The sequence below is a fragment of the Hakea prostrata genome, chromosome 5 (assembly GCF_041222555.1).
Source record: "Hakea prostrata isolate BN-2017 chromosome 5, UWA_Hpros_2, whole genome shotgun sequence".
In the NCBI taxonomy this organism is placed as follows: Eukaryota; Viridiplantae; Streptophyta; class Magnoliopsida; order Proteales; family Proteaceae; genus Hakea; species Hakea prostrata.
Genome location: NC_142604.1, coordinates 8,742,265 through 8,851,154, shown reverse-complemented (window position 1 = coordinate 8,851,154; position 108,890 = coordinate 8,742,265). Strand labels below are relative to the sequence as shown.

General features: G+C 35.8%; 9 protein-coding genes, 1 long non-coding RNA gene and 4 pseudogenes across 21 annotated transcripts; 9 read left to right on the top strand and 5 right to left on the bottom strand.

Annotated features, from left to right (window-relative positions):
• The first annotated feature begins 2,762 nt into the window (after nucleotides 1–2,762).
• Nucleotides 2,763–4,417, top strand: LOC149014926 (uncharacterized). The gene is made up of 2 exons (XM_089156859.1): nucleotides 2,763–3,575; nucleotides 3,683–4,417. The coding sequence occupies exons 1-2, from the start codon at nucleotides 3,086–3,088 to the stop codon at nucleotides 4,249–4,251; spliced, it is 1,059 nt and encodes a 352-aa protein (XP_089012985.1). The 5' UTR covers nucleotides 2,763–3,085; the 3' UTR covers nucleotides 4,252–4,417.
• A 6,591-nt stretch (nucleotides 4,418–11,008) lies between these two features.
• Nucleotides 11,009–12,630, top strand: LOC149014925 (uncharacterized). Of its 2 annotated transcripts, XM_089156345.1 has the most exons (3): nucleotides 11,009–11,704; nucleotides 11,843–12,451; nucleotides 12,567–12,630. In XM_089156345.1, the coding sequence occupies exons 1-2, from the start codon at nucleotides 11,215–11,217 to the stop codon at nucleotides 12,409–12,411; spliced, it is 1,059 nt and encodes a 352-aa protein (XP_089012471.1). In that variant the 5' UTR covers nucleotides 11,009–11,214; the 3' UTR covers nucleotides 12,412–12,451; nucleotides 12,567–12,630. The 2 variants fall into 2 exon arrangements, with proteins under 2 accessions (XP_089012471.1, XP_089012470.1); XM_089156344.1 differs by having other exon boundaries at nucleotides 11,010–11,704; nucleotides 11,843–12,630.
• Nucleotides 12,631–21,480: 8,850 nt separating this feature from the next.
• Nucleotides 21,481–23,028, top strand: LOC149014924 (uncharacterized). The gene is made up of 2 exons (XM_089155860.1): nucleotides 21,481–22,177; nucleotides 22,481–23,028. Exons 1-2 carry the CDS (start codon nucleotides 21,691–21,693, stop codon nucleotides 23,023–23,025), a joined length of 1,032 nt encoding a protein of 343 aa, XP_089011986.1. The 5' UTR covers nucleotides 21,481–21,690; the 3' UTR covers nucleotides 23,026–23,028.
• An 815-nt stretch (nucleotides 23,029–23,843) lies between these two features.
• Nucleotides 23,844–31,687, bottom strand: LOC149014923 (uncharacterized). Of its 8 annotated transcripts, XM_089155526.1 has the most exons (6): nucleotides 30,925–31,687; nucleotides 30,524–30,833; nucleotides 27,273–27,310; nucleotides 24,526–24,682; nucleotides 24,230–24,331; nucleotides 23,844–24,134 (listed from the first exon to the last, which is right to left on the bottom strand). In XM_089155526.1, the coding sequence occupies exons 2-6, from the start codon at nucleotides 30,648–30,650 to the stop codon at nucleotides 24,127–24,129; spliced, it is 432 nt and encodes a 143-aa protein (XP_089011652.1). In that variant the 5' UTR covers nucleotides 30,651–30,833; nucleotides 30,925–31,687; the 3' UTR covers nucleotides 23,844–24,126. The 8 variants fall into 8 exon arrangements, 1 of the variants encoding a protein (XP_089011652.1); XR_016173452.1 differs by lacking the exon at nucleotides 27,273–27,310 and having other exon boundaries at nucleotides 23,844–24,331; nucleotides 24,526–24,583; XR_016173451.1 differs by having other exon boundaries at nucleotides 23,844–24,682; nucleotides 30,773–30,833.
• Nucleotides 31,688–38,553: 6,866 nt separating this feature from the next.
• Nucleotides 38,554–43,162, top strand: LOC149014922 (putative disease resistance protein At5g66900). Its single transcript, XM_089155676.1, is given in 6 exon segments — nucleotides 38,554–39,222; nucleotides 39,537–39,949; nucleotides 40,684–41,036; nucleotides 41,638–41,840; nucleotides 41,942–42,459; nucleotides 42,461–43,162. Coding segments are annotated over 6 exon segments (2,439 nt in total). The 5' UTR covers nucleotides 38,554–38,588; the 3' UTR covers nucleotides 42,779–43,162.
• Nucleotides 43,163–43,872: 710 nt separating this feature from the next.
• LOC149014921 (putative disease resistance protein At5g47280) lies at nucleotides 43,873–48,932 on the top strand. Its single transcript, XM_089154940.1, has 5 exons — nucleotides 43,873–44,875; nucleotides 44,972–45,384; nucleotides 46,184–46,533; nucleotides 47,194–47,396; nucleotides 47,494–48,932. The coding sequence occupies exons 1-5, from the start codon at nucleotides 44,194–44,196 to the stop codon at nucleotides 48,321–48,323; spliced, it is 2,478 nt and encodes an 825-aa protein (XP_089011066.1). The 5' UTR covers nucleotides 43,873–44,193; the 3' UTR covers nucleotides 48,324–48,932.
• Nucleotides 48,450–50,868, top strand: LOC149014920 (senescence-associated carboxylesterase 101-like). The gene is made up of 3 exons (XM_089155383.1): nucleotides 48,450–48,499; nucleotides 49,335–49,687; nucleotides 50,420–50,868. The coding sequence occupies exons 1-3, from the start codon at nucleotides 48,450–48,452 to the stop codon at nucleotides 50,866–50,868; spliced, it is 852 nt and encodes a 283-aa protein (XP_089011509.1).
• Nucleotides 50,869–50,907: 39 nt separating this feature from the next.
• Nucleotides 50,908–63,322, top strand: LOC149014919 (putative disease resistance protein At5g66900; annotated as a pseudogene). Its single transcript, XR_016173425.1, has 7 exons — nucleotides 50,908–50,995; nucleotides 51,407–51,514; nucleotides 52,040–52,351; nucleotides 53,109–53,239; nucleotides 59,362–59,387; nucleotides 61,353–61,553; nucleotides 61,656–63,322. The product of XR_016173425.1 is annotated as a putative disease resistance protein At5g66900 (transcript).
• Nucleotides 63,323–64,840: 1,518 nt separating this feature from the next.
• On the bottom strand, nucleotides 64,841–65,656 carry LOC149014918 (putative disease resistance protein At5g66890; annotated as a pseudogene).
• Nucleotides 64,933–67,434, top strand: LOC149014917 (uncharacterized). Its single transcript, XR_016173356.1, has 3 exons — nucleotides 64,933–65,961; nucleotides 66,487–66,690; nucleotides 66,793–67,434. It is a non-coding gene; the product is annotated as an uncharacterized LOC149014917 (long non-coding RNA).
• A 668-nt stretch (nucleotides 67,435–68,102) lies between these two features.
• LOC149014916 (putative disease resistance protein At5g66900) lies at nucleotides 68,103–71,585 on the bottom strand (annotated as a pseudogene). The gene is made up of 6 exons (XR_016173424.1): nucleotides 71,045–71,585; nucleotides 70,817–70,906; nucleotides 70,229–70,637; nucleotides 69,743–70,074; nucleotides 69,403–69,590; nucleotides 68,103–69,292 (listed from the first exon to the last, which is right to left on the bottom strand). The product of XR_016173424.1 is annotated as a putative disease resistance protein At5g66900 (transcript).
• A 6,027-nt stretch (nucleotides 71,586–77,612) lies between these two features.
• LOC149014915 (senescence-associated carboxylesterase 101-like) lies at nucleotides 77,613–80,084 on the bottom strand. Its single transcript, XM_089157239.1, has 4 exons — nucleotides 79,847–80,084; nucleotides 79,360–79,735; nucleotides 78,732–79,277; nucleotides 77,613–78,624 (listed from the first exon to the last, which is right to left on the bottom strand). The coding sequence occupies exons 1-4, from the start codon at nucleotides 79,867–79,869 to the stop codon at nucleotides 77,851–77,853; spliced, it is 1,719 nt and encodes a 572-aa protein (XP_089013365.1). The 5' UTR covers nucleotides 79,870–80,084; the 3' UTR covers nucleotides 77,613–77,850.
• A 5,698-nt stretch (nucleotides 80,085–85,782) lies between these two features.
• On the top strand, nucleotides 85,783–88,944 carry LOC149014914 (protein EDS1-like; annotated as a pseudogene). Its single transcript, XR_016173657.1, has 3 exons — nucleotides 85,783–86,191; nucleotides 86,290–87,048; nucleotides 87,976–88,944. The product of XR_016173657.1 is annotated as a protein EDS1-like (transcript).
• A 10,984-nt stretch (nucleotides 88,945–99,928) lies between these two features.
• Nucleotides 99,929–102,440, bottom strand: LOC149014913 (protein EDS1-like). Its single transcript, XM_089157251.1, has 3 exons — nucleotides 101,872–102,440; nucleotides 101,038–101,784; nucleotides 99,929–100,938 (listed from the first exon to the last, which is right to left on the bottom strand). Exons 1-3 carry the CDS (start codon nucleotides 102,217–102,219, stop codon nucleotides 100,141–100,143), a joined length of 1,893 nt encoding a protein of 630 aa, XP_089013377.1. The 5' UTR covers nucleotides 102,220–102,440; the 3' UTR covers nucleotides 99,929–100,140.
• Nucleotides 102,441–108,890: the final 6,450 nt, after the last annotated feature.

Sequence of the window (108,890 nt, the reverse complement as noted above, 5' to 3'; positions counted from 1 at the left end):
TTAACCGATAATTGATGGAGATGGGGAAACCGAGTAGAATGTTCAAACTGAAAAGGATCGATTGATTGGTCGATATGGTTTGTAATTAAATCACAAGATCTTGTTTATTTGCTAATTCCCATCCATATCCATAGGAAGCTTTCCTTCAATTTTCCACTTGACTTGGGTGCTCCTCTCCTCATATGGTCTTGCGGAAGAGGACGAAAGATAATGACTAAGTCACACCAATTCCCATCCATATCCATAGGAAGCAATTTTCCACACCACTGGGGTGGTGGTCCTCATATAGTCTTGGGGAAGAGGACGAAACAGATGACTAAAAATATGAGAAAGTTGGAAGGCCATATTAGGGGAATTGCAGGAAAGGGAATTACAGAGGATGTGAATCCTTTTACCTTTCAATTAAAGCGTGTCGATCAAAAACCTTATATTGATTTGTGAATTCTTGGTGATCTAATTGTCTATATACATTCATAAAGAGAATTCTTAGGACTACGGTGGGACGAATTCTGGCAGGGGGAAAGCTGGCATGCAGTCTTTGATAAAGATAATAAGAAGATGAGAACCCTTTCACCTACCTAAGGACATTTGGATAATTTTACTGTTGAATAGATATTTGTGTGATTTAAATTTCAAATTTGAATGAGTTAAATAGGGGTAAGGGTATTTAGGTCATTTCACTCATCGGTTAATAAAAAATTCCTAACTTGAATAACTTGTAATTTTGAAAGTGGGTCCATATAATTTATGCCATAACAGTAGATGATTTCTAGTTTCACCCTAATAATAATTAGTGGAGTGTAAAAGACTCTTCTGAAAAATAATAAAATCCTGGAGAATATTGATCACGGTTGGAATTTATTGTATTTATAAACCCACAATTAAGGAGAGGATTTTTTTTTTTTTGGGGAAAAAGGGTATTATTTGACTTCAACAATGGCAAAACAAATATTAAACTTAGTTAAAGGCGGAAGGGTATTCTTGTCTTTTTGACATTTAAACATAACTTTCTTTTTTGAATGCCTGAATGACCAATTTTTTTTTTGAACACCCTAAAAACTCAAAGCCTCTTCTCTTTTTTTTTATTTTATTTTTTTTTTTTTAATATATTAGAGATGTGTATTACATAATTTACCATTAGACAAAATCGAACCCACTACTTCTTTACTAAGAGGTATTGGTCTTATTAACCGACAACCAATGATATTTGTTCTCTATTTTATTGGACAAAGTTCGTGCTTCCCAATCAGTATAAGTATATATATGGAATCTTGTAGAGTATTTAAAAAAAGAGAAATATATGTGCAGGTCCTCTTAGTGAAGCCTAAAATTTGGAAAAGAAAAATCAAGCCTAAAACATTGTTGTGTTTGCCTTTATACTAATGAAAGGAAAAAAAAAAAAAAAAAACAACACCACTACCCATAAGAAAAACGATCCATGAGCATTGAAGTCAAGCAGTAAACTAAATTCATAAGAAAAACGTTTCCAAATTCAAATTTCAAAAGCTTATCCTTTAGAGTGTGAATTGTTTGAAATTTCTTCTTCCCCCTGTTGAAAACTTGGAATCCTTTAACTTTCCGTCTAGCTTCTTACTCTTAATTTTCAGATTTTTCTTCCTTTTAGTTCTGGTTCTTGGTTTTCTAATTTTTCAAAAAGTATGTATTTATTTCAGTTGTATTTTTTTGACCAAATTTATTTTTTACCAGACACAGAATAATCTTTTGACAAGAATTGAAGGGACGGTGAAAAAGTTGCTTATTGTGGCTGGTCTCTCTTTGTCTTTCCCTTTTTGTGTCGGTAGTGTAGCTATCCTTGTTTGAAGAACAATTTAGTTTTCTTGATCACTCGTTTTTGCTTCGTTTAGGGTAAACAAATATCTTTTCGGTAAGGTTAGAATGCGTAGGTTGCACGGTACTGCGCATTCATTACGTGATACCCAATTCAATTTGAAACCATTTTCCCAAGTTGAATTGAAATTTATTATTTATAGTAAATTTATTGAATAGTGTATGATGCATGTTTTATTCTTTTATTTGGGGTAGCATTGGCACATGAGGATTCACATACTTCAAATTACGAATCTGTGATCATATCCTTCGAAATTGCTTCATTCATGTGTATTAACGCTCAAGTGAAATTTCGGATCGTCAGATCCAAAATTTCAACCGTCTGAAAATTGATTTCGATCTTCATTCATGATGGTACTAACTAAGGGCCTGTTTGGTTACATGAGTCTGGAGATTTCAAATATCTAGAGATTTCAAATCTATAGATTTCAAATTTATGGAGTTATAATTTATAAAATTAGATGTTTGGTTGTGGAATGAAATCTGTGGATTCATCCTAAAAAACTATTTGATCGACGTGATTTTTTTGAATTTGCAAATGTATAGCTTTTTTGAAATCTCTGGATTTCACCCCTTACCCATAAATCTACAGATTCACGTTTTTAGTGTAAAAAGGTGAATCTCTAGATTTCATGAATCTAGAAATTTTTACAACCAAACGGGTATAATTCTTAGATTCATGAATCTGAACTCATGTAACCAAACAGGCCCTAAAGCAATGTCACATATCCAAAATCTGACTGTGGGCCAACCGGTTTGTCATCGGACCAAGGCTGGTTCCTGAGATTCAAAGAAAGTGAGTGTGAACTACCTCAGAGGACGGAAATTAAGTTACCTTCAATGATTAAGTTAGAATCTGACAAACATAAATCCTTGTAAAGGGAGAAATAAATGTTCCAAGAAGACAAAGAAAAGAATACTTTTTAGGTAGTTGCAGAAGAATAAATGACCGGAGTTCTTATCAAGATTCCACTTACTTTGATTTGTAAGTGTGGAAATGTATACCCAGTAGTTCATACCTTTGGGCTGACCAAGATACTTAGTAGTCCTTTAATTTGATCTTTGTTCGGGGTAACCATGAAGCGTCTCTCTCTCTCTCTCTCGTCTCTCACACACTGTTGCTCAGACCTGCAACAGGTCTTTTATAAATTGCACCTTAATTTGCTGCTATCATCTCTCTTAGTCTCGCTGATCAGACAAAGCTAGCAGAACTGGTGCTATTCAAAATTCACACAGAATGGTGATCACCGAGACTATTACCCTACCAACGGTAATTACTTTAGCTCAAGAGTTGATAGCTCTGATTGTTGATGTGAAGGGTCGCACCGTTGCTTTCAAGGACGGCCTTGAATCGCTCAAAGTTACTGTTACGTTAATGGAACCTCTGTTTAAAGGAAGGGTCGAAACATCATGTTCGAATCAGAAGGTGCTCAAGGAAATAATGAAGAAATTGAACGAAGCAAAAGTTCTCGTGGAAAAATGCGACAAACTTCCTTCTCGATCCCTAATCCGGAAGTGCCATTACTCCCGTAAAATTTCCAATTTGGATGCTCTTCTTTTTCGTCTCTGTCAGCAGGTGTTGATGGCCGAAAACTCCTGCGCAATTAAGCTGATTCTGAATAATCTGGAAGAACTGATCAAGACTTTAGCTGCAACGCTTGCACTTACTCCCGAGAAACTTAACAAGTTGTTGACGTTAGCTGCTACGCTTCAGGGAGACAAACAAGGTAAGACGCCAAAACCAAAATAGTCGTTTCTTCTAATTTCCCTTGATCATATCTCAAGCAAATTCTATCGAAGGATCTGATCTGGCTGTTGATTTTCTCTTTTACAGGTTCCGAGTTGCATTCGGCTAGTGCACCTGCTTGGCCTCGGCCACCAAATGGTTTTTTAAAATACAATGTTAATGGAGTTTGTCATGGAAACCCAGCAGCTGCTGGTATTGGGGGAGTGTGTCATGATGCCAATGGAGCTTTGATAAATTGTTTTCATAATGGTCTTTGGAATTCAAACGCTTTGGAGGCTGCAGTTCTTGCTATCAAAGAAGGTCTTTTAGTTGCAGCATCTCGTCGTCATCTCCAAATATATATTGAAAGTTATTGTGAGATGATAATCACCATTTTGACTCAATTTGCTGCTTCAAGCCCAGGTGGGCTATCTTCTTCTATCGTCTTGGGGTGTCCAACTGAGATATCTTATATCATCAAAGAGATTATAAATTTGCAGGAACGTTTTAAAGAGATAAAATTCTGCCAAACTTTACAGGAGGCAAATTATGTCGCAGCCTCTCTATCTTCGACTGCTGCGATTCATCCGAGGCCTGAATTTTGGGATTACCAGCCTCCTTATTCTATAGCTTCGACTTTGTATTCTGATGCATATGGGGTTTACCGTCTCATTTAGCGAAAAATCAAATGTTGGACGTAGCCTCATGTTGAGGTGAACCAAGATAAATCCGTGTCTCCTTCTTCGTTTTATATTCAATTGTGATGATTAATCTCTTTGATCCTCAAATTTTGGTTGTGCTTGTGTTGTATTTCCTCTTTGCAGATGGCTAGTTGTTATTTTATTGTGTAAAAAAAAAAAAAAAAAAAAAATCAAATAACAGTTGTTGTTCAATTTTATGTGTTTAGAAATATTCATTTAATCCTTTGGTGAAGATTCAAAATTGTGCAATTTGTATAAGAATTTTTGGTGAAGTCAATGATAAGAAAACACGGAAAGAATAGAATAGAAGAAATTTAGGAATTTATTATATTCAGATCCTAATTGGGTTCTAATTCTAACCTTTGGATAATTAACTGCATTTTGTCAGAATCCTAGATAAGAATTACAGAGAATTGTAGGGGGTAAGAATTGTAGAGGATTTGAACCCCAAGATGCGATGGCATTCAAAAGCTTAGATTGTCCCCAACTCGGTGTAGATCAAGTAAAATTTTCCAACTCCATTACAGAATTACCCCTGAATATGCTTCAAATATTGCTGTAACATACATGCGACCATCTTGTAGGAAAAAAAATGTATCACAAACTTAGTTTATGAAATCCACATTAGCAATAATAGTCTAAAGATTGACCTTTCAATATCTAGGAACAAGAAAACTAAGAAAATATAAGACACTAAACATGCACTAATTCATCTTCCATGCACCATAACCAATAGTTTTATGATTTAAAACTAGAAAATATATGAGAAACACTTTTAATGCATTAACCATCAATCTAGATCAATGAGAACAATTTTGAAAGGCTGGATCATGAAGGACCAATCTCCAGCAGGATCTTCTTAATTAAAGTTTTTAATGTTGGTTTGGTGTTCAAAGCTGACAAAAATTGTTGAACCTGTACGTAGCAGATATTTCTTAATTGGTTGCAGAACTTGTACCAAATCAAACATGAAATCAATTGTAATACAATGATGAAAATAGAAAATAGAGGTGCAGGATGGGAATGGATTAAGTAACCCAGTCTCTCCCAAGTCTCTCACCCTATTTTGGTTTCTCATCAGTGGCATCTCACCACATTCTCTCACAGAGCAAAGCACAAAAATATGCTTATTTTCTTCAGCCACAGTACACAGAATACTCAAAAACAAACTCAGACACTAACAAAGAAAGGCCTAATGCAACCCTTCACTGACTAGGAAAGTGAAATAAGAAAGAAAACACCTTCAAGATAGAACTCTAACTGTGCTAATCAGGTAGATCCAATTTTCGTATTTGCTAACCAACTTTAGGCTGATTAAATTGACCAAATTACAAAATAATTAAACACAAAAGAATTAAACATCTAGTTCATACATAAACCATTTCAAGGCTTATTTCATGTACAACAGCCCTCTTAAGTAAATTTTCTGAATCGAAAAAGAAAATAAAAGAAAGTTCCCTAGGTCCAGATAAAATGATAAAAACACCAAAGTTGGTATCAATGCAAAGACCTATATATAATAGATGGATCACAGGAGGTTCAACTCTCCACTGAGACGTGAGGTTCTCAAACCATTCCACTAATCACCACACTCCCTTTCCCTGACCACCACCCCCCCCACCTGCCCTTTTTTTCCTTGCCAGAATTTACCCACCAGAAATCACTTCCAGTTAGCCAAAGATAAACGGGTAATTAATGGAGATGGGAGACCCAGTAGAATGTTCAAAGTGAAAGGATCGATTGATTGGTCGATATGGTTTTGTAATTAAATCATTCCCATCCATATCCATAGGAAGCTTTCCTGCAATTGTCCACGAATATAGTCTTGCAGAAGAGGACGAAAGAGATAAAGTTGGAAGGGAAGGGAAGGGAGAGAATGAGATTTCAATTTTACCTTTCAACTAAAGCGTGTCCATGAAAAACTCTCTTCTAGGCAATTTAGCCTTGATGGAGACTTTTTATAACGTAACTGAGCCTATTCTTCATTTCCATATGCTGAAACAAGACAGGTGTGAGTTTAAAATCCTTTCTCGTTCAGGGTATAATTTTCAGGGTTTTGAGTTAGTTCATCGACTCAGATTCTATTAATTTAAAACCTTGTTATGATTTGTGAATCCTTGGTGATCTAATCGTCTATATAAATTCTTAAAGAGAATTCTTGAGGTGTGGTGGTTTTCGCCTAAAGATGAGAAGAAGATGGGTGAACGGATTCCCTTCACCTACCTAAGGGTATTTGAGTAATTTTATTGTTGAAAAGATATTTAGGTAATTTTAAATGGATTAAATAGGGGTAAGGATATTTAGGTCATTTTATTCTTTGCTTAATAAAAAATCTTTACTGTGGAATGTGGATAACTAGTAATTTTAAAAGTAGGTCCCATATAATTTATACCATAATAGTAGGTAGACATTAGTTTCACTCTAATAATAATTGATAACGTGTAAAAAACTCTTCTAAAAAATAACAAAATCCGGGAGTTTCCTTGTTAAATATATACACACAATCAAGGAGAGGAAATTATTTGATTTATTTATTTATTTTTATAAAACGGGTATTATTTGACTTCAATGATGGCAAACACACATAATAATTTTAATAAAACACGGAAGGATATTCTTATTTTTTTTGACATCATAACATAACTTCCTATTTTGAAATCTAAAGAATTTTTTTTTGATATCATCATAAACCCATATCTACATAAAGGAGTCTAGAAGAACAATGCCTTGACTATATCTCGAAAAATATCCATATCCAATGAATCTAGAGTCTTCTTTATTATTATTATTATTTTTTGCCCAACTAGAGTCTTCTTTTTTAAGAACAATCCAATTTTGCTTCATTTAGTTTCTTTCACAAAAATTGCGTAGGTTGCACGGTACTAGTCAAGTCTGGTACCAAACAATGTATTGTGATAACGTGGTACCCAAGCAAAGTCCTTCTTTTTATGTAAATGAATGTCTCTCTGGTAAAGTTAGAATGCGTAAGTTGCACGGTACTGCACATTTATCACCTAGTACCCAAACAAAGCCCTTTTCTTTGGGTATTATAAATTATAAGGTTGTTTCACAAATTGAAGAAATGGTTTCAAATGGAATCGAAATTTATTGAATGGTATATATATATATATATATATATATATATATATATATGATGATGCTTGCATGTTTTATTCATGAGGATTCATATACTCCAGAATTACCAATCTGCGTTCATATCCTTCAGAATTACCAATCTGTGTCGGCCACGAAGTTAGCTTCTTGAGAAATGACATTCCTATATATACCCTCCATGATAAGGATATCATCCATTATGATAAGAAATTAATATTGTGTCATCCATGATGTCTGGTCCATTTGCTAGAGGACTTAAATGGATCGATGTGGTTCCTTATGTATGGCTTCTGTTTAAATTAATAATTAATAACATTGGAAGCGTGATAATAGTTAATATCAGGGAGGAAATGATGAGCATAACACCCTCAAGTAAAATTAAAAAAGAAAATGAAATTTTAGTATACTTTGCCACTATGAGCTAGGAAATTAGATTTCCATGCATGGCTACTCTCTCTCTTTCCTCGTTTTTGTTCAATTTGGCCATTGTCATTCAGATTATGTCCCTTAATCAACCAAGATCATTGTCCCAAAGCTACCAACCATTGATAAAACTGGTAAATATGAGTGTAAGATTTTCAAATTTGTTGCTGATCTTGATAGTTTCTGTCTGCAAGAGATGACGGTCGAAAGCTGCTTGGGCAATTCACGATTTTTGTGGTCCAGTACTCACTTTGGTTATAGGAATTTATATCAGACTGATCAATTTCATTAATGTCAGTTGATATGATATGAACACATGGTCACAAGGTATTGATCAACATAAATATTGTAAATATAATCTCAAAAGGGTTGATTTAATTAGTAAATTTTTTGTAGTTTATAGTATGAAATCAAGAGTTTGAATCTCTTTGAGACTAGAGATGAATTCCATAGGTGGTTTATAGTATAAAAAACTCACACCTAAGATTTATGCTGATTTTTTTTTTAAAAGAATACTTTTTATTTTGGGTACATAAACAGGTCAAAAAAAAAAAAAAAAAAAAAAAAAAAAATAAAAAAGAAAGAAAAGAAAAAGACAGAAAAAAAAAAAAGACCGAAAAAAAAATTAGCTAGCTTAAAAATCAATACTAAGAATCTCCGTCAATTCCAGAGGAAGTTCCTAAATGAAATACCATAAATTTCCTGGATCCATAAAAAACTAGACAACCAAATAGACATTGAAAGATGCTTTATATTGTAACTCTTCCAACTCTCCTATAAAATTATTAAATAATTAAATATAATAAAACATTATATAAATTAAATAAAAAAGGAAATTCAATAAAACCAGTCAAGTCTCTCAAATAAAAATCATTAGCGAGTGATCGTGCTTATCTAGAAATGTTAAGACCTAAAAGGTCATAGGCCTTTTGAAGAATTCATCTTTTTAAGTTACTGAAAACGTTAAACGTTCCTTGATCAGAGTGGACCTAGGTTATGAAAGCAGTCAACTCATGACCTCATTTTTTTATTAAAAGAAATGAAAAAATGAAGGCCAAAATCTCAGAAGTCAGAACCCTAATGTTTAAAGAGATAGTGCTACCAAGCTCACTTCCAAGTGGTTTGGTAAACCTCATGTCCCAAGCTCACTCTCAAGTGGTCTGGTAAACCTCATGTCTCAAGTTCGAATCTCCTTTGTTCCTCTGTTTCTTGCATTGGACAGTTGTGTGCTCTTTGGCTTGGGCATAAGTGCTACCGGCTTCGTGGAACTGTACTAGGCCTCCGGTGGGGCTCCGCTGACGGGGCCAATGCTTGCGCTGGTAGTGCACAGGGCTAATGCTTGCATAGGTCGCACTCGATAAAAAGTCCGAACATTGCGTAGCGGGGGCGCTAGGTCGCCGCTACTGCATCCCTTCTTTTCTTTACCAAAAAAAAAAAAAATAATAATAATTTTTATTTTTTTAGAATAGATAGTTTTTTAGAATAAGGTGTGGGGCTATTGCATGTATTGATATGCCAAAGGAAGTGCAAATCCATAACTTCAAAGGTATTGGTTATTACTGACAAAACCCTTTAATGGTTTGGCAAATCATATATTACCAACTCAATTACTCATTTGGGATTTTTTTTCTTTTGCGAATAAATATCATCTAGGCTAGTTTTCACATAGTTTGACTGTAGCTTGTATTAAATATAAGGTAAGACCTCGCCTTTCGTGTCAAACGGGACCGCTAGGAGGCTTTGTTTTTTCTTGGTAGAAAGCTACGTGCACGACTGATGTGCAGGCATTGACCTTGACTGCTAAACTGATAGAGTCAATTAAGCTTGGAACATCATCAGTCTTCCATCTCCAACTCAATTTCCAAGTAATCTCTTCAATTGATGATCAGCATATCATAACATCACGGATTTTTATTTGCGGCAGCAGCAGAGCTGGCTGCTGCCGACGGCCGTGATCTTGCCACCTCAACAAAGTATAATCGTGTGGTTAAGATTCTATTGATAAGAATTAAGTTGTACATATTGATTTTCAATTTTACATTTTAAAGGGTTTAATTTTATTAATTTACAGCTCAAGTCCTTCATTTTCCCGATGCAAAAAACCCTCTCTCATCACCATGGCTGTGCTTTCTTGTTCTTCTTCTTCGGAGATGATGATAGGCTTGTGATGAGGAGATCATGGGCTGCAAATAGAAGGGGTGAGGTGGAGAGCGTAGAAGTAGAGGTGAAGAAGGGTTAAGGGAAAGAGAGCATAAAGCGCCCAAGATCGTAGCTTTGTGAAGGAGCGAGATTGATCTTTGAGTGAGTTTAGTGAACCCAGTCTCCTCTTCTGTTGTCGCTGCTACCTTCTTTGATGCAAGAATCTCTTCTTCTTCTTCTTCTTCCTGGGTGGGAGAGAGACGGAGCTGGAGAGAAATCTAGAAACCTTGAAATGAAAGGGCGGGGACAGGGTAGCTCTGGTCGTTTTGAGAAATGAAAAAACCTAATTCCTCGGGGTTGGGTAAGGAACGAGCGTGTATGAGACGTGATGATGGTTGTCTGTACAAGTGGAGAGGACAACAGAACAAACTGTGAGAGGTGGTTGTGATGGAAAATGAGTGATGGAGAATTTTTGGCGATGAGGCGTCGGGTGGTGGAGGTGATGATTTGAACTGGTTGTACTACCATAGGCTGCTGGAATTTGTGTTCTTATGATGTTGCGTTGTTCTTCATCATCGTCTTTCTCTCTTTCGTTTTCTGAAATCTGTAACGGAAAAAAGAAAAGCATAAGAAACGGTGGAAACGCCGGTAAAGAATGTATATAAAATCAGAAATATGTATCTTGATAACGACTGTATACTTACAGGAGAACAAAGAGGAGAGTGAGGAAGAGCTGGAGGAGGCAAATACGAAGCTTTTAAAGGAAAAGATGAAGAAGAAGAAGAAAGCACAGCCATGGCGATGAGAGAGGGTTTTTTGCAGCATCGGGTGAATGAGGGACTTGAGTTGTAAATTAATAAAATTTAACCCTTTAAAATGTAAAATTAAAAATCGATATTTACAACTTAATCCTCATCATTAGATCTCAACCACACGATTATACTTTGATGAGGTGACAAGATCACGACCTGCTGCCGTATCCCTAGCTCCCAAGGGATAACTACGTGTGCTTTCTTTTTCTCTCTTTATGTTGCTGTACCTGTTGACGCGTTTCTGTTCCTCTTTTTAATTCTGCTGAGATCTGTCTCCTTTTTTATTCTGCTCTAATCTCTCTCTCTCTCTCTCTCTCTCTCTCTCTCTCAGTGTTGCTCAGACCCGCAATAGGTCTTTTGGAAATTGCACCTTAATTTGCTGCTATCATCTCTCTTAGTCTCGCTGATCAGACCAAGCTAGCAGAACTGGTGCTATTCGAATTCACACAGAATGGTGATCACCGTGACTATTACCCTATCAACGGTAATTACTATAGCTCAAGAGTTGATAACTCTGATTGTTGATGTGAAGGGTCGCATCGTTGCTTTCGAGGACGACCTTGAATCGCTCAAAGCTACTGTTACGTTAATGGAACCTCTGTTTAAAGGAAGGGACGAAACATCATGTTCGAATCAGAAGGTGCTCGGGGAAATAATGAAGAAATTGAACGAAGCAAAAATTATCGTGGAAAAATGCTACAAACTTCCTTCTGGATCCGTATTCCGGAAGCGCCGTTACTCCCGTAAAATTTCCAATTTGGATGCTCTTCTTTTTCGTCTCTGTCAGCAGGTATTAACGGCCGAAAACTACTGCGCAATCAAGCTGATTCTGGATAATCTGAAAGAACTGAACAAGACTTTAGCTGCAACGCTTGCACTTACTCCCGAGAAACTTGACAAGTTGTTGACGTTAGCTGCTACGCTTCAGGGAGACAAACAAGGTAAGACGCCGAAACCAAAAAAGTTGTTTCTTTTAATTTCAATTCCCTTGATCATATCTCAAGCAAATTCTGTCCAAGGATCTGATCTGCTGTTGATTTTCTTTTCTTTTTTTTTTTTTTTTTCTTTCTCTTTTACAGGTTCCGAGTCGCATTCGGCTAGTGCACCTGCTTGGACTCGGCCACCAAATGGTTTTTTAAAATACAATGTTAATGGAGTTAGTCATGGAAACCCAGCAGCTGCTGGTATTGGGGGAGTGTGTCGTGATGCCAATGGAACTTTTATAAATTGTTTCCATGAGGGTCTTGGGAATTTAACCGCTTTGGAGGCTGAAGCTTTTGCTATCAGAAAAGGTCTTTTAGTTGCAGCATCTCGTGGTCATCTCCACATATATATTGAAAGTTCTTGTGAGATGATTATAAACATTTTGACTCAATCTGGTGCTTCAAGCCCTGGTGGGCAATCTTCTTCTATCAGCTTGGAGTGTCCAACTGAGATATCTTTTATCATCACAGATATTATATATTTGAAGGAACGTTTTAAAGAGATATTCTTCTGCCACACTTTAAAGGAGGGAAATTATGTCGCAGCCTCTCTATCTTCGACTGCTGCGATTCATCAGATGCCTGGATTTTGGGATTACAAGCCTCCTGATTCTATAGCTTCGACTTTGTATTCTGATGGATATGGGGTTCACTGTTTCAGTTAGTGAAAAACCTAATGTTGGACGTATGTAGTCTCATATTGAGGTGAACCAAGATAAATCCATGTCTCCTTCTTCTTTGTTTTATGTTCAATTGTGTATGATTAATCCCTCTGGTCCTAACATTTTGGTTGTGCTTGTGTTGTATTTCCTGTTTGCAGATGGCTTTATGTTGTTGTTATCTTATTGTGTAAAAAAATAAAAATAATAACAGTTGTTGTTTAATTTTATGTGTTTGGCTATATTCATTTAATCCCGTTGGTGAAGATTCAAAATTGTGCAATTTGTATAAGATTTTTGTTGAAGTCAATAATAAGAAAACACGGAAAAAATAGAATAGGAGAAATTTAGGGATTTGGGAATTTATTAGATTCAGATTCTAATTGAGTTCTAATTCTAACCCTTGGATAATTAATCTGTTACGTGTCACAATCCTAGATAACAATTACATGGAATTGTAGGAGGTGAGAATTGTAGAGGATTTGAACACGAAATGCAATGGCATTCAAAAGCTTAGATTGCCCCCAACTTGGCGTAGATCAAGTAATATTTTCCAACTCCATTACAGAATTACCCCTGAATATGCTTCAGATATTGCTGTAACATATATGCGACCATCTTGTAGGAAAAAAAATGTATCACAAACTTAGTGTATGAAATCCACATTAGCAATAATAGTCTAAAGATTGACCTTTCAATATCTAGGAAACATGAAAACTAGGAAAATATAAGACACTAAACATGCACTAATTCATCTTCCATGCACCATAACCAATAGTTTTATGATTTAAACCTAGAAAATATATGAGAAACCTTTTAATGCATTAACATCCACAATCTAGATCAATGAGAACAATTTGAAAGGCTGGATCATGAAGGACCAATCTCCAGCAGGATCTTCTTAATCAAAGTTTTTAATGTTGGTTTGGTGTTCAAAGCTGACAAAAATTGTTGAACCTGTACGTAGCAGATATTTCTTAATTGGTTGCAGAACTTGTACCAGATGAAACATGAAATCAATTGTAATACAATGATGAAAATAGAAAATAGAGGTGCAGGATGGGAATGGATTAAGTAACCCAGTCTTTCTCCCAAGTCTCTCACCATATTTTGGTTTCTCATCAGTGGCATCTCACCATATTTTGGTTTCTCATCAGTGGCATCTCACCACATTCTCTCACAGAGCAAAGCGCAAAAATATGCTTATTTTCTTCAGCCACAGTACACAGAATACTCAAAAACAAACTCAGACACTAAAAATGAAAGGCCTAATGCAACCCTTCACTGACTAGATAATTTAAATTGACTAGGAAAGTGAAATAATAAAGAAAACACAGTCAAGATAGAACTCCAACTATGCTAATCAGGTAGATCCAATTTTTGTATTTGCTAACCAACTTTAGGCTGATTAAATTTACCAAATTACAAAATAAACACAAAAGAATTAAACATCATTTTTATTTTTTGGTAAGAAATTTCTATTAACCGAAAGAAAAAACAACCCGCGAAACAGCCTAGGCAACTGGAGAGCATAACTCCTGAAGCCAAGGAACGGAAATAGCCAAACCGTCGTACACGGGATCGACAGGGCCCTCCTTGCAAGAGCATCCGCAACTGCGTTTATCACTCTTGGAACAAAACAAAATGAGTACGAGAGGAAAGATGAGCATAACTCCCTAATATCCTCCACCAGAGGAGCTAAGAATAGGGGAGGGGAGCTGGAAGCACTATTTATGTATTGGACCAGTATTTTACAATCTGATTCTACGAGAAGATGATTACAATTTTCTGAAAGTGCAAATATCAATCCAGCTCTCATGGCGATAGCTTCTCCTTCCAACACTGAGTTGCATAGTACCGGTTCAGAGACTACCTGTAAAATTTCTCCTATATGATTTCGCAGAACATAGCCGACACCACCTTTGTCACAAAGAATTAATCATCTAGTTCATACATAAACCATTTCAAGGCTTATTTCATGTTCAACAGCCCTCTAAGTGAATTGTCTGAATCGAAAAAGAAAAGAAAAAAAAAAAAGTTCCCTAGGTCCAGATAAAATGATAAAAACACCAAAGTTGTGGAATCCCTTGACGGATAAAAAAAATTCTATTAATAAGAAAACCATAGGCAATAAAAAATAAAAAATAAAAAATAAAAATAAAAATTCAAAACACCTCCACTGCAAAACTTCAATGAAACAGTCATAGCTTTCCATGCTGGTATCAATGCAAAGACCTATAATAGATGGATCACAGGAGGTTCTCAGACCATTCCACTAATCCTCAATTGACAATATAAGAGGTTATTTATTGGACAAAGTTTGTGCTTCCCAATCATTTGTATTATATACAAGTGGAATCTTGTAGAGTATTCAAAATGAGTTTGATGGAGATGGGAGACCCAGTAGAATGTTCAAAGTGAAAGGATCGATTGATTGGTTGATATGGTTTTGTTATTATTCCCATCCATATCCATAGGAAGCTTTCCTGCAATTGTCCACGAATATAGTCTTGCGGAAGAGGACGAAAGAGATAAAGTTGGAAGGGAAGGGAGAGAATGAGATTTCAATTTTACCTTTCAATTAAAGCGTGTCGATGAAAAACTCTCTTCTGGGCAATTTAGCCTCAAAATACTGCAAACATTTGATGGAGACTTTTTATAACGCAACTGAGCCTATTCTTCATTTCCAAATGCTGAAACAAGACAGGTGTGAGTTTAATTCAGGGTATAATTAATTTTCAGGGTTTTGACTTAGTTCATCGACTCAGATTCTATTAAAATTTAAAACCTTGTTATGATTTGTGAATCCTTGGTGATATATAAATTCTTAAAGAGAATTCTTGAGGTGTGGTGGTTTTCGCCTAAAGATGAGAAGAAGATAGGTGAAGGGATTCCCTTCACCTACCTAAGGGTATTTGAGTAATTTAAATTTCAAATTTTGAATGGGTTATATAAGGGTAAGGGTATTTAGGTTATTTTATTCTTCGCGGTTGATAACTTTTGTAGGTCTCATATAATTTATACCATAATAGTAGCTAGGTAGACATTAGTTTCACTCTAATAATAATTGATGGCCTGTAAAAAATTCTTTTGAAAAATAACAAAATCCTGGAGCATATTGATCATGGCTGGAGTTTCGTTGTATTTATATACCCACAATCAAAGAGAGGAAATTATTTCAGTTTTGGGGTCTCTGTGCTTTTTAAATATAAAGTGGGGTAGGTATTAGTGTTTTAAGACCTCCATTTTGGGGTGCCATTGCAATTTGCTCTTCTTTTTTTTTTTTTTTTTTATTTTTTTTATTTTTATAAAAGGGGTATTATTCGACTTCAATGATGGCAAACACACATAATAATTTTAATAAAACACGATATTCTTATTTTTTTTGACATCAAAACATAACTTCCTATTTTGAAATCCAAACAATTTTTTTTTTTGATACCATCATAAACCCATATCCACATAAAGGAGTCTAGAAGAACAATGCCTTGACTATATCTCCAAAAATATCCATATCCAGTGAATCTAGAGTCTTATTTATTATTATTATTATTATTATTATTATTATTATTATTATTATTATTATTATTATTATTTTTGTCCAACTAGAGTCTTCTTTTTGAAGAACAATGCAATTTTGCTTCATTTAGTTTCTTTAACAAAAAAATGCATAGGTTGCATGGTACCAGTCAAGTTTGGTACCAAGCAATGTACTGTTCTTTTATCACGTGGTACGTACCCAAGCAAAGTCCTTCTTTTTATGTAAACGAATGTCTTTCTGGTAAAGTTAGAATGCGTAAGTTGCACGGTACTGCACATTTATCACCTGGTACCCAAGCAAAGCCCTTCTTTTTTGGGTATTATAAATTATAAGCTTGTTTCACAAATTGGAGAAATGGTTTCGAATGGAATCGAAATTTATTGAATGGTACATATATATGATGCATGCATGTTTTATTCATGAGGATTCATATACTCCAGAATTACCAATCTGTGTCGGCCACGAAGTTAGCTTCTTGAGAAATGACGTTCCTATATATATATATACCCTCCATGATAAGGATATCATCCATTATGATAAGAAATTAATATTGTGTCATCCATGATGTCTAGTCCATTTACTAGAGGACTTAAATGGATCGATGTGGTTCCTTATGTATGGCTTCTGTTTAAATTAATAATTAATAACATTGGAAGCGTGATAATAGTTAATATCAGAGAGGAAATGATGATCGAGCATAACACCCTCGAGTAAAATTAAAAAAGAAAATGAAATTTTAGTATACTTTGCCACTATGAGCTAGGAAATTAGATTTCCATGCATGGCTACTCTCTCTCTTTCCTCGTTTTTGTTCAATTTGGCCATTGTCATTCAGATTATGTCCCTTAATCAACCAAGATCATTGTCCCAAAGCTACCAACCATTGATAAAACTAGTAAAGATGAGTGTAAGATTTCCAAATTTGTTGCTGATCTTGATAGTTTCTGTCTGCAAAAGATAACAGTCGATAGCTGCTTGGCCAATTCATGATTTTTGTGGTCCACTCACTTTGGTTATAGGAATCTATATCAGACTGATCAATTTCATTAATGTCAGTTGATATGATATGAACACAGGGTAATTAGGTATTGATCAACATAAATATTGTAAATATAATCTCAAAAGGGTTGATTTAATTAGTAACAAAATTTGTAATTTATAGTATAAAATCAAGAGTTTGAATCTCTTTGAGACTAGAGATGAATTCCATAAGTGGTTTATACTATAAAAAACTCACACCTAAAATTTATGCTGATTTTTTTTAAAAAAAAGGATGCTTTTTTCTTTTTGTACATAAATGGGTCAAAAGACCAAAAAAAAAGAAACGAAAGAAAAAAGAAGAAGATTAGCTAGCTTAAAAATCAACACGGAGAATCTCCGTCAATTTTGGAGGAGGTTCCTGAATGAAAGACCATAAATTTCAAACTCAGACAACCAAATAGACATTGAAAAGATGCTTTATATATATTGTAACTCTTCCAACTCTCCTAAAAAATTATTAAATAATTAAATATAATAAAACATTATATAAATTAAATAAAAAATGAAATTCAATAAGACCAGACCAGTCAATATTCAGTCCCTGAAATAAAAATCATTAGCGAGTGATCGTGATTCGTGCTTATCTAGAAAGAAATGTTAAGACCTAAAAGGTCATAGGCCTTTTGAAGAATTCACATTTTTAACTTACTGAAAACGTTAAACGTCCCCTGAGAGTGGACCTTAGGTTATGAAAGCTTTTATAGATCAGTTTCTTTTATAGACAAAATTACCTTGGATATATGTATATATGTTCTTTAAAGCATACAAGAGAAGCTGATGGAGGATATAATTCAGGAATCAGGAGATATGCATTAGCACGGATCTTTCTCATAATTAGGCAACATAGAAAAGCTGTGGATCTTATGCTCTGGAGTTACCCATGAAATGGACAATGAAGTCTAATTGATCGAAATGCATGCCTGAACCCTAGAAATTAGAAAGCAAAAGAAAATAGAAACGATGCAACCTTTTCTTCGTTCATTCCTTCCCATCGTTAATGGAGAAGAGAATGTGATCCGCCAAGCTTCCGGCTTACACTAGAAACACTGACTTTCAAGGTATCTCTGTTTATGAACTTCTTTGATAGCAAGGCTTCAGCCATGAGAGCTGATCGACCATGCAAATTTCGACTCCTAAAAGCTTTAACTTGTAAGGAATATTCATCGACACTCCCACATCTGATTTTCTGGAGTTGCATTCATCTCTTACCTTATTCGTCTGGGTGAAACATGATTATTAAACATCAAATCGATAAATTGCCTCAGTTGCAGACCCTATTCTTCAACAAAGATCAAGAACCGATCGAGCAATTAAGTTTGTTCCAGAGAACTCCGAACGATGATTACTTTTCTTCTTTGAATAGTAAACTCAAGAGGTTATTTATTGGACAAAGTTCGTGCTTCCCAATCATCATGAGCATGTACGTCGAATCTCGTAGAGTGGTTTTAAAAAGGAGAAATTTATGTTAATCCTTACGTTGCTAGGAAACCTTATGTTAATCCTTTCGCTCATTTCATTTTCCTTCTTTTCCTTACATATTTCTAGGACTAGAATAAATCTTATCCGTTAATGACTTTCCAAAACCACATTTTCACCTTGGATTAAATCTTAACTAAAAACGACTTACGTGTAAATAGAAAAACTTTTCAACCCATTCACTCAGTGAATGTTTCAAACTCGGATTTTGCTTGGCGTAGGTACTGCTCCAAGCAGCAAATTTTTAAATAGAGTTTTAATTTTTTTAATGGTTCATTGTGAACCGTGCGAACTGAACCGAGTTTATTCTCACTTAAAATTTGTTTTCTTGTATAAGGTAAAATCTACGACCATGATTTAATCAAAGACCCAACTTTTCATCTTGACCCAAACACTTATTTACATGTCAAGGGTCCCACACCCTTGTCCATTGTGTGAGTGGAGATAAAGTTGTTAGAGCAGTTTCAAACCTCATGATACAGAAGAATAATTAAGTTTTAAATTGCTTTTCTCAAAATCACATTTTCATACCTTATTTAAACTTAAATAATTTAATTTTAAATTGCTTTTCCACCAAGTATTTATCTCCTGAGGGAAAAGTTCTTCCACACTCGCCAGTGAATCGAGAGTCTTCTTCCATGAGAGTTATATCGGTTGATGAAGACTTTGATCAATCCATATGGGTGGAGGATTCAGATTCGTCCATGCATGTATGTCAACATCACTACCCATAAAGAAAAACACAAGAAAAAAACGAACCATGAGCATTGAAGTTAAGCGCTAAACTAAATTCATGAGAAAAACGTTTCCAAATTCAAATTCCAAAAGCAGCGCGCGAGCGGGATTTCAAAATCGAGATCAAATTATGATTTCAAATCATGGAGTCATAATTTATAAAATTGTGTTTGGTGGGAAGAATCGAATTCATCCTAAAAACTATTGATGCGGTTTTGGATGGCGATTTGATCTCTTTCCCCCCCTCTCAATTCTGTTTGGTTGTCGATCATGAATCTGGTTTTCCGGTAAATTCGATCATGAAAAACGTTTCCAAATTCAAATTCCAAAAGCCTAAATGAATTCTTTGGAGAAATGGTTTCAAATGGAATTGAAATTTATTATTTATAGTAAATTTATTGAATGGTGTATGATGCATGTTTTATTTTTTTTATTTGGGGTAGCACTCACATGAGGATTCACATACTCCAAAGTTATCAATTTACGGTCATATCTTTCGAAATTGCTTCAGTCATGCACATTAATGGTCAAATGAAATTTAGGTTGAGATTTTGATCCGACAGACCGAAATGTATTGCATGATGGTCTTGGTGTCCTACACATTAACTGAAACAAGGTCTTATACCCTTTTCATCACCCCCAAAGAAAAGAAAAATCCTTTCACAGTTTGGATTTGGTTAAGATTGGGACACTTGACCATTCAATATCCAATGTTAATCACCTTTGCATGAATATCCTATAATTTCTTTTATTTCTCTCTCTCTCTCTCTCTCTGGACATAGATTCTCTATATAAATCTTTCACCTACTATATTGGTAATGTTCATTTACTTTCTTCAAGCTCTTGACAACTCGGCTTAGAGCTCTCTTTACACATCAATGTTGGGGCAGTTTCAATTTTTACTGGACTTGCTCATTAGTGCAAGCTTCTTATTAGGTAGAAGACGTGGAAGAAGAAGACGTAGCTAATTAAGATGTAGAATCGTGTGTTAGGTTGATACCATATTAAAACACAACCTCAATAGAAAAAATGGTTGAATAATGTCATATGAGAGACCTCAAATATATAGGCAGTATACATCCCGTGCTGTTAGGTGACTAGGAACAATAAAAAAAAGATATAAAACATGGATATATAATACATGAAAATGTTTGTATAAAAATACTATGTATAGAAATGATTTAATAGAGAAACCAATCAAGCCAAATTAAGATATTGTGAAATGGAAGGATGATCTGGTATGGAAAGAATTCTAATGGAAGGAAGGATGAATGGAAATAATTCAAATGAAATGAGGAAATAATATGAAAGAATTCAAATGAGATAAGCAAATAATATGGGAAGAATTCAAATTAGAGACAACTAGGGAAAGGAGGAAAAATTTTCTTATCATGCCTAATGCTTCTTGATCACTGAGATTGTTCCATTTTCACTGCTCTACTTGTGTGAACGGGTTTTGATTTTATAAGGTTGGCTCGTAATTCATTTTAGAATCACATTTACTGCTCTACTTCTGTCAACAGGTTTTGATTTTACCCATTACATTGATTCTGGATCATTTTAGAGTCACATTTAGATGCAACAAGAAGAATATATATTTTTTCTTCTATTTTTGAAAATGAAAAAGGATAGGGAATTTCTAAAAGAAGCTTGAGGACTTAATTAAATGGATGTGGTTCCTTATTACTGCATAAATTATGTATGGCTTCTGTTTAAATTAATAATTAATAACATTCGAAGCGTGTTAATAAGAAAGAGGAAATGATGACCACAACAGACCATTCAACGGACGCGGCAGGAGAGAAATTTCCAGTTGGGTCGAAAGCTTGCTCCAATCCTCTCTTGAAAGCTCTTTTAACCGAGGCCCCGTCAAGAATGAAATTGCTTAATGCTGGTTTCCTGGAAATTTCATTTGCCATGAAATTGCTTAATGCTGGTTTCCTGGAAATTTCATTTGCCATGAGGTTTCAGAGGTGGTGTGACCAGTTCTGAAATCTTATACAATTTTTGGAGATTGAAATAGTGGAATTTTCTTGTGTGTTGTTTGTATTTCTCTTTCAATCTTACTGGTTTGTATTGTCAAGATCCTTGGTTTGTTTTGTTCTTTTAGGTGATTTAGATGAATTACCTGAATCCTTGGATTGGGTTTCGTCTTCTACACAAGTTAATGTCAACCCACTTGATAAACATCCACACCCTCCCTATCACATCACAGATGCATTGATATTTTATCGGAAATCAGTCTATTGACAACCACAACCAATTTCGATGGACTTGGCCGGAGTTATTTCTAGCTGGATCGAGATCCTTCTCATTAGAAGTCTTTTTAACTTGCCCGTCAAGAACGAAATTGCGTGAGGCTGTTTCTTGGAAACTTCTTCTTATCTATAATCCCAGCCTAGCTCTCTCTTATGAGTCTTTAAAGTCTGCTAGTGCAGTGGTATTTTCTTCTACTGCAGACTCACTACAGTGCTATTCTGAAGTCATACAGAATGATCAGCTTTACTGTCCTGCCCGTGCTGTTTACTGTTCTTCAACAGGTGATGGAGCTGGTATGTACGGTGAAGAATCGTAAAAAAGCTTTCAAGCATGACCTTGAGCAGCTGCAACTTACTCTGGTGTCGATGGATCATCTGTTTAAAGAAGGCGGTACATGGTGTTCGAATCAGAGGGTTCTCAAGGAAATAGAAAAGAAATTAGAGGAGGCAAAAGTTCTTGTGAAAAAGTGCGAAAAAATTCCGTCTGGATGCGCCGTCGGGAAGTGCTGTTACTCCCGTAAGATTTCCAAGTTGGATGCTGACCTTGTTCGTCTCTGCCTGCAAGAGCTAATAGTCGAAAACCACTTGGCCAATACGCGAATTTTGAAGAACCTGGAACAACTTAGAGTGAGCGTGCAGCAATCATCGATTGTTGCACAAACTCCCGAGCATCTTGAGAAGGTTTCCACTTTTGCTGCGGCGCTTCAGAGAGCCAAACAAGGTAAGACGCAAATACCAAAAACTTCTTCTCCCTTCTTAATTTCTTCTGCTAGTATGCATGTGTTTGAGAAAAAGCCCTAGTTTTTGTTTGTTTGTTTTTTTTTTCAACAAAAGAAGAAACCTAGTTGCACAAAGAGAGGAGGAGAGGTGGCAACTAGGGTTTTGATTTTGTCAGAAATACGGAATGCTTTTTAAAAAAAAAAAGAAAATAAAAAGTTCGTTTCGTTTATTTTTTTCCCCTTCCTCCTTTCTCCCTCGAAAATTTCTTAAGAGCTGCCATAGATTTTCTGTTTCTCTTTTGCAGGTTCTGAGTCGCATACGATTAGGGATCTTACAAGTGTACCTGTTTTGGAGGCCTGGACTCCACCACCAAGCGATTTTCTAAAGTACAATGTTAATGGAGTTGGTCATGGAATGCCAACACCTGCTGGTATTGGGGGAGTGTGTCGTGATGCCAATGGAGTTTTTATAAATTGTTTTCATAGGGATGTTGGGTATTCAAATGCTTTGAAGGCTGAAGCTCTTGCTATCAAAGAAGGTCTTTTAGTTGCAGCAGATCGTGAGCATCTCCGAATATATATTGAAAGTTCTTGTGAGATGATTATCGACATTTTGACTCAATTTGGTGCTTCAAACCCTACTGGGTCATCTTCTTCTATCAGCTTAGACTGTCCAACTGAGATATCTTTGATCATCAACGAGATTCTAGATTTTCAGGACCATTTTGAAAAGGTATTCTTCTGCCACACTTCAAAGGAGGGAAATTATGTTGCCGCCTCGCTATCTTCGACTGCTGCGATTCATCCGAGCCCTAAATTTTTGAATTTCCAGCGTCCTGATTATATATAGCTTCGACTTTGTATTCTGATGGATGTGGGGTTTTTAATCTCTGCTTGGTTTAATAATTGGGGAGTTGTGCTTCAGTGCTGCCGCCAACATTATGGATCATTTTTGGTGGGCGAGATTCACGTTTTAGGAGTGTTCCTACCTGTCTAGGTTTATACTGTATGCCTTTCTTTTGGTTGTCTGGTTTTGTATTTCTGCTTTGCAGCAGGTGCCATGAGCACCCTAGTTGAGTCTTTATAGTGTTTTGAGCTTGTGTCCTTACAAAACTTTGAAATAATTAGACACCTCCTGGTGCCATGCACAGTGGTGTTGTCATCTTTTCTTTTAATAAAGTAAATTTAAAAAAAAAAAAAAAAATGAAATGAGACAGTTGTTGTCTTATTTTGTGTGCTTATTCATGTAGTCTCTTCGTTAAAGATTCAAATTTGGCAACATAGTAAAAGGGTTTTGTCAGAATCAATGATAAGAAATTATGGGAAAAACAAAATAGAAGAAACACAAACACAACAATGTGATGTGCTAAGTCCATGGATGAAGAAGACAGACTTAATTTCAACTTGTATGAAGAAATTTACACAAATGTCAAGTATACTTGTCTTATACATAGTGACGAAAGGAGAGCTAATAATTAGGGTTTCTGTAGTGGCTGTTTATGGAAAACCACCACGAATTATGAAGTTTTGTTTTGTTTTTTTGAATCCAATATATTGTATTTTTTATTCCTAGAATACATAGATACTAAAATTTCAAGAGACTAGAATCTTGAGAAGAATAAAATTTAAGAAAAATAAATACAAAATATCTATTAATCAAGTCTACTTGTATAAAAAATATAAAAAATAGGCAAAAACTACAAAGTTATTGTACTCTAGTTGATATTACATTGTTAATCTAAACCCCAATCACATACACATAGACAGACAAAAAATTAATTATAATATATCTATGAAGTCTTGAGAGTTCAACCTTGGCATTAACCAAAACCTGGAGAAGATGTGCCCTTGATTTTGCAGCTTGACCAACTTTCCTCTTGTAAACGTTCAAGCATTCCCACTCTAGCTAAAGTAGCATTTTATCACTTTCAAAATATGCAAAGTAACAGATTTACCTGGCTGCAACCAAATCAAAGGCAATGAGCAAGAATTAACACACCTTCAAAAAGTGCAAAAGAAAACGAATGGCAGCTGGAGATGCAAGAACCAAAAACCTCCTGATAAGATCGAAGAACATATCCACATGAGAGGAGTGCAAACATAGTCACCAAGGATGGAATTCTTTTTGAGACCATGATACTGAATCCAGTTCCAAGCTTTGCAAAACAAAAAGATAAAACAAAAAGTCACCTACTTTAGCTTGAATTGGAAAATACATGAGACATGTAGCATCGTATTCTTAACAAAACCAATGCTAAGATGCAGAAGTCCTAAACAATAATTATAAGCTCCATAATAACAATAACTTGGCTGCAACCAAATCAAAGGCAATGAGCAAGAATTAACACACCTTCAAAAAGTGCAAAAGAAAACGAATGGCAGCTGGAGATGCAAGAACCAAAAACCTCCTGATAAGATCGAAGAACATATCCACATGAGAGGAGTGCAAACATAGTCACCAAGGATGGAATTCTTTTTGAGACCATGATACTGAATCCAGTTCCAAGCTTTGCAAAACAAAAAGATAAAACAAAAAGTCACCTACTTTAGCTTGAATTGGAAAATACATGAGACATGTAGCATCGTATTCTTAACAAAACCAATGCTAAGATGCAGAAGTCCTAAACAATAATTATAAGCTCCATAATAACAATAACTTGGATAAGTTGAGAGCTTCATACGCGAAACATCTATGGGAACTACATATCCAAAGAACAATAGTATAGGAATATCTAAGTCCATACTAAATCTGCAATATTTCCAACGCATTCTCCTTTAGAGGCCAAATATACACATCAATCCATTCTCTTTCTTCTACACTCTCAAGAGTCCTTCCCTTTCTAGATGCACAAGCATGGCATGTTTTACCTCAAAGGCCCACAAACTATATTACTTGAATAATGGAATTACATTAGCCGATATGGGTTATGTCCAAGGAACAGGGATCATTAGTTATGTTGGAATTTGAAAGCTTCATGCGTGAAGGTGGTAGACATTCTGCTTCTTTTTTCTTCTTTGCCCTTCCTTTTCAGCTCAGGCATATGCTTTCTCCACCTTTCTCTACCAGGTAAGTGATGACCACATTGCTTATATTATGATCTTCCACAGCACACTGCAAGATTCAATCTTATCTGAAGATGTTCGTGCAACTTTTCTATTTGCCAACACTGAAATATCGAATCAGTCTTATCTGAAGTTGTTCATGCAAGGTTTCTATTTGCCAGGACTAAAATATCCAAAACTGAAATATAACACATCTAAGACAATGCCTTGGTAACTTTGTATGAATATTTAGATCACTGCAGGCCTGATCATGATAAAAACTACCTGGAAGAATATTCTTACAAGATAAAAGAAACTGAAGAATTTGGAGAAGCTTTCTAGCTTTCAAAAATTTTCATTTTAAGATCAAGCTGGATGGATCATGGTATGGTGATCATTCAGAGTCCAAAAGCTTCACATCTTACTCTAACAAAGACATCAACTCTTTAAGTCTTGATAAAATACCCATGAAATGGTTTGTTCATCCATTTGCAATATATATAGTAGCTAGGTATGATATTTTACTAAATTATCACAGCTGTGACGCTGTGTTTAGGGTTAGAAAAAGTATAGGAGGATACTTAGTTGTAACATCAGCAACAAGTTTAAGAGTGATAGATCAAAACTGAGTGATCTATAAAGTCAGAATTAGATTCTTATCCTGACGAAAATTTCCATCGTCAGAATACTTATATTCGTTTACCTATTCACAGAGAGATATATATGGCTACGTATATATTGATCAAGTCCTACAAATCAAGGCGTTGTGTAGCTTATTATTGCATTTACATATAAAAGCTGTTCTCCTATTCTTAAGTGTTCAGAAATTCCACCCAGCAACACCGAGAAAGCCAGAAGAACTCCTAAGGTGTAAAAATGGGCTGAACCTCCCAAGCCTGCACAAAGCTTCCACCCCTCCTAAATATAAGAAATGGTAAAGGGGCGGAATCAGGATTCAATATTGGGGGGCGAAGAATGGAAGTCTAGATTGAAGAAACACCAATGGTTTTTCGCCACACAAATTGTGTGGGCTCTTATAAGACCCTTTGGGGGGCCCTATGAATTATTTTATTATATTAAATAATAGACTCACATATATTTTATGGGGCCCACACATAATCTAAACCCGAATCAACCGGACAGCTACTCTCTAATCTGTGAGCTAACACCACACAACCATCTATTTCTTTTGCTTCTTCTCTCTAAGATCTGCGCCAGCAGAGGAGGTGATTCTCTCTTTCTCTAGACACACACAGCTCTTTTGTTTTGTTTGTCTGTTTGTTTGCTTTACTCTTCTTTTTCGTTCCTTGTGTTTTAAGTTGACAGATTTTTTCAGCAATGATCCTTTGGTTTTGAACTGAGTTTCTCTTGTTTGGGGTTCAAGAGATTGAACTGGTGAAACCCGTGGGAGAGATGGTCTCTAACACATCATGCTCAAGGCCTATATCAGAAAGTGTGAAGGATAAGTCTCTGAATTCAAATGAATTCAAATGAATTCAGAGACTTATCCTTTACAGAAAGGAGGACAAGGCTTCAGAAAGTACAAGCCCTGAATTGTCCAAGGTGTAATTCAAAAACACATGCATTTATTTCTTAGTATTAATGATAATTTTGTCAACAGTCAAAATGAAACATAGTCACTGAAAAGTTTTAGAGCTTTAGCCTCAAATATCAGTACTAAACAGTACTGACATCTTCAGTGACCTGGGAAGCAGTGGCTATTTAACATAAAAAGGCAGCTGATAGGGACTCATGTTGGCATTATAACAATTTTAACATTTGTAAAACTTAAATTACGTATATAAAATTGCGACCAAATTTAAACAGGTGATTGACAACAACTATCGATCAAAGATCCTGTCAATATCTTACTCAAATCAGGTCTGAATTGTATAATCTTAGACTTAGATCCTCTAATTGAATAGACTATCTTACCATTAAGATACTCAAAATACTTAACTTATGCTTACATCTACAGAGACAGAAAGAGGGCTTACAATTAAAAGGAGAGATTCGATAGTTTTACAAAATAGAAGAGAGGAACTACTGAAATACCATTTGGAAACTGAGAGATGGAAAGCAACATTGTCTACCTGAAACAAATGCAATTCAGATGAGATATCGACAGTTTTAAAAAATAGAAGCAGAAGTATAACTAGTAGTTTGAAGGAATATTAGCCTGAAACAAACTTCCAAGGGCTTTGAATCTTTCAATCCTACTAGTACCACCTCCTCTTGTATGGTGGATGGGACAACTCAGTTTTTTTAATTTCATTTGAATCAAAACTAATGTTATTCAAATAACAATAATAAGGATATACACCACAATAATAACTATACGCCATAAGAGTAGTATCTGAACCTAAAATGATATGATTGAGTAGATGACTTGTATTGGGCTAGGATTTTCCCTGACCATTCATCATGCCAATGGTAACTAGTGACCTAAACCCTAGCCAAGATGTGAAGTGACTATACCCACTTACCTGGGATCCGAATAGAGGTAACTAGTCTGTGAGGGCTTAGAGTGATGAGACCTACCTAGAGGAGGCTAATGTTATATCTTAATGTGTGTCTACCTAGAAGGAGACCTGCATCGGTTAACGTATAGGAGCATCATTACATCACATTGTATAATGTTGACACTCTGTACCATGTTAGCATATTATTGTTATTACTTTTTGAATGATTTTAGGATATGCATATTTATATGAATTACTCGATGAGTTCCTTGGAACTCATCCCTTCGTGGTTTGTTGTTTTTAGATGTCCATACAAGTGAAGAAGAAATCCTGAGCTCGAGTTAGGAGATATTTCTCCTTGATTATATAGTTGAGGAAACAATGGAACTGATTGTGGCTCGTGGTAAGATCCAAGTACCACTATGGAGTACTATTACAACCTCGATCAACAATGACAGGGGACGCCTAATGCGCCGTTGGGACTATGATTTAGACATTGACCCAAAGATGCAAGTGTAAAGATGCTTGGAGAAGCAGGCAAAACAATAGAAGAAATAGATTTTGTTCTAGTTTATTCTTTTCAGTTCATATTTCTTTTGATGATTAGTTTTATTAGATTTGACTTTCCTTCGCTTATTTGATTTGAGATCCTTCTAAGATCCTTGAATACTTTTGATATTTATTTTCTAATATTAAACATTTGATTTGTTCTTGCTCATGATTGTGTTATTATGTGGAATTGTGTGTAATGTGACTTGAAATCAAATCTTGTGGCTGTGGATCACTTCGTCGGTTATTTGAGTGGATGGATACTGACTAAGTGGAATTGACAAAGTATTTCCAAAGTGATGGAGCCAATGAACTTACTAAAGGAGCTTTCAAAATTGTTCTTGATGAAATGGAATTCTTTCTAGAATTCCATGTCCACACACCCTTGAACAAAAAGGAGTTTCTGGATTGTATTACCTTAGCAGTTTCCAACTCTTGGCCAATTCACCAACTGGATGTCAAAAATGCGTTTCTCAATGGTACACTCACAAAGGATGAATACATGGAACAACCTCAGGGCTTCATTTCAACTGACAAGTCAAACCATGTTTGCCATATGAAAAAGGCTTCATATGGCCTTTGCCGAGCACCTCATGCTTGGTTCCAACACTTCGCCTCTTAGTTGGTTCATGAAGATTTCGGTCAAAGTTCAGCTGATACATCCATGTTCACGCTCACCACTTCCTATGGATTAATTGTGCTACTATTATATGTGGATGATATCATCCTAACAATGGAGCATCTCAATACAATCCATGCCATCATCTAAAGACTCAGTAAAGAATTTGCTACGATCAACTTAGGCCCATTACACTATTTTATGGGTATTGAGGCAAAGTGTGATTCCTCTGGCATCTTATTAATTCAAAACAAGTACTCCTTGGATCTTCTTCAAACCACTGGAATGGAATCCGCAAAGCCATGTATCACTCCTGTTGATTCTCGATCCAAATATCGACAACAACTGGTGAACCATTGGTAAATCCCACTGAATATCGAAGAATAGTTGGTGCATTGCAATACCTAATCATAACCAGACTAGATATTTCTTTTGCAATCAACCAAGTATGCCAATTTATGCACCAACCGACAGATCATCATCTCCAAGCTACCAACAGAATTCTAAGGTATGTTAAACATACTGTGGGGGCAATAGTTTTTTCTCAAACCTATACAATTTAATCTTATGGCAGCAAATATATATGCAAATTGGGTAGGATGTCCAGATACACGCCGATCCATAGGAGGTTTTTGTACATTTTAGGATGTAATTTGATCTTATGGTCTTCCAAGAAACAACCTACAATATCACGTTCTAGTGTTGAAGTAGAATACAAAGCCCTAGCAGTGACAACATCTTAAATTCTCTGGTTGTCCTATCTACTACGAGATCTCAATATTCAGGTTCTCAAGCCATTTTTAGACTATTGTGATAACATCTCAGCCACTCAAATGTCTGCAAATCCAGTGATGCATGCTAAGACGAAGTACATAGAAGTTGATTGCCACTTTATTAGAGACTTGGTACTCAACAACACTCACAGAGTTCAATACATGCAATCATAGAAGCAGATAGTAGACACCTTTACAAAGGGATTGATGGCACAAATCTTTCTCAAACATCGATCCAAACTATTGTGGTACCCCCCCCCCCCCAAAAAAAAAAAAAAAAAAAAAAAAAACTTTGAAGGGGGGGGGATGATAAAGAGAGTCGGACAAAAATCCATTAAAATACTTCAAATATTTTCAAATTTTGAAAGCCCTATACTTTCTCAACCTAATTGAAAAGAGTCTTATCTCAACTACTTGTGACTGATGTTAAAGAGTCTTATTTCTGTAAAACACATGAGTTACTTCTATAATTAAAATTACTTACCTCATTGGCAAGTAAATATAGTTTCAAACCAAATATGAATCTTGAATTCTTTCACCTGCTCTCATGTAAAAGAATGTTTTTTGAAGTTTTCCTTGAACAGAAAAAAATTCAAGCAGCACTCTTCTGGTAATCAATCTTAGCGACTACGGTATTTTCTTAAGTATGCAAGCACTCCAAGTATGATTCCTAACATTACCATAAATTTCTTACACCAAAAGCAACCAGCCGACTACTTAAGTAACTTAACTGATCAATAGAATACACTAAAACAACCCTCAAACTGACTCCAGAACCTAGACCCGTGTATGTAATCTAACCAAGCTACGACTACATAATGCAAGGAAACAACTCAAACAAGAATAAGATTGTCTTCTTCAAATGGGAAAAAAGTAAGTTAACCACAGATTGAAAGAATCTACCTTGATCAAGAAATGAGACTACCAGGAATTGAAATGGCAGAACAACAAGATCCAAAAAAAATCCTGATTTTTTAGCAAAGCCAACCCGCCAAAGTTGTGTGGCACTAAAAAGCCTGAGTTTTTTCATGTAATGAGGAGACAAGTCAGATGGGTAGAAAACAATGAACAATTTTCTAATCTGCAACGTGTATAGTGGTGATATAGGGAAAGAACAAAAACATATTAATCTAGAGGAATATGTAAAGTTACCTTAAACTTAGAGCTGGATTAATTGAAGCTTGATGAAGATGAGCAAGAGAAAACTATATCACTGTAAGAACAAAAAACCATATCCAAAAAACACTTTTAACACAGATTCATAGTACAAAAGTAAAAATACAGTAGCATCAGAGACTATTCACCTTTTCTGGTTGTACATGTGAAACCACGAAAACAAAGATATGAGATTTTATATCTTAGATCAGATCGGGATGAGAGATTGCAAGAAAGGGTCCGGTGGGGTTGCAGAAGGGAAGATGAAGAAGAAGAAGAACAAGAAGAGAGACAGACAAAGACGACCAGATAGAAGTATGAGGCCAAGAACAAAGAAAAGCTGTGGAGACAAGAATAAATTTGATCTGCCAAGCTTCTTGGTGAGGCCAGAAAAACTGACTTCCAACAACGTATATTCGTTTATGACCAAGATCTGCGGCTGTGAAATGAACTTCTTTGACGGGAAGAGCTTCAGTCGTCATAGCTCTGAAAAATAGTCAATCGACCCGCAAATTTTGACACCAAAAAGCTCCAACTTATAAGGAAAGATTATTCATCAACAATCCACACCTGATTTTCTGGAGACACATTCATGTCTTACATAACTCGTCTGCTTGAAACGTGATGTCTAAACATAAAATCAGTAAATTGTTGCAGTTGTAGTCTTGCAGATTCAACCCTTCAACAAATAGCAAGAAGCAAGAGCTGAGCAAGATTGATTGTTCAGAAAGAATTCGAAACGATGATTACTTTTTCTTCTTTAAATAGTAAATTTAAGAGATCATTTATTGGACAAAGTTTGTGCTTCCAATCATCATGAGTACATACGTAGAGTGTTTTAAAAATAATAAAATCCAAGGGAATATCTGTAATATTTCTATCCCAAAAAAAATATTCTGTAACATTTAAAAAAGAGAACGACTGCGGGGATGGCAGAGTGTACAGTGGGGAAGGGATAAGGAAGGAATCTGGATTATGCTTCCCGACGGTTTTTCCACCACAAAAATGGTGAGGCCCACCCTGAAAATATTAACAAAAAAAATAAAACACTTCAATCACCACCCCTGGGCCCCTGTTTTTTGTGGTGGTAAGCCGTCGGGGTACGGTACACATGAAATTAAAGGACAAGTGGGTGTTTGGACTTAAAAATGAGTCCAGATCATCTCTATGATAGGGAGCGTGTTCGACAGTTTTCGATCACATGTAGACTACATGAGGACCACAGGGTACGAATGATGGATCTCACTTTTTAAAATTCTTTTATTATTTTTTACTTGTAAACTCCAATGTATTTGTGGTTATAAAGCCGTTAAAAAAACATTCTTCTTATCACGAGAGATGATCCACACTCTTTAAAAATTGGTGTAACCAAACATCAATTGAGAAGTGACTCACAGAACATACAATTAGTGAATTGGTTGATAAATGATGAAGGTCAGTGAGATATAGGTCTATTAAATACTCGTGTTCTCAAGATTAAGTAATCTCATAATGAAACCTATTTGGTTTAATCGGGTTGATGAACGTTGGTGTTTTGTTCTTTATTCTTTTCTTTAAATGTTTGATTAAGTATTGTCACGATTTTACAGAATGACAAAAAAAAAAAAAAAAAAAAATTAATGACAGATGGTTAATTGAATAGTGTTATTTTATTTCTTTTAAGCTCGAAGATGAATGTGACTGTTTTCTTCTGAAATTGATTCCCTTCAAGAAGAAGATTAGATCAAGAACATAGAAAAGCTGTGGATCTTATGCTCTGGGGTTACCCATGAAATGGACAATGAAGTCTAATTGATTGAAATGCATGCCTGAACCCTAGAAATTAGAAAGCAAAAGAAAATAGAAACAAGGCACCCATTTCTTTGTTCATTCTTTCCCATCGTTAATGGAGAAGAGAATATGATCCGCCAAGCTTCCGGCTGACACCAGAAACACTGACTTTCAATGTATATCCGTTTATGAACTTCTTTGATAGCAAGGGCTTCAGCCATGAGAGCAGCGAAAAATAGTCAATGAACATGCAAATTTCGACACTTAAAAGCTCGAACTTGTAAGGAATATTCATCAGCACTCTCACATCTGATTTTCTGGAGTTGTATTCATGTCTTACCTTATTCGTCTGGGTGAAACGTGATGATTAAACATAAAATCAATAAATTGTCGCAATTGCAGACTCAGTTGTTCAACAAAGATCAAGAACTGAGCAAGATTGTTCCAGAGAATTCCGAACGATGATTACTTTTTCTTCTTTAAGTAGTAAATTTAGGAGGTCATTTATTAATATTCTCTTACGCGCGTTAGTCCTTTCCTCATTTCATTTTGGAAAAAAAAAATTCCTCAGCTCTACTATAGAAGTTTGGTCATCCAAGAAGCCCACGGCCCAACAGACAAGCCCTGCCCACCAAGGTCAACTATCAAATACTTTGGAGGTCAGTTGGACACCACCAAGCCCAGATACCTTCAAAATTAATTATGATACGGCCTATTCAAAAGAAGAAAAAAAATGTTGGGCTTGGGCTTAATCATTAGAGACCATATGGGAAACATCATCTCTGCGGTCTCAAACCCCATAATTGGATCATCGGCACTTCAACGAGAAGCTCTAGCACTTAGATCATCTCTCCTATATAGTTTAAGTGAAGACGTTCAACACATTATGGTGGAACTAGACTGTCGAGAGCTCATCAATTTACTTCAACACCCCCAAAGACCAAGACCTTTGTCTGTTGACCCCATAATTTCTGATATTCTGCACTTGCAATCCTTTTTTTTTTGCAATGTACTTTCTCTTTTATTTCTAGGAAGATCAACCATGTAGTTGAATTCTTAGCCTGGAAGTCGCAGTCCCTATCAGGCGTGACTGTTTGGCTCCATTCCACTCCTTGGTTGATTGATCTTTGTTCTAACGTCAAAGATATACAATACCAAACTAAGAGAAGGGAGAAAAGGGTAAATAAGAAGAAAAAAAGAACAACATTCTATCATGTGAATTGAGAGACATCAATTGTGGTATTCTAGAAGTCAGGAAACATAATTTTTCTACTATGGAGATTCATTGCGATACTTTGAATGCCATGCAAGCCATTCAAGAAGAAGCCGTTGCTGCTTGGATCATTGTTGAACTAATGGAAGAGATTCAAATGCTCTTAAAAGGGTTCCAGCCATGGCAGGTGCTCCATAATGCCGTCGATCAATGAGCTTAACCTCGATGTTGAGGCGCCCCTTAGTCCGCTGCAATCGTTTGTTAGGGAAGAGCAATTTTGGTCGTCGTTCTTTCAAAAATTGGTTTGATCTTTTTCTTTTATTATATTATGCAATTCTCACCGTGGTTTAAAAAAATGATGTTTCTGAAAACAAAATTATTCCAACAAGATGAAGAAAATGATATAAAAATCAATGCATAGTTGGTCGACTAGGAAAACCATACTTCTAAGTGAAGAGATCGTGGGTTTAACCTTGTAGATATCATATATAATATCTCCATTCCTTATATATAAAAATCATTTGTTAAAAAAAAAAAAAAAAAAAAGAGGAGAGTAGAGAACACAATAGAAAACGGGTTTTGTGAGTGAAAAAAATGTATTGAACCTAAAAGAAAGAAGAATCTAATGGTGTACTTATAGTGGAAGAAGGGAACGAAAGGAAATGGGAAGAATTACGAAACCACAAAGTGCTTCTCATGAAATTACATGGATTATTAGTATGAGGCCTATAATGAATATTTTTCATCCAACCACATAAATAATTGTAGAGCCACACCTTCTCTATGAATCGAGGCGATACTACTTCTTGTGAAGCCACAGTGTGTTGATATTAAACCATAAGATCATACCCAAAACAGAAAAAAAGAAACAAAACAAAAAAACCATAAGATTAATGGGGGTATAAAATAGTGGACTTGGGTAATCACGAGCGAAAACATGTTTTATGTAATAAAATAAAATGGGTAGATTGGATTGGGAGGGATTCAGAGGCGGACCCTTTTTTTTTTTGGTGGAAGGTGATTTTATTCATAAGAGGGAAATGGAGGAACAACAGGGCCCGATTCAAGAGCAATCAAGTCTTGCAACCAGGGAGCGTTCACAGGCCAGAAACACCTGGAACCAAGTGAAATGCCACGATGGGCTAAACAGTCCGCTACAACATTGGAAGAGTGGGGAATATAAGAAAAGGCGATGGTTCCCCCGAATTTTTAGATTTTTTTCATAATTGTCTTTATTTTCTCATTTTTATATTAATTTCTTTTATTTTTTCAGTTTTTTTTTCTTATTACATGTGAAATTTCACTATTTGACCCCCATATTGAAAACAAATTTGAAAGGTAAAATAATAGATATAAATGTCATCCATATCTAGAATCTAACTCCTCAATCTCTATTTATTCTCCCTTCTTTTCTCTCTCACGTGTTTTCTTCCTATTTATTCTCTCTTCTTTCTATAAACATGGGTTAAAGAAAATTTTTGAAAAACACTCTTATTAGATATTTAAAATGTCATTTCTAATTAGAAACTCCTCAATCCCTATTTATTCTTTCATATCTCATCTCTCCTCTCTCTTCTGTTTCTTTTTTTCATATTTATTCTTCCATTTCTATAAACGTGGTTTAAGCAAAATTTGGAGAAAAAAAATTTCTCTACAATTGGGTACTCTTTCTATTTCTCAATTTATATCTTGTTTCTCATTTTTTTATTTTATATTATTTGTTTCTTTATTTCTTTTGCAATTTTGTTATTTGATTTTATATTGTGAAATAAAATGTCTATAGTTAGTAAAGTAACTAACTACCGTTAATTAGCATCTCTTACTTAAAAAAAAAATTTTGGTTTGCGTTGACTTTTTAGGGTTAAGGTTAAAGTCAATTTTTTTTTAATTTTAATTTTGTTGAAAAGAATATCATTATCAATAATTTACCTATTTTTGTCAAATATATGTAGGCCCCACAAAATATATGTGAACATATTCTTTAATATAATTCATAGGTAATACCCCAATTGGTCTTATAAGGGGCCACACAATATGTGTGATAAAAAAATATTGGTGCTTTCCCAATCTGAACTTCTATTCTTCGACCCCCCCCCCCATATTGAATCATAATTCCGAGAGATGCATGAAAAAGAGCAATAGATTTCCCAACAAAAAAAAAATTACTAAATGTATTCTCTATCAACTTTTGTCCATCTATAGAACTTAATAAAGTATTATCCAAATATAATTAGGCCCAGATATGGCATTCCTCAGAGTTCAGACACCGTCAAAGAGAAAAAAGGATAATTGTCGTTTTCTGTATTACAGTTTAATTGTTATTTTATTTCTTGTATTTTTTAAAATTATTAATTCAATCTTCAATTTTATTTACAATTACTAATGCCCTTCTGGTAAGTTCTTCTAATTAACTAATGACGTGGTCTGAAATTTTCTCTTTAGTTATTTACCTTTTTATCAAATTACAATACTATCCTTAGATTACCATGGCAAGAAAATTAGTCTCAAATCAATTGTTTTCTCTTTAGTCTTACTTTTAGAAAGAAAAAAAAAATCACATGAAAAATTCATAAGAACTTCCTCTCTATTTGGGTTTCATATGCAGTTATAGGTATTAGAAGGGTAAAATGGGTATTCATAATTTTTTTTATAAATGCAAATAATATTGTCTTCTGATTTTTAAACTCTATTAAGAGACAAAATAGACATCATACATATATGGAAAGCCGTGTGAACTTCCACACCCTATCTATAGATTCTAAATTTTCTGCATTTAATATTATTACTATACATTGGAGAAGGAAGTCTACCTCAAAACATTGATAAGATGGGTGTAATAAGAGTTTAGGCACCATCATTTGGGGTAATATACCCAAGGTTTAAAGTATCGGTCAGGTGATTAAGAGACGTATCGTCCTGTATCGAGTATTGTATCGCTCTGACTAATGTATTTTAGTGTAATTCAATGGAGAGACGTATCGAGATGTATCGTATCGGTTTGGTCCAATATGGATACGTATCAATTAATATCGTATGTATACGTGAGATACTTTAAACCTTGGTGTTACGTTTTTTTTTTTTTTTTTTAACAAAAACGATAGTGTTATCTTGAAGGTAGAAGAAACAGTCTCATATGGGAATCTAAAGAAATGTTTGGTAAAAATATTAATTAATTGTTATAAATGAAAGAGATTTTATCACACCACCAAACACAATAAAGTATTTTTGAATTTATGTTTATAGTGAAATAATATTGTTTATTTATTATTATTATTATTTTAAATTTGAAGTTCATTCATGCAGCCAGCTTATGCATACCTCGACTAATCTCTCAGTTAAAAAACACATGGATCAAGCAAGTCGGATCAATCAGTTTTACGTTTGAGAATCAATCTAGCTTCTTTAATATTATCATTATTTCAAAAAGGTTCCAGTAAGTTTGGATTCTACTTAAGTCGTGGATCATGAGCAGGGTGTAAAGTTTCGGTGAAATTCACAAATTTGGCCAAATAAATCACCAAATGCCTAAATGACTGAAATTGGACGAAATTAGATAAAATTTCAAGGATTTGTTTTTCTGAGATCATGCGGTTTTTTTTTTTGGTAAAAAATAAATTTATTGTAAAGGGCGAGAGATATAAACAATATATTAGAATCCAAGATGTAGGAACCATGCAGTAGAAGTTAACCAAACCACCTTATTTGCCAGATCGTAACGTTTTAACTAGGCCAGATTGAACTAACCTAAGCAATACAGAGAAGAAAGTAAGACATTCTCTAAAAATTCTCAATAAAAATCAAGAGCATAAGAATTACTCTTACGCATGGATGGTTCAAATGATTTTGTCTCAAAGATCTTGGATTGTATTTATAGGCTCTCTCAAGTTCGTTTTCATCTTTTAAGTTTTTTTTTTTGGGTAAAGGTTTTCATCTTTTAAGTTGGAGAACAACAGTTAACAAGGCTATATTCAACGTCTTTCCTTCTGGAAAAGTTAGAGTGAAAGTACTCACTACAATTAACATTTTTCAAGTCACCAGCATTCCTCTGAAAATTGTAATAAGAGTTTTTATGTGTGGATCCCTTTAGTAGACCATAAACTAATGTTGAGTCTCCTCAGTACATTATATTACGTGTGGATCCTAACCAAACTATGCCGTTAGCCGCTATTAAGTATATTCAAATTTTAAGCTAACGCATAACTGTTCTAGTGGTTGAAATCAAACACTTTTTAGTGAAGAGGTCGTGGGTTCGATTCTCCTTAAGGCATACTAATATCCCCATCCCCCGGCTTAATAAAGCTCCTTTGTACTAAAAATAAAGAAGAAAATTTCAAACGTGACCGGAATCGATCAAAGTGTCCTTTAAATTATTTAATACATTGTATTAATATATAGTTTTAAAAAGATACAATTGGTATTTAATGTTAATTATATGGTTAAAAATATATAATAACACAATGAATTAAATAACCTTTATAGGGTTTGGTTGGGATCCACACGTAATATATTATACTAAGGGGGCCAACATTAGTTGGTGTTAAGACGACACACCGTCCCCCCCCGGGGCCGGGCCCCCCCTAAAATTCAGGGGGGTTAAATTATTTTGGCTCCCCCGGGGGGGCGTTCGGACCCACACGATAAAAAACTTTTATAATAAAAATAAGAAAATTCAGTTCAAATTGAAAATTTGTAAAATTGAGTGCTCACCTGGACGTGCCGGCCTCCACCTTCCGCTTACTTGGCATCCCTTCTATCGCCGGCTTCGGCTTATCTCTCTGCAACTCTCCATCGGAGGAGCTAAAGAGTCTGCGAGACTGAGAAACTTTGGACATGGCGGAGCTCGTCTTGGGTGCGGTTACTGAAGAGGCGTTGAGTGTGATATTAGAATTCAGGGAGAAGGTCGTCAGTTTCCCGGAAGATGTTGAAAAGCTGCGAAATACTCTCGACTATGTGATTCCTTTGATTAAAGAAGGGAGATGTTTGGATTTAGAGTTGAACGATCATAAATCGAAGAAGCTCGAGGACATGATCCTGAAGTTGAACGAAGGAGAAAAGCTAGTTAAGGAGTGCTGTAAGGTCCCGTCATGGAACATCTTCCAGAAGATTCAGTATTCCATTAAAATCTCCCAATTGGTTGAATCCATTAGTAGGTTCTGCGGGATGGAATTACAAGTCGAAAATTGGCGTGATAACAAATTGCTTATAGGATTGATTAAAGAACTGATTATTCAGCATCAACAAAGTCCAATTTCGGGGGTGAGTGTTGGTGTGCCTCTGCTACGAAATGAGGGTTTGTTTGCAGTACCTGAACTTCCAGATCCTGTTGTTGGATTCGAAATGCGTCTAAAAGAGTTGAAGAATGAATTGTTCAAAGAAAATTTGACGTTGCTTGGTCTGTGTGCTCCTGGTGGGTGTGGAAAGTCGACATTAGCTGCCATGCTTTGCCATGACGAACAAGTTAAACGTAAGACTTTCTAACTCCAGAAAGTTTTTCCCCCCTTTCTTCTGCGGCTGTATTTCAATTGGATGATCTAGAACTTATCTTGTTAATGGAAAATGAAATGGGTAGAATCCATCTGACGAAGGAAGAACTCTATTCTTTGTCCTCGTCATAAACCACAAGAACTAGTTACCCTAAATTGAATTGCAAAAGTCAAAACTAAAGAACTTTGTTTTGCAAGCCACAGAATGTGATTCAACCCTGCATTTTACCCATCTTTGATTTTGAAAGCTAAGATCTCTGATCATCTCAACTCTCTTGTATTCTGTTTCGTGCAGGAAGATTCAAGAATAGAATATTCTTTGTTACTGTCTCAATGACACCCTCCTTAAGGATCGCACAGAGATTAGTTGAGGAGATTGGTGGTGGGGTGTCTGGGTCTGACCTGAGTGAAGAAGATGCAACTAAACAATTTCATCACCTTCTGAAGCAGAGAAAATCAGAGCAACTATTGTTGGTTCTGGATAACGTTTGGGATGAGTCACTTATTGAGAGGTTCTTCTCTAGAACAGAAGGATATAAGATGCTGGTTACATCAAGAACAGAATTCAAAAGATTTAATTCTAAATATCATTCCAAATATCTTTTGAAAACACTTAGTGAACAACATTCCATGGATCTCTTCCGTTGTACAGCATTCTCTCAAGATGGGAAGGACGACTATGAGCCAGATGAGGATATTCTAAATAAGGTGCTTTGTCTATCTTCCAAACTCTTTCTTGCATAATATGCATCCTTGTGTAGATTAACATATCCGTATGTAAAAAAATCTCTACTAGGCTTTTAGAAATGCAATACAAAAAACAAGCCAAGACAAATTTCTCACATAAAAGCTAATTGGCAAAGGAAACCTGTAAGGCTTTTTTTGAAAGATAAAAATAAAGCATTAAGATAGATGAGCTATTCAATATGAATGGTTGGATGCAATGACAGTCAAACCTTTAGGATGAAAATTAGTTTCTGGACCATAGAGTATAGAATTTCTTATAGACTAAGAAGTTAGATGGCATGCATATTTATAAGTCTAGGCTAGTTGGTCATCCTTTCATGTTAATAATTCAAACACCCAAGAATCTGAAGAGCTACAGGTTGAGCAAGGAAAACATAATTCAATCTTTTACAAAGTACTCGTGAATCTTAAATTTTTTCTTATCATGTTAGTCTTTACTATGCTGGTTTTAGGATGCAAGCCTGAATCTAAATTTATCATTAATAAAAAATAGGATTCAAGTTGGGATTCTGATAGGTAAGTTAAAACACAGTACTAAGGTATCTAGTTCATCTCTACCCTATACTTCTTGGTGCTGCTTTCACATCCAGATAAAGTGGGAAAAAATGAATAGGGTAACTAGTTGAGCTAGATTCTTATCATTCTTCTAGCCCTTCCTGAACTCTGAAATTCTACTTGATGGTGTTAAATTGCAGATAGTAAGATGTTGTGGTGGTTTTCCATTCGCTATAACAGTGATTGCCAAATCCCTGTCCCAGCAGCCCCCATTGATATGGAAAAACATGGCTAAGAAACTGTCAAAAGGAGCTCATGTTCTTGATTTTGATGAAAAATTGAGGGAACGTCTAGCAGCAAGCTTGGATACCTTAGGTAAAACAGCCCGAGAATGTTTTCTGGACTTGGGTTCTTTTCCTAAAGACAAAAGGATCCCTGCCTCTGCTTTGATTGATATGTGGTGCGAGTTTTATGAACTGGATGATGAAAGTGATGCCTTCGTGATTCTTCTGGAACTTGCCTCTCGAAGTCTCATTAATTTGGTTGGAAGCAGGTATATATTTTCCTTTTATTTTTCTAATGAGTAATTAAAATTGTCCTGCACGTAGTTGGTTCTTTAATTGAAACTGATACTTTTTACTGGCCAAATTGACCACAAAGATGACTTCTGTTTTCTATTTTCCATTGATCTTCTAATCATACCCACCTTAGCAAGTTTTATTAGATAAGGTAGAGTAATAGATTGACAAACTAAATAAGAATGAAAAAGAAAAAACTTTCTGTTCTATAATTCTATTGATTCATTAGGTTGACATGGAGAGCTGCTACAAGGATGCAATAAACACCTATATCTCCCTTCAAAGGCATCACTGAATTGTATGTATGTGTTGACATTCTCCAACTGATTAAATCTCATTCCAGTAAATGATCTGAACCCCATAAATGAATAGTTGTATTGCGTACATTCTACTGGTAGTTAGATCTCATTAACAATAGTTGATCTTGATCCCATAAATGAGCAATTTTATTGTGTTGGTGATTTCCTAAATGTCTTACTATTCTTCAAACTGGATTGGATAATTTTTACAAGGTCTGTTGACTCTGTCCAGTTGCGGAGAACATATATCTATAAGCAGTAATTTTATTTTCAGCAGGAAAAGTGTAACGGAGATTGTTGCAACCTTCAATGAACTATTTGTTACCCAGCATGATCTGCTCAGAGACCTAGCTATCTACTGGAGTCGGGAGCAGCAGAGTAAAAGACTTATCATGGACAAAAAAGAAGAAGGCCTTCCTGAGAGCTGGAGAAAAAAAGGGAACCTCTATCTGGATGCCCGTCTTGTTTCTCTCTGCACAGGTTTCTACCCTTTCATTGTTACATGCTGGACTGTTTTGTTGTTTTTGATTCTTTGTGTCTCCTTTTCTTCTGCATCACAAGTAATAGGCTGAAAATTCCAGGTGAAATGTGTCTAGAAAACTGGTACGACTTGCAACTTCCTGAAGTTGAGGTGCTGATTCTGAATTTCTTTGCAAGTAATTATGCCTTACCTCCATTTGTGGAAAAAATGAGGATGCTAAAGGTTCTTATGATTGTGAACCATGGAAGGGCCCATACCAAGCTGAGTAATTTGATTACAGTTGGTAAATTTTCTAGTCTGAAGAGGATCAGGTTAGAAAAAGTATCGATTCCTTCCCTTCATGAATTCAAATTGCCGTTGACGAATTTGCAAAAGATATCTTTAGTTATGTGTGATTTTAGCCAAGCTTCAATGGAATGCACAATCAATGTCTCCAATGTGTTACCTAATCTCATCGAGATCGACATTGATTGCTGCCATAATCTGGTGGAGTTGCCTCCTTGGATCTGTGATATCAAAACTTTACGGATACTTAGCATTACTAACTGTGATAACTTATCTGCACTACCTGAGAGAATTGGATGTATAACAGATTTAGAGCTGTTAAGGCTGCATGCATCATGCATGTACTGGATTACTTAATTTACCATACTCAATAGAAGGACTCCAGAAGCTGACATTCCTTGATATATCAGATTGCTGCAACTTAAATATGCTGCCCGATGGGATGGGCAAGTTATATTGTTTGAAAAAGCTTGACATGAGTGGTTGCATAGAATTGAGTGAATTGCCACCTTCAGTCATGGATCTAGTTCATTTAAAGGAAGTGATTTGTGATGAAGACACAGCTAGTCTTTGGGAAGCTCTGTCATCTAATCTAAAAGTAACTGTGCACAAAAAGGACAATAACTTAGATTGGCTTGGAATTGACATTTGAAGCTAATTTGACTAAATTCTGGAAAGGCAAACAGAGGAGAAATGCTGAAAAGGAGAACTCAATCAGGGACGAATTTGAAGGTCTGTAGTGTTCTTCTGGATTCTTTTTATTTTCTAGTTACTCTTTTGTCTAGTCCATCAGAGTCTTCCAAATAATGTGTGTTATCATGTTGTGTAAAATCTGTCTACCTTCTTTGTTCCATTCTGAGAAATAGAGTCTGTGCAGTGATGCTCTTTTGTATAAAAAAGTTTCAGTTTAAGTTGAGTTCACATGGTGCATTAGTCTATGCACTTGTAAACATTTTTGCTGTATAATTTTTTCCATTGAGTATTTGAGTTGCTTCGGCTTCAAATTGTGGACAATCCATTATCGTTTAGAAATTTTATTTAGGAGATTCAATCCTTCTCAATATTGTATTGTTCTACTCCACTATATTTATTTTCTAAGGATCTTGCACAACACATTACCTAACTTCAGAAAATTCTCACAGAAATGTTATTTGGAAAAACAAGTTATCAGCTGAACCTCAAAGTTCATACAGAAACTGAACTTAGAAAGCAGATTTAGACTCTTTTTCCTTCTTTATATTCTTCATTTTACATGTGAAAAGCAAATTAAAATATATTTTAAAATTAAAATTAAACTTTTAAAATTCTAACTAAGCAATATCTAAAATTTAAATTAAAATAATATTTTCAAATTGAAGGTAATTTAGAGTTTAAAAAAATATTTAACAGTAAAAATAGAATTTAATAGAAAAAAATTAACAGAAAATAAGTGTTTGATAATTTTACCACCAAAAGAGGCGCTAAGTGATATTATTCAATTAAAAGGGGTCAAAAATGTCATTTGGTCAAGTAAGAGGAGAGATAAGTGATATTTATATAATTTTGAGTTGAGATATTCTCTTTATATTTTTTTTTAATGACAAGTAGGACATTTGAAAACTTATTTTATCATTTCTCCTCCTCGGTGCATTGGCGCTTTTCTTTTAAAAAATATTGGCCATATTCGAAGTTTCTTAGGACTAATCAGTAAAAAACGCCAACACGAAGGTTTTTTTTTTTTTTTTCTTTTCGTTTAGAAGACGCGGGCAAGACGCGGGCAGAACTCGCAGGAAATCTACCCGAACCAGAAACGAAGACGCGAGCAGAAGTCAGTCAACGAGAAGGATATCAGAAATTCAGGAGAAATGCTCACCAGCTCCAGGCATCCATTCCTTCTCCTCTAAGCAAGTATTGTCGAGGGTCTTTCTCCTCTGCCCACATCTGTTTTTCTTCTCTTCCTTCGGCAACTTAGGCTTTACGGGCTTTATAGCAGATACTGTCTCTCGCCCTCGAAGCTCCAATTGAAATTCCTGAGTTTGGGATTCGGATTCACAAGGAGTCTTTGAAAGTGAGAGAAACATACAGAAGATGGCGGAGGGAATAATCGTGGGTTCATTCGCTGGTGCAGTAGCTGGAGAACTGCTGTCTATGGTATTAAAAACTAAGAATAAGACTATCAATTTCAGAAAAGACCTTGAACAACTCCAAAGTACTCTGGAACATGTGGTTCCTATTTTTAAAGAAGGGAGGCTACTGGATCTAGAGTTAAACGATCGTAAACGAGAAGGGCTGGAGAACTTGATCAAGAAGTTGCAGAAGGGAAAAGATCTTGTCCTCAGGTGCGACGAGGTCTCGTCTTTGAACATCGTTCAGAGGCTTCGTTACTCCACCAAGATCCTCAATTTGGATGAAACTATTCAGAGGTTTTGCCAACGGGAGTTGGTGGTTGAAATCTGGCGAGACACCAAAGTGGCTCAACGTGACGCCCAACTAGTTAAGCGCGACATTAACCAACTTATAGAGGAGATGGTAGAACTGAACCTGACTCTGCAGCAGGGACGGAACGTAGGTGCGATGGGTTCTGTTGGGAACTTGGGTTTGTTTTCCGTTCCTGAAATTCCAGATTTTGTTGTTGGATTCAAAATACCCCTGGAAGAATTGAAGATTGAATTGTTTAAAGAAGATTTGACTGTGCTGGGACTATGTGCTCCTGGTGGATGTGGGAAGTCCACTTTAGCTGCCATGCTTTGCCGAGACAGAAAAGTAAGAGGTAAGATATGAACTCCAGCCTATTATACTTTTTTCTCCTTTTTTATGAACAGATCTATCTAGACGTTATGGCTTTCTTATATTCTAATTGGTACAGAGAAATTCAAGGATCAAATATTCTTTGTAACTGTTTCAAGGACGCCTACATTAAAGATCCTACCAAGACTACTCAAGGAAATTAGTGGTAAAGAACCTGGGTCTGACCTGAGTGAAGGAGATGCAACTAAGCAATTTCATTACCTTCTAAAGCAGAGAGGATCAAAGCCACTATTGTTGGTTCTTGATGATGTTTGGGATGAATCAGTTATTGAGAAGTTTTTCTGTAGAGCAGAAGGATATAAGATGCTGGTTACATCAAGAGAAGCATTCAAAGTATATAATTCAAAGCCTCATTCTAAATATAATTTGAGGACGCTCAATCACCAGGATTCCATGGCTCTCTTTCGTCGGACAGCCCTGTCTCAAGATGGAATTGAGGATTATAAGCCAGATGAAGATATTCTGAATAAGGTGCTTTTCTCTAGCTCCCAACCACTTTGATTGCATAATGTGTATAAATGTTTAGATTAATATCTCCACTTGCACTTAGGATATAAAATTTTTAGCCTCTAAAACCACAATAGCCAGATTCAAACTCTGCACTTGGGGTTTTGATATGTCAAACAGAAAGGAAGCTAAGAAATTTTTCTTGCATAAAAGTAACTGATGTGAGGCAACTATGAGCCTAGTGTAGAAGATTAAAGAATATGAGAAAAGTGATTAGATTAAATTTCACCATGAACTGTTTTATATTTTTCTGGTCAAACATTTAGGATGAAAGCCATTGTAAAGAAATGAAATCCTTAAAAACTGAAGAGGTCTGATTACATGCATATTTATAAGTCTAGGCTAATAAGTCCACCGGTTGTCTTATGGAACAGAAAGACAGGAAGGTTGCCCCTTTTTTCTTTTGTAAGTCTAAACACCAAGATCTGAAGCTTTACATGTCAAACATCAGTATTTCAATCTTTAAAAAAAAGACACATGAACCTAAAATTTGTGTGGTCATGTAAGTCTTTGCTACAAAGAGTTTGGTATATGAGTTTGAATCAATTTTGACATGTGGATCAACAAGGAAAATGTTTCATTTTGGGTTTCTGACAGTTAAATTATAACATAGTACAGTCTTGTCCAACTTTATCTTGCATTGACAAATCCAGGTTAAGTAAGAAGAGTGAGCACTTTAACTTGTTTATCTGAAATTTTATGCTATCATTGGTCCTGCCCTCCTGAACTATGACTTACTCTACTTGATGGTGTTAAACTGCAGATAGTAAAATGTTGCAATGGTTTCCCACTTGCTATTGTGGTGATTGCCAGATCACTGTCCCAGCAGTCCCGAGTAATATGGGAAAACAGGGCTAAAAGACTAGCGAAAGGTGCCTCCATTCTTGACTTCAATGAACAATTGCAGGAACGTCTAGCAGCAAGCTTGGATTCCTTGGATAAAATTCGAGAGTGTTTTCTGGACTTGGCTTCATTTCCTGAAGACAAAAGAATCACTGCATCTGTTCTGATTGATATTTGGTATGAACTCTATGAGCTAGATTATGAAGATGATGCCTATGTCAATCTTGTTGAACTTGCATCTCGAAATCTTGTGAATTTGGTTGGAAACAGGTATTATTTTCCCTCAAGTCCTTCCGATCAGTAAACAAATTTGTTGGATGTATTTGTTTTTAATTGAAACTGTTTTTTTTTCTTTTCCCACTGGCTAAGTTGATTACCAAGATAACTGCTGTTCCTAGTTTTCTGTATATTTCTGATTATCATGTTCTGCATGTCAAGTTTTATTAAGGTGGTAAATTTACCATTTGACAAAGTCAATTAATGAAGAAACTATCTTAGCATGGTCCTGGTTTAGCTTAGGTCAGCACCAACCTGATGTTCTATTAATTGCTTTGATTGACATCGCGAACTGCTGCAAGGATGTAACAAACACTTGTCTCCCCCTTCAAAGCACCACCTGAATTGTACATCTGAGTTAGCATTCTACAATTAATTAAATCCCAGGTGAGGATTCCCCATGCTGCATTTGGGTCCATATTTTCAAAAACAAGTGAAGGGAAATAATGAAAGAAAATTATGTGAGACAGAAAATGCACTCTGGCAGTAAATAAATGATCTGAAGCCCTTAAATGAACAGTTTTATCGTTTTTATGGTTTCCTAAATGTCTTGCTGTTATATTCTCCAAGCAATTGATTGGATAGTGTAGTGTGTACAGGATGTATTTTCTAGTGGTAACATGTTTATATAAGCAGTAAATTCATTTTCTTTAGGAAAATTGCAACGGGGATTGTTGCTAGCTTCAATGGGGTATTTGTTACCCAACATGATCTCCTTAGAGACCTGGCTATGCACCAGAGTCGAGAGAATGAGAGTAAAAGACTTATCATGTACAAAAGAGAAGAAGGCCTTCCTGAGAGCTGGAGAAAAAAGGAGAACCAGAATCTTGATGCCCGTCTTATTTCTCTCTGCACAGGTTTCTTCACATTCTTCTTAAGTTCTTTACATGCTGAATCTTGAGTTATTCTTTTCCCTTTCCCTCTGCATAATAATTAATAGGCTGAATCTTGTAGGTGAAATGCGTGCTGATAGCTGGTATGACTTGCAACTTCCCGAAGCTGAAGTGCTGATTCTGAATTTCTCTGCAAGTAACTATGCCTTGCCCCCATTCATGGAAAAGATGAGGAAGCTCAAGGTTCTTATCATTGTGAACTGCGGACTCGCTTATGCCAAGTTAAGCAATTTGGTAACACCCAGTGAATTAACTAATCTAAAGAGGATCAGGTTAGAGAAAATCGTGATTCCATCCTTCCATGAATTCATGGTGCCTTTGAGGAATTTGCAGAAGATATCTTTAGTGATGTGTAACTTTGGACAAGCTTTGATGAATAGCAACATCAATGTCTCCAATGTGTTACCTAATCTTGTTGAGATTAACATCGATTACTGCCATACTCTGGAGAAATTGCCAACATGGATCTGTGATATCCTCAATTTACAGACACTCAGTATTACTAACTGTGATGGGTTATCTGCACTGCCTGATAGAATTGGATGTATAAAAAATTTAGATTTGTTGAGGTTGAGTGCATGTACGGGATTGCTCAAGTTACCAGATTCGATAAAAGGCCTTCAGAAGCTGAGGTTCCTCGATATAGCAGATTGTTGCAACTTAAATATGCTGCCTGATGGGATAGGTGAGTTACGCTGTTTGAAGAAGCTTGACATGAGAGGCTGCATTGAATTGACTGAATTGCCACTTTCAACCATGCATCTTATTCATTTAGAGGAAGTGATTTGTTGTGAAAACACTGCTCGTCTCTGGGAACATCTGGCATCTCGTCCGAAAATAACTGTGCTAAAAGAGGAGCACAGCTTGGAATTTTTAGGGATTTATATTTGACAACTGATTTGAATGAATCTTGGAGGGGCAAACATAAAAGTGGCTAATGGGAGAACTTCAATTAGTAACAGGGATGAATATTGGCTTGTAGCATGAGTGTCTGGGTATTTTAGTTTTGGGAAAGGAATGTCACCTGATCGGTTCGGTGGTGTGCACCTGTGTGCAGGCATAGCCAAGTAAGAAATAATCTTCTGCATTGAGTTTCAAACTCTTTTGTCTACTGGAGTCATTTATCTAAATTGGTTTTCCCAATCAATAAGAGGGATGGATATGGGCATGTACTGATGTACCATGATTTTGTTGTTATTTTTGTTTTTAAACTGTTGTCTATGGATGTCTTTTCTCTACTCAATTGGTTTCATATTGTAAAATTGAATATGAACAGTGGTGCTATTTTGTTGCTATAGGTTCAGTTTATGTTTTTAGACTTCAGAGGTAAATTGTCTGTGAACTTGTATACCTTCATGTAATTTGTCCACCTGAGTAGTTTTGTTCAAATCCTCTTATCAATCTAGAAATTTTTTGGAAGGGGTTTAATAAAATTATACACACTAGCATCTTATTTATCATTAGATGGAATAAGAGCATCTCATTCATTCAAATCATCCACAAATATGTCATTTTCGTCCACTCTCATTGTGCCCAGTGCTGTTGTTTTCTCTCTCCCCCCCCGCTCCCCCTCTGTAACTGGCAGCCTATCCCTTCCCCCCTCCTCTGCTTTGTACTTTGCTTACTACCTACCCTGTGTCTGTACCCAAGCCCTGCACTTATTCTTGGGTCCTACCTTGTCTCTGTACCCAAGCCCTGCCTTCATCTTATTATTCCTAGTTTTGTCACTTATCCATTGTTGTTTTTTTTTTTAATGTACAAATGTGCTTTTATATATAGAAGACATGGATATTACATATGCCACCTGTAGGGGTTGAACCACGATCTCTCCGTTGAGAAGTCAAGTTCCTAACTATCATCTTCATCAATCATGATTTATTGGTTATGAGACTCTTTAAATAGTAATCATCCTCGAACCTTCCTCTTAGAAAAAACCTACAAGCCTTTCGGCACCTACCTTCTCTGTTCATCAACAGGTTGTGCCTGCTTCGATCACCCTGATTCAGTACTCCAAGTGTTGGAAACGACGACTGAATCTGCAAGACCATCTCAGATGCCCAACAGTCTCATGGATTATGAGAATCTATTGAAACATCTTATCCATCAGATGATTCTCTCCAACTCCACTGGAGCTTCACAGCCATGGGCTTTGAGCGACGACGATCCATTACGAGCCGGGTTAACACTTCAACTGGACACGGTTGGAGTTCGAAGAAATCGGCCTGTAAGTGAACCTTCAACTCACCTTTCCAAGGGTCAAATTAATTAGTTTTTATATTTGTCTATTTAGTTGATTAAAATAGTTCATTTCATTTTTTGTTATAAGTTTTTTTTATTGCTTTTCTCTCCGCATCCACGTCTTTGTTAAGAGATGCCATTCATTATGGACGTAACAACCATGATTGATTTTCTTCTCACTTTTCATTTTTCTTTAAGAATTCATTATGTGATTTATTTATTTATTTTTATAAAAAAATTTTATTTTCAAAAATTATATTTATATTTTCACTAAGCACTGAAACTGTTAGTTGTGTATTAGAGTGTTGTAATCCTAGATCGGAATTGTACGAGTGAGAATGGTAGAAGATATGAACACATATGTTAGATTAAATATTAAATTGAATTATATATAATATAATCCATTTTTTTCTATTTATTTTTTTATTTGAATAATGGTAATGTAATCTACTCAAGGGAGCCAACAAAGGTTTCGCATAAGTGAATTTACACCAAAAAAAATGTTAAGAAATCAACATAATCGGTTAAAGAGTCAACTATCAAAGAGGGAGAGTAATTTGATCATTTTAAAATGTGAGGAGAAAATGAGAGTTAAAGGTTTACGTTTTGGGGAGAATCAAGGTTGAACTTTTTAAAGTAAATATAGGGAACTAGAAAATTTTCGTTGATCAAAGTCTTTCGAAGTCCCGGTTGAACTTCAATGCTGCGCATTTACTTATTGATTTTGAATTCTTCTTCCGTGATACAAGAAAGCTTTATCAAAGATCTGGTTGAACAAGAATGGAAAAATTATGACGACAACGTTTCGCACATTTACGCAAGTGAGAAAAGACTGAATGACATTAAGACATATATGGCCAAGCTTGAGTGGTACAAGAAGACCACCCCTACCAAGATGGGCTACTGTGATGCCTTTAAGAACAGAAAGGACGACAAAAGGGTTATAGAAGCTGGTAAGTGTAGAATTTTCCTCACAAAATATTGGGAAGAAGTGGTTAAGGAGACAGTGACCAAACCTCCAATGAGGCAGCCTGAAGCTGGTACAACCTACAGGAGAATGGTCGAACCTCTTGATATTGCTGATCATTATAGAAATGGTAACACTGATTACCGCAACAAAGGGAGAGCTAAACATTATAAGGTGTTGGAGGAATGGCTTGGGGATAGGAGACAAGGCAACACTGCTGCTAATACTTGAACCGAGGATTCTTGCTTCTGGGCAGATGTGGAGGAAGCTATGATATTGACTGAATCAGTGAAGATGAATTTGGAAGTACTGAATCAAGGTCATCGAAACAGGAACAACCTGTTGATGAACAGAGGAGGTAGGTGCCGAAAGGCTTGTAAATTTTTTCTGGGAGGAAGGTTCAAGGAATGAGATCTCCATATGAGACAACATTCAGGAACCGAGATTTCCATAAGGAACGGACTTGAATGGCTTTGGACAAGCCCTCATCACTGAGGAGTGGAGATCAAAATGTGATGCAAATGGAGAGGCTAGCAGGGTCTGATTTTTGGTTTTGAAGAAGCCATAGACAGAGGAGAGATGCAGCCCATCCTCCTGTATCCTGTGATAATCAATGTCTTATTCGATTCCATTTTTTTGGAACACTACAAAAAGAAAGAAATCCGAAATAGTAGTTAAAACACTTACTTTATCGAGACGGACGGTCAAGATCGAAATTTCGGTCGAGATTTTGATCTCGACAGTTCACTGCATATGCTACAGCGCTGAGGGACTGAACTGTTCAAAGAAAACGTGTATGTGCTTGGATTATGTGCTCCTGGAGGACATGGGAAGTCAACACTAGTTGCCATGCTTTGCCGAGACGAAGAGGTTAGAGGTAAGAATACTAAGAAATGACTTCCAATAACTTCAAAAAAAAATCCCAATCCTTCTCCTCTTCCCGTTCTCCCCTTCGTCTTTTTGATTGACTTCTTTGTTGCCTACTTTCTTCACTTTTCTTTGTTCATGAAAATGGAATGGGTGGAACTGGAATGTCTTCTCACAAGGGTAGAACACCTTTCCTACTTACCAAGAGCAAACTCTATTCTTTCATCTTCGTTTTTGTCACAGACCGCAAAAACTTGTCCTGTAAACTGGCAAAACATTATAATCCAAATGATGTTTTTTCCTTACCTCCATAGTTAGCAATACTTCTTTTCTTGACAACCAAACCCATCCTTAGAACTAGGAACCAATGTGCTAGGCTTTTGAAGTTAAAATAATCCAGAGAGTGCCTTCTTGAATTTGCAAACCATATTCAAGAGTGATTCAAGAAGGCACTCTCTCTCTTATGGTTACGCTCTCTGGTTTAATTAATAGATTTGGCTTAACCTTTTGAACTTTCTTACTGTGTTTGGTACAGGCAAATTCAAGAGTGATATATTCTTCCTTAGATGTTCCAGAGGACGGATGAGTCAAATCCCACCCCTGCCTTGGACATTCTACGGAGGGTACTTGAAGCGATCAGTGGTAAGGTGCTTCCTTCTGGCCTTAGTGAAGAAAATGCAATAATGCAATTTCATCAAATTCTGGAGGAGAGAAGGTCAAAGCCACTCTTGTTGGTTCTAGAATCTAGATGATGTTTGGGAAGAACCAATTATTGAAAAGTTTTTCTCCAGAACAGAATGATATAAGTTGCTGGTCACGTCAAGAGAAGCATTCGAAGTGTTGTGATGTGTACAGGGGTATTTTAGGCTTTCTAGAGGTTTTGGGATTGACTATGTCTTATTGTTTAGTTTAAGGGGCATGATAGTTTTTTCACTATCTCTATTTGTATACATGAATTGGGGGTTAGGGATTTACAATCTCATTCGATCAAAACATTTCTCTCCTCTATTTCTCTGGTTTCTTGAAAAGCCAAAGCCCGAAGGGTTGCTGGTTGCTGTGTTTGAAGCTGCTGGTACAAGAGTAATGAAGTGTGATTATTGAAGCTTGCTTGCTTTTGAAGGCTTGAGAGAATGTTGGGTAAATATCATAGTGCTGTAACCACCTTCTCTTGATCATTTGAATATTGCATAAGCTTGGTGAGTGCTCAACTCATTCTTGGACATAGGTCTATGATTGAACCAAGTAAAACTGTGGTGTCTTGTCTTTGATTCATACTTCTATTTCTTTCTTGGTGATAATCCGCAGACCCACATCCTTTGTAATTCCTTTCCCTACAATTCCCTATAATTCCTTCATTGGATTGTGCCATGTGGCATTTAAGTAATCCAATGGTTATCCAACAAAAAAGAGTTGAAATAAAATTCAAATTTATGGGTGAATTTAAATAAAATTCAAATTTAGTTTAAATTAGATAACCATTGGATTACTTAAATGCCACATGGCACAATTCAATGAGGGAATTGCAGGGAATTGTAGGAAAATAAATTACAGAGGATGTGAATCCAATAATCCGCTGAACATATCATAGTTTTCTTAACACGAAGTATATAATTTGAAATATCATTCCAAATATCCTTTGGAAAAGTTGAACCAAGAGGATTCCAAGGAACTCTTTAAGCGACTAGCATTTTCTCAATGCATGGACTATGAGCCAGATGACGATCTTATAACTGAGGTGCTTTGTCTATCACCCAACATTCCAACCCCATGCTTGTTTAATGGAATATGAAAGACATCAAGGTCATTCATTTAATTTTTAATAGTCAAATCCCCAATAATTGGAAGAGCTACAGGTCAGACAAGGTTGCATCATTTAAAATTATGCATGAATCATTTCTGTGATAATACAAGTTTTCCATTTGAAAAAATAGGCTAGATGTTTGAGGTTAGGATTTAAATGGATTAGTAAATTACAGGAACCTAGTTCAGTTTTATCTTAGATGCAGATTAGGTAAGAAAATTGAGCATTTTAACTTATTTAGCTGAACTTTTATGCCATCATTTTATTCGGCTGAATTGTTTTTTTTTTTTTTTTTTTTTTTTGGTAATCAAACTTTCAATTAGAAGAACGGCAAGAAAAGGCCGAGGCATCCTGATTACAAGCTTCAAGAAGCCAAGGAATGGAATTAGGCCAGACAGTTCTACTTGCCACAGACTGGGCCTTCCTAGCTAGACTATCGGCTACAGAATTAGCCCATCTAGAAACATAATGAACCGACCACGACGGTTCAAGATCAAACGCCCGACGTATATCTTCCACCACCCGATGAGAATCCAATTGAACCGGCAGAAATGGGTCTTCAAAATAATGAACCAGAGTCAATGAATCCGATTCAAACATAACATTCACCAAGCCTTCGTTCATCGCCCACCAGACTGCTTCTCTAAGAGCCATCGCCTCTCCTAGAATAATAGAAGTCGGATTAGCAGGAATCGAGACCGCACTAAGACATGCTCCTCTGAAATCCCTCAACACGAACCCCATTCCGGCAGTATTGTCTCCTTCAGCAAGAGAGAAGTCAGAATTGATTTTCACCGAAGCTTGCGGAGGAGGAGTCCATGCCCTAATCGCTTCATCTGCAGGTGCAACAACCGAACTTGACAGCGCCCAGAATTCATGGTATGCCTTCCTTACTTTGTTCACGATCCATTCAGGACTTCCCATTTTTCCTTCAAAATAGAGCTCATTTCTTGCCAGCCAGATGAACCAACAAGTGAAGGAGAACAGGCTGAAAGTTTCCACATTTACCTTCAGATTAGGAAACGGAAATTTGCCCCAATTGTTGAGAATCATCACCAGCGATTTCTGCTCTAACAGATCCACAAAGCCAGATAACCCTAAACCGAACCAGATTGCTCGGGATTGAACACAATCGAACAGCAAATGGTCAATTGATTCCACAACCGATCCACATCTTCTGCAGGTAGGGTCAATTTTGATTTGTCTCTTTTGTAAATTCTCCCCTGTAGCTGTAGCCTAATTCACTGCTTTCCAAAGAAATGACTGGATTTTTGGATAACACTTGGCTTTCCATATTAGTTCCCAGGCCTTTGAAGATACATCTTCCCACTGATGCCGATGTGAAGTTGAAGGAGAGACTGAAGTTTGGATATCTCTCTGATTGCACAGCACATGGTAGGCACTTTTAACTGTGAAAATTCCATTAGAGGCTCCACCCCAGCACATAGTATCCTCAGTAGGTATACGCCCTAATTGAATTTTCAAAATTTCATTCATTTCTTGGACTGTAAACAGATGTTGTAATAATTTTTTTTCCAAGTTTTTGTGATGGGCTCAATAAGATCGGAGACCCATTGGATTGAACATCCGCTCGGTTTAACAGATGAAATTCTGAAATTAGGCATACCTGGGATCCAGTTTGATTCCCAAATTGGTGTATTGGCTCCGTTTCCAATCAGACTTAGAAGACCCAGCTGAAGTACTTCTCTTCCTTTAATGATGCTTTGCCATGCCCATGACGAACTTGTACCCTTCCTAGCCTCCAAGAAGCTACAGTTAGGAAAGTACACAGACTTCATAAATTTGGCCCATTGGGATTCGGGATATGCCCACAGTCTCCAAGCCACCTTTGAGAGCAAAGCCCGATTGTGTAATATCGGATCTCGAAACCCGAGACCACCTTTTGCCTTAGACCTACATAGTCTAGTCCACGACATCCAATGCACCCTGTGTTCATCCCCTTTCTGTCCCCAATAAAAATTTGTAATTGATTTCCTTATGTCATTCTGTAACTCCACCGGAAGAAGGAAATGGGATCCTGCATAGGAAGAGATCGTTGAAGCCACAGACTTGATCAAAGTTTCCCGTCCTGCCTGAGAGAGTAACTTTGCTTTCCATCCCAAAGTTCTTTTTCTGACTTTTGCCCCCACATCTTGAAAAATAGATGACTTCTTAACACCAAAGTCAGAAGGTAAACCCAAGTATTTTGAAGGACCTTCTCCATACTTGATTTTGAGAACTCTAGAAAACCATCTTCGGAACCGAACAGGGGTGTTAGGACTGAAAGTGAAGGATGATTTGTTCTCATTAATGGCTTGGCCGCTTGCTTGGCAAAAGAGGTCCATACACTCTTTGAGGTGACACATCTGCTGTAGATTTACTTCTGAAAACATCAAGCAATCATCAGCGAATAAAAGATGAGAGATACTAGAAGCCCTGTTCTTGACACAAATGCCTTTGATCAGCCCTTGATTCTCCGCTCCATTCATAATAGAACTAAGGATTTGTGATCCTAGTATGAAAATAAATGGAGAAAGAGGGTCACCTTGCCGTATGCCTCGTGAAGGACAGAAAGAACCTTTCTCCACCCCATTCACCAATAAGGTGTACGAAACCGTAGTGGTACACTCCATCACCATATTAACCCATTGCGGAGAGAAACCCAATTTGAGTAAAGCGGCTCTAATGAAAGGCCATTCGAGCCTGTCGTATGCCTTTTGCATATCCAATTTCATCGCCATAAATTTCTTCTTCCCTTTTTTCCGATGTTTCACATAATGGAAAATTTCATGAGCCATAAATATGTTGTCAGAGATAAGCCTATCAGGAACAAAGGCAGATTGGGAAGGAGATATGATACCTGTGAGAGATGTCTTTAATCTATCAGCAAAGATCTTAGAGATGAGTTTGACCACCACACCACATAAGCTTTCTGTGTTTTCTAAGGCTATTTTTTATCAATTTTCATTGTCTATTATAAGATTTTTTTATTATTTTAAATTGTTTGGCATCTATTATTATTTTTATTTAAAATAATAGAAAAACCTCCAAAATCTACATGATTAAAAGTTTGGATTATTCTTGAAAGTCATTCTCCTCAATTATGTGGGGTATACTTGGAATTTTGAAGTTATGATAGGGGTATAGCAGTAAAAATACATTATTTTATAAAATCACTTCTCAGACCCTACCGCATCTCTAATTTCCTGGAAAAATTCTTCAGTTTACGGCGGCTTCTCTCAAACCCACCTTCCCTGTCTCAAGGAAGCTCTCAATTCCTGCAAAAGAAATTTCTCAATTCTGAAGGTGGATCTGCATTGATGAATTTCTTTTCTAGTTCTCTCTATTTTCTTGTTTCGGAGTTTTGAAAGGATTTATTTTTAATTTTATTTCATTTCTTTTTGGACGATCTGTATCACAACGCTCTCCGTCGATGCTTCCTCCTGGTTGAGAAATCATTGAGCAGTTTTAGATTTTTATAATACAAATTAACCGAATATTTTACCTGATGTTTTGGATAATCTCTTCTTTTGGTTTTCGAATTTTTGGGTTCAGCTCTGTTTCCTTGATCGATGTTGATCTTATTTTGTAACTGTTTGGGTAATGAACAGATTCAGTTTACCTGAAGCTTCACTGCCCAAAAGCTCATCAGCAATTCCAAGGGTTAGCAGACTAAGCAGGGCCTCAAAGATCGACTGACCTCAAAGACTTCTCCCCTGCAAAAGCCTCGAGTTTCAGTTGACCGTTCCTAAGGTAAGTGAAAGAAAGGACAGATTATATTTTCATCGGTCATTGTTTTAACTTCCTAACAATCTAGGTGCCTGCCGATTAACAATATGGAAAATACCGACTGATGTGTTTTGCTTAACATGGTCTTGGTGAATGTTCTACATTAGAATAACAACTTTGTTTCCAAGTGAAGGATGTTATTTTTTCTTGGAGTGGTCAGTGCATCAATTCTCCATGTGTAAAATACTGTGATTGGTATTGTCATGTATGCCTTGAAACCACAAGTGAAAACAGAACTTCTATAAGAGTCTTCTAACTTTAACTTTGTACATGCTTGGGAAAATGGTGAGCATACAAAGCTATTATCCCCCAACTAGTGTCAATCATGTTCAGTGGATTTCATAATTTGTCTTTTAAAATTGCTAGGCAATGGGCTTGGTTTCCTTTTTCTATCTGCTTCGTATGAACACAAAAGGAAAAAAGAAAGCAAGTAAGAAAGATGATAAATTTGGACTGAATTCATCTTAGTTATTTGTGTTGCTTCAGCCATTCGGCTTTTGCAGTTTTTTCTTTCAGATTTAGTTTTGTGAAAATTTTCTCAACTCCTTTTCCTTAGAATAAGCAGATACTTTTTGATCTGTACCTCCTGATTTGTAAGACTGTTCAAAAACTATATTTGGGTTGCTGCACCTGCAAAATAAAGTAACAGTTAACACGTGATGCATGTACACAACATACTACAGGCACATATGTCCAAGAAGTTCAAAGCTCACACAAACATGTATCTATTTTTCTTTTCACATATAATACACAATAAAACATGCAGGGTCAAAATAATCAAAACCAAAAATATACATATAAATCATCTAAGCATAGTACCCAAGTCAAAACCATGAAGTGATGCTCTTATGGATTGATGAAACTGAGATTTTTTCAAAGTACGTGTTGTCTTATATCAAGTATTGTATCGCATTGGTATGTATAATCTAGTGGGTCCTTTTAGAAGGAAGAGTTAGAAATACTAAAGTGTCTCCCTGGAAGATGTAAATTATTGCGGAAGCTATTGGAGGGCTAAGTTTTAACTAGATCTGCTTGTAAATTTTCTGCTGGAAGTATCCTAAGGCCAAGGATTGAAGTATCGAAGTTTAGTATTGTATCATTAGGGGAATTAAAAACAGCATTGTTTCATATGAAGTATTGTGTCGTACTAGTCTCTCCAATCTGATATGTTACCTTAAAAAAAAAAGATTAAAAGAAAATATTGAATTGTCTCCATGGAAGATGTAAATTATCTCGGAAGGAGTTGGCTCTAAGGTTTAGTAAGGTTTAGTATTGCATCTAATCAGTTTGTATAATTTGTTTTCTCCTTTGAAAACAAAATGAAGAGGTGTATGGATATGCATTGTATTGATTTGATTGCATCCAGTATAGTTAAGGACCCAAAAAAAAAACTCTTGTCAGAGGGGGATTTTTATTTTTTTATTTTTTTGGGGGTTGGGGGTGGTGGGGGTATAAACATATCCAGGAATATTCCAAGAATGTAGGCTGTGTGATGCAAGTCAAGCCAATAAAGATCATATTCTTTTGCATTTTATTGCCATTGGGTAAATGTGGGACCACTAGTCATCAATTTAGAATGAACAAGGGATCTACTCATCAAGGCAAAGACATTGTTAATAGCTGACCAACATGTTGATGATGAAGTACTCTAAATTTTAGTTCATCTAGATTACACCAAATGTATTGTAATCTTTGTTGTCTATCTAATCTATTCAATTTCTTCTTTACACCATTAATATGTTGATTTGCTCTGATTAATTGTGGTATTTTGGTCTTTATATTGTTATTTCTTAATCTATGCTATTCAATTTGAAAGTAGTGGTAGCGATGGTGATGAGGTCTTGGACATCGCCGATGTGGTAGGCCGCACAGAACAATTACGATGGGAATCATATCGAAAGGAAATTGCAAAACAAATCATGGAAGCTTATTAGGATAGACGATGAATGTATATATACTTATTTTCTTTATAAGTATTTGGTGTAATTTTAATTTTAGTAGACATTACATTGATATTGTAGTAAGTATGATTGTTTTCTTGGAAAATTTATAGTTTATATGAATATTGTTAAGCTAATATTTTGTTTGATGCATTTTTTGGTAATTAGTTAATTGTTAATATTTAGATTAATAGGATTTTTTTTTGTATTAATTTTCATTATTAATTTCTAGAAAATTTTCATTTGACATACCAAACTTATTTTTCATTCTATAATTTATTGTCGACAAATGTCACCAAACCATTTTTCATTCTTGACCAATAATGAAATCTTGTTAATTTGGTTGGAAGCAGGTATACATATTTCTTTTATCGTTTTGATAAAAAATTAATTTCATTGCATGTATTTGTCGTAGTTGAGGAAAGGAATAGTGAGGGATGAAATGGTATGTCAGAAGAGTCCCTTTATTATTCATGAATGGGATATGGATTACAAGTATGGTATGCTTAACTAGAGCTGAGTCACGGTATGGTCGGTATCCTTAGTCTTTGCATCCACTAAATCTAGAAAGGTAACCCGTATCCTTGCCAATCTCCCTCAAGTGGGTTCATAGATTTATGTTATGCCTAACTTGGATACGATAGGATGGAAGATGTCAATCCCTTAGTAAGATGCGTCAGCAAAGTTATCCTCTGAAGTGACGAATGGAATGCAGGTCATGCCTTCTTATGTTTTTTCTTTGATGGAATATCAATTTATCTCAATTTGGTTGGTTCTATGCTGATCTGTATTGTAGGATATACTGACTGCATCCTTCTGTCATTGCTTTGTACTTGGCTTAGGCATTTGATGTGGATACTGACGGTTTCTTACTTTGCCATGTAACTGTATAACCTGAGATAACCTCAAGGGAATGTGCAATATTTTGAGGTTGAATGTCAATCATTAGCAGAGCTTGCCAAAGGATCCAACTATAGATTAGTATTGTTTGAGAATAGGACACCTTTTCTTGCGCTGACTTCAAATACCTTAGAATCCAGTGCACATCCTCAAGATGAGCTGTTTGGTGTCATCTATGGATCAGTTTGCAAGTCACACAACATAGACTAACATCTGGTTGGGCATGGAGACGTATGTCTTTTACAAGACAGATATTGTTTCTTATCCATTGGATCACCTCCCTGACCCCTTTGTTGATTATTGGCTTCAATGTGTGGATCTACAAGCTTTTGCCCCAGTGCCCTGTCTCTTCAAGAAGGTTCAGGATGTATTTTCTTTTGAAAATAAAAATTACTGTTGGTAGATCAGGCAATCTCAATCCCGAGGAAGTATCTGAGAGAGCTTAAGTCCTTGGTTTCATTTATTTACTGGGTTTCTTATTCATGATGGCTCTGTAACTGTATCTATGTTACAATTTTTATTTTTTTCATCATTAGTTTAATACACATAGATTCTTATTGGAAAAAAAAAACAAAGAGTAGCAAGCTGACCTGCCTTTTGTTTAGTAAAGAGAATGTGATTAGCATGACTTTGTTTATATTCATACTTCTATGTGGCTTTTGGAACCTGCCAAACGAAGCATGAGGAGAATGCTTGAGAGTTGAGGCCATAGAGGGAGTTTACTGTCAATATACGTCTCTAGTTAATGCTTGAGGCCATTGAGGGAGTTCACTATCAATATACATCTCCAGTTATTGATATTACTCAAAGCTAGGAGGAATAGTATGCTCAGTTAGGGTAGAGTCATGATAGGTTGGGATCCTTATCCTCTACATACAATGATTCTAAACAGGTAATCCATATCCTTAACAGTTGATCTAATTGAAGCTGATAGTTTTCTATGTTTAAGTTACCAAGATGGCTCTATTTCCAATTTCATGTTGATATTTCCAAACCTGTTCTCCATAGCAAGTTCTATTGAGTAAACTGAGCTATTGACAGACTTAATAGAAACAGAAACAACTCTCTTAGGATGATTTGGTTTAGCTGCGGTCATACTCAACCACTTCTTATTCTACTGATTGTTTAGATTGACACAAAACTTATGCCGTGGATGCAATAAACTTTTTTTTTTTCTCTGGTGAACAATAAATTTTCAGAGCACCAGTGAATCGTTTGTCTTTGTTAGCAGTCTACAACTAATTAAATCTCAACCCCAATAAATGATTTGAGCCCCATAAATGATGAACAGTTTTATTTCCTTGGTGGTTCTGTAAATGTTCTATTATATTCTTCAAACAACGAATTCAAAAGTGTTCCCAAGACCTGTCTACTTGTGGTTAACATCTATCTATAAGTGGTAAATTCATTTTCACCAGGAAATTTGCGAAGGAGGTTGATGCTAGCTACGATGAGCTATTTGTTACCCAGCATGATCTGCTCAGGGACCTAGCTATCTATGAGAGTCGACAACAGCAGCGTAAAAGACTTGTCATAAACACAAGAGAAAAAGGCCTTCTTGAGAGCTGGATAAATAAGGAGAATCTGTCTCAGTGCTCAGCTTGTTTCTCTCTGCACAGGTTTCCTCATATTCATTCTAACATGCTAAACAGTTGTATTGTTTCATGAGTTTTTAATTTTGGTTTTTCTCTGCATAACAAGTGATACCTTGAATCTTGCAGGTTAAGTGTGTCCAGAAGGCTTGTCTCATTTACAACTTCTCAACATTGAGGTGATGATTCTGAATTCTTCAACAAGAAACTGTGAATTACCCTCATTTGTGGAAAATATGAGGAATCTGAAGGCTCTTATCATTGTAAACCAAGGATGGACCCATGCAGAGCTAAGCAGGTTCATGAGAATTCATGGGTTGGCTAATCTAAAGAGGATCAGGTTAGAGAAAGTTTTGGTTCATTCTCTTCATGAATTCATAGTGCCATTTATGAATTTGCAGTAGATATCTTTAGTTTTGTGTGATTTTGGCCAAGCTTTGGTGAAGTGTTCCGTCAACGCATCCCATGTCTTACCTAATCTTGTTGAGATCAACATTGATTACTGCCATTGTCTGGTAGAATTGCCTTCATGGATCTGTGATATCATCAGTTTAGAGAGACTTATTGACTTATCATTACTAATTGTGATAGCTTATCTGAATTACCTGAGAGAATTGGGTGTATAACTGATTTAGAGTTATTAAGGCTGCATGCGTATACTGCATTACTTCAGTTACCAGACTCAATCAAAGGATTCCAGAAGCTGGGATTCCTTGATATATCAGATTGCTGCAACTTAAGAATGCTGCCTTGCGTGTTGGGTGAGCTACGTTGTTCGAAAGTGGCAATTCAGTCAATTCAATGCAGCTTCTCATGTCAAGCTTCTTCAAACAACGTACCTCACCTATCCCATCAGGCAGCATATTTAAGTTGCAACAATCTTCTATATCAAGGCCATCTTCATCACTTATCTTGGCTGAGATGTTCCGTGCGAGCATTTACAGCTCCTCTAACCAATAATGTGAACCGACTCAATTTGAAAAAGCAACCTACTGAATTATGGAAAAAGAAAAAAAGCAACTTGGGTATTTAAAAAAAATAAGGAAAAAGGAAAAGGTGAAACTTTGGATCTTTGGGGGAATCATATGTGAAAGTTTGAGTAGAGTAATTTTAATAAATAGAGTCTAACTATAAGGGAGTGACAAAAATTTTCTCTTTAAAACAAACCTGGCTAGGAAAGATAAACGCAGCTCTAGGGTATTGGAATCTCATCGCCGATTATAATTTTTTTAATTTTATTTTCTACAAATCTAGTATTCTTTGAGTCTTTCACGTGTTCTCTACTTAAGTTGGCCTAAAATTCGTGTTGCCTCCCTTAAGTGGCCTAAATTATGCGTAACCCACAACTAAATTGCATCCAGATCCAGTACACAACTCATAAGTTTAATTTAGTGTCAGTTAACTCTTAATATGAAATGACCAAAATGCCCTCATAGTATTAAATTACTAAAATACCCTTCACTTATCTTCTTCCTAGATGAAGAGATAGTGTTGCACACATCAAGGCCTCTATTACCAAATACTTTAAGTGAGGAAGTGAGGACTAGTCTGTTTAAAAGCATATAACAAGGAACCAATACATTGTCTAATGACTACTACATTTTTAAGGATACTAACTTTAACGGTTTTAGTCAGACCACACTCCAACAATGACTCACTTATATAGCACCTGTATCCTCTGTAGAATATCAGAAGACATTAGTTGTAATAAACACTGCTACTCTTTGTAATTGCTATCCTAAGTAAAACAAGTTTTATTCAGCATTAAAAAAAAAAAAAAAAAAAAAAAAAAAAAAGACTACTACACTTACTAAATAAAAATTCAAGCTTAACGTTTTTTCACAACTAAAAAGAGTCACAATGCACATTAAATTGAGTTTAGGCTCTCTTTTGTATTGTTGAAATATAAGGAAATTTTCTCTCTTTCTTGCACTTACTTTCTATTTACTATTACTCCTTTCTTAAAAAATTCCTCCTAAAAAGTGAAACTCTTACCTCTTATTCTCCTCTTATATTTAACAATTGCCAAACTACCCTTTATTATGTCCCTTTAGTCCATTAAAGCAATTTTTTCTTCTTTTTCTCTTCTCTTTGTATAAGAATCTATTATATGTGATTTGATGCGTTTTTATGCCTTTTTTTTTCTCCTTTCTTTTTCCTTTCTCCTTTTTTATAGAAAATTTTCACTTTTTTTTAATTTTTCATTTGATGGATTCAAGAACGAGAAATAGAAAAAAAGAAAATCTAATTACATTTAATGAGGTCCTCTAAAAAAAAGGGAGAAAGAAAAGCATAAAAGAAAAGTTCATAAAAAAGAGGTTAAAAGAAAAAGAAAAAGGGGGGAAAAAAACACACCTACAATGTATTGCTACAAAGGTAAAGATGAAGAGAAAAAATTAAAAACATCAACATAATCAATTAAAGAGGTTAAAATAAACAAAGGATAATTTAGTTATCTTAAAATATTAGGGGAGGAGAAGCAAAAGTTTATTTTTTGGGAGAATTGGAGAAGTGAAACTCTTGAGAAGGGAGTATGAGTAAATAGTGATTAAGTACAGAAAAGAGAGAAATTTTAGGAAAATTTATGATTATTTGATCAGTGAACATAAATAGATACATTTGGTATGATTTATGACCCTTGTTTCTTATTAGAATAGATTGATTTAAACTTAAATTCATAATTAGATCAACAGCTCTTTATGATTTATCACCATAAACTGTTAACTTTTTGTTCATGCACGTACTATTAATGGATAGGTGGAGAATTACTACTTAAGGATAAAATAATAAAATTTTCAATTATCCAAAAAAATAATTACAAAAGACCATTACAAAACCTTGCTTTTTTCTCACTCTCCAATTTCACATTACTCCCACCTCCTCTTTTACAAGATTTTACGATTACCAAATCCATCTCAAATCAATAAAAGCAAGTTAAAAATCAAAACTAAACCTTCAAGTGACATCAACCCCTTTACCAAAAAAAAAAAAAAAAAGTGACATCAACCCAAGACCACACTGATGATACCCAATATATTATTCACCCACTGCCAAACCCATCCCACTCACAACCTGTTATCATGATTTTTTTATTTATTTTTGTGAAAAACCTATTATTATAATCTATTATTTATAACTAAGTCCTAAATATGAGTATAAATATACCAAAGGGAACCTTGGCAAATCAAGTATATAAAAACAAATTACATACCACGGAAAACTAAATTACAGCAAAGTACAGAACTCCAAAGACAACAGATAAAAACCTAAAATATCCAGAAACATCAAGTGAGTAATCAAACATCAACCCCGACTCAATCCAAGTTGTTTTCCTTTTTAAGTACAGTTATTTTCAAAGTAGATGGTACTGATAGACGCTCCCATAGCCTAGCTGTGTCTTCATCGCACATCACCTCCTGCAAATTAACAAGATTCATGGCTGAAGGGGGTACTTTACTCAGATCTATGCAACCTCTCATGTCAAGCTTCTTCAAACAACGTAGCTCACCCAACACGTAAGGCAGCATTTTTAAGTTGTAGCAATCTGATATATCAAGGAATCCCAGCTTTTGGAGTCCTTTGATTTGAGTCTGGTAACTCAAGTAATGCAGTACACGCATGCAGCCTTAATAACTCTAAATCGGTTATACACCCAATTTTCTCAGGTAATGCAGATAATCTATCACAGTTAGTAATGATAAGTTTCTGTAAACTGATGATATCACAGATCCATGGAGGCAATTCTACCAGACAATGACAGTAATCAATGTTGATCTCAACAAGATTAGGTAAGACCTAGTGATGCGTTGACGGAGCACTTCACTAAAGCTTGGCCAAAATCACACATAACTAAAGATATCTTCTGCAAATTTGTAAATGGCATTGTGAATTCATGAAGGGAAGGAATCGAAACTTTCTCTAACCTGATCCTCTTTAGATTAGACAACCCATGAATTGTCATCAAATTGCTTAGTTTGGCATGAGCAAGTCCACAGTTCACAATGATAAGTACCTTGAGTTTTCCTCATCTTTTCCATGAAGGGGGGCAAGGCATAGTTACTTGCACAAAAATTCAGAATCAGCACCTCAGCTTCGGGAAGTTGCAAGTCATACCAGCTATCAGCACGCATTTCACCTACAAGATTCAGCCTATTAATTATTATGCAGAGCTGACCTGCCTTTGTTTATATTCATACTTCTATGTGGCTTTTGGAACCTGCCAAACGAAGCATGAGGAGAATGCTTGAGGCCATAGAGGGAGTTCACTGTCAATATACGTCTCTAGTTAATGCTTGAGGCCATTGAGGGAGTTCACTATCAATATACATCTCCAGTTATTGATATTACTCAAAGCTAGGAGGAATTGTATGCTCAGTTAGGGTAGAGTCATGATAGGTTGGGATCCTTATCCTCTACATACAATGATTCTAAACAGGTAATCCATATCCTTAACAGTTGATCTAATTGAAGCTGATAGTTTTCTATGTGTAAGTTACCAAGATGGCTCTATTTCCAATTTCATGTTGTTATTTTTAAACCTGTTCTCCATAGCAAGTTCTATTGAGTACACTGAGCTATTAACAGACTTAATAGAAACAGAAACAACTCTCTTAGGATGATCCTGGTTTAGCTGCGGTCATACTCAAACCACTTCTTATTCTACTGATTGTTTAGATTGACACAGAACTTATGCCGTGGATGCAATAAACTTTTTTTTTTTCTCTGGTGAACAATAAATTTTCAGAGCACCAGTGAATCGTTTGTCTTTGTTAGCAGTCTACAACTAATTAAATCTCAACCCCAATAAATGATTTGAGCCCCATAAATGATGAACAGTTTTATTTCCTTGGTGGTTCTGTAAATGTTCTATTATTTTCTTCAAACAACGGATTCAAAAGTGTTCCCAGGACCTGTCTACTTGTGGTTAACATCTATCTATAAGTGGTAAATTCATTTTCAGCGGGACATTTGCGAAGGAGGTTGATGCTAGCTACGATGAGCTATTTGTTACCCAGCATGATCTGCTCAGGGACCTGGCTATCTATGAGAGTCGACAACAGCAGCGGAAAAGACTTGTCATAAACACTAGAGAAAAAGGCCTTCTTGAGAGCTGGAGAAATAAGGAGAATCTGTCTCAGTGCTCAGCTTGTTTCTCGCTGTACAGGTTTCCTCATATTCATTCTAACATGCTAAACAGTTGTATTGTTTCATGAGTTTTTAATTTTGGTTTTTCTCTGCATAACAAGTGATACTTTGAATCTTGCAGGTGGAGAGAAGGCTTTTGTCTCATTTACAACTTCCCGACACTGAGGTGATGATTCTGAATTCCTCAACAAGAAACTGTGAATTACGAGTAGAGGACTTTGGACCTTTGGTTGGGTTCTGACAAGTGTGCTGAAAGCCTGAACGCATCAAATCTCGATTGAAATATATCAGTGCATTTATTTTTGTAGTCTATGATTCAGATAAAAACTTTTACCTTGATCATTTCTTTACAGTTAAACTTTATTAAAATAAATTCATTTACGTGAAATAACGAGTGGCCGAGGCTCGACTACAAATTTCAATCTGGATTGTAATTTCCATAGTGTTGCACAACAATAATTGCACAGTATTAAAGCATTTTGGGTTTGGTTTAATAGATTGGAAAAATCAATAGATAAACATCTTTAATTTAACTAACATGTCTGTTAATCCGTCAAAGCCTCAAAGGGATGGAGTATTTCTTTAATATTTTCTTACAATTTAATCCATCCCGTCATAATCATTACTAATATTTTAATACGTCAATGAAGAAGTCTTCTTTCTTTAATATTTTTCGATGGTCCAATCCATCCAATCATAAATTGAATAAAAAAAAAAAAAATCAACCATACATAATTAAAAATCAACAATACATAAGGTTCATCCAAGCCAAATCTTCAATTTCTTTGAGTATAGAGGCGATCGGTGTTTGTTTCTAAGAAAATTGTTAGAAGTCATGGAAGTAGAACACCAACAGGAAGACGAGGAAAAGCTGTGAGGGGGAGGTAGTGTCACTGTTGATGCTGCCGAAATCATTCTCACTATTCTCCACTCTATTGCCTTTTTAGTTCAACGCCTTTCCTCCTCGGATTTGAATTTGCTCGACCCTTGGCATTGGAGAAATATATCTCTCTCCGCGTCCCACTACTACTACTTTTTGTATCTATAGTGTCTTTCCCGACCCAATAATGCCACCAATAAACTAGAGAATGAAGAATTGTTTACACCGTAGGAGATTACACTCTTCACACCTTACAAGATGGGGAGGTTCGATCTCTTGCACAGGTTAGACAATCGCTCAAACCTCTCTTTCCTTTGCCAAATCGGATTTACTCTTTGATATGAAGGGAGATAGAGGTACTGGTCGACTGATCGATGAACGTCGAAAGTGGACCTTACTTTTTGAGTAAAGTAAATATGTAGTATCTAGTTTGAAATAACATCACCTCTCACGCTTTCTAAACCAATCACCAAACACAAACAGAGCATATCTAAACCAAAATTATGGTTTTATTGAATGGCTAGGTTATGGACTATTTGGATTAGCCCTTTCTAAGATTTGTTCTTCTTGTTGCTTTACGAAGTTCTTAGCATTATGATTCTAGTGGTGATGTTAGTATGGTTTTAGTTTGCAAAACGAGGTTAACATTCAATTAAAGAGAATCAAAAGCTTCCAAGCTGAATTCAAACTGGTAACAAGAAACCAAATCCAATACAAACCATTACACCAAACCGAAAACAGGCTCAAACCAAATCAAATCTAAAACCCAAACCGAGTAAACCTTAATAGATTGATTACAATTTCTCTAAAGCACACACTGAAACAGAGCACACCAAAGCTAGCTATTATTAATTGAAGTTATCCTTTTGACTCATTCTCAATCCTTTGCTTCTCCAATGTGTAATCAAATCAATTAGTGATAGATCTGTAGAAATTCCAAGTTGTGGACCTTCTTAGGCACAGTTATTTTTGGCCCAGATGATTGTTCCCAAAGACGAGCTGTGTCTTCACAACAGATCACTTCCTTCAAGCAAACAGGATTCATGGCTGAAGATGGCAACTCACTCAAATTTATGCAGCCTCTCATGTCAATCCTCTCCAAACTAGGAAGCTTGCCTATCTCATCAGGCAGCATTTCTAAGCTGCTACACACCGATATATCAAGGATCCTCAGATTCAGGAGTCCACTTATGGAGTCTGGTAACCCCAGTAATCCAGTGCATGCTTGCAGCCTTAACAACTTTAAATTTGTCAAACACCCAATTTTCTCAGGTAACTCAGATAACCCATCACAGCTGGTGATGCTTAGTGTTTGTAAATTGATGATATCACAGATCCATGGAGGCAATTTCTCCAGCTTATGACAATATTCAATGCTGATCTCAACAAGATTAGGCAACTCGGAGGAAGCATCGATGGTGCAATTCATCAAAGATTGGTCAAAGTCGCACATGAATAAAGATATCTTGTGCAAATTCATCAATGACAATGTGATTTCATGAAGGGAAGGAATCAATAGTTTCTCTAACCTGATCCATCTTCAGATTAGCCAGTTTACCAAGTGTAATCAGATTACTCAGCTTGGCGCGGGTCCATTCATGATTCACAATTATAAGAACCTTTAGATTTATCATCTTCTCCATGACTTGGGGTAAGGCAAATTCACTTGCTTTGATATTTATAATCAAGGCTTCAACTACAGAAGGTTGCAAAGTAGACAAACTTTCTGGAGATATTTCACCTGCAAGATTCAGCCTACAAATTATAATGCAGAGAAAAAGGTTTTTTGTGGGTTGGGGTTGGGGGGGGTGCGATAGCAGTTTAGTTTGTGAAGATGAGTTTGGCTGAAACCTGTGCCCAGAGAAACAAAACGGCCACCAAGATAGTGGTTCTCCTCTTTTATCAAGCTACCATGAAGCCCTTCTGTTGAATCCATGGTTAGTTGCTGCCGGCTCCGGCAGATAGCCAGTTCTCTTAGCACATCATGCTGAATGACAAATACCTCGTTGAAGCTATAATCCTTCTCAGTTTCAAATTTCCTGATGAAAATAAATTTTAATGCTTATAGAGATAAACCATTTCGGTAATCAATTTGTTTGAGGGAAAAAATTTCAATCAGCAAAAAATGAAGGAAACAATAATATTTACTACAAAATTACTAACTCATTAGAAAGACAAAAGAGTCACTAACCCGATTCCAACCAAATTAATAAGACTTATAGAGGCAAGTTCGAGAAGAATGGATAAGACATCGTATTTATCATCTAGTTCATAAATCTCACACCAAATATCAATCAGAGTAGAGACAGGGATCCATTTGTCTTCAGAAAAGGAACCCAAGTCCAGAAAACACTTCAGTACTATATCATCCAGTGTATCCAAACTTGTGGCAAGATTGCTCAGATTGGAAGAATGTTTTGACAATTTACTAGCCGTGTCTGTCCATTTCTCTATGGGCTGTAGAGACAGTGACTTGGCTATCACTGATATAACAAGTGGGAAACCATTGCAACAGCTTACTATCTGCAATTTTGTTCCATCAAAAATAGAATAAGGTAAGTTCAGGTTGGAATTGAAGAACAACAGCAATTAAACAAAGCTAAAATAAGAATAGAGATTCTACTGAACAAGCTAAAATATTCGGTTTTTAACTAATACCCTAGAGGAGACAAAGCACCTGCTTTAGAAGTTTCTGATCAGGCTCGAATTCCTCGTTTCCATCTTGAGATAGTATTATTTGATGAAAGAGAGTCTCGGAGTCCTTCTCATCAAGAGGTTTCAATTCATAGTATGTAGAATCATATATCTCGAACTTTTTCTCTTGATGTAACTAGTATCTTAAATCCTTCGGTTTTGAAGAAAAACTTCTTTATAGTTGTTTCGTCCACAACATCATCTAGAACCAACAACAGTGGCTCTGATGTTCTCTCTGTCAGAAGCTCATGAAATTGCGTAAATTGCATCTTCTTCACTCAAGTCCGATCTGAGCTTCTCACCTCCAATCTCTTCAACCAGTTTACTTAGAATCTCTAATGTGTTAGACGTCCTTGAAACAGTTACAAAGAATATTTTCTCCTTGAATTTTCCTGTACCAATAGAATTATAGAATAAAGAAAATTGCTTAATGGCGTATTCCACTCATTTTTTTTTTTAGATCCAACTGTTGGCAGCAGAAAGAAAAAGAAGGCAATGGAGAACTCTAAACAGAATGAGAACAGGGGAAAAAGAAGAGGGGGGTGGGGTTTGTGTTGAGCTGATATGTTACCTCTAACTTTTTTGTCCCAGCAAAGCTTGGCAGCCAGTGTGGATTTCCCAGATCCAGGAGGAGCAAATAGACCAAGCACAGTCACAGATTCTGCAAACAATTTGTTTATCAAGGTCACGACATGTAAATTCAGTCCGATATCATCGATTTACTTCAGGAACTGCAAAGAAACCCTTGTTACTAGAAGGGTTCACAGCCACCGTTAGTCCCTGCTGTTGTTGCTGGAACTGCTGAAATTCTTCTTGGAAAAATTTTTTAACGTCTTCAACATTGCGCTGACGCGCTGACGCTGTTGCGTTGCTTCTTGGAGCATTTTTTTATTTTCTTCAGCAATGCGCTGACGCTGTTGCGTTGCTTCTTGGTGCATTTTTTTATTTTCTTCATCACTGCGCAGAACCTGAATGCTGTCTGCCCAGATGTCGAACTGCAACACCGTCTCGAAGAAACTAAGAATAGTCTCGTTCAATTTTTTGAGCTTGGGGCAGTAGTAGATCCTCTTGGCCTTAGTCCACTGGAAGTTGCGGCACTTGTCGACGAGTGTTTTTCCATCGATCAATGTCTTGTGAAAGTCTTCGAACACTGCCCTCTTATCATCGTCTAACTCCCACTGCATCTCTTCTTCAAAACGATCAACCACTGATTTGAGTGTTGTTTCGAGCTTTTTGATTTCTTTTGAGAAATCGTCAGCATAATCCTTCAGCGTTTTTAACAAAGAAAGAATCTCTTTAGCCGCTCCAATCACGGGTATTCCCAACGTCAAAATCGGCATCTGCTAAGTTCCTCACTTTCGCAGACTCCTGATCCTTCTCTAATTCAGAAATTTTCACCGCAATTCGAATTATATGCACAACCCATTAAACCTGATCCCTGTACTTCTTCTTTTCCTTTTTATATTTGAATTGGATGGCATCATGATCCATGAGAAGCTGCTATGTGCATTTCATTGAATTCTTTCATAAAAAAACAGAAAACTTTTGTCGAGCGGGGTCTGCTTCTATTTTTTTAATTGACTTCTTTTCTCTTTCCTAATAACGAAAGAAAACCACGTCTAGATCCCTTCACCCAACATTTTATTTTAGAGCCCAACTTTACAGAATCCGGATCTTTTCCCGTGGGGATCACTCCATGGCTTCCTGAACCACAAAATGCAGTGGGTCCCACTAATGAAAAAATTGACACTAAGTTAGCTCAGGGTGGTTGGAGGAAATGTAAATCCAAGAAAACCAAAGGAACAAAAATGAGTTGGTCCCAGAATTTTTTTTTTATTTTAAATTTTTTATTAAGAGTTTCTTATATACCGTGCGCACGCTTCATCTTGTCTTTCTTCTTTGTATTCAATATATCTTCTTTATTTACCAAAGGTGGTATGTTAAAGCGGTTAAAGATCCAACTTCCTTTGGGCAAGTCTTGGTTTCGCACCCACTCGGCGGCATTAATTTAAAGCTCCCCTCTGAGGAAGTAAATCGTGGTGCGCACAAGCTAGCCCGGATGAACACGTTATCAGCACGACTCTACTCGAAGTATTGCGCTTTGAGAAGAAATAATGTGCGACATTCTCACACGTTTCTGTAAACAATGGATTATTTTGTCCATTTTGTAATGTAAGTGCATCATGATTTAAGGTATGTGATTTATTGAATCTTAGAATCAAACACATAATAAGATATTAAATCGTTAAGTTTTATTGATACAATATGATTTTTTTGAGAGTTCTATCAATATCTGAATATGTTTAAAAAGAAAATTTAAAATTAAATTAAATATTATGATACTTACATAAATCTTTTCTTCTTCCTTTTTTCTTTCTAATTAGCTTAGTGATTGTCAGTATCTTTCTTTTTCGTTTTTTAGTGATTTAAGATTTTATTGATAACATGTTTATAAATTCAATGTTTATGGTAAATTGAAAATATATAAATCTTCATTGTAATAATAGAAAATTTGTTGGATATGATCTATGATTCAAAGTTTTAATTTTTAAATTTATTTGTATCAAGTAATGGTTCCCTATTATCTTTTCTTACATTTTATTTTTACGTTTCTGGACAATTGGGTTGATAATTATGTAAAATGTCATAATAATTATTATTTGTGTATATATATACACACTTTTTGACTGATTCCATCATATTAGATCTGTATTAGCATAATATTCAATATTTATTGGTATGGAATCTATATTATTTATAAACATAATCATATAATCATATAATATTATTTTTTTGTATTTTTTAAAAAACTTTAAAGTAGAATTAAGCTTTTGTAATTATTTATGGATAATTAGTGATGCTCCTTGTACAATAAGTAAATCACTAGTTGAACTCTATTCTTTAAAAAATTTATAAAAATTTATATTACCCCTTCACATGTTTAAAACAGTCAAGGTTGGGTTATCAATGTGCATTTTGCCCCTCATTCAAATTACGTTCATTTAGAAATACTATATGAAATATTAATTTTACCCTTAATGCTATTCTAGTTTTCAAACACTCAACTTCTGATAGGATGACATAAACGATAAGTAAGTAATAACAAACCTCAAAGTTGTTTTGGAGTTTTTAGAAAATACAAAACTATTATGTCATCAATTAACTGACAAAGCCTTAAATGATAAGGGGGACATTAGTAATTTGATGCAAAGTGTAAAGTTGTGTTAGTAATTTAAAAAATAGAGTAGAGACATCAATAATTCTAATTCTACCGAAGGGCAAAATCGCCATCACACTTACAAACTTTATAGCCCCTTGAGAGGGCAATAGTAATTTTGTAAAGAGCAAGGTCCGATTAGTAAATGACAATATACTCCAGTTGAGTATCGATGAGGTAAGAAATATTGGGTTTAGATTGAGCTTGTGTGGCCAATGAGTATTTTCTCTTCACCAGATTTGCCTCCATTGCAACTAGCTACACCTTTACAATTAGGGTTTCACTAGATCTTCGTTGCTTCTTGTTGGGCTAAATATTTCTACAACAGTGGCTTCATGGAAGCTTCTGCTCAACCTATAGCTCGCAAGTGGACCAATCAAAGACTTTTTTTTGCCGTGAGGCTCAAGTAAACCTGACTAGGACAAGAATCGTGGTTCAGTGCTAAGCTAAATTCTCATTGACTGGCTTCATGTGAACTAAGACATTGAGACTCTGCATGTGAATTGAAAGATTCTTTCACATTAGCCTGACAAAAGACGACAATAAAAATGAAAAGAAAGTGTTCGAAAGTATGCTTTGTTGAAATTTTGGAAATCTAAGAAACGTGTTGCGTTGTCTACCAATGGAAGTGAACTAGAGTGCTACTACTATATCAAAATTTCAATTAATCTCAACTGTGGACAAGCACAATGCTTTACATTAAAAAAACAACACTAAAGTTGAACCCCTACCATTGAAAGTTGTACGCACTTTCACATGGAGGTAAAGAAAAAAGAATTAAACGACAAAAACCTTGAAACATAGGAAAAAAAAAACTTTATAAAAGGACTTTACTAATTTTATAAAGACAAAGGAATATTAAGTAATGATTATAGTTGTAGGAGCTACATTATTGAGGACTTTACTAAATTAAAAAAAGATGACTCCATTGACGGATTAAAATATCTATACTGATGAATGCTTGGATAGATTAAATTTATTGAAAAATATTAAAGAAAGACCAGACCGTGTGTGAGTTGACAAATTAAAATATTGGTAATCCTTTATTAAGTTCCACCTGCTCCTCATTACGTATTGGTCCAAAGTAAAAAAGATCCAATGCGTAGGGTCCAGGCGTCCAGTCAGGAAAAGTCTAAACTTTCTAAGAACTTTCAAAATATTTTTTTATCATAAAAATTGCTCAATTGGTTGCCATCAGCACCTCTAGTCATGGATTCGATATTCGATGACTAGATTCGATATTCGAGTGTATGAAATAATAGTCTCCACTTCATAATTAAAAATTTTCAATTATTTTTATGGTTAGTATCTTATGTAAAGCTAATAAAATCAAGGTTTTGTTTGAGTGGATATCCTTTCCACCCAACCTTTGTGTACCCTCATCCCTCCACATTCTCGCAAAGCCTAACATAGAGTTTGGTAGAATAGGGGCAAAGACAAGTTAGGTGGAGAAGATGTGAATCCAGTTTACAAGAGTGTTTCTAGATCCTTGGATACCCCATCTTCCCTCTCCCTTTGCTCAAGGGACCCAACCCCTTTCGGGCCTATTTTTGTACATGAGTTTATTAATTGGCCTAACAGAAAATGGAATTCTCAAATGTTAGATTGTTGGTTCAACCATGATGAAAAGCAAGCTATTTTATCTATCCCAATTTTGTTGGAGGAATTTGAAGATAAATAGGTGTGAAAATTCTTTAATAATGGATCTTTCCAAGTGAAGTCTGCTTATCATTGTTCTAGGATACTATCAACCATTCTCAAGCCCAATCATCTCTCTCGGCAAATGAAAATTGGGGAAGACTTTGGAAAATCAAATCCTTGCAAAAAATCAAAACCTTTTTATGGAAGGTAGCTCATGATGATATTGCAACTCAACAAGCCATCTTTACTAGGAATAGTAGTCCTTCACCTCCATGTGTTATATGTGCTTCACATGTGGAAACTACTATTTATGCATTATTTCATTGTGAGTTTGCAAAAGCTTGTTGGAGGGCTTCATCCCTTAAAATTGACACAGATGGATTTGTAGGTAGATGTTTTATTCATCATTGGTTGAATATTTTGGATGCAAAATTTGGAAATCCTGGTCATTATGAACATGTGTATACGGTCAATAGTATACTTTGTTGGATAATTTGGTATGCAAGAAATGAATTTTTATTTAGTGGTAAGAGTGCTTCACTTTCTAATACTATGACTTGAATGAATAGGTTACTCAGTGAAGTTTAGTGGTGCAAGAAAATACTTCTCCCCAGGGTCCAATTGATAGCATAGATGTCTTAACTAGCAACTTTAGTGCTTCATATGCAAACTTTTCACCACCTCAAACCTGTTTCAAGGATTTCTCAGATGCTTCGTGGGACAAATCTTCAAGGTATTCAGGGAGAAGCAACATTGTTTGGAGTCCTGTAGGACATTTTGTTCTTGCAAATGCTACTTTTGGGTTTGGTTTTTCAGCACTTACAACATACTTAGAAACAATTAGAAAAGCTATATTAATTATTTGTAATTTGCGTATTAACTAGGTTGTGATCTTCTCAAATTGCCTTATAGCCGTAAAGGCCTTAAATGGTCAGGTCCAATCTCTAGATTGGCCAAGTCATGGCTTAGTCTAGAAAATTCTGAGGCTCTTGTCTAGTTTAGTTTATGTAGCTTTTCATTTTGTCCATAGATCTTATAATTACTTGCTGTTTTTTTAGCTTGTGGTTCAAAGAAAATCCAGCTTAATCGTGTCTGGTGGCAGTCTCCACCTTGTTTTGTAAATACAAATCTCCTTTCCTCTAGCATTAATCTAGTGAATTTAAGAATGACATCTATACCGATCATCTTTATCTTAAACTTTTATTTTTAATTTTAGGGGGGCCAAATAGCGGTATTTCACATGTGAAGTGAGAGAAATAAGAAAAATTTTTGGAATGTTTCAAATTTTAAAAAATTCGGGTGGGGGGTCATGGCCCCCCTCAGCCCCAACATGGCTCTACCACTGCAACTAACCATAGGGGCAGAGCTCTCCTAGGCCAGAGGGGCCATGGCTTCCCATTTTTTTAAGCTTCCTATAATAAAATTCCTTTTCTTCTTTCTTTCTTTCTTTACTTTCTTCCTTTCTTTTTTTTTTTAAATTAAATTGTTTGTCATCTAATCATCTTTCTAGTGTGAAATATCAGCACTTGGCCTTTCTACATATTGAAGAAAACTTTTAAGAAAATTTTCACTGCCACCCCTTGAGTTACCTCTTAAAATAAATTCCATATCTTGAGTTGCTCAACTTTTCAGTCAAACTCCCTATTACAGTTTCATTTAATTTTTATTTATCTATTTTGGATATTATCCCCAAATTCTAAGGGAAGACAATGAAAAAGGATAGGAAAATGAAAAACTATTCGTAGAAGAATAGAGATCATGAAGATGCAAGAATAGAAGAAGAAGAGTGATTACAGACGGTAGAAGAAGATGAAGACGAGTCAAATGTAAGGTTTTTCATTCAAGGGTATTTTATCTTTTTGAAAAGTTTAACTTGGTTACATCAGCACTTAACTATAATTTTCTAGCGACAGGGTTGTCATTGATATATTTTCCCCTGAGTCTAACTGATACATTGAAGGGATAACACTAATTTCAGTGAATAACTCAATGGGAGAAACTGTTTTTTTTTTTCAAAATTTTAAGGTTAAAGACAATGGGTAAAAGGTCATTGCGTATTCCTCATGTTAAATCTTGGCTTTACCCCTAATTGGCTACAAACTGATCATTCCTAATACTTAATTAGTTCTTAACCCAGTACCGAATCCTAATTGTTATATATAATTATCTACCTTCCAGTGATTGATTGTAAAGGTCTCAGAAAGTTGATTATAACATAGAAATCTGAATGTCTGTCTGGCTCTAAATCCTGCTCATTGGAGGCTCTCGGGAACTTGATTAGAGCCTAGAATATGAATGTCTATTTGGCTGTTCTCTAAATCCCACTTATTGGTTTTTTGAACAGTGTAAAAGAAGATTCAATTGTCTAGAAAAAAGGAGCATTGTGTTGTTGGGGCATAAGAATGTCAGTAATTTTATTTCACTCAAGGCTTACAATATCGATATCCAATACTATTGTATTAGTCTTGATGATTTTAAGAAATGTATTATCTTGCATTGATTACTAACAAACAAATTAAATCCAATTTAGCAGAGCTACTAAATCTGGAGGCTGCTCCATAAAGATCATTTGGAAACTAAAGTTTTATTTAGAGAGAATTACAAAGTACAACCATATATGAGCCAAACACACACACACACGAAAAGGCCATATATAGAGGCGACAGATACAGAAGAGTGTGGAAAACATTAGACACTAACAATGGCCATAAATGACCAAATTTCAACGGTTTGGAAACAGTTTGGTATCAGGAATACTGATGGTAACGTCCCTCGTTCATGTACTCTGAAAGGGGAGAATTAGCATCACGTATTGGAAGTGGAATTGTCACATAAGCATTCCACCATTTCATGAAGGTGCTCTCCTTCAAGAATATATCCGGAGACACAGCTTTCCTAACAATCAAGCCCATCACATCCTTCTCAAATTTACTCAGGTTTGCAATATTAATGGATTCTCCAGCTGGTTCACTACCACTGGCTTCCAGATTGGCCTTCATTGAGTTGGTCAAGATCATAGCCTCCTCCACATCTGCCCAGAAGCAAGAATCTTCTGTTAAAGTATTAGCAGCAGTACTCTTGTTGTGTTTTTGCTTTTTCTCCTGCCAATCCTCCAACACCTTGAAATGATTTGGCCGCCCTTTGTTGCGGTAATCAGTGTTACCTTTGCTGTAAAATTCAGCAATCTCAAGAGGTTCGATCATTCTCAGGTGGGTTATACTAGCTTCGAGATGCCTCATAGGTGGTATCGTCACTGCTCGCCTTACCACTTCTTCCCAGTATTTCGAGATGGATTTCTTATATTTTACAATCGCTATATCCATTTTGTGCTCTTTGTTCTTAAAGCAGTCATAGTAGCCGCCCATACGGCGTTCTTTGCTAGAGCAGGTCTTCTTGTACCACTCAAGATTGGCCATATCCATCTTACATTCATTCAGTTTTCTCTCACTATCGTAAATGAACCACATGTTGTTCTTGTAGTTTTTGCTTTCCTGATCCACCATTTTCTCAATAAAGGCATCCTGTATTGTATAAAAGAAGAGATTGAGATTGATCAGGGAGAGAATATTTCAAAAAAAAACCATTGAGAAAAGAAAAGAAAAGATTTTAATCAATGAATTGAAGTTACCCGTTGGGTTCTTTCGACTCCAATTGCTTCCAGTTGAAGTGTTAACCCTGCTTTTAATGGATTGTGGTCGCTCGTAGTCCATAGCTGAGAAACTGCAATGGAGTTGGAGAGAATCATCTGATGGGTAAGATGTTTCAATAGATTCTCATAATCCATGAGGCTGTTGGGCATCGGAGATGGTCCTGCAGATTCCAACACTTGGAGTACTGAAACAGGGTCATCGAAACAGGAACAACCTGTTGATGAACAGACGAGGTAGGTGCCGAAAGGCTTGTAAATTTTTTCTGGGAGGAAGGTTCGAGGAATGAGATCTCCATATGAGACAACATTCAGGATCCGAGATTTCCATAAGGAACGAACTTGAACCGCTTTGGAGAAGCCCTCATCACCGAGAAGTGGAGATCCGAATGTGATGCAAATGGGGAGGCTAGCAGGGTCTGATTTTTGGTTTTGAAGCAGCCATAAACAGAGCAGGGATGCAACCCATCCTCCTCTTGAGTATCCTGTGATAATCAATGTCTTCTTCGATTCCATTTTTTCGGAACACTACAGAAAGAAAGAAATCCGAAATAGTAGTTAAAACACATACTTGAAGAATCAAATAATTAGTCTTACAGATCATACGAACCTTTAGAAAGAGGTTTTCATCCTGCTTGAGGGAACGGAAGAGTGAGAGAGCCTCTTCGTTGATAGAGAACTCTTGCCCTCTATATTTGACGAATTCAAATTCAGATTGATTTGCTTCCAAAGTTTCTTTTTTCGTAATAGCTTCCAAAGTTGAAGACAACTTCGATAATGCTTCCGCTCCAGCTCCATCACCAAAAGCTATAATTCGATACTTTTCTTGACCATCGCATATTTGATATGGAAGAGAAACATTAGCTGATGACAAGGTCCCAGCTGTTACATTCTCGGTAGAATTCCCGTTTATCAGTTCGGCCAAACAAAGCTGTGGAAGACCAGAAGCCAACACCAAATCTCCTACTTCAAATCCAGAGCTAAACCTGTGCAGCAGGAAGAAAAAAATAGAGAAATCAGTTAATTGATCATCGCCCAAAAAGATCAATACTCTAAAGAAAGAAGAACAATACTTCAAAGAAAGAACTTTCACTTACTCGTTTTCATTTGGTGGATTCATTTCTATCTCTATCCCTATCTCAGATCGTGATGACTGTTGAAACCCAAGAGAAACAAGTTAGAGGGTATGGATCACTGCAACTGGATAAGCTGAATATATAGCTTTCAGACACCTTGCCTATGATAATTTTGTCCCGAAAAAACTAAGGATAATTACTAATGCCTCATGTAAGCTATTAATCTAACTGCAGATTTTTGCCCAAAATTACTAATTCCCTCCAGCATTAAGCAATTGAGTTTTTTTTTTTTTAAGTTAACTGACATCTTTGTATTCTTTACAAAACTCTGAAGTAATATTAAGCTTTTGTAATTATTTATGGATAACTAGTGATGCTCCTTGCACAATAAGTTAATCACTAATCGACCTCTGTTCTTTGGAAAATTTCTATTACCCCCTCACATGTTTAAAACAGTCAAGGTCGGGCAGTCAAGGTCGGGTTATCAATGTGCATTTTGCCCCTCATTCAAATTACGTTCATTTAGAAATACTATATGAAATATTAATTTTGCCCTTAATGTTATTATGGTTTTCAAACACTCAGGCTTTTGATAAGATGACAAAAACGATAAGTAAGTAATAACAAACTTCAAAGTTGTTTTGAAGTTTTTAGAAAATACAAAGATATCATGTCATCAATTAAATGACAAAGCTTTAAATGATAAGGGGGACATTAGTGATTTGATGCAAACTCTAAAGTTGTGTTAATAATTTAAAAAGTAGAGTAGAGACGTCGGTGATTCTACCAAAGGGCAAAATCGCCATCACACTTACGAACTTTATAATAGGCTCTTGAGAGGGTAATAGTAATTTTGTAAAGAGCAAGGTCCGATTAGTAAATGATAATATACTCCGGTTGAGTATCAATGAGGTAAGAAATATTGGGTTTAGATTGAGCTTATGTGGCCAATGAGGAAGTTCTCTTCACTAGATTTGTCTCCATTGCAACTAGCTGCACCTTTACAATTAGGGTTTCACTAGATCTTTGTTGCTTCATTCTTCTTTAGTCTTGTTAGATTTTTACTTTAGCCAAACAAAAGACGACGATAAATTAAAAAAAAGTTCAAAAATATATTTTGTTGAAATTTTTGAAATCCAAGAAACGTGCTGGATTGTCTACCATTGGGTGTGAACTAGAGTGCTGCTACTATATCAAAATTTCAATTGATCTCGACGGTAGACAAGCACAATGTTTTACATTAAAAAAACAACACTAAAGTTGAACCCCTACCATTCAAAGTTGTACACACTTTCACATGGAGATAAAAAAAAAAAAATAAAACTTTACTAATTTTATAAAGACAAAGGGATATTAGTGATGATTATACTTATAGGGGCTACATTATTGTGGAAAAACTAAATTAAAGAAAGACTTCGTCGTTGACTGATTAAAAATATCTGTACTGATGATATGCTTGCATACATTAAATTTATAGAAAAATATTAAAGAAAGACCAGACCATGTGGGAGTTGACCGGATTAAAATATTGGTAATCCTTTATTAGGTTCCACCTGCTCCTCATTACGTATTGGTCCAAAGAAAAAAGGATCCAATGCGTAGGGTCCAGCCGTCCAGTCAGCAAAAGTCTAAACTTTCTAAGAACTTTTAAAATATTTTTTTATCATAAAAATTGCTCAATTGGTTGCCATCAGCACCTCTAGTCATGGATTTGATATTCGATGACTAGATTCGATATTCGAGTGTATGTAATAATAGTCTCCACTTCATAATTTAAAATTACCGAATTATTTTTATATACCAACCATCAAAATGAAAAGATTAGTATCCTGGGGGGGGGGGGGGGGGTGGGGGGGGCCGCCCCCCCCCCCCCCCCCCCCCCCCCCCCCCCCCCCCCCCCCCCCCCCCCCCCCCCAGGGGGGTGGGGGGGGGGGGGGGGGGGGGGGGGGGGGGGGGGGGGGGGGGGGGGTTTTTTTTTTTTTATATGTTTTTGTGGTGTGTGTTTTTTGTGGGGGGGGGGGCGCTGCGCCGGGGGGCCCCCAGGTTTGGTGGGTTTTTTTCCCCCCCCCCTTTTGCTTTTTTCTTTTGTTACTAGTAACTATCCTTTTTTTCAATGGGCATTTTGCCTTTGATTCAAATTACAATCATTTAGAAATACTATATGAAATACTCATTATGTCCTTATATCATGGCTATTTTGGTTTTCAAATACTGGGCTCCTAATAAGATGACGTAATTTTATCGACGAACCGAAACCTTGCATTTTATCGACAAACTGGTGATATATCGCCTGTTTGGCTATATCTCGTGAGAAATCGCAATTTATCCCCGAAAACATCGCCTATTTCAAACGATAAATGTTAGATTTCGGTGATTTTTGCTCGAATTATCCAAATCTTTTTTGAGATTTTCTCTCTCCTCTCCAAACCTCTCCCAGTTCTTGCCATTTTTACCATATTTTCTTCTGATCTTTGACATAAAACCTTAGTTCTCACTTCATCATTGATGGGTATAGCATTATTCGAGACAATCAAACGAGGTTTCACATAGATCTGAGTGTTTTGTGGAGTTTTTCATTTAAGAAGTAACTATTATTATCTAAACTTTATATATATATATATATATATATATATATATATAATGCATCCCATAATGTGGGTATGAAATTAATATATGTTTAATACAGTAGGCTGATCTACAATCTCACAGAGTCGAAATTTAGTTGAATTTTTAGGCAAAACCAATTATACTGTGTTTATTGACATCAAATTAGGGTAGACACCAAGTTTCAGCCTAAATTAACAAAAAATAAATCTGAAATTCGGGGCAAAATTTGTCTAACTATGGCCCAACATGAAATTTACTTCTTCGATAAATGGCTTAACATTTTTTTTTAATCAAACAAAAGATATCAAATTAGAAAGGAATGAAATTTAAGTTTAAATTTATGTCCAAGTTTACAATAGATTATCAAACAAAAATACCAAATCAAAAAAACAGGAGGTGCATAAAGACATGATGGAAGATGTTGAGAACGTGCTTCTTTAGATGGCAGACGATTTGCTACATTATTGCCTCCTCGCGGCAGCTTGAGACTACGAACAGTTGAGAATAATAGAGAGATCTGTGAGTTTCAACTGTGGTGGCTGGGACCTGCATTGGTCTTCCCAATATTTTCTATTATCAAACTCTCGCGGCTTCTTTTTAACGTTGTAATTTGTTTTCTTATTACTTTCTAACAATATTATCCATCAAATTATCTTCCGTTCCTTCCCCCGTGTCCGCTTCATCCTTGTGGGTCGCTTTTTTGTGACGCCGTTTTATTTCCTGCTTACTTTGTGGTGGTTGGGCCTGGCGCTCCCTCCATCGGTCCTCCTTGCGCGTTCCCTTTCTTGGTTTCACTAGATCTTCGTTGCTTCTTGTTGGGCTAAATATTTCTACAACAGTGGCTTCATGGAAGCTTCTGCTCAACCTACAGCTTGCAAGTGGACCTATCAAAGACTTTTTTTTGCCGCGAGGCTCAAGTAAACCTGACTAGGACAAGAATCGTGCTTCAGTGCTAAGCTAAATTCTCATTGACTGACTTCGTGTAAACTAAGACATTGAGACTCTGCATGTGCATTGAAAAATTCTTTCACATTAGCCTGACAAAAGACGACAATAAATGAAAAGTAAGTGTTTGAAAGTATGCTTTGTTGAAATTCTGAAAATCTAAGAAACGTGCTGCATTGTCTTCCAAAATGAGTGAACTAGAGTGCTACTACTATATAAAAATTTCAATTAATCTCAAATGTGGACAAGCACAATGCTTTACATTGAAAAAATAACACTAAAGTTGAACCCCTAACATTGAAAGTTGTACGCACTTCACATGGGGTAAGAAAAAGTTAAACGACAAAAACCTTGAACTTAGGAAAACTTTCTATTTTTAGACAGGATTTAGATGATTGTTGGGTCTTTCGGGCTTCTTTGGCGACTCCTTGGGTTTCTTTGTTTGGATAGATTAAATTTATAGAAAAATATTAAAGAAAGACCAGACCGTGTGTGAGTTGACGGATTAAAATATTAGTAATCCTTTATTAAGTTCCACTTGTTTTTTGGGTAATATTTATTAAGTTCCACCTGCGCCTCATTACGTATTGTCGAAAGAAAAAATGATCCAGTCGAAAGTAAAGTCTGAAATTTCTAAGAAGTTTTAAATTATATTTTTACCATAAGTTGGTGGCGATCAGCACCTCTAATCACGGGTACGATATTCCTTATAATATATGTAATAAATTTTATTTTATAATTTAAAATTATTAATTATTTTTATAGGAGGGTAGTAGTATTTTTGCAAAAAGTAAGATCCGTTTAATAATTGAAATATGGTACAAGAGTAATAGTAATAATTTTTTTTACTACAAGTAAGAACAATATAAAGATTTAAAATCTCTGAATTTGCGAAACCAAACATGATACTTAGAAATTTTCGTGCACTGAAATATCCACATAAAATAAAAGTGCTACTCTTGGATATATCCAACGCTTGAGATCTTATATTTTTCTGTTTAATTAAAGTGAATTTTTTTTTTTCTTTTAATAAATTAAAAGTGGTTTGAGATCATTTTCTTAATTTTGTTCCTTTTTCGGTGAAGACACGTTTATTCGAGTCACATTTCACATGCAGTGTAATTTTGGTTGGATTCAGCGTCACAAGTGTTCCAAACCATTAAAACGAAACTTTCAATTGTAGCATCAAATCCATTGTACCGTGTGTCGGCAACATGAAACCCCCAACGATACCGAATTTACCATGAGTCATCGATATATTGCCGACTTCTCGGTGATATGTCGTCGACAGTCGAATATTCGGTGTCGAGACTAATTTCAAGAATGTTTACCTTTTGGGCGATCATCCCTAGCAAGATCCGGGGAAGTTGACACCAATCGGCAGCCATCGCCATGATTCCTTCCTACCTCCAATTAAAAGGTTTGCCATTTCCGATAAGCTTTTTGGCCCTTCAGATTCTTGAATTCACGGCAACCAATTCTTTGACGATATTGGTGGATATTGACGGTTGAGGAAACCTGAAACACGGAAAATTTAAGGGAGCATTTGGAATCGAGTAAGCTTTTTTGTTGAGGATCTTTTTGGTGAGACGACGCGTGCAAGCATTCTCTTCCGATGACGATTGACCAACCCTGTGAAGAGCCACATAATCGCTTGTGACGAGAAGCCTGAGGAAGTTCAAGCCAATGAATCTTATAGTCGGAGAGACCGAAGAAGCCACGAAAGTTGGGAAGGAAGGTGGAGAGGCTTCTTTGGTATATCTGAGCGTCAATTCACCCAAACGGCACGAAAACAAAGATAGTCGATGCAAGTAAACATAGCCTGAAAAAAATCAGGCAACATGTCGCCCGAGTGTCGCCACGGTCCGACACGGCGATATGTTGGACCTTGATCAAATCTGGAGTGAGATTTTGTTGTATAAATTAATAGATCAGTGCATCTATTGCATTAAATCTAAGCAAAACCAATGTTGAGAATTTTCATTTATTTACAGCTTTATTTAAAATTTATAGTTATAATGAAGGTAAAATAATTACTACACATTTACGCACAGAGCTACAGAAAGACTATCGGGCATGCTTGAAGAAACCACCTTCTTACAAGTGCTCAAGTGGTATTTGGTTTTTGAGAATAGGATCTAAAGGGCGAAATTGTAACTTTCACACCGTACCGTATAATATATTAATATTCTAACTATGAAGCTGATGTGGTAATACTAACCTTAAAATTTAAGTCTTACTAACGGTCTCAAACGGCCATTTGACAGTGCTGGACCCGAATGTTATTTTAACATCATTAGAAACCTAATCGTAATTTGGGCCCTGTTTCATGTAAATTTTACATTTTATAATGCCACTTGCAATCATCGCACATTATTTAACCCGACAGAGAAGAAGAAGAAATGAAAGAACGGAGATCGAGATCGAGATCGAGTGAGAGAGAGAGAAAAATCGTACTGTGCAGGTGTAGCAATGGAGGCTAATCTGGTGAAGAGAGCTTGCTCATTGGCCACAGAAGTTCAATCTGAACTCAGTCTCTCTTACCTCATCGATGATCAATCAGAGTATACTATTATTGCTTTTTCTGGCACCGGTACTGTAAAAGAATGGTATTCCGGTGGTCAAAACCCATTCGGAGATATTCCGGTGGACTTGAATCTTTTTCCTTCACTGAGAAGTATCGGCAACAACCGAGTTGCAGCCGTTAATGCCAAATTCTTCCAGCAATTCCAGAATCTCTTAAACAAAGATATTCCGGTCAACAACGAAGTTCGCTTCGAGGATCTACTCAAAGATTCAGAGCTCGGATCTGCAGTAGGAACCTTTCATTTTCTCTTCTAATTAAGTGCTTATTACTTTGTGATCTAATGTTAGCTGGAGACGACGATTATTTAATTTCTTCAAAATTTCAGGTACGACGAGCTGTGCGTGAAGATAGGAGAGTGGTATTTACAGGATATTCGTCTGGAGGTCCAATTGCCATATTAGCTACAGTGTTGTTTCTGCAACAACAAAATCGTATTCCTGCTTGGTGTATTACGTTCGGGTCTCCCCTTGTGGGTGACCAAATCTTTGGCCATGCCCTCCGACGAGAAGTCATTGGAAAAGAAAATTGGGCACATTATTTTCAACATTTCGTCAATAGATACGATCTTATCCCTCGTATCTTACTCTCTCCTGCCTCTTCTGTTGAAGGTTCTTTGCAAACCTTTCTCCCTTGCTTCAGTCCGATCGAACTAGATCACATTGCTAGTATTCAGGGTGCATCTTCGTCCTTCAATAATGTCTTGAGAGATGCTTCTTCCCTTACAAGTAGCCTAGCCAGTTCGTTGATGGGGTGTACTAATTCTTTCTTGCAAACTATAGCTAACTTCGACTTCAGCCCTTATAGGCCATTTGGTACCTATATTTTCTGCACTAACAAGGGAAGTGTAATGTTCTCTGTCAAGAACCCAGATGCTATTCTACAATTATTGTTCTATAGTCTTTTGGAAAATCGAGAAACAGATACGGAAATTGTTCTTCGAAGTTTTCAGGATCATCTGCAATATGGGACGATCAATTTTCCTAGCGATTTGGGGAATGAAAATCTGGTTGATCTAGAGGATCTTCTACAGCGACTTCCTCTATCTTCTATGGAAATTGAAACCTTCGTCAATGAACTTGGAATGGTAAGTTTAGATGCTCCTTAGTTTCCTTATTTCTCTTTTTATTCTATTCCATGTGAGGATGTAAGTTTGGATCTAGTGGCCTTGACCTATCTTAAGCTTGAGCTCAAGATTTTGATCCTAATGGTAGGCAAGGCCAAGGGCAGTCCTAGGAAATTTGGAGTAGCATTTGTCCTGCCTACTATTCCCTAATTGTGGCCCGGGATCCAAATGGACACAAATTAACTTGCAAAGAGATTGAGAAAATAAAACTTGTCAGAATTTTATTTTGTTTTAATGTGAATGTCATTTACATTTGTACTTTTTTCTAAGTTCGGATAATTTTTTTTTAGAGCAAATAAACAATGATTTAACTATTTTTTGTGATAAATTTGACAAATATATCAAATGAAAATCCAATTTTGGAGTCTATATGCTTTTTAAACATAAAGTGGGTGTCGGTGTTTTTAAGCCTCCATTTTGGAGTGCCAGTGTAATTTGCTCTTTTTCTTATTATAGATAATTGATTTATTAATGCCACATCTAGAACTAGGGTCAATGATAGAGCCAACCAAAGACAAGGATAGGCTCAAGCCAACCCCCTTGACTTGGTCCAATCATGAACATCCAGGGCAGGACTAACTAGGTTTGCCGTGACCTATCATGGTTCAAGGTTAGGGACAAAAGTTTTAAACATGGAAATAGCCTTTGGATAAGAGGATTCATGGCTAGGATTGAGTTTTGAAAAACCCGACATATAACATTCCTTGTTACAGCCCTAATTCCATCAAAAAACATGTATTTTCTTTTTTGCCCTAAGAGGAACAAGAAAGCCGAATAGGTTGACTATAACATGGCTGGAGTCTTGAATACAAGTGAAATATACATAACATGAATGAATCTATAGACATTATGCTAATACCTTGTATGCATGGTTGTGGTATTTGCTAGAATCAAAGAGCAATATTGTGTCTCACTGCAGCAAGAGAGTCAGAGAAACAGAAGGAGCGAAACCAAAAGAGGATTGATGACTACCAAAAGCAGATCGTAGACGGACTTAGTAAACTTGAAGAATACAAGACCTGGGGTGAGAACCGTAAGGTGGGTTACTACGATGCCTTCATGCAACAATCGGAAAAGAGAGACTTCGAAGCAAACATAAAAAGGCTAGAACTTATAGAACTTTGGGACGAGATCAAGGAGATGCTAAAGAGGTATGATTTACCTGATGGTTTCGAGGGGCGTGAAGAATGGATTCAGTTGGGTACCAGGTATCGACGCCTTGTGGAGCCTCTGGACATTGCTAACTACTATCGACATCCAAGATACGAGAAGACTGGACATTACATGCTGGGAAAAGAGGGTAAAGAACCAAGGCCAAATCGTTATCGATACACACAAAGATGGCTAGAGTATGCTGAACGTAAGCCTTTGGATCATTTCTCAGAATCTTGTTTCTGGGCTGAAGTGGAGTGTCTTCTTCGAAGTCCTGGAACTGATCAAGTAGACAAAATAAGAAGATCTAGATCAAAAGGTATCGCGATGGCATCCAGGAAACGATGTGTTCTTTGAGGGAACCACCTTTGTCACTTGGTGGCTGAAACTTTCCCCTGAGCTTCGCAGCAATGCTCCTGAAATTGCTCAACTAATGCAAAACATGGGAAGGCAACCCGCTCCTTCTCTACATTAGGTTCAGGAATGCTAGCTACCAATAAATTTGCAAGTTTGCAGTTGTTGTGTTGTTATTGTTGTACTCCATGGATCCCACTTATAAGATGGTGTAGTATTGTCGAGATCGGTTCGTTGCAGGTGCAATTTCTGTATTAATATTGACCCATTGGGCCATCCTTCGTTTGTTTGTTTTTTGTTTTTTTGTTTTTTTTGTTTTTTTTTTTTTTTTTTTTTTTTTTTTTTTTTGTTTTTTTTGTTTTCTTTTGGTTCCTATGCCCCATGTGAACATGTATTTGTGCTGCAGTGTGTATTTGAACTTTGAAATCTTATATACTTATCTCAATTTTGAGTCCAGATACTAAACCCCTAAGACTCTTATACCTCAAAATTTTTTCTCTCAAAATCCACCCAACATAGGTGATCCCGAGTGATTTGTATCAAGTAGGCTATGATAAGAAATTTTAGGGGTTCAAGAATATTGAGGGTTGAGGATTTGAATTACAATTTTAAAGGTTAAAATATGTTAAATAATTACATGAATATAAACAACAATAATAAATAAATAAATAATGACCATCAGCATTCTACAGATTGAGATGTAAATGGATTGAGTTGGACAGATATTGATATTCTAATATTCGTACTAAAATCTAATGAATTACACTTGTTTAGAAATTCCATCTTATAATTATCACTGAAAATAGGAAGAAAATAATTGAACTATACAAAATCTTGTGGAAACAAATTATACGGTAGTAATCCAACAAAAAATATCTTCCTCTTTACCTCCACTGAATTCGTTTTTTTTTTTTTTTTTTTTACTATTTTTGTCCACGTTCCGGGTTCGCTACCCTTTTGATAATTTCGCCCCCCATATAGAAATTTTCACCCCTCATTTTTTTAATATTCTTTACTCAATAATTTTGGGAATTTTGATGCCTATCATAATCTGATGCAAATATCTGATAAATTTGAATTATTTCTTAAAAATTATTTCATTTAAATTCTCTTACCTAGTCACATTTAATATGTTACCTTATGAGGCCTACATCATTAGGACATAATTGGAACGATTATCAAATCACTCTGAAGATTCTTTTATAAGATTCATTAATAATTTAAATTGTTTCCATAAATTATTTCATGAGTACATTCTTCCCTAATCACATTTGGCATGTTGACTTTGATCATTTTCGCAGGGTATTTTTGGTCATTTTGAGCCCTAATTTGATGCAAATACGTGGTAAATTTAAATTATTTCTTAATAGATATTTCCATTTAAATCTCCTGCCTAACCACATTTAACGTGTTACCTTCTAAGGCCTAAATCATTCGGAAATAGTTGGAATGATTAACCGACAATTCTATTATAAAATTTCTTCATAATTTAAATTGTTTCCATAAATTATTTCATGTAGAATATAGTTGGTAAGATTGTTCATTAATCTTGAAGATTTTGCTATAAAAAGTTTTCCTATTTATAAGTTATTCTATGTAGATTCTCCTCCTAATTATATTTAGTACATTAACTTTTGAGTCTTGAATCATTGTGATAAAATTGGTAAGATTGTGATAGAATCGCAATAGAAATTGCCTAAATGTAAATTACATCATAGAGACCGAATTTCATCACAGATTCCAAATTTCATCTTATTTCTACACTGATCAGATTTGCTTCTATATTGCACACTCTCATGAGAAACCTCATAACTTTCTTATGTGATATTGTATTCACCATCTGAAAAGTGTGTTGGAAAGAAGACTTAATGAACTACATTTTTTCAGTTGAAGTCGAAGCCAGAGAAAAATTGGATGACTATACAAAAGTTCATCCAAGTTGACCCTTGTGCAGTGACCTGTGAAATCCACCATCCTAAGGAATCTTTGCTTCACCCAAAACATTTAAATCTTCTCATAAGCACTCAAAACCATTGTAATAGTGCTAATCACCCTCTAGAAACATAGCAAATGCCCAAAGCCTTCTATGGGACCTTCACTTCAGTACAAGCCATCTACTCTTAGAACACACTGCGGCTGCAATTGGTTGTGAATAATGACAACATGTGCAATCTCAGCCAATGGAACAAAAAATTGCTTTGGTGGCCCAGTCTAATTGGTTTGCAGCTCCATTAAGACGTTCTATGAGTGGTAGGCAGTCAGAGAAGATGATGAGCTTCTTGATATTCACCGCGGTAGCAAGTAGAAAAGCATCATGAACATTCCTCCATGGATCTTGGTGAAAAATTGTAGCTGCACTTGCATTTGGCAAGCTGAAAAGTGCCTACTGGTTCCCAAATGATCATGCTACGACCTCTAAAATTAGTATTTTTCTTCCAAGCACCATTGATATGGACAATAAAATGCTCACCAAAAATGGGAAGAAGTCTAGCTAGGTGGGCTGGTGTTGGTTCCCTTTGTGCAGCAGGTTCGGGTTTGGTAAAGGAGCTTTCCAAGAAAGTGACATTTGTCGCTGCTGAGGTTGTCTCTGTTAAGGGTTGTATGCCAAAAAAAACTGCTCAATTCCTAGCTTTCCATACCTCTATGGCTCCATGAGAACCTCACACAAAAGATACATCAAAGGCCCCAAACATCAATGGAGGGAAAGTCCTCAATGGCAAAGTCAGAAAGTTGGACGACAGGTTGTGTTCAGTGAGATGAACTTCACAGAATTATCTGTTGGAATTTAATTTATTTTTAAATTATGAGATTTAAAATATTTTTATTCATTTTATATCGAAAGGTTAAGAGGTTATGCTATTCCCTTTATATACCTAAATAGCCAATGGGTAGTCTATAGAAATTTTCATTTGAATGGCTAACAAACAAGACTTAAGGGAAAATAAATGGTCTGGAAAGTACCTTATAGAGATGCCCCCCTTTGTAGGTGTCTCTTCATCTTCTATATAAGGAGAGGAGTTGATCCCTAATGACGCTAACAATTTTAAAAATCAATATTGGTTTCTTGGTTTTCTATCAAAGTTTGTGTTTTTAATGAGTTTGTGAGTATTACCTTCAGACATTCTATGCAAGTAGATTCCTTTGGAGTGTATGCCATTGGGACTAAGGAGTTGTTGTATCTTAGAAGTGAGGACACCAAGGTCAAAGCCAATCTGCACTATAGGAGGCGTTCAAATACCTCAAGGAAAAATATTGATCTATACGCCTCAACTCAGCATGTTCAAGTTCTTGTTGTTGTTATTGTATTGTTTATTCTGCGACATACGAATGCATAGTGATGTACGATTTCTTCTTCAATGTCTACAAAGATATGTGTTCCACTAAATCAAATAAGTTTTATTTCATTAATTCTATAGTCTTATACTTTCTGCCCATCCTATGATTTCCAACAACGTATAGCTACAGTAGAGGCTTTGGATACTCTGGCTTAATTCTCATTTGTTCTCCCCTGAAGCTTCCTTTGTTTCGTCATGGCTGGTGTTCTTGGATTCCTTTGATTTCTCATCCATGATGACGACGACGACTTCCAATGCCAGTGATGTACTGATGTGGTTGAGGTGAATCAATTAGATCTAGCAACGATTCTGTATTGGTTGAGGCGATTCAGTTAGATGCCTTTTGATCCCCTCTCTGCTTGCTTCAACGATTCTGGATTTGTTGAGACGAACATCACTATTATCACTGAAAAATGAACTCTGAGATCACAGGAGTTATACAAAAATTGATTAAATAGGTAGTCCAAAGGCTATTCTGATTAAATGCCAAATTTAAACCCTCTCAAAGGCTTCTTTTTCTGTGCACAACTCAGAGAAGGAACATATCCCTTTGTGGAAGAAAACACAGTGCCTGCCCTCTTTCAATTTGTCTTCTCTTTGAGAAGGAATATGGTGGAACAGTTTTGGGAGTCAGAAATGAAGAAGAAAGAATTAAGTTGAGACGAAGTTGAGGAGGAGAAAAATAGATTTAGTCAAGCAAATAGAACTAAATTTGAGTCATTTCTAGAACCCAACTGAAGCTTAGTCGTAACAGAGGTGAAATCCAGGGGATTTTTATTTGGATTCAACTGATCAAACAAAATTCAATCACAGAGTCATTATATGAAATCAAACAAAGCCAATTGGCCTTTCAGTTTTCGACCAAAGCGTGAACTTTTCATTTTATTTTTTAAATTTCTTTTGGTGTTGGATTTCTTTATCTAAGGAAGTCCCTTTCCTACTGCAAGAAAGAAGTGGCCAAAAGTTAAAAATACCAAAGACTGGAAAAAGAAGTCAATTAAAAGAACAAAACGATGTCCTGCATCACAAAAAAAATTCTGTTCTTTTTCAGAAAGAACCAAAGTCGATCAATGAAGGACAAAAAGATATTCCGTTTTTTCATGTGTGGTATAACCGCATAAGTGTAACGTAATGCTCTTCTTTCTTTCTTCTTCTTCTTTTTTTTTTTTTTGGTACTGATGTTTTTTTTATTTTGGTACTGGATGCTTTTTCAAATGGGAATCTGGGCTTTAAACCGCTTTACTAACCCACAAATGACCTTTTTTTTTTTTGTAAACAGTATAATGTGATGCATGACTTATGTCTTTTGGATAAGAATGTACTAAGTGGGTTTTGTTTCGATTTTACGACCATTAGATGGTGACAATGTGGTTAGGATTTTAAATCCCGATCATGTGACGACAATCTAATGGACAATCATGCACATTAATTACATAGGACTGAACAGATGTCATTAATAGATGTGACTTCGTATTTTACACTTTTCCCCTTCAGTTTGGAATTATGAAATATGATATTAAAGGAATATTTCAGACTAAAGTTTTGTTTGTCACTATTAATCTTATTATTTTTATTCATGTCACCATTGTTTTTTTTAAATCCTTTAAAATTGGGATATAATAGCTCATAGGATTTTATTTTATTTAAAATTTTTTACATATGATCTCTTAAGTGAACCATAAATTAATGTTGGATCCCCTTAATACAATATATTACGTGTTGAACTGAAAAAAACAAAGGTACTGAAAGGCCTATATTAGCTAAACTTGTGGAGCTTGCAACTCTCAACAAAGAATTAGCACACCCCATAAATGAGCAAACGAGGGGCAACTTGCAAGGGAAAAAGCATCGCTTAAGACATTATCGAAGGACAACAAAGCTCCTTGAAGACCAGAGATGTCTTGTAGTTTGATTGGATCGAAGCAAGGGAGACGGGTTTACAAAGTTTTTTCTGAAGAAGTAGGAGAGAATAAGAACCGAAGGATAAGATCATGTCTGTTGACAAAATGTTGAAAATAATGTGCCCAATTTTCTTTCCCAATAACTTCTTGTCTGAGAGCATGGCCAAAGATTTTGTCACCCACACAAGGGAAGATCCGAACATAACACACCAAGCAGGAATTCGAATTTGTTGCAAAAACAACACTGTAGCTAAAATGGCAATTGGACCTCCAGATGAATATCCTGTAAATACCACTCTCTTATCTTTCCTCACAGCTTGGCGTACCTGAAATTTTGAAGAAACGAATGACCTCAAAATTAGATTTGCCTCCATTACTAGTTACACAGTAGGGTGTTACTTGATCTTGGTTGCTAATTCATTCATTCTTCAGTCTTGTTGGGTTAAATATTTTTATGATAGTGACTTTGCGGAAGTTTCTGTCCAACCTGCAACTCGCAAGTGGATCTTTTCTTTGCCGTGAGGTTCAAGTAAACCTGACTAGGAATGGAGTCTCTGTTTCAGTGCTGCGCTAAATTCTCATTGACTAACAAGACATGAGACTCTGCATGTGAATTGAAAGATTCCTTCATTTGAAGAAAACAGAAGACGACGATATATGAAAATGCTGAGTGAACTAGAGTGCTACGAGATCAAAATTTCAATTAATCTCAAGTGTAGACATCACAATACTGTACATTAAAAAAAAAAGCAACACCCCTCCATCAAAAAATGGTACGCATTTTCTCTGTGGAAATAAAGAAAAAGAATAAACGACAAAAACCTTAAAAAATAAAAAAAATAAAAGTTTATAAAATACTTTATTAATTATATAAAAACAAAGGAATATAAGTAATAATTATAGTTATAGGAGCTACATTATTATGGAAAAAACTAAATTAAAGAAAGACTAAGCCATTGACGGATTAAAATATATGTAATGAATATGCTTGGATGGATTAAATTTATACAAAAATATTAAAGAAAGACTGTGTAAGTTGACGGATTAATATATTAAGTTTCACTTGCTCCTCGTTACGTATTGTTGGTCCAAATAAAAAAGGATCCAATGCATAGGTCCAGCTGAACTATCGAACAACTTTCAAAATATTTTTTTATCATAACCGTTGTTTTAATTCTATTCAACCTTGTCATGCCCTCTTTTCTCGAAATTCTTGCAAGGCCTGACGTAGAGTTTGGGAGAACAGCGGCACAGGCAAGTTAGGTGAAGAAGATGATCCTTTGCATTAAGTTAGGTGGTCGAAATTTCAGATCCCACCGCCCAAAGTGCATGTTTGATGATCCTGTGCATTAAATGCCTAGGATCCAAGCTTTTTCGTAATTTTCCTACACCTATGTTACCCAAAAAAACAGGAGAATATTTTACTGTTTTTGACAGTAATTGCATAATCTTTGCAAAGTAGCAGCATGTCAGTAGAAGGTAATTATTACTTTCTACAGCAGTAACACCGTCATCAGACTTTAGTTCCTCATCTTGGATAGATAACATTACATCCAATGCATGGCCCGCCCTCTCTGTAACAATTAGCTAATCAAGAAGTTTTGGGTAACCAAAAAAAAAAAAAAAGCTAATCAAGAAGTTTTAGCACGACCATTAACCTGAATATTATTGAACACATCACTCAAAATAGGACTAAAAATAGTTTTCTTTTTCTATATCCCATTCAATTGATATTTGGCCATTTGCACCAATTGAGAACTTCATCATAAAGCACAAACCCTTAATTTAAAAAAATATAGACGCTAGAGCCGCCTACCGTACAAAAGTTTAAAAAAAAAAAAAATCGATTAAAAGAACAAAACTAGACCTATCAATGATGGGTTAGTCAAGTGATTAAAAACCTGTCCTCCCATGGAAAGGTTTTGAATTTTTGCACCAATTCGACGGCGTATATTAATAATTTAGTTCCCACCCCATAGTAACAAATTATCTTTTCTAAAAAAAAAAAAATGGTAATTTTCATCTGCACCTCCTAAGGTTTGGTTTATGTCATTTTTAGTCTAATTTAAGTTTTCTTTTGCATATGGCTCCCTGTGATTTCAAAAAATGATTAAAAAATGACAAGCTTAACAGAAACTGTTAATTTAATAATTTTTGTGACGAAAATACCCTCTCTCCTTTTTATTTATTTTTTTCTTTTTAATAAGTTTATTTAAGAATAAATGTAAAAATCTAAAAGAATCTCTTAACCACGAGTGAGAAGATGGAGAGCACAACTCAATGAGTTTTCTCCAGGCTGAGCAGCTGCCGAAGTTCTTGGCGGACGACGGAGAAGATGGAGAGCACGGTGAGGAAACACTAGAGGGTCTCACCTCGTGGTTAAGAGATTCTTTTAGATTTTTACATTTATTCTTAAATAAACTTATTAAAATTAAAAAAAATAAAAAGAGAGAATGTATTTTTGTCACAAAAATTTTTAAACTAACATTTTCTGTCTAGCTTGTCTTTATTTAATCATTTATTGAAACCACGGGGGAATATGCAAAAGAAAACTTAAACTGAACTAAAAGTGACTTAGACCAAACCTCAGGCGATCCAGATGAAAATTACCCAATAAACAAAAACTAGACTTGCACGACATAGAAAAATCTGTTATTCTTTTTCTAAAAGAATCAAAGTCAGTCAATGAAAGACAAAAGTAATGTGTTTTTATGGGATTTTATTTGAGTTGCTGCTAGCTGCTGCCGGTGGTTATCGTACCACCAAATCACAATATAATCTAAAGTTGAGAATCAATTGGTAGGGGTATATTTATAAATAAAACATTTTACTTTTATATTCAAGATTTAATTTTTTTTATAAATTTACAAAACAAATCCTTGATCTATCGACCCCCGAACTTAAGTCTTCCTTCTCTCATCTGTTGGGTTCCACAATCACGATAATTAACACACAACTAGAACGTGTTAATACAAAATTTAGTATTTTACACTTTTCCCCTTTGAATATCAAATATGATACTAAGGGAATATTTCGGACCAAGGTTTTTTTTATCATTATTAATCTTATTATTTTTATTCATGTCTCTATTGTTGACCAAGGTTTTTTTTTTTATTATTATTATTATTATCTTATTATTTTTAGGATAATTTTCATATGGACCCATTGGGGTTTGGTCTATGTCATTTTTAATCCAAAAAAATTTGTAACTTTGCATATGTCTCCCATGTGCTATAAAACAAATCAATTTAAAGACAAATTATCGTTTCTATGTCCAATTTGGCCTTATTTTCTCTCTTTTTTTGGCAAATTTCATTTGGACCCCCTAAGGTTTGGTTTATGTCATTTTTAGTTCAAAAAATGTGAGACTTTGCATTTGCCTTCTCTGTACTATAGAAAATGTCAATTTAAGGACAAATTATCACTTTTATGACCAATTTGTCCTTTTTTTTTTTTAATTTAAATATTTTACATATACATCCTACCTGCCATGAAACTCGTGACTCCCCTTTTAGTACAAAAAAAAAGGTTTAAGCTAAGGGTCCTTGAGTAATTTTAACATATAAAAGTATTTTGATCATATTTTAAAATTTATTTAAATTTTAAAATTGATCTATAATTTTTTGACTAAAAGAAAGTCATGAGTTTCATGGCAGGTAGGATGTATATGTACAAATTTTAAATTAAAAAACGAATAAAGGCAAATTGGTCATAAACGTGATAATTTGTCATTAAATTGACCTTTTTCTAGAGTAGTGGGAAAGCAAATGCAAAATCTCTCTTTTTTTTTTTGACTAAAAATGACATAAACCAAACCTCAAGGGGTCCAAATGAAAGTTGTCTAAAAAAATCAAAGGGCAAATTGGTCATTAGAAACGATAATTTGTCCCTAAATTTACTTTTTCTATAGTACAGGGGAGGCATATGCAAAGTCTCAATTTTTTTTGACTAAAAATGACATAGAGCAAACCTCAGGGGTCTATATGAAAATTACCTTTATTTTTATTTATGTCTACATTGGTTTTTTTAACCCTTCAAAATTGGGTTATATCTCAAAGGATTTTATTTTATTTAAAACTTTTTTATGTGTGGGTCTCTTTAGTGGATTATAAATTGATATTGGATTTCTTTAATACAATATATTATGTGTGGGGCCCAAGCAGATTAACACCGTTAAGTATATTCTAATTTCGAACATAAAATTATTAAAATGCCCTTCAGATAATTTAACACATTGTGTTAATATATGATTTTAAAAAGAGATAATTAGTCATTAAACGTTAGTTATATGATTAAAAAATATTTATAAGAAGATAATAATAATACAATATATTAAATAACTTAAAGGGTATTTTAGTCCCTTCACATTTGAAATTTGAATTTACTTAACGGTGACTAAATGATATTCGTCTAGTTAGAACCCAAGCGTAATATATCGTACTATTGACCTTTGTTCATTTTCCCTTTTTGAATCGTTAGGCACTCTTTCTGTCGGTGATCAACTGTTCACGGAAGTGACTCTCTGCAATTTTCTCAACCCTAATCGCCGCCTTCAACATTCGCATCGCCGAGGTGGAGAGGCTCACTTGGTAGTCTCTCTGCCTCTCGACTGTTTCCCTCTTCTTCTGCCTCTCTGTCTATTTCTCCCTCTCCCGGCGCCTCCTGACTCTGCCTCTTCTTTCCCTCTTTGTCTCTTTCTCCATCTCTCGGCCGCCTCCTTTCCCGGCTCCTCTTCCCTCATCCCGACTCGGCCTTCCATCTCCCATCTCTGCTTCACCCTACTATCTCTGCCTCTCCCATCTGCGCCTCACATTCTGTTTCTTCTCCCATCTCAGCCTCTCTTCTTCTGTTTCTTCTCCCATCTTCTCACTTCCCATCTCCGCCTCGCCTCTCCGCTTCCATCTCTCCCAGCTTTTCCTCTGTCTATTTCTTGTCGAGGAACACCAACTTTGGTGTTTTCTTTCCCGCCTCCGTTTCCCTCTTCCCCATCTCAGTTTCAATAACCAGATCTAGGGTTTCTCCTTCTATCTTTTTTTCTTTCTTTTTTTTCTTTCTTTCTTTTTTTTTTTTTTTTTTTTTTTTTACATAACAACTCCTTTGATTGCAGCGGTTCTTTGGTGCACACCGCAGAACAACTCCAAGTCTGGGTACAAGTTTTTCTGCGTCGAGCTTGACCGGTACGCCTATACGGCATCTCTGGATGGGAGGTCTGAACCTTATCCGCACTTTCGCTGCTACCATCGCTACAACTGTAGGAGTTTTTGGGTCCGCCCTTGAGTAGGGGTGTAAACGGATCGGATTCGGATCGGATAGTGGTAATACCATATCCGCATCCTATTATATTCGGACGGATTTCGGCGGATTCGAATGATAATCGGATAGTTATTTTCTTGAATAAATTATTCTAAATGGCAATGAATATAGATTGAATACAAATTTTCGTCTACCTAGTAACATCTTTACCACTTTATTTGTGAGGGTTAGGTTTCAAATCTAAGAATTTAACAACTTTAGTAGTTATTTTAGCAAAAATTCTAGAAAAATACTAACATATTTCAAGTAAAAAATATATAAAATAAGAAAAACAAATTCGAATAAGTAACTTAATCGGATAATTTTATCGGATGGATAATAACCGGATAGAAATGGGTATACCATATCCGCATCCTATTAGTAATCGGATGGATTCGGATACATCTAAACGGATGTGGATGCGAATTCGGGAGCGGATTTCGGTTATCCATTTACACCCCTACCCTTGAGGCGTGTAATATGTCCCCCTATGAGGGTGTTTTGTCCGCCCTTGAGGCGTGTAGTATGTCCCCCTTTGAGGGTGTTGGTGGTTTTTTGGTGTTCTTTTTCTAAGGGTTTTGTGGACGTGATCCACTTAGAACTTGACCCAACCCTTACCCTGATTGACCGTGTCTATTGCATGTACAACAGTTTGGTCTTTTGCGCTTAACATAACATTTATATTGATACCTATGTATACTCATGCAGGTGTGTTTGTACTTTTTTTAATTATCTAAATGAAGTGTTGTTTACCTAATATATATATATATATATATATATATATATACTAATGAGACCCAAAAATAAAATAAAAAACTCTTTTATTTATTCCAAATACACACGACAACACAAGTACACGTTGACACAGGAGCTACGGGAAGGTTGGCTTGGTGGTGGTAGGTCATCACATTGTCATACTAGTGGGAAATCATTGGATGGAATCACGGAGAACAACTATAAAAATACTACAACAACTGTGTTTTCACACTTTTAAAAAACGGACAGTGAATACCGAAATCTCATTCGAGATCGACCGTTAGCCATGGCCGCAGCACTGAACTCACTCTCCCTGAGAAGCAGTAAGTTTCGTTGTTCACCTCTTCGATTAGTGCAGCAATTTGAGCCGCATTGCTGCGAAGCTCAGGAAGAAGTTGCTGCCACCAATTGACAAAGGTGGTCTTCTCGAACACATCCCTTCCTAGCAGCTTGTCATCGTCCTTCAACCATCGTGATACATTTTCATCCAGAATCCGTATTTTCTCTGCTTGGTCGGGTCCAGGACTACGAAAAAGCCACTCCACTTCAGCCCAGAAACAAGATTCTGAGAAATAACCCACAGGCTTACGTTTAGCATACTCTAGCCATCTCTGTGTGTATCTGTAGCGCTTTGGCCTTGGTTCTTTACCCTTTTCCTGTAGCAAGTAATGTTTAGTATTATCGTCTCTGTTATGACGATAGTAGTTAGCGATGTCCAGAGGCTCCACAAGGCGCCGGAACATGGTACCCAACACTATCCATTCCTCGCGCCCCTCAAACCCATCTGGCAAAGCATACCTTTTTAGCATCTCGATGATCTCATCCCAAATACCTGCAAGCTCTAGCCTTAAAACGTTTGCTTTGAAGTCTGCTTCTACTGATTGTCGCTTGAAGGCATCATAGTAACTCCCCTCACGCAACTCACAACTGGTTTTGTATTCTTCAAGCTCCAGAAGTCCTTTTCTAATCTTCTCACGGTTGTCATCAATCCCCTTTTGGTTTCTTTCCTTTTGCTTTTCTGACTCTCTTGCTGCAATGAGACACAACATGGCTCTTTGACTCTGGCAAATACCGTAACCATGCAAGGTATTAGCACCCCCTAGCTACATGAATAAATAAATAAGAAATAGGGAAACCAACTAAGGAACATCAAAACTCACCAGTCCAAGCTCATTGATGAAGGTTTCGATTTTTTCATAAGAGAGAGGAAGTTGCAGCAGAAGATCCTGATTTTCATTCCCCAAATTGCTTTGGAAGTCGATCGTCCCATATTGGAGATGATCTTGTAAACTTCGAAGAACAATATCTGCGTCTGTTTTTCTATTATCCAGAAGACTATAAAACAATAATTGTAAAATAGCATCTGGATTCTTGACAGTGAAGATTCTTCCATTCTTGGTGCAAAAAGCAAAGGTACCGAAAGGCCTATATGGACTGAACTTGATGAAGCTTGCAACTGTCTGCAGCAGAGAATTAGTACACGCCATAAATGAGCAAGCGAGGTGACTTGCAAGTGAAGAAGCATCGTTTAAGACATTATCGAAGAACAACGATGCTCCCTGAAGACCAGAGATGTATTGTTGTTGTTTTTGTTTGCTTGGGTCTAAGCTTTGCAAAGATCCTTCACCTCCAATAGAAGAAGCAGGAGACAGTAAAACCCGAGGGATAAGATCATATCTATTGACAAAATGTAGAAAATAATGTGCCCAATTTTCTTTCTCAATAACTTCTCGTCTGAGGGCATGGCCAAAGATTTTATCACCCACAAGGGGAGACCCGAACGTAACACACCAAGCAGGAATTCGATTTTGTTGCAGAAACAACACTGTAGCTAATATGGCAATTGGACCTCCAGATGAATATCCTGTAAATACCACTCTCTTATTTTTCTTCACAGCTTTGGTTACCTGAAATTTTGAAGAAACGAGTCACCTCAAAATTAGATCATAACAAAACAATAAGCTTAATTGGAAGAGAAAACGAAAGGATCCTACCGCAGTTTTGAGATTTGAGTCTTTAAGTAGATCCTCGAAGCGACAAGCATCGATGTCGGCCGGGAATTTTTCCTTTAAGAGATTCCGAAATTGCTGGTAGAATTTGCCATTAACAGTTGCAACTTGATCATTGCCGATGCTTTTCAGTGAAGGGAAAAGCTTCAAGTCAACCTGTACATCTCCGAAAGGGCTTTCACCAACAGAATACCATTCTTTGAGAGTACCGGTGCCGGAAAAGGCGATGATAATACACTCCTCCGGTTTAGTATCGATGATGTAAGAATGATTGGGTTCAGATTGAGCTTTTGTGGCCTTTAAGCAAGCTCTCTTCACCAGATTTGCCTCCATTACTAGTTAGAGTTTCACTTGATCTCCGGTGCTTCATTTTTCTTCCGTCCTCTTGAGTTAAATATTTCTTGCGACAGTGGCTTCGTGGAAGTTCCTGCTCAACCAGCAACTCACAAGTGGCCCCAGAAGACTTTTTCTTGGCCGGCAAGCTCAAGCAAACCTGACCAGGAAAAACCTCATTGACTGACTTCAAGTGATCTCACATTGAGCCATTGAGGCTTGCATGAAAGATTCTTTCACTTTAACCAACCAAACAGAAGAAGAAAAAAACCCAGGTGTTCTTTTTTGAATTTTTAGACATCCAGTAAACATGCTGCACTGTCTATTATTTATTGGGAGTGCGGTAGAAAGCTGCAACGTCGAAATTTCCTCCCCACCATTGACAATTGTACGCATTTTCACATGGAGATTCAGTGCATAGTCATTTCAAGATGAGAAAGAAAAAGAAAAAAAAAAGTTTTATTAATTATGGAAAGACGAAATTAAAAGAAAGACTTCGCCATTGACGGATTAAAAATATCTGTACTGAATATAATATTCTTGGATGGATTAACTTTATCGAAAAATATTAAAGACTTTTATCAGTTGATGGATTAAAATATTGGTAATCTTTTATTAAGTTCCACCTGCTCCTCGTTACGTATTCGTAGGACCCAGCCTGGAATGTCGGAACTCACTTTCTTAGAACTTTCAAAAAAAAAAAATTTGTCATAAAAGTTGTTAAATTTGGTTGTCATCAGCTTCACATCCTCTGTAATTTCTTTCCTGCAAGTTCTTGTAATTTCCTTTTAAGATTGTACCACGTGCCATTAGGTAATCGAACGGTCATCAAATTCTAAACCCATCCATATATTTCTCTCTCCTCTCTCTTCCCCAAATTCAGAAAAAACCTAAATTTGAGTTTGAGATTGAGAGAGGGAGATATAGTAATACATTGCGATCACCTACTCTGCAGGGGTTCTCGGTGATTAACGAATTCTATTTGTTCTTTCTATGGAAGTAATTTAATCATGTAATTAACAAGCATTCCACTTCATCTTTGAGATACCTCTATGGATTTATGAAAAGGTTAGTATTTTATGTAAAGCTAATAAAATCAAGGAAGTCTTCTTATCTTAGTGGAGGAGATTCTTTCCACACCCAACCTTTCCATGCCCTCATTCTTCTATACGCCTGCAAGGCCTCTTGACATAGAGTATGTATTGTGTAGACCTGTAAATGGATAGTCGAAATCCGTCTCTGAATTCGCATTCTTATTCGTTTAAGGGTATCTGTATCCGAAATTTGTCTTACCGGAAAATATCTGTATCCGTCAACTAAGCAACTAGATTCGGATTTGGATAATTGCTTATCGGATTGGATAATATCCGAATAGAGTAAAGTATTTAACATTTTTCTTTAAAAATAGATGATAATCGGATTCGGATACCGGTAATCGGATTCGAATAGCGATATTCAGTAATTGGAAATTAGAAATTTATAATAAAAAAATGTAAAAAAGTGACAATTATCAATCGATAATCGGGTCGGATTATTATCGGATATCCGATAAAGTTTCGGATTCGAATTCGGATGTCTTCTATAAATTTTTGCCGTTCGGATCCCAAACAGTTTTTTTACCTTTTTATTATAAAACAACCCAACCCCACCTTTTTTAAATCCCCCCCCCCCCCCCCCCAGTTTATTGGGAGCCCCCCCCTTTTTTAAAAAACCCCAAAACCCCCTTTTTTTTTTCTTTTTTTATTTCCCCTTTTTTCCAAATTCAAAAAACCCCCCTTAATTATTTAAAAAAAATAATCAGGATCCTTTACTCTAAACAAAAAACAAATCAAGAAAAAAAGAAAAAAATCCGGTCCGTTTGAGAAGAGTCTAGTATTGTGTAATTAATGCACATCATTGAGCTTGCAAATTACTAAACTCATAATCCAAAAGCGTAAGTTGAGATTCGATCTACGTCGGGGCCATATGTTTTGTATATATTTTTTTATTACAATGAAAGAGTGGGGGGGGGTTGGGGGTTTTTTTTGGGGGGGGGGGGGTTTGTTTTTTTTTGCTTTTTTTATAATTCAAAAAGAAAAACAAATACAAAACAAGTGGTCCCTATCTAATCTCGATCACAGCTTTGAATCCCGATTGTCGGCGGCTCAACTATTGCATAGCTCTAAAGCACGGCCATGGATTTCAAGGATTTTTACTTGGGGGTGGGGCAGTAGGCAGGGGTGTAAAAAATGGAACCATTTCATTTCTTTAAATTTTCTTTTAATGTTGTATTTCTTTTCGTTTTTAATATAAATGACCTTTTAACAAGAAAAAACACGCAATGGTTTTCTCTGTTCATATTATAATTGGGATCATTTTCACACATTTTTTCAGTTCACTATACTCATCATCGTTGATACACAATTGGAAAACCATATAGATTTTATGTTTTTCAATGACGTCTGATTGTAATTGCTCTGATTTTCCCCCTATTGTGAATGCAAGAACATTGATAAGATATTAATAAGAAAACAGAACTCTATTTTTTCTTCTTCTTATTATTTTTTTTTTGTACAAAGACGCTTTATACCGCCGGCAATGATTGAACCCATAACCTCTCCACTGAGATTCTTAACATTCCACTAATCCTTCATTAGCCATAACATTATTTTTGTATCACTACAAAATAACAAGTTCACTGGGAATGGAATGACTAGCCAATGCCGGGTTGGTTGAGTGATAAAGATCCATGCTTCTCAATGGAGAGGTCTTGGGTTTGACCTTTGCAGACGGCATTTTATTTTGAGTATTAAAAAAGCACCAATACTAAAAAAAAAAAAAAAACACATCGGAATGTTCCGTGGAAAATATTGGGATAACCCTGGGAAATAGACATTGAGAATATAGGGGTTTTTTTTTTTTTCTCTTTGTGAATGTAGAAAGTCTCGAATGTATGCTTTGTTGAAATTTTGAAAATCTAAGAAAAGTGTTGCACAGTCTACCATTGGGAGTGAACTATAGTGGAGATCGAAATTTCATTTCACCGTTGATACTCCATAGAAAAAAAAAAAAAAAAAAAGAACGGACTTGCGGGAAATGAATTACGTAAACTAAGACATTGAGAATAGTGAGATGATATTTATTAATTTTATTCATTTGGTTTTTGGATTTTTTTTTTTTGAACCTTTTTTAACTTTTTGCAAAAAATATTTCATTTTTCTCCATAGACTGACTTCGTGTAAACTAAGACATTGAGACTCTGCATGTGAATCGAAAGATTCTTTCACTTCAGTCAAATAGAAGATGACGATAAATGAAAAGAAAGTCTCGAATGTATGCTTTGTTGAAATTTTGAAAATCTAAGAAAAGTGTTGCATAGTCTACCATTGGGGAGTGAACTATAGCGCTACAAGATCGAAATTTCAATTAATTTGAACCGTTGATACAATGCACAATACTATACATTAAAAAAGCTAAAAAAAAAAAAAAAAAAAACAAGTTCCGTGGGAAATGCAAGGAAATGAATTACAGAGGATGTGAATCCCCTACGGGATGAATGTTTCACAGCAGAGAGAATAGAAAGGCTGAGATGATATTTAATTTAATTTAAAAAAAAAATCATTTGGTTAATGAAATTTAAATTTTGAAACCTTAATTAACTTATTGCAAAAAATATTTCATTTTTCTCCATAGACTGACTTCGTGTAAACTAAGACATTGAGACTCTGCATGTGAATTGAAAGATTCTTTCACTTCATCAAACAAGAAGACGACGATAAATGAAAAAAAAGTCTCGAAAGTAAGCTTTGTTGAAATTTTGAAAATCTAAGAAAAGTGCTGCACGGTCTACCATTGGGAGTGAACTATAGCACTACAAGATCGAAATTTCAATTAATCTGAACCGTTGATACAACACACAATACTGTACATTAAAAAAGCTAACACTCTCGAAAGTGAGTTCCATGCTATTTGTATAGGCATATGCTATGCAGTAAAAAGAAATATGCTACATGTTTACATGGAGTTTGACTCTTCACAAGCAATTGATTGTTTGAATCCAAGTGCTCAAAATCAAGGAAGGATGACAAGGATTATTATGGCGATTCGAGAGTTGGTAGATTTGCATGAAATTATCATCATTAATCATACTAATAGAGAAGCAAATATGGTTGTTGATTGGATAGCGAAGAGAATAAAAACATTGGAGTCTCCTACGCATTTTTTTTCAAGGAACCCCCTTGGGGTATAGAGGAGTTCCTTTAGGTGGATTGTTTGACCAGCTCTCTTTAAATTGATTTGGATTTTTTAATCCCGTTTATGTATAAAAAAATAAAATAAATAAAAAATAAAAAAAAAGTGATTTTCATCTGAACCCCCTGAGATTTGATCTATGTCATTTTTAGTCCAAATAAATGGACACTTTGCATCTACCTCCCCTGAGGTATTCAATAAGATCAAATAAAGACAAATTATTATTTTTATGACTAAAATACCCTCAAATCTAATTTTTTATTTTTATATTTAAAGACTTAAGATTTTTTAATTTACAAAATCAACCCATTATTTACCTGTCTCCCAAATCCCTTATCATTTCGCCTGCTAAGATCCTTTGCCACCAAGATTTTAATTTCATGATCAGACAAACCACAACACAAAACCACATCCCTTGGAAGACCATCTATTGTTAATCTCTTAATGGACAGAGGTGAAATGTGAAGAACTAAGAGATCCCGAATTGCAGAGTCTTCCAGAATAACTTCCTTAAGAATTGGAGAGAGTATATTTTGCTTAAGTTTTTGAAGAAAGAGAAAGTCAAAGTTTTTAACTATCGTCACAACCTCACCGCTCCACAGACAAAACTACCCCGTTGTCCATTAAATGATATCATGGCTGGGTTTTTGTTTTGTCCAGTTGTTTGAACACATCATAAATTAATCAGAGTAAGTAATTCAAAATCGGAAGGAAAAAAATGTTTGGTTTTTTAGTTCTTCCCTTCTGATGTAAGAGAAAAATAAATAAACAGAAATAGTCATTTGGTCGTGATTAAAAATTCCTTGCTTTAACTTTCCAAAATATGAATCTTTCACAAAGTTTTGCTGATATAAAATCAAGTATCACTTGTGCAAACTTTTGAAATGGATCTGTACAACCCTAACCATAAAGTATTCAACGCTTCTTTCTTATTGAGTTTTTTCGATCTTGAACAGCTTTCTCTTTCGGTTCAACTAGGCAGACCAAATGAAGAGGGATTTCTTTCAGTTCAAGTGCCAGAGGATTTGGGCGAACCAAATGAAGAAGGATTTGGGAGTAGGGTAAATAAGGAGTTGATTTTGTAAATTAAAAAACTTTTATCTTTAAATGTAAAAATAAAAAATAGTTTTTATAAGTAAACCCACACTATTTTATTTTCACCGTTGGATTTAATTATGAAACTATGATGCAAATCTTACGGTATAATAGATGTGAGGGTATTTTGGTCATAAAAATCATAATTTGTCCTTAATTGATTTTATTGGATACTTCAAGGGAGGTAGATGCAAAATGTTCACTTATTTAGACTAAAAATAACATAGATCAACCTTCAGGGGGTTCAGATAAAAATTATCCAAAAAAAAACTAACACTAATAAAGTTAAACCCCTACTATTGAGCTTGAAAGTTCTACGCATTTTCACAGGAGGTAAAGGAAAAGGGATAAACGACAAAATCCTTGAAACATAAGAAAATAATAAAAAAAACATTATAAATGATTTTATTAATTATATAAAGACGAAGGAATATTAATAAAGTTTATAGTTGTAGAAAGCTACATAATCGTGGAAAAACTAAATGAAAGCAAGACTACGCAGTTGACCGATTAAAATATCTGTACTGAGTCTGAACATGTTTGGATAATTAAATTTATAGAAAAGCATTAAAGAAAGACTGTGAGTTGACTGATTAAAATATTGGTAATCATTTATTAAGTTCCAACCGCCCTTCATTTCGTATTAGTCGAAAGGAAAAAAGGATCTTAGTGCCTAGGGAAGCGAATCCTGATCATCATCCAGTCAAACGATTTTACCACCACAAATTCTGTGGATTCACAAGTAAAAAATAATAAAATAAAAAAAAAAGATTTTATCGTCTAACCTCTGGGTCCCCTGTATTTATGGTGGTAAAGTCGTTAGGCGGACGATGTAGCTGATCGGGACTCTAAGGAAGCGTGGGAAAATCTGAACTTTCTAAGAACTTTCCAAATATTTTTTTATCTAAAAAAGTTGCTCAATTGGTCGCGAATCAGCACCTCTAATTACGGATTCGATATTCAAGAGTAAATAATAGTCTCCACCTCATAATTTAAAACTATAAAACTAATTAGATCGTGAAGGTTTTGTTTGAGTGGATATTTTTTATCCAACCTTGTCGTGCCCTCTTTCCTCGAAATTCTTGCAAGGCCTGACGTAGAGTTTGGAACAACAGGGGCACAGAAAAATTAGGTGGAGAAGATGCGAATCCAATCTTAGATTCCAACAAATTGCTTATGTGCTATATAATTAATACACATCATTGAGTTACTTACTGTCAAAATCCAAAACTTTGGTCGAGATTCACCCGTATTACAATTTTTTTCTGTGAAGTTTAAAAAGAAGAAAAAATGCAAAGCGGGTGGTCAAGATCGACCACAGCTTTGAATCTCGACTATCGGCAGCT

What these genes read in the sequence shown, in the direction of transcription:
- LOC149014923 (XM_089155526.1), bottom strand. Translation starts at nt 30,650, where the DNA reads ATGAAAAAACTCAGGCTTTTTAGTGCCACACAACTTTGGCGGGTTGGC. An exon ending in CATCTCTCAGTTTCCAAATG is followed by an intron (nt 24,683 to 27,272) that starts GTATTTCAGTAG and finishes TGTTTTGCAAAG; the next exon opens with CTTGGAACTGGATTCAGTAT. An exon ending in TTCTTTTGCACTTTTTGAAG is followed by an intron (nt 24,332 to 24,525) that starts GTGTGTTAATTC and finishes TGTTTTGCAAAG; the next exon opens with CTTGGAACTGGATTCAGTAT.
- LOC149014920 (XM_089155383.1), top strand. Translation starts at nt 48,450, where the DNA reads ATGTCACCTGATCGGTTCGGTGGTGTGCACCTGTGTGCAGGCATAGCC. An exon ending in CTGTGTGCAGGCATAGCCAA is followed by an intron (nt 48,500 to 49,334) that starts GTAAGAAATAAT and finishes CTCTTTAAATAG; the next exon opens with TAATCATCCTCGAACCTTCC. An exon ending in TTCAACTCACCTTTCCAAGG is followed by an intron (nt 49,688 to 50,419) that starts GTCAAATTAATT and finishes CCGTGATACAAG; the next exon opens with AAAGCTTTATCAAAGATCTG.
- LOC149014926 (XM_089156859.1), top strand. Translation starts at nt 3,086, where the DNA reads ATGGTGATCACCGAGACTATTACCCTACCAACGGTAATTACTTTAGCT. An exon ending in GCTTCAGGGAGACAAACAAG is followed by an intron (nt 3,576 to 3,682) that starts GTAAGACGCCAA and finishes TCTCTTTTACAG; the next exon opens with GTTCCGAGTTGCATTCGGCT.
- LOC149014915 (XM_089157239.1), bottom strand. Translation starts at nt 79,869, where the DNA reads ATGAATCCACCAAATGAAAACGA. An exon ending in AATCCACCAAATGAAAACGA is followed by an intron (nt 79,736 to 79,846) that starts GTAAGTGAAAGT and finishes CCTGCTGCACAG; the next exon opens with GTTTAGCTCTGGATTTGAAG. An exon ending in GAGTCGAAAGAACCCAACGG is followed by an intron (nt 78,625 to 78,731) that starts GTAACTTCAATT and finishes TATACAATACAG; the next exon opens with GATGCCTTTATTGAGAAAAT.
- LOC149014924 (XM_089155860.1), top strand. Translation starts at nt 21,691, where the DNA reads ATGATCAGCTTTACTGTCCTGCCCGTGCTGTTTACTGTTCTTCAACAG. An exon ending in GCTTCAGAGAGCCAAACAAG is followed by an intron (nt 22,178 to 22,480) that starts GTAAGACGCAAA and finishes TCTCTTTTGCAG; the next exon opens with GTTCTGAGTCGCATACGATT.
- LOC149014913 (XM_089157251.1), bottom strand. Translation starts at nt 102,219, where the DNA reads ATGGAGGCAAATCTGGTGAAGAGAGCTTGCTTAAAGGCCACAAAAGCT. An exon ending in ACTCAAATCTCAAAACTGCG is followed by an intron (nt 101,785 to 101,871) that starts GTAGGATCCTTT and finishes TCAAAATTTCAG; the next exon opens with GTAACCAAAGCTGTGAAGAA. An exon ending in TCATCAATGAGCTTGGACTG is followed by an intron (nt 100,939 to 101,037) that starts GTGAGTTTTGAT and finishes GGTATTTGCCAG; the next exon opens with AGTCAAAGAGCCATGTTGTG.
- LOC149014921 (XM_089154940.1), top strand. Translation starts at nt 44,194, where the DNA reads ATGGCGGAGGGAATAATCGTGGGTTCATTCGCTGGTGCAGTAGCTGGA. An exon ending in CCGAGACAGAAAAGTAAGAG is followed by an intron (nt 44,876 to 44,971) that starts GTAAGATATGAA and finishes TAATTGGTACAG; the next exon opens with AGAAATTCAAGGATCAAATA. An exon ending in TCTTATTTCTCTCTGCACAG is followed by an intron (nt 47,397 to 47,493) that starts GTTTCTTCACAT and finishes TGAATCTTGTAG; the next exon opens with GTGAAATGCGTGCTGATAGC.
- LOC149014925 (XM_089156345.1), top strand. Translation starts at nt 11,215, where the DNA reads ATGGTGATCACCGTGACTATTACCCTATCAACGGTAATTACTATAGCT. An exon ending in GCTTCAGGGAGACAAACAAG is followed by an intron (nt 11,705 to 11,842) that starts GTAAGACGCCGA and finishes TCTCTTTTACAG; the next exon opens with GTTCCGAGTCGCATTCGGCT.